This window comes from Dendronephthya gigantea, unplaced genomic scaffold (genome assembly GCF_004324835.1).
Source record: "Dendronephthya gigantea isolate DGI-Jeju-01 unplaced genomic scaffold, DenGig_1.0 000150F, whole genome shotgun sequence".
Lineage (NCBI taxonomy): Eukaryota > Metazoa > Cnidaria > Anthozoa > Malacalcyonacea > Nephtheidae > Dendronephthya > Dendronephthya gigantea.
The window spans coordinates 142,618-258,308 of NW_021163160.1; the positions used below are offsets into that span (position 1 = coordinate 142,618).

The following is a 115,691-nucleotide window of genomic DNA, read 5'->3' on the forward strand; positions in this document are numbered from 1 at the left end:
AAAAGCATTTATGGTGCTTCCTTCAATTATTTTGCAAAAGCCGTCAGCTACTTCCAAGAGTAAAGAGCATAGCGTGGCGGTAGGTCGGAGATTAGCTCTGTGGAGACAGGGAGATTTGAAGATGCTAATGAAGGAAGTACGATTTATCCAAGATAGATTTGTTAAATGCTCGAGAGCCAGATCCGTTGAAGACGTCTCCAGAATCTTTGCCAAGTTAGTTTTTCAAGGGAAAATTACAGCAGCTATAAAAATGCTTGATAAAGAAGGTTCGACTGGACTATTAAAGCTATCTGATGAAGTTATAGCCCAACTGAAGGAGAAGCATCCCTTACCCGCTGAGATTGAGGAGGAGTGTCTTCAGCATGGCCCTGTCGACCTCGTTCCACCAGGCATTTTCGAGTTAATAGACGAGCAGCGAATCTTTGATTCCGCCTTGAAGACCAAAGGCTCTGCAGGTCCCTCAGGTATGGATGCAGATCTATACCGCCGAATTCTGTGTTCAAAGAATTTTGCTGCATTGGGGAAGACGCTTAGAGAAGAGATCGCAACCCTTACGAGAAACCTACTTAAATTTAGTTACCACCCGTCCCTACTTGAAGGCTACACCTCCTGTCGATTGATTCCATTGGAGAAGAACCCAGGCGTCAGACCAATTGGGGTGGGAGAGGTTTTACGTCGCATCGTTGGCAAAACTATCTCTGCCATGTTCAAGGAGGAGATTAAGGAAGCTGCTGGCCCCTTGCAAGTCTGTGCAGGTCATACTGCTGGAGCAGAAGCTGCCATACATGCAATGAGCCAGGTGTTCGACGAGGAAGGCACGGACGCGGTGTTGTTAATCGATGCGTCAAATGCTTTTAATCGTATGAACAGGGAAGTAGCCATGCATAATATTCAGATAAATTGTAAAGAGATTGCTTTGTATGTCATTAACACGTATAGAAGTCCCTCAAGGTTATTCATTAGTGTGGAGAAGAGATCCTCTCCCAAGAAGGTACAACCCAAGGTGATCCTTTGGCGATGCCCTGGTATGCCATAAATACAGCCCACCTAATTCATAGGCTTAGAGAAATGACACCACAAGTTAAGCAAGTTTGGCTTGCTGATGATTCTGCGGGCGGGGGGCGCATAGAGTCACTCTATCAATGGTATAAGTCTCTTTGTAAAGAAGGAGTTAAGTATGGATACATCGTTAATGGGACTAAAAGTTGGTTAATCGTTAAGAGTAGTGAAGTGATAGAGAGTGCAAAGAAGATTTTTGGAGATGAGGTAAACATAACTTTGGATGGAAGACGTCATCTTGGTGCGGTTATTGGTTCTAAGGACTTTAAAGATCAGTACTGCCAGGAGAAAGTCGACATGTGGTGCAACGAAATGGCGACTCTAACAGAGATCAGCAGGAGTCAACCACATGCTGCCTATGTGGCCTTCACTAAGGGATTCAAATCCAAGTTCAATTACTATATGCGAACGATTGAATCATTCGAAGATTACGCAGACCCTATTCAAGATGTGATCTATACCTCATTTCTCCCTACATTATTTGGTCGAACAGAGCCTCTACCTGAAGATGTTAAAGAACTGGTTTCCCTATCACCCGCACAGGGCGGATTAGGAATTACTAATCTGAGAAGTACTGCAACAGAGCAATTTAAAGCTTCAGTAGAAATTACAGCGTCACACGTCGATGTTATTGTTGCTCAAAGCTTTACCAACCCAGCGCGGGAGCAAGTAGAAGAGAGGAAACGCGGAATCAACGCCCGAAGGAGAGCCAGCGTTAAGTCTACAATCGACAAGATTGACGAGAAATTATCGCCCGATTTACTTCAAGCAGTGCAGCAAATACGGGACAAGGGAGCAGCTCCTGGCTGAACGCAATACCAATTGAAGAACATGGACTAGCACTGAACAAGCAGGAATTCAGGGACTCCCTTTGCCTCCGCTACAATCTGGCTCTACCAAATCTACCCAGCCACTGCGCCTGCGGAGAGCATTTCACAGTCAATCATGCACTGTCTTGCAAGAAAGGAGGCTTCGTGGCCCAGAGGCATGATACCATTCGGGACCTCTTCACTTCACACGTCAATACAGTATGTAAAGACGTAGAGAGTGAGCCATCTTTACAACCCCTTGATAATGAAGTGTTCAACTTGCAATCTACAGTCACCGGTCAAGAAGCGAGACTAGATATGAAGGCAGGGGGGTTCTGGACACCAGGAGTGACAGCATTCTTCGACGTTCGTGTTACGCATGTCAACTCCAGGTCTAACCAGGGCAAGCCAACTGCAACGATCTTCAGAGAGCAAGAAAATGAGAAGAAAAGGAAATACAATCAGAGAGTTATGGATGTGGAAATGGGAACTTTCACACCTTTAGTGGTGGGTACAAACGGAGGCATGGGAGCAGACTGTCAGAACTTCCTTAGAACTCTTGCAGAGAAGATTTCACGCAAGAAAAATGAATCGTACGCCAATGTTATTTCATGGCTACGCATACAACTCTCGGTTGCCATCCTGAGAAGTACACATAAATGTATCCGAGGATCGAGAAGACCTTTTAAACCACGTGAGGTTTCAGAGGACTTTGCACTAGCCTCACACACAGCTGGACTGTCTTCTTACTAAGCATATAACCTCAATAGATTTTGTTGGGAATTTTTAATCTCAAATTTTGGGAAATTTATATATATTATAGATTATTATCTTTTTTCTTGCCTTATTTTATATTTTATATATTTATTTCATAAGATTTATTAATTAAGACAATTCGTTTTTAATGTAAATAAGTAGTCATGTAACCTAAACATTTTTTTCAATACTTTGTAATTAGAACAACAGAAATGTTTTATTAAATTGTTCGTTAAACTTAGATAGATTAGACGATTTTAAGAACACTTGCAATATATTTGATAAGTCGAAAATTTGATCTTCATGTACTTTTGGGGCCTCAAAGTTGGCTTTTTTCGTGTTTGACCGTGAGGTGCTGTGAGTGGGAACTAGTTGCCCTTTTTCACCGGAAGTGACGTACATTGGAGAACACGCCAATTTTGTAAACAAGAAACACGTCGTTTTAGCGAAAAACGAACCAAAAAGTTTATATACTACAATATTTCGTAGTTTATTGCCGCAATATTTCTATATTTTAAAGCGTGTTTCTTGTTTACAAAATTAGCGTGTTCTCCAATGTACGTCACTTCCGGTGAAAAAAAGCAACTAGTTCCCACTCGCAGCACCTCACGGTCAAACACGAAAAAAGCCAACATTGAGGCCCGAAAAGTACATGAAGATAAAATTTTCGACTTATCAATATATTGCAAGTGTTCTTAAAATCATCTAATCTATCTAAGTAGGTTATTTCCCTGAGGTTGATATAGGCACTTTAACGATCTTCCGCCGTTCATGAAAATCATTATTTTGCATGATGATACTGTATATATATTAGGGCTGACAATAGACTAATCATCCATTTCAAAAATGCAATAATGGATTGCTAATGAATCAACATTTGATGATTCATGTTGGCTTTCGAGTCATTTTATTTATATTAAATTTTACTATATATAGTGTCTTAAATCAGAGCAGTGCGCAAGTGTCATAAGAAAGTGAGTTTGGGACGTGGTGCGTAGTATAGAAGAAGTGACGCATTGTCAAAACTGTATCCGAGCTGATATTATCTCTATGTCCAATAATGTCACGAAACTCGAACCATGCTATAAATACATTACATTACGAGGAAGAAAAAAAATCTTCAGCCGTCGAATACAGAATGTCTTGAATACGAAGCTGTCATCCTGGTTTGCCCTACACCGACATTAGAATTGAAGTAAACAAAAAGAGCAATTTTAGGAGAGCAAAACAAAACGTCAGATGCATGAACCATTTTTCCGGTATCGAAGTTTCCTGCATTAATGCACAAAGGAGTTAGTCTCAAATACAGTAAATTTGAAAGTTTTTTGGGGGTGGTTTTCATATAAATATGTCTAATTACATTACACCCGACAAAATATACAATATTAGCAATTTAACATGCCAACTGTAAGCAGCTAATTCAGAAGTTTTACAAGAAATGGCATAACAACGAATTTATGATCAAATGAGAATTTAAAACATGCATGGAGCAAGATGATGAAACATAAAATTCGCCCATTAAAATTAATTTCTTCATGCCGTTGTTCTACACGTTCATTGATGTAGCCCATATTAAAAATGTATATATTATATTCGACGATATTCGTGATGCTTGTATTATACGCTATGGAGGACATTCATGCAAGATATTACTATGTTTCACAATTTATCCAGGAGAAATAAAAGCGCATACCTGAAAATTTTCTGCGGTCGAATATAGGTTCACCAGTTCTTCAAGTTACCTTCTTCAAGATTGAAGTTGAAATAAATCATATGAATGAATCGAACATTGTTATATATGTATGACGATGTATCACGATGAATGACGATATATAACGATTTACGACGATGTATGACGATATGCATGGAACGTTGTTTGCTTGAATGATTTCCTCGGTTATTATTAGCATGATGAAATTTACTGGATGCTGATTGGTCGAGAGAAGTATAGTTATTTCATGAAGTACGTAACGCGCTGTACAATTATTCCAAAAATAAAATATAGCGGAAGTTATTCTGGCAGCTCGTCAAATTTTGGCAAAATTTTCAAACACCACTCGTAGTATTAACCCGAGTTGCATTCGTCATTGCATGACTACCAATGCTAATTACATTTAAGCCACATCCTGTAGAGATATGTATATATGGTATAGGAATACATAAATACAGGTTTATCAGCTCCTATTTACGGCCTTTTACGTAGGATAATTATCGTTTTCGATAATAAATTTTGAATCATATTTCACGCTTTTCTGCCATCTGTTTGGCTACGAGAGCGGGCCGTATTAGGTCGTACGTGCCCCGTGAAGTTTAAATCCCCAGCGACGGCAATGATTTGGGATAAATACAAACAGTATACAGTCTAAATTCTGTGTGAATTAACGTTAATTGTGTAAAAATTGTTGCTTGAACGACTGCATACACTTACAGGCATTAAGTTATATAGCTCTTTAAAACAACATGCACTGCAAAAGCTTAGAAAGATTACTGTTTGGTAAATCTGGCAAGGTAAGTAGTTATGTGCATCAGTTCAAACGAACTTGAATTTGCTTTTCTTTCACTATAATATGGCACGAAAACACTTAGCTCAATGAAAGTTTAAAGAATATTTTCTAAGATTAAATGTATATATAGGTTCAACAGCAGCTTAGTCTTCCCTCTTGGAAGGTTATATTTCATCAAGATTAATCAACGTATATGGACATCCGGTCTATGACAGGTATCGTGCTAAGCTCCTCCTACTCACGTAATCAAGCAGTTATTTTCGTTAGAGTGTATATGAACCGCTTCCTTAGTGTTAATGCAGCAGATGTTTTGAATTTAAAATTATGCTGCGCAATTTATTGTGCACACCCCTAGATCCATCACCGTTAAATTTCGAATATAATATAGAGATGTTGGCTTTTGAGTTATTTGATTTGTATTAAATTCGACTTTATTTTACTAAATAGTGTCTTAAATGAGAGCAGTGCGCAAGTGTCATAAGAAAGTGAGTTTGGGGTGTTGTGCGTAATATAGAATAAGTGCATGACACATTGTCAAAACTGTATCCGAACTGATATTATCTCTATGCCCAATAATGCCACGAAACTCGAACCATGCTATAAATACATTACGGAATTCACGAGGGAAGAATAAAAAAATCTTCAGCCCTCGAATACAGATCTTGAATACGAAGCTATCATCTTGGTTTGAGCTAGACGTTAGACATTAGAATTGAGGTAAACAAAAAGAGCGATTTTAGGAGAGAAAAACAAGACGTCAAATGCATGAACCACTGATTTTTTTCGGTATCGAAGTTTCGTATGAATGCACAAAGGAGTAGGTTTCAAATACAGTAAATATGAAAGATTTTTGGGGGAGGTTTTCATAAAAATATGTCAAATTACATTACACCGGACAAAATATACATTATTAGCAATTTAACATGCCTTGCCTTCTAGGCTTAGTTGCGGACTTGAATTCTTTTTCTAGATCTAGTGTTCACAGCAAAATATTTCATGAAACTGCTGTTGGGTTTGTAACTCTTTGCTGTCTGCCAGATAGGAAGCTGATGACCCAATTAATGACACTACCCGGAATGTCCAGAAGCTTCAGTTTGGCAACTAGCAAGGAATGGTCAATGAGGTCGAAGGCTTTCCGAAAGTCACAAAGCAAGATTCGTATCATTGAACCATTTCCGTCTGTATCTTTGTAACATTTATGTAACATACTAACTATAGCTGTTTCGTAGATGAATTTGGTATAGAGCCAAACTGATTGGGGTCAATGATTTTCATCACAGCTGGCTTGATATAATCTGACACTATAAAACCCTCGGCAATTTTAGAGATAGTAGGTGTAAGTGAGATAGGACGAAGGTCATTTTTGGCGTCGACAACCTGGTTAACTTTTGGAACTGGTGATATATTTGCATATTTACAGGACGAAGGAACTTCTTGTTCTCTAAAAGAGGCATTCATTATGTTGGCGATTTGTTCTGCTAAAACATCAGCAAAATATTTTAAGAGCCAGTTGGGAATACCATCAGGACCAGATGCTTTGTGTTTATTTAATTTTGACAGAGCACTATGAACACGCGGCAAATCGACTGTGGGGATTTCGTCGTCATCTTTCACGATAACTCTTGCTGCAGAAGGATCTAGGGCTTGGAAGGACTCGAGAGGTTCCAAAAAGTCCGAGTTAATTTCATTAGCAGTTTGTTGATGTGGTAGATTACGAAAGTGAGGCACAGCAGTTAATTGATCGATCAGGTTAGAGGAATTCTTCCGAGAGGATCCACTTAGCCTGTTCACCTCTTGCCACCATTTCCTTGAGCCTTTACCTTTCAGGTCTTAAACTTTAGACCGATGGAATTTTGCCTTACAATTTTTCCTTTCTCTGTTAAAAAAAAACAAAAAAAAACAACAAACTGATTCCTTAAGACCTTGTATCGCTGACTTTGATTGTCTATATGGAAGGCCTTTTGACGTTGGAGGATCATATTTTTGAGTTTGGTAGACATCCATGGGGCGTCCTTTGGGTATATACGAATTAATTTTTCGGGCATGATCATATTCATGCCCAGTTTAACAATTTGTTCGAAATTGGAAAGCATACTTTCACAGTCATGGATATTACAAACAGAGGACCAAGTGATATTGGTGAGGTAACGACCAAGGGACTTTTTTCTGCTCTCCCTCATGTCTCGAACTGTAACACACTTCCTAGAAGGCTGTTCTGGAACTCTTATCTTGGGTTTTAACAGGATAGTGTTGTGGTCAGACAAGCCAAACGGTGGTTGGATTTCAGGCTTAGAAAAACAGTCGCCCATGTTCGTGAGAATGAGGTCCAACGTTGCCCGGCCTCTAGTAGCAGATTTAGCAAGTTGTTTCAATTTAAAATGCCGTTTTAAGGAATTAATGTCCAGCCGATTAAAATCCCCGGCAACAATTAGACCGCAAACAGGAAAAGATGATTCGGCGTGTGACAGGCTGTTGAAGAGATGGTTTATCATGGATAGCGGATCAGATCTTTGGGGATGATAGACCACAGCTACAATAATACACGTAAAACCTCGAGGCAACCTGCTCGGTCGAAGTCTAAAAAAGAGAGTTTCATGGGTGTTGCAGCATTGCAGGTTTTCAGGGATGTCGTACGTAATTCCTTGCATAAGGTATATACAAACACCACCAGGCTGGGAAAATTCCCTATCCTTCCTAAAAATGTTAAAACTTTGAATATCGACTACAGAGTCACTTATGGTATCTTTAAGCCATGTCTCAGTTATGAAGGCAATATCTACCCGGTTTCGTAGGACAAATTCTTGAACTTCCACCATTTTTGGCACAAGTGACATGGTATTAGAAAGCATTATGCGTGGAACATAACTGGACGAATTTTTCTCAACGAATCGGTCAATTTAAATCAAATTTGACGAGAGTACCTTTTTTTGACCTGGAGCATTGACTCTCCAATTTTACCTTGTATTAGTACAGTTTGAAGGTACATGAGACCTCACTTTATCACGTGACGTTTCAGAACGTGTAGCAATTCTTACTGGGATCTGGTTCTGATTGCCTTCGTCAATTCACAAGATTATTATTATGATTATTAATTGTTGTTCGTTTTAATAATTAGTTTACAAGTTCTACAACCTTTTTTGATATAATTAAATAGTTTCGAAAATACGTCGGTTGGGGGGACTGGGACTCAGGAATGATTTGCAAACACGCCGTCTTTTATAATGTAAACATGAAAAATTTCACTGGCGATATAGTTTGCGCTTTTGAAGAAAAAAATGCGGGAGCGGTGCGTTGTGTATGGCTGTAGCAACTGGGCGAGTTTTTCTCAAAATATTTTACGTTATTGGAAGATCGAAGTAAAATTACAACTGATTATTTTATGTTTCACAAGAACTCAGTTCCTAAGTCCCAGGCCCTCGAGCACGACGAAAATTTCGGCAAATCGTCATGTTTAGATGTAAATATTTCCAAAACTATTTAACTATATCAAAAAGGGTTGTAGAACTTATAAACTAATTTTTCAAGCTCTATTCAAATCCGTAAAGATCCCACAAGTGATATAGGCACTTTAAGCCCTGATTCCACGGGCGAAATTTTCAAGCGAAATGCGAAATATTTCGCCTGTTCCTTTTGAATTGTGAGCAATCAAGCAGAATTAATATATTCAAGTGGTCACAATTCAAAAGAACCATGTGAAATACTTCGCATTTCGCCAAGAAAAAGCGCCCGTGGAATCGGGCCCTTATGTCTTGGATGTTTCTTCTTTCGGGCCAGAGGTTCCGCTCGTTTTGGTCTTCTGGTGACTTCTGCTTGTAATACGGACGGGAATGATCTTAGCATGGTCTTCTTCAGAGGCTTTTTGTTGCGCTGTTAGAGTTACAATGTTTGGACTGTTATGATTTATGAGAGTTTTTCTTGAATTGGCTATATGTAAATAAGGATTGTGATGCCCGTCTACAATATCGCTTACTTGATTACCATATACTTGTTGATGGTGGTGTGCAGTGCGTCTTAGGTTTTTGTTCTTTTGGGCTGAAAGTTCCATTCGGTTTGGTTTGAAGAGACTTCTGTTCGTAATACGGACAGGGATGGTCTTCGCATTGTTATTGTCAGGGACATTTTGTTGCGTTGTTTGAGCTACATTGCTACGTCTGTACTGATTGACTTATAAGAGTATTTGTTATATTGGTTATATGTGAGTCGGCGTTGTGAGGCTGATCTTCAACATTGCTTACTTCATTACAATTTTCACCTTCCTTGAGGGTTAATTCAGCAAACGCACTGTTAATAATCAGACTATTGGCGCAGTTATAATCCTCTATTGTATCGGCTGTTTTATCCGACTGTCGGTGGGGGACAGATTGTTTTTAACGCATTCAATATCAATTTCTTAAATCTCTGATTCTATTATTTGGATGAATTTGCCAGTACTATTCAAATTAGGACAGTTTGAGCAGTGTTGCGGTAACACTAATCCTTCAGGGGATTCAAACCGAGCAGGCAAATTAAGAATCGCATTGCATGGTGTGGGCGGATTCAAATACACATTATCTTCGTAAAGTGCAGGATATTCCTATGTTTAACATTTTATCGAGGAGAAATAAAAGCGCATGCCTGAAAATTTTCTGCGGTCGAATATAGGTTCACCAGTTCTTCAAGTTACCTTCTTCGAGATTGAAGTTGAAATGAATCATATGAATGAATCCAACATTGATATATATGTATGACGATGTATCACGATCAATGACGATATATAACGATGTACGACGATGTATGACGATATGCATGGCACGTCGTTTGCTTGAATGATTTCTTCGGTTATTATTAGCATGATGAAATTTACTGGATGCTGATTGGTCGAGAGAAGTATGGTTACACGTTGGTCATATTCGGCAAATTTTCTCCCGGTAAAGAGGGCTAAGTTTTCCAGCGGTCTTCGCACGAAAAATTAGAAGCTTTTCGTTTTACGCCTTGCTCTCAATTTTGTGTAAGTTGTCCGCTGACAATATGAGCCTGCACGAGTGGGAGAAACTTAGCTAAGTTGGACCTGCGTGGTTATTTCATGAACTACGTAACGCGCAGTACAATTAATGATTATTACTCCGGCGTAAGCGACGGAGATGAAAATTCGCCCCGGTTTTGTTTTGTTTTTGTTTTTTTTTTATTTTTCGTCGTCGCAAGTCTGTAATGGCGCGAAATATACTAGTACTTAAAATGTGTATGTGACCGTATTTATCTACGTCCCAGTCTTATCTCCCAAGAGTTGTGGTGCACAGCTTTGGCTAATTTTCCAATGCGCGATTCGATTTCGCTCGCATGATACGGCAATTCCTCCAAGAGGAACAAATAAACCCTTCTTTTCATGCTGTTCGATTAAGTTTAGATTGAATTGGGGTAAGAATATATTTAATACATGGATGTAGACCCGGTCCTATTTTGATAATATCGCTGCTATTTCGCCGTTTAACAAGATGATGTGGTCGTGTATGGGCGCGTTGACACGTCGCGTAGTTTGCACAGGATCGAAGATTTAATACAACTATATAAGCGCGAATTCCAAAGGCAAAGTGTAAGACGAAGCGAATGTATCATGCGGTTTATTTACATTTTTGAACAATTGAACTTCTATACTGCGATGTGCTTCTGAATTTCGCGATCGAACATTTAGGTTCGCATCTAAATGCGAATATGTATGCGAGACATCTAAATGCGAATATGTATGCGAAACAATACGCGAACTGTATTGTTTATGTTCAGAAGCTTTATATTGAAGACTGGCACGTGCGCCGGAGTTAACGCCAGAACGGCGTCTTGTTCCAATATAAAATATAGCGGACGTTATTCGCATCAAACTGAACAGTCCTGAATAAACTAAACAGTGGCGTAGCCAGCCTGACGATTTTGTCCCGCTATGTAAATTTCGAGTTATTATAACTATTCGTGCCTTTAGAAATCTATTGTTTTCACAGTCAGTGAACACCAAAATATTAGCATAGCGGGACAAATCGACAGGCTGGCTATACACTACTGAAACTAAAAATAACCAGAAATTAAGGCTAACTATTATCATACTATGTTATAATATAAGTATGATATAACGAGCAATTTGATTGGCTACCGATTTTTGTATAGTGGAAGCACCGCAAGATGGCGGTTGTTTATTTTGAGCTCCTAAAAATTTTAAGTTTTAACCTAAATTTATACCTTTTTAATAGCAGTTCCATTTAATATGTTATGAGTTTCTATTTCGTAAAGAACCAGTCAACCTCAAAGAGAAGTTTGTTTGTAGAAAAAGTCGTGTAATGGGCCATAGTTTGACTTTGAACAATATATATATTTTCGACTGATCGATTATTTTAAGGGGCCAAAGAACATTAATCTTTGCATTTAGTATGGCGGACGGACATTACGTACTGTGTATAGATGGAAAAGATGTTAGTGAGCTTAGAGTGAATGAACTAAAGAAAGCTCTAAGGGAAAGAGGCTTGAAGATCTCAGGTAACAAGCCCATCTTGAAGGAAAGGCTCATGAAGTACATGGCGGGTTATGACACTGGAAGTAATAAGACGGTGGATTCTTCTTTGGAGAACTGTAGTGACGAAATTTCGCCTGACTTACCTGTTTTTAAACAGCTACCCCCAGGTTTCCCGAATAAAGAAATCTACAATACCAAAGGTCCGGATTTCTGTAATTTCATTTTGTCATCATATGCAGAAGCAATGAAGAACTTATTTAAAGTTCCCTCTGGAAAAGATGGTAATTATTTTATAAAGTTATTGTCTGAGTGGATGATGAAATTTAATAATGAGGATGCCTTCATGGGGATTTCCTTAAAGGTATTTATGATATTGCCGAATCTTCTCCAGCAGAAACCCTCCTCCTCTTCAAAGGCGAAGGAACACTCCCAAGCATTAAATCGCAGAATTGAATGGTTAAGAAATGGAGAGCTACAACGGATTTTCACTGAATGTAGAAATATTCAAGATAATTTGCGCCAAAGGAAACGTAGCCCGAACTTGTCAAAAACTTTCGCAAATTTGGTTATGCAAGGGAAAATTAATGCTGCCTTACGTCTCCTTGAGGAAGATTCTAGTGTTGGTGTTCTGCCTCTATCAGATGAAGTAATGAAAAGTCTTCGTGAAAAGCATCCCCTACTAAGCAAAACTAAACCTGATAGCTTACTGTATGGGCCTATTACTGATCTCCATTAGTTTGCTATGGACATCAATGAGCAAGATGTTTTATTTTTCGCGAGATTGATGAGAGGTTCTGCTGGTCCCTCCGGTTTAGATGCTAACCAGTATGTCCGCATCCTATGTTCGAAGCAATTTTACCGTGAAGGAAAATCCTTACGTAAGCAGATTGCCATTTTTGCGAAGAAAATTGCAACAACAAGCCTGGATCCCTCCTGCCTTGAAGCCTATACCGCTAGTAGGCTCGTACCGCTAGATAAATCTCCTGGAGTACGACCGATTGGCATTGGAGAGTGCTTGCGGCGCCTAGTTGGAAAGATTTTATCCAGAAATTTTAAACAAGATTTTAAGGCTGCAGCTGGTCCTATCCAAGTATGTGCCGGTCATGACGCAGGAGCAGAAGCAGCAATCCATGCAATGCAACAAATATGGGAGGAAGAAAGCTCTGAAGGTGTTCTACTTATAGATGCCAGTAATGCGTTTAACTCCCTGAATCGTAATGTCGCTCATCATAATATCCAGATTGTATGCCCAAGACCAGCACTCGCAATAATTAACACTTATCGTATTCCATCACGGTTATTTGTCATCGGAGGAGGGGAATTGTTGTCTAGAGAAGGCACTACACAGGGTGATCCATTGGCTATGCCTTTCTACGCGGTCTCTATTTGTATCTTGATTTTTTATCTTCACAAGAATTTCAATGACGTGAAACAAGTCTGGTTAGCGGATGATTGTAGCGCCGCTGGCCATTTGTACTCCCTCTTAGCATTCTTTAACCAAGCAATAGTCGAAGGCGAGGAATTTGGTTACTATGTGAACTCTACGAAATCATGGCTGATTGTTAAAAAACATTGTGATCGGGAGAGGGCGGCTGTATTATTTAAAGATTATGATATCAAGATAACTATTGAGGGTCAAAGGCTACTTGGTGCCGTAATTGGTTCCACGACCTTTAAGGAAGAGTTTGTTAATGGTAAAGTCGAGACCAGGTGTAATGAATTAAATCGACTCAGTGATATTGCTAAATGTCATCCGCAAGCTGCATATGCTGCATTTGTGCACGGGTACAAGCATGAGTTTACGTACTGTATGAGGACAATACCAGATATATTAGCCACCTTTTGAAACCTGTAGAAGAAGTAATTGCCAATGTTTTTTTACCTACTTTGATTGGTCAAGAGATTTCAGATAATTATAGATAGACAAATTTGGTCTCTTCCCACACGACTTGGCGGTCTTGGTATTCCGTGCATTCCAAACGAAGCAGAATTCTATCTAAGCCCGTCAAAAGTTATTAGCGCGCAGTTATGCGCCCTAATTGTTAGGCAATCGATCAATAGGCTTCCATCGGCAGAGGCCTTGTCTCATGCTAAGATAACTGTTCGAAATGAAAGAAGAGAAAGATTGCATGGAGCATCTCTCTCACTCCATCATCAACTATCTGCAGATCAGTCCAGAACAGTTCGGTTGGCCAGCTTGCGATAAAGGTGCTTCTGGATGGCTCAACGCTGTACTTCTGCAGGATGAAGGTTTTACCGGAAGTGTGTTGTCGGAAGTGTGCAAAGATGTTGCAATAGAACCAATCCTTCAACCAATAACCGGCGAATGTTTTGATATAAGGTCAGCTAATACGGAGAATGGAGCACGTCTGGATGTAAAAGCAAGGGGGTTTTATAGACAAGGCCAATGTGCATTTTTTGACGTTAGAGTTGCACATGTAAATGCCATGTCTAATAAATCCCAACCAATTGAGAATATCTTACATCGAACCGAAATGGAAAAGAAAAGGGCTTATAACAAAAGAGCCATTGAAATTGAACAAGGAGTTTTCACACCACTAGTTTTTGGAACAAATGGGGCGATGGGCAAAGAATGTCATTACCAGAAATTTGCGACATGATAATTTGCATTTATACTAATTTGCATTTAACTTTCAGCATAATGGCCTTCAACGTTTACTATTAAATACATATAGCAAATATACAAAACTTAAAAATGCCGTTTTCCTAGACCTCGCCTACTGTTTGCCGACCTCTGGGTCAATAGAACAGCCGTTTCCCAACGTTTTAATGATCGAATTACTTACCTTAGGTATTTCTACGTTCGGCCAACTGATTGTGAACAAATGTGTGTATAGCCTTCGTATTGTTCAAGTTCCTGATAAGACTTATAATATTTTTTAAAGTGATTGCAGTGAAAATCCGAGCCGTACAGAAAAGTTTATACACAAATACGAAAGACAATATCTTTAACAATTTTTTTGGTATATTACACGTCAATTCATCAACTACCTGAATCGAAATATTCGAATCAATGTGAGCGATTTTATAAAACTTTGAGCAGTATATTTTTAAATTTGGCAGAGTGTAGAAATGCCCAAGCTAAAACGTTTCTAAACAGCTGCTCTACCGATCTAGAGGTCGGCAAACAGTAGGCAAGGTCTAAGGCAACGGCATTTTTAAGTTTTGTATATTTACTATATGTATTTTATAGTAAAAGTTGAAGGCCATTATGCTGAAAGTTAAATGCAAATTAGTATACATGCCAATTATCATGTCGCAAATTTCTGGTAATGATCGCTTTTCATAAAATGTTGGCATCGAAGATCGCGGAAAAATATAATAGTCCTTATTCAACGATAATGGCTTATTTGAGAACAAAACTCTCTTTTAGTTTATTTAGGTCAGTCCTTTTATGTCTACGTGGAACAAGAATACCTTTTTATAGTGACAATTTATCTTTTAACTTTTAAATTTTACATCAACATAATTTTGTAAAACTGGTTTAATTAGGGCAGGCTTGTTATGCCTACGTGGAACAAGATTACCTTTTTTAAATAATATAATGTATATGTGTAAATATTGATGTAAATTAGATTTCGAAAGGATAATTAAATATTTCTTTCTCCATTGGCTACCGCGCGTGCATTGTGAGGCTATAATGCACGCTTCTGGCTTTTGAAGTTTTTGTTGCTAAGCAACATCTAAAATAACATGTAAGGAGAATTTCATTATTGATCAAATAAATAAATTTTGTTGTTGCCCTATAATTTCTTCTTATATTATAAAAGAATTAAAAAAGCTCGTCGCGTGCCTTTATGTTGTAATAATGCACTCGGGGAAATGTTGGAAGCATACTCGAGAAGCTTGTAAAACACTCGGCTACGCCTCGTGTTTTACAAGCTTCTCTCGTATTCTCCCAACATTCCCCCATCGTGCATTATTACACCATAAAGGCACGCGACTCGTTTTTTAATTCTTAAATAATGCACGTCAAATACTCATGGGATATTGTTCGTACAAGCAGTTAGGGATTTACAATACTCGTAATGTTTGAACATTTTGCCTAGTTGGACCGGCGACTCGTCCAATTTATGGCAAAATTTACAAACACCACTCGTTGTATTAATCCGAGTTGCACTCGCCAACGCATGACTACCAATGCTAATTACATTTCAGCCAAATCCTGTCGCGACATCCATACAGGGTGAGTAAAAAAAAAACGGACACCTTTGAAATTCAAATTAGTCGCATAGCGGCTTTAATGAGACAGAAGTTGCTTAAAATATTTCATAGGTATACGAAGCATATCATATTAATTAACCTAAAACATAAAGTTTGTTCCCATTGGGAGTTAAAATGCATTCTAAGCTCTCTAAATACAAAAGAACAGTTTTATCAAATCGTTTTTGTTGTTTGTACATGGGAATTGTCATATTCCAGCCATGAGTTCGCAGCTAATTTGAATTTCAAAGGTGTCAGTTTTTTTTTACTCACCCTCTATATATGGCATAGGAAACATACAGGTTTTTCAGCTCCTATTTCCGTAGGATAATTATCGTTTTCGATAATAAATTTTAAATCATATTTCACTCTTTTATGCCATCTGTTTGGCTACGAGATAGGGCCGTATTAGGCCGTACGGACCGCGCGAAGTTTAAATCCGCAGCGACGCAATGATTTTGAAATTAATTTCATCAAACAGTATACAGTATACAGGGTATATAAAAAAAATTCGAATCGAAATTTTGCGTGCAATAATGCAAAATATATTTGACAAATTTGATTGATTTTTACACCATTGTTAAGTTCATTTATTTCTCTGTCAATGTTCAATGATAGACTTTTGAAGAACACAATGCCCCATTAATTAAATTTGCATTTTCTTTTGTCTGGAGGTCTCATTTCGAATTCCCATCGGCGGAAAAATTTGATTTCGAGCAACAATGTTTAAAGGACGATAACTCGGCCAGTTGCGCGGGCATAAGAACGGTATAATCGCAAACTAAATAAGCTAATCTTTGTTGCCATATAAAAATTATATCGTTTACTTTACTATTTTATACACAGCAGCTTGTCAAAGTTGGATTCGAATTTTTTTTATACACACTGTAGATTCTGCTTTGCAATGTGTATTAAGGTTAATTGTGTAAAAATTGATGCTTGGACGACTGCATACACTTACAGGCATTAAGTTATTTAGCTACAGGAAATATAAAACAACATGCACTGCAAAAGCTTAGCAAGATTACTGTTAGGTAAATCTGCCTAGGTAAGTACTTATGCGTATGAATTTGCTTTTCTTTCACTAGTATGGCACGAAAACACTTAACTCAATGAAAGTTTTATCTATCTAACTATCTTTGTATAAAAAATAAGCTGATTAATCAAGTAAATTACGTACATCACACATATTATGTTGTTATTTTAGGATAAATATTCCATATATGTAATAAAACATGAACTATGTACTGCAGGGACTTTTTAAGGAGTATAATCTATGAGCTGCACGGCCTGCACCGAACATAGCGATTCGCAATTAGTAAATAACTGAATATTTTCTAATATTATAAATGTATAGGTTCAACAGCAGCTTAGTCTTCCCTCTTGAAAGGGTTATATTTCATCAAGATGAATCAACGTGTGTGGACATCCGGTCTATGAAAGGTATCGTGCTAAGCTCCTCCTACTCACGTAATAAAGCAGTTATTTTGCGCTCGTGATATCAGTCTATATTTTGATCTCGAAGAAGAGCTACTGGTACAAAGCTAACCACACGGTATAGTATTGTATAAATTGTACAACGGCAAAACGGCTGAAGTTTCAGGTATGTGTTTAATTTTTGCCGCATGCATGTTGTTATGATTTAGATGATGTTTACTAGGGCATTGAGAGGATATACATGCCTGTAATGGCAGTATTCATTCTATTCAAGTGTATTGCACGAGTTAACGAACTTAAAAGCCGTACGGTCAGTGTATACGTGCTACAAAGCCAATAACACAAACATCCTATATAATAAGCAAATAACTCACAATTCTGGTTTATTCAAAAAGGGCACTATCATTTTTCTTACCTGACCTACCTGACCGGAACGGTCAAACGGCGGTTTGATATCGTATTTTAATACAGGGTGGGGACTTAATATCGGGATGTGTCTTGGCGAATCACAGCTTTTAAATAATAACTGACATTTCAATTACTCCCACTGCAAAAAAGCAAGTATTACTGTGAAATTGTTAAACAAAATGTATTCTCAATAAACCTTAAGTTAAGACGGCCACAGGCACCGGTACGGTCTCATGTAGCAACGACAACAGCCGGAAATCTATAGCCAGTAATAAGCATTCGACAAATTCCACCTTATTATGATTGTATACTATCAGAGGAAAACATGTGGTATAATCAACAGCTCGGTTGGCGGTGACCAGTCACGATTGAAGAGAAATCAAGCTAAAACTTTCGTTCAATCCAAAAATTCAGCCTATAGTGGAAAACTGCATTTAGGTCATTGTTAAGCCAGTTTTCCAGTAGGGATATTTTTTGGACTTTATTCTTTTGTATTTGAGCAATTTGTTTCAGATGATTGCAGCTGACTGTATGCGAAATTTTGAGTACATCGAGTGTGAAATTTACCAACAAACTCGTACTCAATAACCCGGCGACGACGAATTTTGACTGATGGCGTAAGCCAACAACGCGCGAGAATGCATAACGAATATCGTACTCGAAGTCGCTGCGAAACCTCCCGATTATCACTGGTGGAAAACCGACCTTATGCCTGCGAAACCTGCGAGCTATATCTTATTATTTTCGCTTAATTTATCAGTCCCTTGACTGAGTTGTGACCGGTCACGGGGGAATCTGCTACGATCGAATTCTGAAAATCAGGCAAATAGCTTCGTTCGATTGAAAGATGGTAGGTAGGTAAAACTTTATTTAAAACCAAGAAACACGCTAGCCCCATCAACTCTAGGCTGGTTTCCATGAGGGGCGTGTTTAAATTTAAAAAAAAAACAGTTAATATGACTACAAACAGGACAATATACACACAGACAGTTTCACACATAGATAAATTATATGAGTAAGTAGGATGCGTTTCAGTGTCCAACGACAATTGATTTAAATAAACGAAGCGACTCGGCTGATTTTGCTTCGTTTGGAAGCTGATTCCAAAGCATAGCGCCGCTATATTTGAAACTTTTTTTAAGGTACTCTCGATTCGGCCCAGGGAGAATTAGGTCTGTTGCAGAGTTTCGGAGGTGATAATTAGTTTGATCTATTTCTCTTCTCACGAAAGACTCCCGAAGAGCCGGAGCAGTGTGTTCATTAAGTATCTTGTACATCAATACTGACTTGGCACCAGACCGTCTAGTTTCAAGTGTGTCCCAAGATAGATTGCTAAGAAGATCGATTGATGAAGTATCATAATTTGCATCTGTTAAGACCCTCGCTGCACGAAACTGAAAATTTTGCAACTTGTCTCTGAGCAGCTTACCACAAGTATCCCACAGAGGGGAGCAGTAATCGAATTAAGGCGGCACAAGACTTTTATAAACAGATTCTAGGGTATGTCTAGGAACAAAGATTTGCGAATGAGTGGAAATATAAGTTGGCAACGAGAGAAGGAATCCTGAATTTCTGAATATGAGATTTCGTCTTAAAAATGTACACAACACACACACACTCTAAGGCCCGTTTACATTCGGGATTAGTATAATATTATAGCGCTGATGCATCATATACAACAATAGGATAAATGTCTAAACTGATATAGTGTCACTTTTTTGACACTTTAGAGTTTGCACCCTGTATATCATCAAATTCTGCTTTAATTTGTTTGTGCAGTATTATTTACCAACCCATTAGCTAGGCCTGGCGCCCAAGCCAAAGATAAACACTTCCTTCGCTGTTTACATAGGCTTTTGTGTACTATACAATTGTGTGCACGGTGTACGTAAGTAACCTTAGTTTCCGTTTTTAATCTTTCGCGGTTAGATGTTATTATCGCAGCAAGCATAATTCATATTGATGCTTCCGACATTGCAAGGTTAAATGAGGTTATGCAATGGCCAAGGTTAACAGCGAGGAAACCGATTAAGGGGCTGTTTACATGAGCCCGGTTACCCGAGATTCAACGAAGCGTGAGATGATTTTGAGGTATTGAAATGAGCAGATAACATGATCCTGGCATTCGTATAATCACTGCAGCAATAGCATGTACTTGTTTGGTGTCATAAAGACTTATTTTAATACCTCAAAGTGACAAAGTCCCCTCACGCTTCGTTGAATCTAGGGTAACCGGGCTCATGTAAACAGCCCCTAAGTGACGTTCGGTCGTGACGTCACGTGACCGAAGAGCCTGCAGAGGGCATTAACAACGCATCTGCGAACGAGCGATAACGTCGACAGCAGCAGCTTGTGACAAAGTGCTATTAGTAAATTTCTTTTTTTTCTCCTTTGCTTATTCCTGTCAGGTTCGTTTTTCTTTTCCACCAACAAAGTTGGTGTGAAGGGTTAGCTTTCGGCAGGGGGTGTCAGGCTTGAGATGCCGTAGGGATCTCAACTGGCTCTAAGTTACAGTGGTCGTTCCAAGACATATCCCCCTCCCCGCGAACGACAGAGCTAACACCTATTAAACCATCCAATCGTGTAAGTAAGGTAAACGAAGCTGTTAATAGGATGAATTTCACCTAATTGCCGCCGAGCCTTTGCGAGGCCCCGTGAAATATTTACAAGTCTTGGGTCCACAAACCATCATTTCGTCGGTCGGAGTAAATAAGTGTTAAAAAGGCATTAATGGTCGCAGTCGCGATAAACAGACGTGTCGTTCGAAATAAACAGACAATTATAGTGTTCAGGGGCCGGTTGTTCGAAAGATGGATAACTTATCCAACGGATAAGTCCTATCCAACGGATAAATCTGCTATCCAGTGGATAGTTATCCATTGGATAAAAACGCGTTGCACGAAGCGTGGATAGTGAAGTGGATAGCTATCCAATAGATAAGTTAAAATTTACCGGAAGAAAACAGGATTATTCTGAAATTTCGTACCACAACGTCAGCTGTTGCTAAGCATTTACAACATTGAATTCATAATCATTACGAATTCTCGAGTATAGTTACTGAATGGAAAAGACTTGAACAAGTGATTTGCTCGAACTTTGCACTTCACATCATAGTGATTTTATTAATTAAACACATTGCAATTTTATTCCTTGACCTTTCAACGCTTTGCCTTTCGGTTCCATAGCAAATTTAGGAACACTATTTTAATGTTCGTGAATGAAATTACTTAGATATTAGCAAGTTTCCTTGGAATAGGTTGAATCTTTCTTTGCATATTCGCGTTTATAAACTGATTAGAAGCGTATAGTAAATTTACCGCCTGTTATAAATTCGAGGATCTCCAAAAAATCGCCGCTCGGAACGGAATGTGTAGGCAACGTGAAACGCTGCTGCGACAAATTGCACTTCGAAAACATTTCTAATAGTGAATACAATCATGATGTGTATTAGTTTGTTGAAGCACAATAACAGGAATATGGCATTTTTGTCCTATTTTATATAAATGTTCACAGTGTTACCTTGTATCTTTGAATTTATCCACTGGATAGTGGATTTAAACCACCTCCGGACCTTGGATAAATTTATCCGGTAGATAGCGATTTTTATCCGCTGGATAAAGTTATCCAAGCTTCGTGCAACGCAAATCACACGCTGGATAAAACTTATCCGTTGGATAGCGACTTATCCGTTGGATAGCGACTAATTATCCACCTTTCGAACAACCGGCCCCAGGCGTTTAAGTTTGGAATAAAGTCATAATTTAGTTCGGAATAAAGTCATAAACAGCCAACTATGGCGTTCAAACATATATTCGCGACCTGTTGTGTCAAGGTCGCCATGCGGAAAAAAGAATGAACCGATATAAAGTTCGGAATAAAGTCGTAACAGACAACTATGGCGTTCAGACATATATTCACCGTGCAGTATAGTCAGGGTCGCGAGAATCAAGAATAAACAGACGCGTAGTACGAAATTGTGGGTATAAGATCGCTAACCTAATATCTAAATGTCTCCAAATTTCTAATGCAACAAACTTGGCAAAGTTTAATAAACGTGGTGAAATTACTGATGAACAATTTGATACTCTAAAACCTATCACAGCACATTTTGACAGGGCACATGCTTTGCCAAAGACCTGCAAGAAATTTGCACTCTACCTAAATTTCGGTCTTAAACATGCATTTGCAAAGTTTCGGAGCTGTCTAGCATGGCGAATCCAAAGCGACATTTCTGCAAGAAGCAAAGCCTCTATCGCTACCTACTTTTAATCTTATCATTTAAACTGTTATTTGCCCAAATATGGAGCATTATCATTGTAAATAAACTATAATTTGCTTTCAATTACTCTTATCTCTGTCTTGCTGTAAATGTATATATTACATTTAAGGGAGAAAAATGTATGTAAAAGCTGTGAATGGACACTTAGTTCTAGAGTCTGGACTACACTGGTGCAATTATGTTCACCTCATTAATGTCACACTTTTGCCCTGATCTCCAAGAAATTTCTGAATAAAACTGTCATCTCTAAAATTCATCTAACTTTTTAGTAAAGATTTGTAATTCACATCTGCGGCCGCAATTCTTTCTTCTGATAAAAATTATGTACTTTTAGTAATTAATTTAGTTTGGGTTTTGTCCTAGCAATCTAGGGTCTAAGGCTAAGGATCGTTGCTCGGGCCAGCGATTTCCCACAGCGCGAGTAAGGGCTCTGAGATAATCCAAAGGATAGAAGCCAGAAATTCTGGTTTGTTAATTTATGTAATTATGTCTTGTATTAAAACATTCACGGTGTGAACGAGCAAACATTATCTATTCTGATTTTGTCTAACCCAGAGCTTTGCTTCATCGCCAGAGGAATTCGCGAGCTCAAGAAACGAGTTTGGAATGACAAACGAAAAAAGAAAATGAACTAGTCGCTTGTTATGAATTCGAATTCAGTAGTAAAATTATTTTCTACATTTAGATTGTTCTAAAACGTTCCTGATCAATCTATTCATTTGGCTCGATGGAAGAATTGTATGACGTAATTATTGTTGGAGGAGGACCTATGGGTCTCGCCGCCGCTTACGAATGTAGTGTTAAAGAAGGAAAGAAAGTTCTTCTCCTCGAGCAGTTTAACAATTTTGCCAACGCACACGGTTCAAGTCCTGGATACAGTCGACAATACCGCATAGCATATTCTGAAATGAATTTGTGCGATCTTGCTCTCAAGACCTACGATATGTGGATGAAGCTCCAAAAAGAGATGAACGACGAAAGTCTTCTTCAAGTAACAGGTTGTCTCTGGTTCGGTGATTCCACTGTTGAGAGCGGCGAGGGAAACATTGACCAAGCAATTAAAAACCTCAAGAAACTTGGCCAAGAGGAGGGGAAGGATTATATAGTTCTTGAAGGAAAGGAGGAAGTTATGAATGATCCTAGGTTCAAATTTGTCTCCAGCGCTGTGGCTGACATCGAAAACGCGAAAGCTCTCTTTACGGGGAAAGGTGGAACTGTAAATGTCCCCAGCGTTGTTCAACGTTATGTTGAGAAATTAACAGCAAGTATGAAAGCAACGTTGAAACGTAATGCGCGTGTAATTAAGATCGATCATTCCTTGGAGGATAGTGTTAAAGTTACAGCACTGGTTGATGGAAATGAGAAAACCTACAAGGGTACAAAGATCATCCTCACCCCAGGCGCGTATGTGAACGAAGCCTTGGACGCTCTATCTCCCTGCTTCAATCAACGTATCAACCTGATCATCTACCTCTGGTGTTCCACTTATTACACAAAGAAGAGAAAAAGTGCATCAAACACCGATCCAGCTCAATGGCCTATTTGGTATTTCTTTGGACCTAAACCAAAAGATGACGGTAGCGATGCCCCGAAAGATTACAACGATTATTACGGATTCCCAAGCGAGTCTGGTAGTCCGGAATACTTACGAGTTGCACCTGCGTATACCTCACGTGAAGAATTCGATTTCTTGTTCTTTCCTCCCGATGTGAACCAACGACCAGTCGATGTGGACGCACTGAAATTTACAACCGATTTCGTGGAAAAGTCCATGCCTGATCTGACCCCGTCTAGCAATGCGGACAAAGAAACAACGTGTATCGCTGGTTTTGCGCAATTGAATAATGATGTTTCAGGACCCGACCAAGGTGCTGGTTTCGTTTTGGATTTTCTGCCCAAGTCAAAGCGTATCGTCGTGTTCACAGGTGGTTGGGCAATGAAATTTGTTCCAATGATTGGAAAGATACTCGCTGATCTGGCAATTCGAGGAAAGACAGAATACCAAGATCTCATCGACCCTATGAATATAAACCGCGGAATATTGGTCGATGTCAGTGAATGCCAAGGCAAAAGTTTGATGGTATCCAAAATGCCCGTTATTCACAAATGGAAAACATTTCGAAAAATTTGGTGTTGAAATTAACTTTATACTTTAGACTTTTTTCAACCCCAAAACTCCTGGTTAATAACGTCTTTGCATGTGCCATAGAAAATAGGTATCAAATGTAGTTGTGTTTGAAACCACTGTTGTTAATATAATTTTGACATCAACTGGTAAAGCGTTATTGTTGATGAACATTCAAACATTTTGATTGCTCAAGTGACTGCGTATATAAACTATTAGATGTGAAATACTGTTAGGTGAAACATATTCAGATTAATAAGCTTTATCGTACTATTATGTTATAAATGTAGCATGACATTAGGGTGTTATGACTGTTTGTACACAGATTTGAAAAAAATGGGTTCGTTTATTTCAGTTGTTCTGATATTAATATTCGCCAATTATCATTATTATAGACCTAGAGTGAGGGGGATTCGGCGACGGTTATATTTTCCGAGGGATTTATAATTATATTATACAAGAATAAGGTTATATAATAAGGTTACGAGAATACGGTCACTACAGATTCACGCAGGTATAAGAATAGTTGTCGCGTTGATTTTAACTGTTTCGGCGATGACGTTTCTAGGCGGATTTTGACACGTTGCTAGGGAGTGGTCTCAATGTTTATGTTCAAAATTCAAACGTTGCTGACAAAGCTGTCAACGCCCGTCATCGCGAACCGGTTAAAACTAACGCGACAACTATTTTTATTTAACGGTCTACCTGAATCTGCAGTAATATTCTCGTCAGAATCGTTAATCTCTTGAACAAACAACAACATTATTCCCGGCATTATTTTCAGTGGGTGCGTATAGTCCTCGCGATCAAAATATGATCTGATCTGAAATTCGTAAATCCTATCTGCCATAATATTCATTAGCAACAACAAACCATCTACTTCAACTCCAATGTTTTCCATCGCATTAATGGCAAGAGTGTTCTGTTCCTTGCTGGTACTGTGTCTCGCAGTATTCAAATAGCGTTTTCTATTCTTTGTGTTCAATATAGGCCATTTTGGTGCCTGCAGATTTTGCCAAACAATTAACAGACTTTCGGAGAATCAAGATTTGAATACTTCAAGTTATTCCAGCACGTAAACAGCATTCCCCTTACCACAATCCATGAAGTCGTGATGTATGGAAATATCTTGATTTAAGTTTGCTGTGTTAAAAGTCAGTGTTTTTATTCAACAGCCTGTGTTTTTATATATATTTTTGTCAACCTACATATACTCTGCTTTTACAGCGAACATCAGGGGGCCGGGGAGTGTGGGCCATGTAATCGATCATTGAATAAGTAGCCTTATATGGTCACCATGCACACACGTGTGAGCGTATAGTTTATTTGTTGAAAGGAAAACAAATCTGATGAAAGGTTCAAATTAAATGAAAGTAAAAAAACTACCTGATTCTGTTAAACCATTTTGAAACTATGATGCAGATGAAGGTGTTAGACGCGTGTAAAGGTGTGAAGGCACAAATCTCCAATGTGGCTTTATGCATCTGTTTTAGAAACCTTTTATTCCAATTATTGTTTTAAGTTTTACTGTCTACTTTTTATACATAGAAAGATCAAGCAATCAAAATTTATATAATTAGCCCAAAAAATAAACAAATATCATGATATTATGCTATGCAGTTTTTCTACTTGGATTTTTAGCAAAATGCGATTAAATGTAATCTTTCCCATCTCATTTAACTCTCTTCATGTGACGTGCGTAAACTTGATACGCGGATTTAAAACCACTTTCCAAAGCTCCTTGAATCCAGCCAGCGGTAAATGATATGTTATCGCCAGCAAAATGCACATTACCCATTGGCTCCCACAAATATCTGTAGGTTATACAAAGAAAAGAGATATATCGGAGAATGTTGTTTAACGCGTTAGAGTTTTACCATGGGTCTGTATTGGGGAGAATCCATAGTGCGATTAATAAGTACAATACATAATCATTTGTCGGCCATACAGAGTGATTCTTAAAAGTAAAAACGGGCACAGAATCAAGTACTATAATATTATGATTGCAACGCACCTGATATTGCTGTATTGAGTGGTCTTCAAGAGTCCATAGGCACCTTGATAAGAGGGTTGGTTGTACCAAGCATGGACAATACATTTTTCAACTGCCCCTTCTTCTTTGATCTCAGGATGAATTTCTCCAACTTGCTCAATAGCCTCCTTCTTTGCCTGATCTTTTGTCAAGGAACCAAAAAGCAATGCTTCATTTTTCCAGGTGTAAATCAGAATTATTCCTTGCTTGGTGGACGCGAGATAGTCCGGATCGGGTTTCACGTAATGTATTTGACCGATGGGTAGGTTGGTCTTAGAAAAGCCGCCTTTGATGCCGTACTTCTCCTCTTCCCAGAATCTGGTCTTGGTTTGCAGGATAATCTTTGTGGCTGGTCCTGTGAACATGTCTTCAATGGCTTGAAGATTCTTTCTGAGGGCCTCCCTGTCTTCCTGGTTTGGTTCAATTGGCTCAAACGTAATTTGCCGCAGTATGTTGACTTGAGTGGTAACGATTACGGCCTATATCAAAGTTTAAACAAATGATTACTGCTGAAGTTTTTTAGGGAATGCTCACATTTTTATTTACATGAAGCGCATTGATAACTCAAAATTTCAGAGAGAAGTTGGACTGATATTGTAGAATGATTTAGCCTAACAAGTGATCAAAACTAGATGAAATAAAAGCTAGATGAAATGACAGCGATGAAGGGTGATAGATTTTTTCGGCAGATTCATATGGTTTACTTCAATGTACTGCAAGACATGTTAATTATATTCTGAAAAATATTCACTCAGTAAGCGTTAAAAAAGGAAGCAGGAAAAAAGTTTTATGAAAATCTTAATCCATGAACTGAGTGGCATACCCAGCCAGACGGTTTGGTTCCGCTATGTAAACATTTTGGTGTTCAATGAATTTAAAAAGAGATGAATAATTATGATACCATAGCTCTAATTTTCATAGGACTATTGCATGGGCTGTGAGGCTGACTACGCCACTGAATAAACTTACCCGCGCTATGTAATCAGCTTCTTGCTCTGATGGATTTGCATAACAGGAAACAATGACATAATCGTCGTTAGGCTGACAGGGCGAGGAATAATAACGAATCTTGTAAACTTGTTTCTTCATTTCGATATCGTCAGAAACCAAGGGATCTTTTTCACACGTGAAGAAAGCTTCTGGTAAACTGTGCATGCCACCCACTATGGTATGCATATCTCGTGACCACCAGTTTCCCAGCTGATCGCGAAGATACTGGACCAATGACTGATCCAGCTGTTCTGTGTAAGAATATACAGAGTATCCACGCAGTGCATCGTTGGACCAGGGCAAAAGTTTGCCAAGCATCGTGACATCTAAGCAATCTTGATCATCTTTTGTTAATTTTGCACAAATAACATCTTTATTGCTCTCCAGAAAGCTTTCCAATGTAAACTGGCTCCAAATGTTGATCCAGCGTTCCCACACATTGATTTCTTCTTCAATGGTGGTCGTATCTCTCAACCAGGCAATCAATTGATCTGTGACAACCTTGGTTGTTTTTGTGTAATAATCATCTAAAAATATTTAAGAATCAGGAAAAGTATTAAATGACTACGATTATAATGCGAAAGATTCAACAGTTCTAGAATCCTTCGATATTGTCCTTTTTAAAATAATTCAGAAAACTATACATAAAGTTTTTCATATCTTGCTTAGTTCTTGAAATATCTAGACTGGAATTAACAAATCTTAATAAAAGTGGAAGTACAAACTCGCAAGCTAAAGTAAAAATCATGTCCGTAGGCAAACAAACGGTTTGTTTAGATTTTAAACTTATAATCTTTTTGAAACACGATGCGCTGTCTAAATATGATATATAGAGACTGTTATGTTCAGAAGCAGTCCAATTGACAAGAGTGGCATACACACTCGCCGAGGAGAACGCCGGAACAGGCGTGTTTTTAAGCATGCTCCCCACACTATTAACTTCTGACGCACTTCTGTGTATAAAAGTTGTTCATTTCCTTATTTTGTAGGATAGGATCTCGAAACTCGGAAAACATTGCCCCAATAATGGAGATGAAGAAAAAGTAAACATTTTCCTTCAGTACATTTTTTTTTAGAGAAAGTTGCAGGATAGGTTTTTTTAACATTCGCAATTTTTTTGTTCTTAAAAGACAGTTTCTTTCTTTCTAACATCATAACAACTGTTTAAAAATCAAGATGCAGGAAATCGGACATTTTCTCACCGATATTTAACTAAAAAACCAAGCAGTTTGTTGTCAAGTCGCGAATCGTCTAAAAAACTGAACTAACTGAAGAGAGCCACCTTACAAGAATGAGATCAGTATGTATGTAATGCAGTACCTATATCCTTAACATCGATGCCACTAATCCCTTTCTTTCAATCTGGCCAAACGATTGCAAAATTTTTCTCTCCCCAAACTAAGCAAGAAAGTCAACAGTATCAGTCATGCGTATAGTTTATCGTTTGAAAGGTGAATCATATTGGATTAACTGATAGATTAGCTATTAAGTCTAATTTTATTAATAAACGAATAATGATACAATTTTTTAATTATCTCTGTTTTCCTTACTAAATCCCAGTGAAATTTTAAACTTTTTTAGCCACATGTGAATTGAGCTCATTAAAATATGTAGCTTAGTTTGTCTAAGACAATAATAATACAACAGGGGCCGGTTGTTAACCACCAGGGTTAAAGCAAATCTTTATATGAATTTTTCTAATCACTTGTTCACAAAGTTGGATATCTTTTTTCATCAATATTTTCTGGACTGATGTAGAAGTCATATTTTCTAAAGTTTTACAAAGACTGGTTTAGAAGCACATTAACAAAAACACTGGATTAAAATTTAACCCAGGGTTAGCTCCAACATATATAGCTTTGAACAATTGAGTTTTAGGGTTTTTTGTTCCAAGAGCTCAAACGAATCCAGGAAACGTTACGTATCACCACCGATGACCTCATCTTTTTCCCTCAAAATGGTTGCTGGAGAGAATTTAAACGAAATATGGTAGCCGAAATTAGAAAAACCAAGGAAGCGGAAAATTTGACGCACCGTTGAATATCTATTTAGTTACGATAACATAAAAGTTTATAATATAGTATGAACATTTCTTATAAGATCTCATTTCACATACGATTCGATTTCTCCTTCACTCCGTAAATATAGGAAAGGCCATTTTCATCGTAATTTGGAAATGCTTTGGTCTTCAAGTTAAATTTCCTTATATACCCATCGGTCAGAAAATGCGTTTTAGTGGCGGATGAGCCAACACCATCAGGCAATCTCATCGCTCCGCCTAAAAATGCAGAAATATTTCATATTTCACAATTATTGCTGTAAACGTGAGGCAGTAAACGTTAGTTGGCATTAGGTGCGCTAAGGCACTTTGGAAAAGTAGTCATTTTACTGTGAAATACCTGATAGCGCTACCCACCACATATTCGTTTTACCAATCCCTCTAAAATTGCCTGTTATTCGATAAAACATTTAAAACGGTTGAAAAAATCACTATCCAGTGGGTAGCGCCCATCCAGACTTCTTACAATCAGGGACCGGATGTTTAGCTTAACCCTGGATTAAAGCAAATCTTTAAAACAATATTTTATATCGCTTGTCAAAGTTGAATATTTTTTTCCATTAATATTTTCTAAACCGTCAAAAGCCATATTTTGTAAAGGTTCTAAAACGAGCAGCGGTTCAGGAGCACTCAAAACAAAACTCTTGGTTAGCGCTATATAACCCTGCTTTGAACAACTGGCCCCAGGGCCTGGTTGTTCAAAGCTAGTTAGCGCTAACTTTGGGTTAAATTTTAATTCGCTGTTTTAGTTTACGTGCTCCTGCACCGCTGCTTGTTTCAAATCTTTACAAAATATTATTTCTATTGAACCAAAAAATACTCATGGTAAAAATATTCAACTTTTATGAACAAGCGATGATAAAAATTTGCGTTAACACTGGGTTAAGTTCAGCGGCTTTTCATCAACCGGCCCCAGATGGCTCAAATCATTGCTGTTATTATAAGAATTAAGCAAGAGCTAGAGGGTCTGTGAAACCTCGTGGTGTCCTCGGCAACTTACTGTAGCCCATAGACTAGCAAGAAAGGAAGACAAAACTGGGCATGTGTTTGGAAATGCTACGTGTATGGTAATTAATATTAAGAGAATGGATGCAAATATACGGCGCTCGTTCATTTTGTCTTCTGTAGGCATACCTTCGCCAAATAGACCAGGTGCAAGGCCTGCATCTCCCCCATAAGTGAAAACTCTTCCACCATAACGATCAGTCTGCTCCAGGATTTTCACCTTTAGCCCTACCCTCTTCAGCTCATACGCTGCGGCAAGACCAGCCATACCAGCGCCAAAAATAATCACGTCATATTCAACACACCGAGGTGGGCTCGATGCAACTTTTACTGGATGAGGAGGGCGAGGCGGGTTGTCGCCATACTCCAAATAGGCCGCGTTCAAATCTTCCTTTTGGATTTTCAGCAGGAACGTTTTGATCTTTTATTCTTTCCTTGAATGGTTTCACACCTTTCAAAAGATGAGTATGGCTAAAAAGAAAGGCTGATGCCATGGTACTAGAAAAAATAGAGAAAAGACTCCTTATAGATACCTAATGTTACGAAAAATTTATTCATTTAAAGCCTTAATCTCTAATAAATAACAATTATTAAGGCAGACACGTACTATAGACAATCGTCAGTTCAAAAATATATGCAATTATAGTGATCAGTGAAATGGTAATAAATCAGTCTTGTTTGGTTGTAGTATGTCTTAATTGTTTATTTAAATTTGCTAACTTAATTACTTTATTAAGCTCCATTCGCATTTTTAAGATCCCGTATCGCATATACAGGGTTTTTTAAAAACAAACCAATCATTTAATACTCATCATAATAATGCCGTAGTGGAATCAATCATGGTAATAAATCAGTCTTGTTTGGTTGTGACTTACTTGTATATTTGAATTTATTAACTTAATCTTTCTTAACTTAGTTTTAATCTATTAAGCTCCATTCGCAATGTTAAATCCGGTATGGCATTTTAAAAAAAGGCGGATTTAATTGGTCCTTGACAGATTTATGAATAAATATTTGGTGCAAAATAAAATTTTTCGATAATGAACTGAGCTTTCATCGAGATTTAATCTTCTACTATTTTTTCATCAAGTTCACAAGTAAAATTCTGAAAAAAATGATTTTTGTCATGAAAACGACACTCGTTTGGCGTGTTGAGGACAGATTAGCTTTTTTAAGTATGTATCTTCCATTGCAAAAACACACTTGACCTGCACACTCTAAACTTTATATTCTGAGAATTGAACTGTGGCCAAACATTTCTGCACGTATACTCATGTCTATTATTTTAGGCTTTTTTGAACGATTGATTACGCGTTGTGTGCATGGCTTTAGTATAATTATGAAAATAGTTATCTGCTGCACATATCAAAACACTGGCTTCCGTTAAAATTCCGCAGAACTAAGTCTGTCATTGTCAATTGCGGGATATATAAATAGTGATTCTAGTTGATGCGAGTTGCAAACTCGTGTTATTTATTCACCAATGCCTGGTTTCTTTTGAGTCGTGAGTGTCGTAAACAAGTAAAGTTGTATGGATGATGTGATGGAATATTACTATGTGCGATTTGAATACAGAAATAAATTCACATTCGCATTATTTCTTATCGGTGTAAAAAACTTGTTCACGACAATTACGACTAAATGCGAACCAGGCTTTAAGCAAGTCACACATTACGCGAAAATGGCGCAGCGCTACTGAATTTCGTCGCGAAGACTTCACCGGGTGTGCGGAGTCTATTTTCGAGCGCAAAAGCTCCTGCGGCAAAAGCGCTCAATATCAAACATGTTTGATATTTTTTTTCGCCGCGCGCTTTTCATACGAAGAATCTTCGCGGCGGAATTAGCGCTGCGCTGTATACAACTAGCTGATGCTCTTACTTAGACTGAGATGCTTTCTATATTATTTCAGTTTTTCCTTACCTTTTTGTTTGTCTTTACTCTCGCTGAATTACAAAATCACGCTGTAGCTTTTGATGAGCTCGGAATTCCTCTTCAGTTATAAGTCCTGCTAGCTGAACTGTTTAACTTTATCAAATCACGTACGTTTTCGAGATCCAATTTCGCTGGCAATTAGGGATGATACCGTCGCATGTTAGATGGTGTCTTATTTCGTAAACATCATCCTTGTAAAGCCACTATAACATTTATTAATTGTGTAGGAGGACGAAACTAATGAAATGATGCTCTATTGTGATCAACCGTAACTTCTGTCTAGCTTAGCACATGCATGCAGGAGAGAAATATATGTTACTATAAAGTTAGCTTTTTTATCGGGCTTGAATTTGGTATATTTCTTTTGAAATGGGGCTTGTTAATTGGTTGTATGATTTTCCAAAAATAGCGTTCTGCATGAGGTTGGATTGCATTTTTTTTACACTGGATTTACAGTCGACTTGAGCACACATGACCACAGAATAACGAATAACAGAATGGCCACTCAGGGGTACAACATGTGCAAAGTTTTAGCACCCCCCTGGCATGATCCGCCATTTTGCGGGTCGATGCCATGCACAGAATAACGAAGGATTTCTGTTCAACATTTTATTTCAAACAGAAGAAAATCACTGAACTTATTTACACACATCACTCATCAGGTATTCGATAGGACAGGCTTCGAGGGCCTAATACTAATAGTCGCATAATAAAAAAATTATATATAAATACGAATTGTATATGTATATATCGGTAAAATAATAAACGTATCGGTAGGCATTGCATTCCTACTCACGTCAATAAAGTTGTTGGCATCTTGTTATCCGCTTTATTTGCAAAAAATAACAATTTTCCTCGCTCATGAATTATGCTTCAAACACGTTGGTCATATTCGGCAAATTTTCTCCCGGTAAAGAGGGCTCAGTTTTCCAGCGGTCTTCGCATGAAAAATTAAAAGCTTTTCGTTTTACGGCTTGCTCTCAATTTTGTGTAAGTTGTCCGCTGACAATATGAGCCTGCACGAGTGGGAGAAACTTAGCTAAGTTGGACCTGCGTGAAATACTTCGGTCGAAACGGGAAAACAAATGGTATGGCTTGCCAATCCTCAGCTCTTGCTTACGAATAAACGCTCCGGAACTAGAAATAAGAAAAGAAAAAAGATGCGCATCCCGTCACATGATAACCAACTTCCAATAGAACCACCGAGCCCCGTGTTTGAACGTACTACCAACAAACAGAAAAGATAAGAAGGATCGGGAAACCGAACTCTAGAAGTTCAGGGTGAGCCCATAATATTATATTTCTCCCTCCGTTTGCTTGTATAATCTTAACTGGCCTCCCAAGTTCCAAGCCTTTGGCTTTGTGTAATTTGAATTACTTAACACTTATTTCCTAACGCTGAGGGAAACAGTGTGTTTTGTGCTAAATAAAAATAAACCGGAGGCCAGACAAGAGCCAATTCCTATAAACAGTTCTTGTATAGATTAGAATATGAAACAATATAAAGTTAACTTCAAAAACAGTAGAAAAATTCTTTATTCCGAAAAATATACATGTTTGCCACTTCCCTGTGATTTTCCAAGGGAAAGCATAGGAATGCGCATCAAATTTCATAATTTGTCCTAGGGAAAATTATGAAATTTGAAGCCTTCTCGTGTTGATCACGCTTAATCATTTAGATCTGAAGCCCTTTACGCGTGGACCTCTTGTCCAATAGGAAAGCACTAGGTATAATTATAACAATAGTATTTCTTAACACAATTGGCGAATTTAGCAAAAACATTTTATATAATTAGACAAATTAGCACACAGTCAACCTTAAAGATGAGGTAAAGTCCGTTCTGCGCATATATTCCGCGCAGCAACACATTCCATCAGTGGGGGGGGGAGCAACTTTTGGAATGTTAATGATATGCGATATTAGCAATACAACGCGCTAATAGCGCGTTGTATTACAAACGGACAGATCGGGAGCACAATTATTTTATTTTATGTCGCAAGGCGAAGGGGCTCGAGAAAAACCAATATTATGCTGAAAGGAATGCTCCAAGAATTTATTTGTTGAATGAGAACGCGAGATGGCGAGGCTATTTGTCGTCGCTACAGACGCTACCTTCTCGCTTGTCCTACAATTACAAATATATATAAAAGTTTTAAATAACAGCCGGTTTATTTACAAGCTTCGCTTTATAAAGCTTCGCTTTATATTTTCTTTAAAATATAATAATATTTTCAAAATATAATATAAAATAAGCATATTCATAATTCATCGCAGATCACAGCCGGTCGAGCGAGAAGAAAAGAAAATTAAAACGACACAATCGGACAGATACGTCATGTAAAGATTATATAACAACGTAAACAAACATTGTTATGCGCAGAATATATGCTCAGAACGGACTTTACATCATCTTTAAACTATTCTAAACTTGTATTAATAGAGTATATAGATAACAACATTTTTTAACCTTATGCAGCATTGTTGAGATTTGAGCGTTGAAAATTTTTAATATTTAAATTCACCTGCTATAGCAGGACTCTTATATAAATAATTTCAAATTATAGTTATAACGTTAGGATGGAAGCGAAATTGCAAAAAAAAACACCTTCTTCCGAAATCCTGGGATATATTTTATCCTCATTTTAACATATTTCGCCATTTGTCTTTCAGGTTTTGCGGAGTCCTTTGCGGCATAAAACTGTAATGATTCAAAATCTTTTTCCATTGAAAGCAATATTTAGAAACGCCTTCCTTGAGGTTTTCCTCTTCTTGGACAGTGAACGGCCATCGTTTCTTTGGCTTTTAGCAAGTAGCCTGGAAAACACACACAGATTTAGTCAATTCACAATGTTTAGCTGTGAAAACCCTCATGAACAACATGAGACAGTGATAAAAGATAATAAACTATTACGTCGAGAAAAAATAAAAACTACAAACGCTCTAAAAAGCACGTACAAGTCAGTTTTGCTTCTTAATCGTGTTGAAATTTCCAAATTGGATGGGAGCATAATTTATGAACACGTCTGTTCACAACAAATTAGACAAATTGCGAAAATTGAATGTAAATATTTGCATACCCTGGTTTTGCATAGCCGTGTTTTGAACAATTAACTGTCCCCAGAAATAAAACTTACCTGCATTAAACTTGTGTATTTCTGTTTCAACGTTTTTGCAGACCTTCTCGTAGTAAACTCGCAATATTTTTCAATGATACTGAATCTAGGCCCGTATTTGTCAACGCCTGTTAACGATGGACGTAAATCATTTGAAAAAGCTAGGCCAATAAATTGAAAGAAGCAGCGCGAAGGGCTGTTTCCCACTGTCTGTTCATCAGCGTAAACATTGCAACGACTACCAACCTTCTTTGAGAATTTCAATTTCGCGTGCAGTAAAAGGTTTTTTGGTGGGCCTTGAACTGTTCTTTTGTTCATCGGGTTTTACCCTCTTTGCTATCTAAAAAATACATCTGCCATTGATTTCATACACGAATACCAAATACAATTTTTTCCAAAATACAACTTATAACGTTGCTATTAAAGCATTTTGAATTTAAAATTAATTTGAATTTATTCTGCCTAACCCTAGATCTGGCACTGCGCAAAAATACCTAAACAACAACACAGTAGTGCACTCAAACGTATGCTTCCTACTCACATGTCTAACGAATAGCTGCGTCATATCCTACCTCTCTGAGGAAGCCTTCACAGCGCACGTTAACCTTTGGAGACGACACGAAGTTGAAATCTGGTGACCGTTTTTTTGTTTCTTTAAATTTTTTGTATCTTTGAAGAGCAGATACCACTTCCATAACAAACAAACGATGTTCAGTACACGTGTTGATGCTACGTCGTATACTACTAAGATAATTACGGCTGTTTACTTTAGCTAAGTCCACGCGACATCCCAGACATTTACGGCAGATCTAAAATACAAATAACCTTTTTTACTTCAATTCTGTAGAAACCAAAATAATGAGAACGGAAATGTACTGATCATGCGAAAAATTGGAAATGGAACTTAAAAGGTGTGAATGTATCAAAATCAGGGAATCTGTGGAATAAAAATAATTAACAATAAGATTATTAACGCCTAGAAATTATCCCTTAACGGTGATTTTCACACAAATTCGTATTTAACGCAATTTTAGAATTGCTAAAATATTATGCAGCAAAACTATCAGTAGAGTGTTTCCTCAAACATTCCTTTTAAAGTAGGACGTCTTTAAATATCGCGCAAACATTTCCAAGCTTATCATCAGGGCCCAAGGGACAAGAACAAAATCAATTTCACGGGTGGCATACTTCAATAGTTCGCTTCTTTTTTGATTTATAATGCTATCGCTGGGTCTATATAATTACAGGGTTTTAATAGCCTTAAGGCCAATAAAAACATCTAAAAGAATAATTGCAACAAGAAAGTGGCATTTATTAATACCGTTAAAGAGAAGAGATCGTAATAATTCATTAAATTTACCCCTTTTTTGTTGCGTTCAAACAACAAAGGCTCCTTTCTTTTTTTCCTGGGTGGGAAAGGTGCTTTCAATATCACGTCATGTACTGGTATATCAACATCCACAGACTTATCAACTGGAGATTCAGAAGGAATTTCTTGACCAGGGGAAGGAGAATCTTCATGATCAGATTCTGACAGTCGAAGCCGTCGTTTTGAACTTTTTCCGTTGTTTCTTTTCTCGTTGGCCGTTGTTATGAACGGCCTCTTGCTAGCTCTGCTGTTGATCATTTCTATATTTGAAATAATAATTAACAGCGTTGTTTACATTCGATTTTATGCTAGATTTACTAGAGAGTTAATTGGTCTTTTTTCCTTAATAGGTAAGAGCAAAGCAGGAAAATCATGGGGTTATATTTTTCCATAAAAAATATTTTTCTATGAAAAAAATCCGAGAAAGATTTAAACGTAGATTCTGGTGTTTGAATGATTTTATTAAGTAGCTACACTAATTTAATTTTGTACGCGTGATGGGCGCACCAAAAATAAATATATTTCCAGAACACAAAAGAACATAACATCGTTCTTGGAGGGATGTTGATAACTCACCTGCATGTCTTCTGATTTTTAGGAGTTTCACCACAACGAATGTTTGCAACTTTTTCGCAATTGCTATCACCATTGCGGTCAACGTCTTTATTCGAAAAAATCACGCAAGAACACGTTGTAGTGTTCATCATATCCATTAAACGATCAATTTGATTGTCACTGACTGACTTTTGTTCCTACAAGGATAATATGAAACTGAAAACCTTCAATTATCTCCTGTCTAGCTACAGTTAAAAGCACACTTATCGTGTATTACTAAGCTATAGAAACAATGCTAAATTAATCTAAAAAAGTATTTTCAAGTTAATTGCAATACTCTTCTCACCGCTGTAAATGCACAGAGTTCTTTAAAAGAACGGACTTCATTCGTTAAATCTTGAATCCGGTTAACTATCATATCAGTTTGTCCAGATGGCATTATGTCTCTGTTTCCTACATTACTTTCACAACCATTACTACTCCCATTCTCCACATTTGTAACATCTACTTCACCTTCACCTTCTATATTCTGTTTTCCATCTAGCAGGAAAAAAATATTGCATGAAATGTGCCCTGGCCAACAGCTATTATACCCATTTACCACTTCGGTATTCGTACTGGCACCTTAATAACAGTTTTTCCTACATTGTCACAGGCGATTAAATACGACAGCATACTTTCCACTTGAAGTAAGTTATCTGGCGCTATCTGTATTTTTTTTAAGACGTCATCCATACATTCCGGAATCGTTATTTCTGAAGAAATAAAATTAATGAGATATTTAATAATGCACCAAATCCTTCCTAAGCACAATTCCTTTAAAACTGATGTGAATGAAAATTTTTATTATCCGAAAACAGGTGCCGTTTATATGCTGTACAACGTCATTGTCCAGCATATATTTTTAGTATAATCTTACAATAATTTAGCTAGACTCTTTAATTCAAATAAACAATAAAAAACCCTGGAAAAATAAAAACGTTTTTCAGAAATCGATCATTTTCTGCCAGGCGCTTCCTCGCGAAATAAAACCACCCCAAGCACCACTGCGCGCTCGCCTTCTTTTAGCTGATCTCTATATAATAACTTAATGCAACGTTGTATAATTTACTATGCATGATTTTAATTAAAGTGCCTGGGTCCGAGGCTGGCTTTGGCACTCGCAGAAAACGTTTTAGTGTCAAAACAAATGTGTTTCCGTTGAAAAACTCCTTAATTCAAACATTTCAAAACCTTGTTTCGGGTGCCCGGTTAATAAAAACTTGAAAATTATTGTATAGCTTTACATAGACGCACACAAAAAATAACAAAAATAACAATTTCATCGTCTCGTGTCTTCACTCGTACCGCGTCGGGTTTCTAACAGAAGTCATTAGTGGCGGTTCAGGGTTAAGCCGGTTTTCCACTTGCGATATTTTCCGCGCGAAGCGACTTTATTCCTTTGTATTTGAGCAATTTGTTCCAGATGGCTGCAGTTGAAAGCTCTGGAACAAAAGTAAAACGGGCTTTAGGCGGAATAAATTTCTACAGCTCAAAATCGTAATTCTATTGGTAGGTTTTTATTTAAAAATATTCTTTAGAAATGCATCACCAATGTCGTTGTTGTTAAGGTATTTTGACTTTTAAATTAAACCTTTTAATTTATTCTGCCGCTACACCCGTGACTAGTGACGTCACAACAAACCTTTAAAATCAGCTGGAGATTTCAGCTGTCCTACACCTTCCCAACCGCAGAAAACATTTATCGTCATTTGGTGAATTGTGAAGCTTCAAGTTTTTAGCTCTGACTTATACGCAGGTATTTTCATAACGCTATACATGATTAGAGTAGACATTATAATGCATTAGCCCAACAACAACAAAATTATGGACTATTTTCCATCTTAGCAAAAATTGTATTCTGTCTTAGACTGTGCATCACCAGATGTTTACGGCAAAAGAGCTGTGGCTTTTGTAGCTTCTACCTTAATAATTATATATCTATTTTCAGTTTTATTTCGAGTGTAATTATTGAAAATTAAATAGAACTGTTGCATTAAGCACAGACCCCGGGCACTATAGATAAAAATGTAGTGGGTCGGTTGTCTGTCTTGGGCATTTTCTACGATCTGTTAAATTAAAAAATAGGTTATTTTAAATTATAGCTCTGCATGTCCACGAAATTATGAAATCAATCATTATCCGTTTGAATATTGTGATTCCGATAGTAAATAAAAGGCCTAGGTTAAACGTTGCATTTTGATCGCGTTAAATGCAATGCGAACAATAGTTAATGGGATGTTAAACTCATTATCATCCATTGTTTGAATTGCATTCGACGCGACTAAAATGTGACGTTGAACTTAGGCCAAAGTGTGATATGCGAAGAAATTTTGCTCAACAAGACGCCGTTCTGGCGTTAACTCCGGCGCACGTGCCAGTCTTCAATACAGAGCTTCTGAACATAAACAATAGCATTTAGATGCCTTGCGAACCTAAGTGTTCGATCGTGAAATTCAGAAGCAGTTCGCAGTATAGAAGTTCAATTTTTCAAAAATGTAATAAACCGGTTTCTGTTTGGCTTTGCTTATCTTTGCGCCCTAACCTACCTCTGTAACACTTATCTGTCATGGCTTCTTTGGCCCTTTTTACACTGCATCGGATTCGCATGGTCCCGATATCACTCAAAATTAGCCATGTCTTTGTGAGTTTAATCCCAAAATTATGATAGCATGATTACTTTAGCATGATATGACAAATCAAAAAAAATCTGGGTAAGGGGATGCCGTAAAACAAGTTAAACTGATGTCGTGACTATGTGAATCCGGCATAGTGTAAACGGGGTTTTGATAACAGCTGTATGTACATCAGTTAGCAGAGAGTAAAAAAATCAATTTCAAAAGAAACTAATGACGCTGAACGAGAATAATCATATAAATATTAGCCCCCAATTCAAGTGCCTCAGACATGAAATGCGATTTTTACACTATCGAAAATACGGATGCATGGGTCCAAAAAACGAAAAAATTTTAAAGGCATTTTGAATGTTGATCTATATATTTTTGAACCCATGGCAGTCAGTAACAAAACACTGGTACTAGCAATTTTCGCGACGTCACGCAAGTGCATGAGTCAGTGTGAACTCATTGTCTTATTTCCTGGGGTTCTATGCTGTTTTGTTCACAGTATTTCAAATATTTTCGACCGCAGACCCAAATTTTATCAAGATTATTTTGATTTTATGTTTTACATTGTTAAAAAAGAAAATTCCAAAGAATACGAGCCTTAATTTGAAGCGTGGTTTGAAGCGAGCATATTTTTTTTTAATAAGTGCGTCCAATATATAAGTGCGTCCAACAACTGAAAATTGTGCTCGGTTTAGCATATCGTGAAGAGCCTCTAGCTGACGAAGAATGGACAGAAATCTATGGCGAATAAAACAAACTAATATTAAACACAGAACAAACTGCATAATTGATAACGTTGAATTCCGACAAGCAAAATTTTAAGTCGATTGACGCCAGAGCATTCCAAAATAATAATATTATTTATCGTTAAATAATCAACAAGAATGTACGTATATAATGAACGTTTAAACTTTTTTGCTTTTATAGTTTTAAAACTCTGAAAAATCGCACCGCGTTGCCAAACCAGCGTCCTGTCTGTGCGTCCTGTCTTTTGCAAAACAGCATTACTGAAAATTATAGAATTATACTACATCCTTATCGCGACACGTACCGTTTTAAAACACTTATAAGCTCGTAGATAATAAATTATTTTTCTTACTCCGCTTTGTCTTAAACTGTATCCATGTTCTTCTTGTATACTAGTTCTTATGTAGTCATCTTTTATCTTGTTTCTTCGCGTTTATTTTATAAAACGTTTACGAAACGCTTTTACAAAAGAGTTTATTGTACGAAATGACAGTTAAATTGCTGACGTTCTCATTAATTAAATACAAACTTTCTGTCTTAGCGAAACCCCAGAACGTTGTTGATTACCAGTCGTTACACGCGCAAGGGTTTAACTGACAAAACGGTCGACCGTCCACAGTCCATGACATAAATTTGGACAACTTTGGATTCCGCTACGTTCTCTCGAGTTCCGGGTGTAATTCCTAATAATCTCCGAGCGGAATTAATTAGTGGCGATAAGGTTTCCATATGCACAAGGGTTTTAATAAAAGCACGAATTCCAAAAGTTTAGACAGTCCTATATAAGTGAAAGTCATCTCCGTAAGTAAACATATGGTTTATTTACATCTTCTAACTTCTTCCTCAATCATCGAACTTCTATATACGTTTCCTAGTACCTTGTGCTGTCTGAATTTGAATTAGGTTTGCAACACTCCTAAATGAATATGAACCATATAGTGTTTATCCTGAGAAGCTTTATTATTAAAACGACATATTCACAACATAAACATATCGGCGAGAGAGTTGTACTTATAAGTCCCGGTTTCGGTTGAAAAAAAGGAAACATCGAGGTTTTAGACAGGTAAAGACGTTTATGATTTGACCTCTTTGATGTCTATATTTTATTTTATGTAATATTATTAATAAACATTTTTGTATACGATGCTCTTTAATACTTCTGGTTTTGTCGTGATTGTAGTGAATTCAATACATAATGTATACAATATTTTAGTTATCAACTAAGACATATTTTTATACACGCTATGCATATATTAATGCCTAGTTTGCGCTAGGAACTTGAAAACGAGTCGCACAATTGCAATGAAACACTGCAGTATTGTGTTGTTGGATTTTGTTGGCAGCTAATGTTGATATTTTTTACACTGATCAAAACTCGAAAGATTGTTGTAATGTTGAATTCTAGTCTTGTTTCCGTGGACATGACCACATGAACAGATTAATATCAAGAGTATGTGTGCTCCTTTAGCTGTCGTTCACACTCAATGATTTCAAACTACGTTAGCATTTCGATTTCAAACTTCTGTGGAGTATTGTTTTGTATATTAAGTAGTTCAGATTTTCAGTTGCTTCTCTACGCAAATTACACGAATAAGCAAAATAGTTTTACTCGAGAAACCTATTTTCCTGCGGGAGTAGCATATATCGCATTGATGAAAATGAGTACACGAATTTTTATAGGGCTATAAGAGTGAGTGTCAACAATACAGTAGCATCACGTGTAGCACGTACGCCCCGAGAACCATCTCATTTGTCAGAGCACCTCGGTACCAGGCCTCCAACCCGTACGCGGCCATACTTTTTACGTATATAGTTAAACTTAATCTTTTCTGCAGAATATATTATCCATAAATGTTAAAGAAATTCCCTCAGAAACTCTCAGAAACACATTTTACTGCATCCTGTTGCCAATTTTCCCTGATTTCATGAACCTAGTTATTTGATGACAAAATATCAATATTATCTTATCAATGGGTTATAGACCTTTCTAATAAAATTTAACATAGTAACTCCATATTAAACACTGTCTGAGTATAACACTAACACAACAAGTAACCTCAAAGGTGCTGGGGCAGTGGGGGAGCCTGCCCTTTATATGCATGCTCATGGACATTGGATGTATGAATCTAACAAGTTTAACTTTTCCAAGTTAGGATTGTCTAGTTTTTTGCTGTTTGCATTTTCATATAATTTTAAATAATTGAAAATATAATTGAATAAAGACAGACTTAAAGTAAACTAAAGTGCCTTATCTGTTATGCTACCGCCCCCCCCCCCCGCCTTTGATTGCTTCCGGTGCCTCTAAATAATTTCTGGCAGATAGTTACAGCAGGAACATTAACTTTATCCTTATATACTATTAAAGTATCCTGAATTTTTTATATAAACTTAACGAATTTTAATGGATTTTTAAAATATACACTCCTAATGTCTGGTTGCCATATTGGATATTATGGCCGCGTACGGTTTGGAGGCCTGGTACCGAGGTGCTCTGACATATCTGAAATAGCCTTCACCTTCACGGATTTATCAAATGTTGTAATAATTTATGGAATAAATAATTTTCATAGAATGGGAATTGGACGAAGCAAACGTAAACCAATCATATTTGGCAACTGTAAAGAAGTTTTACAGACGGTTATAATGATTTATCTTGCTACAAACTTCGTTATTGGGGAAGAACAAGAGACTGAGTTTTGTAAAAGAGGGTGGTCTGAATTTGTTGAAGACAGAAAGCAATGGGAAAGAGAATGTTTAAATGACGATGATATCAAAATAACACAGTGTTGCAACGAAACATTTCACTATCTTGATGAAAGATTTAATGACTACATAAAGTTGTGTCCCATTGTGGGTACGTTTTTTGTTGTTATTGCTAATGTCACAGTTGTTGTCATTTTGCTGATTGGTGTATTGGTTGAGGGATTGATTGGTTGATTGGTTGAGGGGTTGATTGGTTGATTTGTCGATTTGTCGATTGATTGGTTGATTGGTTGATTGGTCGATTGGTTGTTGATTGATTGATTGATTGATTGATTGATTGATTGATTAATTGATTGGTTGATTGATTGAATGATTGATTGCTTGATTGATTGCTTGATTGCTTGATTGATTGATTGATTGATTGATTGATTGATTGATTGGTTGATTTGATTGATTGATTGATTGATTGATGATTGATTGATTGATTGATGATTGATGATTGATTGATTGATTGATTGATTGATTGATTGATTGATTGATTGATTGATTGATTGATTGATTGATTGATTGATTGATTGATTGATTGATTGATTGATTGATTGATTGATTGATTGATTGATTGATTGATTGATTGATTGATTGATTGATTGATTGATTGATTGATTGATTGATTGATTGATTGATTGATTGATTGATTGATTGATTGATGATTGATTGATTGATTGATTGATTGATTGATGATTGATTGATTGATTGATTGATTGATGATTGATTGATTGATTGATTGATTGATTGATTGATTGATGATTGATTGATGATTGATTGATTGATTGATTGATTGATTGATTGATTGATTGATTGATTGATTGATTGATTGATTGATTGATTGATTGATTGATTGATTGATTGATTGATTGATTGATGATTGATTGATTGATTGATTGATTGATTGATTGATTGATTGATTGATTGATTGATTGATTGATGATTGATTGATTGATTGATTGATTGATTGATTGATTGATTGATTGATTGATTGATTGATTGATTGATCACCTTTTCAAAATATTTCGCAGCCAGGCAGAAGCTTGCTAAGCTTTACTGGAAAAATATTTTGCCTCTTGCTGTTTTAAATGTAACAAAACAAGTAAACAACAAAAACATTTAATAACCTATTATCCAAGCCGTTCTTAATCCTGATTGACTTTTTTTTATTAGAAGGCAAATGCACATGCGATGTTCTCGAAAAAAAAATTGACCGTATTACGTACGGTAACATGTCGGACCCAGTATCGTGGATGAAACCAAATATTTCATGTGGACACAAGTTTCAAATCCGTCGCCTGGAAATGGAGCCAGACGTAAGATCGCCGCACAGTTTTCCTGTTGGTTTTAATAAAATCAAGAATATATTTCAACTGTATGGAGGGCGGGAGAAATCATGCAATATTATGGTTTATGTTCGCTCCTGTAAATATGAAGGCAAGTGTTTGTTTAGGTTGATTTCTTTCAGAGACGCAATGATAAAATTTTGTGTGATTGCACGATATAGCCCTCACAGTAACATAAAATGAAGCACGAGTATAAGCGCAGTCAGAGAAAGGGACAATGTCTTGGCCATGTTAATATTAACAAACAAAACGTATGGAACACATTCAAGAATTGGATCGTTCAAAAATGTTCAACATGGCCACGCTTAGCTTGTTTTAATTAGGGTTGCTTTCCATACACACGTGAAGGTCTAAATCCTTATATATGTTAATAAAGGAGTGTTTAAATCGCAAGAACTTAGTTTTGCAGCCATGCGTCATCCATCTATGCATGTGTATGTAATGTATCTGCATGTTAGTATACCATGCTGTATAGAAAATCTCATTTTCATAGTAGTTATAAGCAACGACATTATAAACGTTTTTCACTTAATACTTAGGGCTTAAAGAAATGGTCAAGAACTATGCTAACAGAAGAGGTATAGAACTATACTAGCTACTTATTATTGCTATCAGGAACGCCCGAAAAGGGAAGACGATATAACTGCCCTACCCCTCCCCTTCTCATTTTATCAGCAGGGCCAAATGGGGCAAAGATGCCTTCAATTTTAAAGAATTACGTTCTATATCATAACGAAATTCTATATCATTTTATGAATTTTATGAAGTGCATTGTACAAAGTTTCAGATTGCAAAAAAGATATTCTCGTTCTATGGGACAATTATAATTTTCTTGGCTTAAATCCGCACGTGAAAAGATTTTTGAAGAATTTTATCAGAAATAAGAAACTGGGCGTGGAGGAACATGGAACCCATCTTGGTTTCATTAGTGTCACAAGCTACAACACAGGAAGAAAATTATTTAAAGTAGGGGAACTTAGGAATAAAACTGAATTGATAAAGTGGTTGGATAGTTTTGAAAATAGCACTGATCCGAGCAGAAATACGACCATCATAAGAAAATCATATGAAATCGAGCACGTAACTGATGTAAGTCAAACCCACTGGCAAAAGTACTCAGAAACTCCTGGAATATCTGTCATTTTCTCAATATTCTTCTGTAATCAATTGTTGAAAGTTTCCCTCTACTACTGCATTTGCTTGCTTTTAGCCTAAAAACGGTCCAAATTAAATGTGAATCAGTAATCGTTTGAAGAAAATACTGAATCATCAAACATAGACTTTTATCAGTATACGATTACACTTTCACTGATTGTAGTCAACAATTAATTAAAGTTGAATAATAAATTATTTTTGTTTGGAATGCCTGCTCCTTTCAGGCTCGGTCGCTCAATGAAAGGAAGAGAGAAAATAATATGAAACGACAAATTCTCATCTTCAATTTAAGGTGTTCAACAACGGCAGCATCAACAAAACTTCCCGTCCTAACGTGGACGACGTCATTTTGTTGCTATTATTGAGCAACGGAACGGACGCTAGGGTGGAAAATCAAAGCAGATTTAAGGATGAGTTTATGACAACAATAAAGAAAAATGTCACTATTATTGCCCTGCTTGGAAGCATTGGAGACGAGATCAAAGACTTGAAACTTCACATCAAGCATCGGTCGTCACCACAGCTAGTCTTTAATTCAGTACTCTCGGACAATTTTGACAATGTTGTGAGTAAAATTGTCGATGCTTCGTGCACACATTCAGGTATGCAGATGATGTTAAAAGTTAAGAAATGAAAAAGTTACGAAGTAAGCGAATAAAAACTCGCTATAAACCGACTTTTTAGACCAAAACTTGTACCCGCCGTTTAATATTTTTGCTGGTCATCATTTTCAAAACAGATGAATAGATATAAATTATGTACATGTTATTTACAGTCAGTCTGCGATGCCGGAATAAAAAAATATTTTCCCGCGGAGAATTAAACAAAAAGTTCTAATATATAGGTTTTACCCTGAGCTATTGGCTTATTCTATTGTGTTCTATTGTATTGTTCGTATAATTTTCTCAAATGCCTCAATTCCTCAATTGTTATGCGTTTTGAAATGTACATAATTATTGATTCGACATTACATGCAAAACTTTGAGAATCTATTTCATCACTTTTAACGTTGACGATTTTATAGGGAATATATATAAGCGTAATGACAAGTAACTAACAAGGAGGGATTTCGTTTTAGACCAATCAGCAAGTTTGTTTTCATTTTCAATAATCCAATCAGAATGTATAAATTTTGATAAGTACAATATATACCTTCTTACCTAATTACCTAAAAATTTAAACAAATATGACGATTAGTTTAAAACGAAATTCCTCCTTGTTCAAGTAACTCACGTGTTGCTAAATTATGGTTAGCTTCAAAATACACGATTCTGATTGTCCATTTATGTCTCTAGCAATGAGTAACAGCTTCTTAAACAACCATTTCCCCTTTTTCTTAGGAGGATGTGGGTGCATAAGTGAACAGGAGTTCATTGCATATACTAAACCAGGAGCCCTCACTGGATTGGTTAATTGGACAATACCCGACGTCACGTGTTCTGATTACGAAAGAGGCCAGGTTGATCCACCTGATCTCACACCTCCTGCAAATTTCTCAGTGGGAAAGCACGTGATTACCTACCCGTACTCGTATAAACGTGGTGGCAAAGTGGTTCAATTTAAATGTTTTGTCAACTTTACTGTTGTTCGTGAGTATTTAGCCGGTTTCATTATTAACAACCGGGGTTAGTAACGCAGATAAACTGGGCTAAGGTTAGGGCTGCTTTCTACTGTCGCGTTTTTTATACGCACGTACACGAATGTAAAAGTCTAAATCCTTATACATGTCTAAGGAACTTAATTTGTTGACGCACGTGGTAAATGATAAAAATGTGGAGGCATTTAAACTTTTCCTCGCGTAAAAAATCAACGCGGCAGTGGAAAGCAGCCCCAAGAGGTAAGGAAACAACAAGGTAGAGTTGAAGATTAATTTTCTTTGAAATCTGAATGCAGATTTTTTAAAACACTCTAAAATACCAGTATTCTTCTGTACTGAAATACAACTGGATCGTTCTGGCCGTTCTTAACGTATAAAAGGAAAGCGCCCTTAGAACTTTGTACCGATCCGGGGTGTAAAAAAATAAACACGTCATTATGTCAGTTGCTTTTTTTGTATACAGAATCCTTAGTTGTTTTTTTTCTTCCTGCTTAAAAACGTTTTCCTTTTTTAGCCTGTGAATGTCCATGTCCCCAAACAGTGGAAGAATATGTAGACTATAGGGGAAGGGCCTTTGTCAGTTGGGTAGAACCTAAACCAAATTGCCCAACCATACAAAGTTCAGGTAATCCGATCACAACCAGTGGATATTTTGCTTTTGGAAATTACACACAGAACTACAGCTACATACAGCAACGAGACCCAATCATTTGTTATTGAATGCCATGTAACAATTGTGGTAACTATAGGTGGGTTAACAGCATTTTAATTAACATAGTAACGCTACTGTATTTTATTATACTTTGAGCTAGTTAATCTGGGGCTTCATCAGTTAATTAATTAACTGATAAAAAGGGTAATTGCACTGTGTGGAGTGGGATTTGGTGTGAAATCAAACGTGGGATTACAAAATCACATTAGAGTAAAGACCCTGGGTACGAGGTTGGTCACAAGTGTGACATGTAATCAAAAGTTGTTGGGCAATTACTATCCTTAATTAACTTAAATCTACTAAATACGATCATTGCCATACATCTCCCCCAACTTCCCTCTCCCCAATCAATGATGGTTACACGTTTGCAACAAAATATCCGTCTATTTGGGACACAACATTGAAAAGGGGGCGCGGGGGATCTGGGCTCGTGTTTTAAATCGGAAATTTTGTTACATGTCGCAACCCTTTTGCAAATGATTGTACGCCACACGGCAGAGGTCATAAAAACAATGACGTAATAACAAATGAAGAATATCACACAATATATCACGTAATAAACATTTGCCAGCAAAAGTGCAAGAGGTCTGCATTTGGACACTTTACAGCTGAGAAGGATATCTATCCAGCTTCCCTTTATGCCAGGGGCCAGTTGTTCAAAGCTGGGTTAGCGCTAACCCTGGCATAAATTTTAACCACTGTTTTGGTTTAAGTGCTTCTGAGCCGCTGTTCATTTTAAAACCTTTACAAAATATGGCTTTTGTCAGTTCACAAAATATTTATGGAAAAAGATATTCAACTTTGTGAACAAGCGATTAGAAATATTGATGTAAAGATTTCCTTAAACCCGGGGTTAAGCTAACCTGCTTTTGAACAACACGCCCCAGGGTGTAATTCCTATAATCTCCAGGAATAACTTTACAAAAATCTCTTAAAAATATGATTGCGAGTTAGAGCTGTATTAATTTAATCCAACTTACTCTGGAACCGCCACTGGTCGCTTAGAATTCGGTTTTAATAATTTCCAGGTGTATCAATCCAGTTAAAAGGGCCTTCAAGTTCAAATGGTATTGGTCGTGTGGAGATATTCCATAACGGAAAATGGGGAACAATCTGTGACGACCAATGGGATATCAAGGATGCTAAAGTTGTGTGTCGTCAACTTGGTTATCAGGAAGCCTTTGCGGCCCTTCAGGGAAAACTTGTTCCTTCTGGTTCAGGGCAGATATGGTTAGACAATGTTCGTTGTTCTGGGAATGAGAAAAATCTGGCCAGTTGTTCCCATAGAGGCTGGGGAGTCCATGACTGTCATCATTTTGAAGATGCTGGAGTGAACTGCTTTGGTAATCCGAATTTACATTTTTGCCACCTATTCTTATCAATCAGCTTCCTTCAATCTTCAGCCTTGTGCCCAGGCGCTTTAGTAGAAAAATATGTAACGTTGCGTTCAGGTACTATTTAGGCTCGTAATCCCCGAGCCCGAGGCTAGCTGGAAGCAGCAAAACAACTACAGCTGTAGATTGTAAATTTTAACCAGGCATAAACATTTCCTAGCAATTTTTTTATGTTTAATGTAATATTCAGCAGTTTCAGATAAAAGTTGCATACATTGGTACAAGTCTGCCAGGAAATCTGTTGGAATTTACATCATAAATCCGACACCTACCTTTTCAAAACCCTTGAATTGTATGTTTTTATAGTTATCGCCCAGTTTCATCCTATCTTTCCACATTTTATTTTGTATAAAGTTTTCAAAGCACTTTTACAAAAATGCTTGCGAAATTACAGTTAATTTTGTATTTTGCCATGCGATCAGAAAGTTGCTAATTACCCGCGTCACAGAATACGTATTATCAGAAATGTAACTTCGTGTCCCAAAATTTTCCCAAAATACAGACGTCATACAGAAGCCATCATTCCTTGTGATTTTTCATTATTTCTGCCGTTTAATTTTAGTAGTAATTTTGGGGGTTTAATTGATAAAAATAAATTAATTTATTTTGAAATGTATTTTCATCTCCGTAAATGCCAAAACATTAGTGAACTTACAATCATTTTTAAAAGTAGTTGGGTAATTACTATTTTTAAACAAAATCTACTATATATGATCATTGCCATACATCTCCCCCACCCCCTCCCCCCAATCAATGATCGTTACACGTTTGGGAGCAAAATGTCCGTCTTCTTCGGACACAACATTAAAAGGGGGCGCGGGGGATCTGGGTTTGTGTTTTAAGTCGGTAATTTCGTTACCTGTCCCAAGCCCTTTGAAAATGATAGTAGGTCACACGGCATAGGTCTTAAAAAAAATGACGTAATAACACATGAAGAGTATCACACAATATATCACGTAATAAACATTTGCCAGCAAAAGTGCAAGAGGTCTGCCTTTGGAAACTTTACACCTGAGATGGATATCTATCCAGCTTCCCTTTATGCCAGGGTGTAATTCCTATAATCTCCAAGAATAACTTCACAAAAAATCTATTAATATGGTTGCAAGTTCGAGCTGTAGTAATTTAATCCGACTTACTCTGGAACCACCACTGGTCGCTTACAATATAATTCGCTTTTAATAATTTCCAGGTTTTTTAATCCAGTTAAAAGGGCCTTCAAGTTCAAATGGTATTGGTCGTGTGGAGATATTCTATAACGAAACATGGGGAACAATCTGTGACGACCAATGGAATATCAAGGATGCTCAAGTTGTATGTCGTCAACTTGGTTACAAGAAAGCCCTTGCGGCCCTTCAGGGATATCGTGTCCCTTCTGGTTCAGGGCAGATATGGTTAGACAATGTTCGTTGTTCTGGGAACGAGCAAAATCTGGCCAGTTGCTCCCATAGAGGCTGGGGAGTCCACAACTGTCGTCATTCTGAGGATGCCGGAGTGAACTGCATTGGTAATCGGCATTTATATTTTTGCAACCAAATCTTATCAATCAGCTTCCTTCAATTTTCAGCCTTGTACCCAGGCGCTTAGTAGAAAAACATATAACGTTGCGTTCAGCTACTATTTAGGCTCGTAATCACCCAGCCTGAGGCTAACAGGAAGCAGAAAAACAACTACAGCTGTAGATTGTAAATTTTAACCAGGCATAAACATTTCCTAGTAATTTTTTATGTTTATTGTAATATTCAGCAGTTTCAGATAAAAGTTGCGCACATTGGTACAAGTCTGGCAGGAGATTTGATGGAATTTACACAATCAATCCGGATGGTAAGAGTTCTTTTCAGGTCTGGTGTGATATGACAACCAATGGAGGAAGATGGACGGTGATTCAGAGAAGGAAAGATGCAAGTGTGGATTTTTATCGTGGTTGGTCAGAATATAAAAAAGGATTTGGCACTCTCTCTGGGAATTTTTGGCTTGGTTTAGACAAAATACATCGTTTAACAGAATCTGGTCAAAACACATCAAGAATTATCCTGAAGTCTGGTGATGCGATAGCTTCTGTAAAATATTCGATGTTTTCTGTGAGTCAGGAATCAGAGGGTTATAAACTCCACGTTGGTGGATTTTCCACAGAGGGTAAATACACAGGTTGCTACTGTCCAGAAATAACCTAAGGCCGATTTCAATTAGGCGGAATTTTTCGTCTGATATTCTTTTCAATTGTGAGAATTCGACCGTAGCGGATTCCCTTCATTGGTCAAAATTAAAAAGAAAATTGAAGGAAAAATTTCGTTTCGAAAAATTCCGCTCGGTGGAAAACTGCCCTGACACTGCAGTTGCGGTTGCAATTCGGTCGCGGTTGACCGCAAATGAAAGGAATACGTTTGCAGTTCGGTTCCTAACGAAATTTTATTAAGAGCTTAGATCGACAGCACAATAATGATGGCAAAAAAATCTTAAGAAATGTCTGTCAGACCGAGTTAATATAAGCCGAGGTGTTAAACCTCCGTCTCACTACGGTTTGACCTCGGTCTGAGCTCGGTTCAACCGCGATAAGACGGAGGTTTAACGTAGATTAACCGTGATTTGTTAGGTTATTTCTGGATACTACTGTAGTCAACTGGGTTTTCCAGTCATTTCATAATTTGAGTGTGGAGTCAACCCTGTGTATAGTATTAAACTGAGGGTCTGTTGCATGCATGGGTTCTTGCAATCATATAATGTATCAAAAAGCTGGTCAAAAATATTTTGTATTTTACTAGTAATGGCTAAAATGGCAGGCGAAAATTTAGGCTGAATTTTAATTTGCCAGCCATAATTGAGAAGATGATAAATTTTATCGTCGTCTTAAAAAGTCAGCCGTTTTATAATTATCGCATCCTCATTTTCAGGACCAACTATCAGGTTGCGGGGGCCATTAAGATCAAATGGTACAGGTCGTGTGGAAGTATTCCGTAACGGAAAATGGGGAACAATCTGTGACGATAACTGGGATATTAAAGATGCTGAAGTTGTGTGTCGTCAACTTGGTTATCAAAAAGCTAACGAAGTCCTGCAAGGAAAGTATGTTCCCTCTGGCACTGGACCGATATGGTTAGACGACGTTCATTGCACTGGGAATGAACAAGAACTAACTAATTGTCCTTCTAAGAACTGGGGAAGCCATAATTGTCAACATTCTAATGATGCTGGGGTAAATTGTTCTGAAAAAGGTGAATTTGATAACCCAACATTCCTTGCAACAAAATCATTGCAATTACCTTTTTTCTGCTCGCTTGTTTTGGTCAAGAGCTAGTTCAATGAGGAAAAACTCAGGAAACACTGAATGTTTAATAATTGTTTACGCACTGCAGTTTAATGGACACGTTAATAAAGGCATGTCAAAGTCTGTAAAAGCATTTTGAATGAATCCTATTCAATAATTCTAAAGCAGATAAAATTAATTCTTAAATTTGCCCGGAATTACTACAGAATTATTTTGCTCTTTGGAATGATATTTAGGTCCTAAATTTACTATATGTTGGTTTAGTGAACTGTTGGTAATAACCCTCAGGAACATTGCCATAATTTTAGATGAAACAGTGAGGCTGCAAGGGCCATTAAGTTCCATGGGTATTGGTCGTGTGGAGGTATTTCATAACGGAACATGGGGAACAATCTGTGACGACGAATGGGATATCAAGGATGCTGAAGTTGTGTGTCGTCAACTTGGTTATCAGCAAGCCCTTGCAGCCCTTCAGGGAAATCTTGTCCCTTCTGGTTCAAGGCAGATATGGTTAGACGATGTTCGTTGTTCTGGGAATGAGAAAAATCTGGCCAGTTGTTCCTATAGGGGCTGGGGAGTCCACAACTGTCGTCATTCTGAAGATGCTGGAGTAAAATGTGCTCCAAAAGGTATGTAGTTACTATGTAATCCATCATGATATCCAAAACTTTTAGCAAATCAGCCTCCTTCACGTTTTCACGTGGAAAACAAAATGAAATCACATGTTTTACCCCGCTTTCATTGTTCTTGCTTAGGCTCGCCCCATGATGCTTAGCATCTTCCTAGTTCTAGTTACGATGACAAAGCAAACCGAATAGTGGAGAATTAATGGCTTATTTTATAAAGCATGATAAAAAAGTGGAATTGCGTTTAATGAGCCTTGTAATTTTTTGCCTGGGAGGTGAACTTGCACTAGTAACTGATATATGTAATAGTAAAAGTCTGGCCGACTCTAGCCTGCCGTAAATTTAGGGTTGTTTTCCACCGTCGCGTACGTACACGCACGTAAAAGTTAAAAATTACGAAATCAACGATTAAATAGATTACGTGCAAAAAAAGCGACAGTGGAATGCAACCTTTACATACCAATTTCCCATGTGTCAAAAATTGACACCATTTTCCTGCAACTCAATGAAAATACGATTACTTTAGCTCATATCCAAGAAAACGTGCGCAAAGTAAAGGCTGCTTTCCAGTTACGCGTTTTCATGCGGACTTAAAGTCTAAATTCATATACACGTTGTTATCTTTGAAAAAACTAAGTAAATAAATCTAAAGAACTTAGTTTTCCGCATATTTTAGTGTGCATCTGCAGACCTTGGTGTTAAATAAAAAACATTTAGGAGCATTTAAAAATTTCCGTGCGTGTACCTGCGTATAAAAAACGCGTAACTGCATGGAAAGCAGCCCTAAGGCCTAAAAGAATAGTTAAATTTAATATTCTCATGTTACACGGAACATGTTTGTACCGTTGTTTGCATTTGTACGCGGTGAAGGTCTTTTCTGCTATAGTAAATACGAACTGAAAATTAATATAATTTAATTTCAGAAAATGCTGGAGATTCGTTGGTTGATAATAACGGGGCAAAATTCAGTACCAAGGATAGAGATAACGACATGTCGAGTGAATTCAACTGTGCTGTGCTCCACACTGGTGCATGGTGGTACAGTAACCATGACAACACATGCGGAAACTCCAATCTCAACGGTTTATTTCCTAGGGCAGGTATATCTTCAGGTGGAATGACATGGTACAACTGGAACAACAATCGACTATCTATGACAAAAAGTGAGATGAAACTCCGGCAGGCTGATTTTTAGAACAGCATTCCACGCAGGATTGTTGGTAATTTACAACACAGGCCTAGAAAACATTATTTCACTGAGTAATGACAGTTTAATGCTGTAGCAGAGTGTTGTAGAATTGATCATAATTATTAATGTTATTAATTATTAGACTAATAACGAATGTGTATGATATATACAATTGTAGGAATATTTTCACGAGGCGAAAAATAGAATGTTCTTTCACTGAAATAGACATGGAAGCATATATGACAGCTGTAGCTTTACCTAATCATAATACTGAATAATTTAAGAATTGCGTTTCGTTGTACATGTGGTTTTTTAGATAATATGTTCCCCTCTTCTTCTTTTGACTCATAATTTATCATATTGAACGCGGGGATGTTTATTTTAGAAAATCGCTATAGCATAGAGTTCACTGCGCTATAGTAGCTAGCGCATGCATGTGATGAAACTTCACAGAGATGACAAGAAACATATATATTGCTCGAAAACCAAATCCTCTTCTCTCTGGAGCCAAGCGATTGAACTTTTTTCTATATATTTATGATTAGCTAGTCATTAACAACTTTTTTGTGAACTAGTTGTTAGCAAAACATATCATGATTACAAATAAACCGACACATGCATGCATATAGACATCGCGATTTCAGTGCAAATAACAATTAACAAGGAAAGTTCAAACAAATATAGCCTGGTTTTCATTTAGTGGTAATCAGTTGTGAACATCATGTCAAGGTGCTGATGTGTTCAAATATTTCTAGATGTGTGTGCACCGATTGCCACAGAACCATAAAGTCCTGCTAGCTGAACCGTTTAACTTTTATCAAATCAAGTACGTTTTCGAGATCCAATTTCGCTGGCAATTAGGGATGATAACGTCGCATGTTAGATGGTGTCATATTTCGTAAACATCATCCTTGTAAAGCCACTATAACATTTATTAATTGTGTAGGAGGACGAAACTAATGAAATGATCCTCTATTGTGATCAACCGTAACTTCTGTCTAGCCTAGCACATGCATGCAGCAGAGAAATATGTTATTATAAAGTTAACTTTTTTATCGAGCTTGAATTTGGTATTTCTTTTGAAATGGGGCTTGTTAATTGGTTGTATATATCTATTTTCCCAAAATAGCGTTCTGCATGAGGTTGGATTACATTTTTACACTGGATTTACAGTCGACTTGAGCACACATGACAACAGAATAACGAATGACAGAATGGCCACTCAGGGGTACAACATGTGCACCCCCCTGGCATGATCCGCCATTTTGCGGGTGAGTCATACCATGCACAGAATAACGAAGGATTTCTGTTCAACATTTTATTTCAAACAGAAGAAAATCACTGAACTTATTTACACACATCACTCATCAGGTATTCGATAGGACAGGCTTCGGGGCCTAATACTAATAGTCGCACAATAAAAATATTATATACTAGGTTACCTAAAGGCAGTAGTGCTGCCTATACTCTTAATAGCATGCGCAAAATGCTTGCTTGTTAAAAATTCATACCATGGTTACGCAAATTATAGTCAAATGTTATACGACACTTCAAATTACAATAGATCAAAGGTCAAATTCCAAATGCGCGAGGTATTTGTGAAACTAAAACCCTGAGGCTTTAGCCCCTTAAATAAAACAATCAAAGAACTAACTTAAAAGTTAAATACTTATACATGCTTTAGTTACGCCACACAGGTTTACCCCAATGATAAAAGTAAAAGAAAATATGTTTCAAACCTTTTAAAAAAATCGAAATGACAAAGCTATAAAACAAGAGACAGTCAAATGTTATACGACACCTTAAAATCACAATAGATTAAAGTTCAAATTCCAAACGCACAAGTATTTGTAAAAGACCAAAAGCACAAGACTCCAATTGCCAAGTAACGGTATGGTTCACCACGTCGCTTTTGGTGTCCGTTTATACAACAGTGATGCGTCATGCGAGCACAATCTCACGGCTAACTCAGTGTCTGCCTTCCAAAAACACTTTGAATTTGAAACACTGACCGTATAAAGCATGGAGTCGTTTTATGGTATACCGACCGCATTGCATTGTGGTAGGAGATCTTTTACCACAATGCAGTGCGCTATTTCGTAAATTTGCTTCCCCTACTACACAAATAGGGACTGCTACCTTGCTCGGCAGCAATAAATACGAATTGTATATGTATATCGGTAAAATAATAAACGTATCGGTAGGCATTACATTTTCCTCACGTCAATTAAGTTGTTGGAATCTTGTTATCTTTATTTGTAAAAAATAACAATTTTCCTCGCTCATGAATTATGCTTCACATACTTCGGTCGAAACGGGAAAACAAATGGTATGGCTTGCCAATCCTCAGCTCTTGCTTACGAATAAACGCTCCGAACTAGAAATAAGAAAAGAAAAAAGATGCGCATCCCGTCACATGATAACCAACTTCCAATAAAACCGCCGAGCCCCGCGTTTGAACGTACTACCAACAAACAGAGAAGATAAGAAGGATCGGGAAACCGAACTCTAGAAGTTCAGGGTGGGCCCATAATATTATATTTCTTCCTCCGTTTGCTTGCATAATCAAAACAGGCCTCCCAAGTTCCAAGCCTTTGGCTTTGTGTAATTTGAATTACTTAACAGTTATTTCCAAACGCTGAGGGAAACAGTGTGTTTTGTGCTAAATAAAAATAAACCGGAGGCCAGAGAAGAGCCAATTCCTATAAACAGTGCTTGTATAGATTAAAATATGAAACAATATAAAGTTAACTTCAAAAACAGTTGAAAAATTCTTTATTCCGAAAAATATAAATGTTCGCCACTTTCCTGTGATTTCCCAAGGGAAAGCATAGGAATGCGCATCAAATTTTATAATTTGTCCTAGGGAAAATCACTGAAGCCTGAAGCCAGCTCGTGTTGATCACGCCTAATCATTTAGATTTGAAGCCCTCTACGCGTGGACCTCTTGTCCAATAGGAAAGCACTATAGGTATATACCAATAGTATTCGTTAACATAATGAGCGAATTTAGCAAAAACATTTTATATAATTCGACGTATTAGCACACAGTCAACCTTAAACTATTCTAAACTTGTATTAATAGAGTATATAGATACCAACATTTTTTAACCGTATACAGCATTCAGTTTGGAGATTTGAGCGTTGAAAATTTTCAATATTTAAATTCACCAGCTATAGCAGGCAACTTATATAAATAATTTCAAATCATAGTCATAACATTAGCATGGAAGCGAAATTGCAAAAAAAAAAACAGCTTCTCCCGAAATCCTAGGAAATATTTTATCCTCATTTTAACATATTTCGCCATTTGTCTTTCAGGTTTTGCGGAGTCCTTTGCGGCATAAAACTGTAATGATTCAAAATCTTTTTCCATTGAAAGCCATATTTAGAAACGCCTTCCTTGAGGTTTTCCTCTTCTTGGAGAGTGAACGGACATCGTTTCTTTGGCTTATAGCAAGTAGCCTGGAAAACACACACAGATTTAGTAAATTCACAATGTTTAGCTGTGAAAACACTCATGAACAACATGAAACAGTGATGAAAGATAATAAACTATTACGTCGAGAAAAAATAAAATTACTACAAACGCTCTGAAAAGCACCCTACAAGTTAGTTTTGCTTCTTAATCGTGTTGAAATTTGCAAATGGGATGGGAGCATATGAACACGTCTGTTCACAATAAATTAGACAAATTGCGAAAATTGAATGTAAAGATTTGCATATCCTGGGTTAGGTTAGCTGTGTTTTGAACAACTGTCCCCAGAAATAAAACTTACCTGCATTAAACTTGTGTATTTCTGTTTCAACGTTTTTGCAGACCTTTTCGTACTAAACTCGCAATATTTCTCAATGATATTGAATCTCGGCCCGTATTTGTCCACGCCTGTTAACGATGGACATATATATAAAGCAATGGACATAAATTATTTAAAAAAGGTAGGCCAATAAATTGGAAAAAGCAGCTGGGGGCTGTTTCCCACTGTCTGTTCATCAGCGTAAACATTGCAACGACTACCAACCTTCTTTGAGAATTTCAATTTCGCGTGCAGTAAAAGGTTTTTTGGTGGGCCTTGAACTGTTCCTTTGTTCATCGGGTTTTACCCTCTTTGCTATCTAAAAAATACATCTGCCATTGATTTCATACTCGAATACCAAATACAAATTTTTCCAAAATACAACCTATAACGTTGCAATTAAAGCATTTTGAAGTTAAAATTAATTTGAATTTATTCTACCTAACCCAAAATCTGGCACTGCGCGCAAAAATACCTAAACAATCATACAGTAGTGCACTCAAACGTATGCTTCTTACTCACATGTCTAACGAATAGCTGCGTCATATCCTACCTCTCTGGGGAAGCCTTCACAGCGCACGTTAACCTTTGGAGACGACACGAAGTCGAAATCTGGTGACCGTTTTTTTGTTTCTTTAAATTTTTTGTATCTTTGAAGAGCAGATACCACTTCCATAAAAAACAAACGATGTTCAGTACACGTGTTGATGCTACGTCGTATACTACTCAGATAATTACGGCTGTTTACTTTAGCGAAGTCCACGCGACATCCCAGACATTTACGGCAGATCTGAAATAACAATAACCTTTTTTACTTCAATTCTGCAGAAACCAAAATAATAAGAACGAAGATGTACTGATCATGCGAAAAAATGGAAATGGAATTTAAAGGTGTGAATGTATCAAAATCAGGGAAACTGTGGAATAAAAATAACTAACAATAAGATTATTAACGCCTAGAAATTATCCCTTAACGGTGATTTTCACACAAATTCATATTTAACTCAATTTTAGAATTGTTAAAATATTATGCAGCAAAACTATCAGTAGAGTGTTGCCTCAAGCATTCCTTTTAAAGTAGGGCGTCTTTAGGTATCGCGCAAACATTTTCAAGCTTATCATCAGGGCCCAGGGTACAAGAACAAAATCAATTTCACGTGTGGCATACTTCAATAGTTCGCTTATTTTTTGACCTATAATGCTATCACTGGGTCTATATAATTACAGGGTTTTTAATAGCTTTAAGGCCAATAAAAACATCTAAAAGAATAATTGCAACAAGAAAGTGGCATTTATTAATACCGTTAAGGAGAAGAGATCGTATTAATTCATTAAATTTACCCCTTTTTTGTTGCGTTCAAACAACAAAGGCTCCTTTCTTTTTTTCCTGGGTGGGAAAGGTGCTTTCAATATCACGTCATGTACTGGTATATCAACATCGACAGACTTATCAACTGGAGACTCAGAAGGAATTTCTTGACCAGGGGAAGGAGAATCTTCATGATCAGATTCTGACATTCGAAGCCGTCGTTTTAAACCTTTTTCGTTGTTTCTTTTCTCGTTGGCCGTTGTTATGAACGGCCTCTTGCTAGCTCTGCTGTTGATCATTTCTATATTTGAAATAATAATGAACAGCGCTGTTTACATTGGATGAATTGAGAGAAAAAACGATTTGGCAGTTTTTATGCTAGATTCACTAGAGAGTTAATTGGCCTTTTTTCCTTATTAGGTTTCTAAGAGCAAAGCAGGAAAATCATGGGGTTATATTTTTCCATAAAAATTTTTTTTTTCTTTGAAAAAAATCCGAGAAAGATTTAAACGTAGATTCTGATGTTTAAATGATTTTATTAAGTAGCCACACTAATTTAATTTTGTACGCGTGATGGGCGCACCAAAATAAATATATTTCCAGAACACAAAAGAGCATAACATCGTTCTTGGAGGGATGTTGATAACTCACCTGTCTTCTGATTTTTTGGAGTTTCACCACAACGAATGTTTGCAACTTTTTCGCAATTGCTATCACCATTACATTTACAGGTTTCAGAACAGACGTCAGATGAAGATCTAATTGTATCTACATCCAATTCCTTTTGACTGGGTATAATTTCGGAATTTGGGTCAGGGTTAGTTTTCAAATCCTCCACTATTGGATAATCCTGATTATGGTCAACTGTACAATCAAACGTATTTGACTGAATGGGTATTTGCTCATTCGAATCAGTTACAGGACCTGCTTTGATCGAATTTCCAATCGGGTGAGGCAAAGGTGATTCACTGGCCATGGAGGCTTCGCTTTGTTCTGACAATCCTACAACATCACCATTCTGAATTTTTTCGCCCTGCATATCTTCACTCACAATCTGATTGCAAGGACTGTCGTCTATTGAATTACTATCTGTGGAATCTAATTTCTTTTTCATCTCATCACATGTGGCACCTGTCTCGCTAACTGAAGTATCTACTTTATTGCTGTCAACGTCTTTATTCGAAAAAATTACGCCAGAACGCGTTGTAGTGTTCATCATATCCATTAAACGATCAATTCGATTGTCACTGACTGACTTTTGTTCCTACAAGGTTAATATGAAACTAAAAACCTTCAATGATCTCATGTCCAGCTACAGTTAAAAGCACACTTATCGTGTATTACTAAGCTATAGAAACAATGCTAAATTAATCTAAAAAAGTATTTTGTAGTTAATTGCAATATTCTGCTCACCACTGTAAATGCACAGAGTTCTTTCAAAGAACGGACTTCATTCGTTAAATCTTGAATTCGATTAACTATCATATCAGTTTGTCCAGTTGGCATTTTGTCTATGTTTTCTATGAAAACATTACTTTCACAACCATTACTACTCCCATTCTCCACATTTGTAACATGTACTTCACCTGCTATATTCTGTTTTCCTTTTAGCAAGAAAGAAAAATATTGCATAAAATGTGCCCTGGTCACAACAGCTTTTCCAACATTGTCACAGAAGATTAAATACGACAGCATACTTTCCACTTGAAGCTTATTATCTGGCGCTATCTGCAATTTTGTTAAGACGTCATCCATACACTCCGGAATCGTTATTTCTGAAGAAATGAATGGGACACTTAATAATGCACCAATTCCTTAACCTAAGCACAAATTGTTAAAAACAGATGTGATTAAAAATTTTTATTATCAGAAAACAGGTGCGTTTAAAAGACTTACTGGTTTGCTCTAAGTACGTTTGCAAAACACATACAGCGGACTTTTGTAACTCCTCGCAATTCTTTAAAATTTGAAGGGACTCAAATACAACATGGTCAACAAAATTAATTAAGTATCCAGGGTGACAATCAACATTTGGCAACAGTCCTTGCTACACGCAACCTACCTGATTTTCGGCTAACACCTTCACTACCGTAGGCATCCCATCATTCGTTAAAAACTGTTTGCAACTTGAGTCTGGAAAGAAACGTGCCAACATCTTTACTACGAAAACCGTTGTAACGCGACTTTCGACTTTTCAAAATGTTCGGTAGGATTTTCTGTTCGGTCAATTAAATTAAAGTGGGGGGCGGAATTTTTTAGTCCACCAATCACAATCGGTGTGAAAAAGCTCTGCCCATATTAACTTGATTCGCGGAACAGAAAATTTAAAATTCAACCTAACGTTTTGTTTATCGAGAGTCACGATACAACTGTTTTCGCAGTAATAAAAACGTTTTCTACGGTACACTTGGTTTACACTTATTAAAGAGTCGTCTTGGGGCTCTGCTTTTTTTGCATGCTCAGTTTATTTCAGCAGTACTATGACACACTGCTTACAGTATAAAATTTTCTAGGGCTTTTAGCTGATGGAAAATTTGGTTTTACCTGACGGGAGTTTTATATGCCTACATATACGACTTAACGGTGGACTTAGCAGTGGAAAGATTCTGCAGCTATATCAAACCGAACATTCTTGCACGTGCTTGATCGATGCTGGTCAGTGGTGCACTAATCTGGACACTGGGTCTTGGTTTTTGGACGCACCAGACTTCCATTCTAAAATCTAAATCCACTTACCACATCCTTCAATACACGCAGAAAGTGTTATCAAACACTGTATTTTAAACTTGGGAGATGCAAAACAAAGCTGAAGTGATTGCAAAAGGAGGGGAACAATTTCCATTTCCGCTATACTGTCGCGACACATGTCTATCAAGGTATAAAAAAATTGCACCTTCTCTTAAGTAACAATTATTGCACTCTAACCGAAAAAATCCATTACCAACAGTATCCGAAAGGGGCATTCTACAATATTGGTTCCGTTAGATAGTCTAACGCAATTATTGTTCTAGTTACGCCCCTGATCAGTCTGATAAAAAAAATATGTAAATGAAGTAATTGATAGCTACTATCACGTCGATGCAGTATGACGAGTATATGTATATTCATGAAATAAATTTTAGCGTACCATTGTCACGCACAGCTGCATCTATTGTCAATATCAAGATCTGAAGAACAGTGGAAGGTATTTGGCCACCAGCAAGCAGGTCTTCTCGAAATATATCATATAATACCCTTATACCTCCTACCAGACGAAAATTGACTTTACAACGACCTAAAGGAGAGCGTTTTTCAAGGCAACACTGAACTGGTTTAAATTATGACTCTATATGAGACCAACTTGAGAAGAAAGGGGGGATTTATTTAAAAAATGGCGAGCATTGGGAATAATTAGACAAAAAAGTACAACGACTTCACAAGTGCAATTAATATTTAAGACTACAGGACTTTTGAATTTTTATACTTACTATTATTTACTAAACAATTTGTTAGAAATGTGAGGGTACTGGTTTGTATACGTGGATAATCGGAATTCCTTAGATAAGCCACAGCAGCAGGAAACGCTGACGAACATAGAAATTGGTTGCCATCTTCAATTAAAAAAAAATGTGTTATAAAATAAATAAAACTGCAACCATTCGATGATAATTGGAAGTATTTTCCACATCAAAAGATTTCCTCATCGAATAAAACTTTAAAATTCATTTTTGTGACAAGAGGTAGCTATATATGTCTCCCTATTTGCACATCCGAAAAGTATACGCTCATTCACCTGCATATTTTGCATATAAAAATAAGAAAATTGCACAAAAAATCGCAGCAAAACAAAAACAGTAGAAATTAAATGCATACTGTTTTGTGGGTTATAAACACAAACAGACAAGGCATGTGTTGCTGTTTGCCAGAGGTTCATCAGAGCTTCATTTTCTTGGCAATTTGATGAAAGGTATTCCGCTAGTCTATTCGGAAGGCGTGGAGAATGCGATGGAGAACGAACATCCCTGGAAAAAATCACAGTCAATTGTTCTTGAAATACTTATATATAGTGAAAGTCAAGCCCGTGGACAAACGGTTTGTTAACATTTCTAATATCTATACTTTTTAAAAATACGTACGCTTTGTTAATATGTAGCTATAATTCTGTTTTAGGTTCGCTGTTCTTTTAAATGAACGTATATTAAAGCGTATGAAAAATTGTAAACGTGCAAAATTTAGGCCAAATTATTGTAGAGAGGACCCTAAATCATCTTGCTTCGTAGTTGATCGCTTGAACTAATTTGCCACCAATCTTTGCTTTATATACAACCTGGACCTAGTTGCGCCTCGGTGATAAGATGCTCTTGTTTTTAAACCTCGTTTTTCTCTCTCCACAAGGGCCCAATTTTCCCCAAACTAAGAGAGTAAGTGTTTTTAGGAACAATCTATGTACATTATTTTGGTAGTTTGAAGATCTAGATGTATCTCAAACTTTCAAAAAAAAATTCGAAAAAACGCGCGGATTTTCTGTCATTTTTGTGTTTGCTTCAATCTGATTTCGTAACAGCAGCATTTTTTTCAAATCTGATTACATATTTGGGAAATTCAGTCGCGATACCTCGGGTTTACGTCTATTTTACCAAGCTAGCGCAAGATTTAATATCATGAAAACTTCATCGATTTAAAAATGTTTATTTTTCACAAAAGAGTGGGTCTACTTGCAAACTGAGCACAAAGTCGGCTTGAACCCCCTCCCCCCTCCCTGAGTTATCGTTCCACTTGTATTAGAGTTCATTGGAAAATATACGGCTGTTGCTAGTTGCTATGACTACTTTCTTTCATGTTATCGTTTTACCGAGGCGCGGGGTTTCTGCATGCATGTTTTCTAGTTCGCTGCATAAATCACTAATTTGCTAAAAGTTGTGTTAACAATCTGTTTCTACAGAGTATAGCTATATGGGAATAAAGCTTACTTGAAAAGGTAACGTAATGTTTCAACGCATTTTGTCTGCCTCGCCAGATTCTGCCCTTTCTCTGAAATAGAAAAAAGAATTGAAGAAGTATTGGTATACGACTGATGAGAATTCTACCGCATTTGATCTTACTTCGTGTTGCCATAAATCACCATCAACATTCTACTTAGGCCTACCGTTGTTTTTAATTAGACAAATCAGTAAGTAACTAGAGAGTGTTTGCAATCTTATCGACGATTTCATCAACAAAAATTTCTTCAGTACACAAAAGATCTTTTGGGTGCACAATACTTGTCGGACGCTAGCTGAAATTACAAGAACAGTGATGAAACGCGAATATTCCTGAATGAAAACCTCGACAATCAAAGTAATTTTGAGCTTGACCTGTTTGTAACTCAGAGCAGCACCATCACAATATTAATTCACCTGATTTATACACAATAATTTATGAAAGAATTTAGGTAATTCATTGCTTTCATATTTTGACCCCGTAAGCTCTTTCACCTAACCCTTTAGAGAAAAGAGAGGGATTCGAATAGTTCCCTGGGTCAATTTTCATATTAAAACCTGAATCTATTAACAAAGTTGATCTTAACAATCCCTAACTAAAGCCTCCCCTGACACTAATACTATCTTTTATATTAATCATTACCAGACCCTCAATAATCCTAGGAAAACCATATAACCATTGTCAGATTATTATAATATTATAGGCCGAAGCTAATACGGTACATGCAAGAACTACATAACAATGTCCTTAGTCTCAAAACTATTGCACGTTTAACATGGACAGCATATGTTATTACCATTATTTTCACAAGCGGCGCACATTGCATGTAGAGAAGCCTCTCTAAGCGAGTTTGGTTGGTCGTCAGGGGATATCAGTATCTTTAAGATGTGTTCTAAGCCATTTGTATGAACCAAGAAGCTCGATGTATTGTCTAGAAAGAACCAAATCAGCAAACTATAGCCATTACATTCTATTGTTATATACCTAGTGTCGCAATTCAAATTTCATTCTATTGTTATATACCTAGTGTCGCAAATCAAATTTCATAATTTTCCCTAGGGCAAATTATGAAATTTCATGCCTGTTGCTATGCTTTCCCTAGCAACACGACTATGGAAATCACAGGAGAGTTTTTGAAGTTAACTTTATATTGTTTCATATTCTAATCTATACAGGTCTAGGAATTAGCTCTTCTTTGGTTTATTTTCATTTTGACACTAGATATAACAACAAATATATCACATAGTTACTGACACTTCGGGAAAGCACTGCGTTTTTTTGACTATCGGCCGGAGGTCTTGCTAAAGGAAATTTGTAAATAATAATTTGAACTTCAAAAATAACAACGTAAGTAGGAGTGTAGAAACCTGGACGGTGGAGCATTATGCCTACAGGAATGCTATGAGTCAAACAAAAATGGCCCGATCCAGACCAAATAGAAGTATAGAACGCCATATAACAATCAAGGAATTCTGAGAAATAGCAGGAGGTGGCCGTGCCAATAGCATTAACACGTGAGCATCTAGATCACTGCCACATTCCAAGAGAGACGTCACGCCTGATTTTCGCAACAAAGATCTGCTAGACCTACCATCTATATTTCTACACGATACTTAAAAAAATACCACGTATGCTTTCTTGTAAATATTTCATGCATATCTGGCTATTGCACGTCTAAATAAAAAGACAACTAAAAAATGCACTGCAAATGTAGCAATCTTACCACTGGTCCGAAATATAGATGCCATGGTCTTCAGAGCTTGCTCCTGAAATTCTAAATCTTCGTGTCGGTATTTAATACTCTCAATCAATAATTTTAAATCATCCAATGCAGCTGTATCAGCCTCCATTCTTTCGTCATGATCATCCATAGAAACTCAAAACCTGAACGAAATATTTATCGGTAAAACTATACAGTATATAGCCTATGAGTCACTAAAAACCAGTACGCCTCGGAGCAATGACCTGAAGGACAATACTGATTAATAGTGATGTACAGGGCCATTTGTCTGAAGGGCGTCTAACTGGAACTGCGGATAGGTTTAAAATTTAAAACAATTTTGATATCCATTATTTGAATAACTGAGCTAGCTAAAATATTTCAAGCTAAACAGTTTCATTTTCAATGAAAGTACATATTATTTAGTGCAAAAGAATGAAAAGATGCAGGTTCAGCTGCCCATCGAAACCGGGGGTGGCCCAGTACTGTGCTAGTTTGTGTCACTGAAAGTGAACAGGCATTAAACTGAAACATATATGGGGGGAAATTAAGGTGCTGCAGGATCTCACCATGACCTTTTTCCGAATAGACGCAGCCACCACCCTCCTCCCCCCTTATCAAAAGTTCTTTCAACACCTGTTCAGTCATTCACAAGATGTACGTATGAGTAATTTGTAAACATTAATTGGCTTATCCATACACTGTTTAAGCTCCACACCTTTCGAACAACCGGACCCTGATATTTGTATATCATGTGTCTGTAACAGCACTGTGACGGAATATCGGTAGACAGTCCAGATTGTCACATTTTTTGATAAAATAACATATGGGCAAAATATTGGTCCTATAAAACTTAATTGTTAATTAACAGAACATTTTAACTGAGTGTTTGAAAATTTTACCTATTAAGAATTTCTCTTTTAACTGCTTAGTTGTCAAATCAGTGGATCTAAATTATTTGCACATGCAGTATTCATAGTGTCCAGCAATAAAGGCTTTGCTTCAGCACATATGCAGCTGGGTTATATAGGGATGTATTTGGTGCAGAATAAAATTAAAAATTACTCTTATCCCTATGCATTTATCATGATCATGTCTAGATGATGCATCAGTTTGACTATAAAGAAACAAATTAAGGTAACTTAATCCGGGCGAAAGGCCTCGGTTAAAGATAAAAAATCTAGCTCTGCATATATAATAAACACATTTAGTGTTCCAGGAACGGAATAATAATTAAGTAAAATTTTGTGAACTCACCATGCAAAATACAAGTACATTTTTCAGTTTATCCATAAATGTTGGGGCCGCAGAAGATCATTACAGTAAGAGGGGGTAAAATATTCATATATTAATTGTTCAGGGCCAGTTGTATAAAAGACTAATTAACTTTTAACTGTATAGTTAGGGACAGAATTGGCAAATCAGAGTTATGTATTTCTGAGTTGACTATAGGATTTAACTATGCAAAGTGTAGTGTCTTAGTTTCTTTTAATTTTAATTTGATTAAAGGGTTAAATTATAGTATGTCTGTTAATTAACATGAATATATATACCCCCTCCCCTTAACAATCTTTCCTGGCCCCTGCATAAATGTATAATATTATCCTAAAGTGGGGCCTCATATACTTTTCAGCCAAGTCACTTGTTCAATGATTTACTGGTATGTCCTGATTTACTCATTAATTTTACTGGTAAATCCTTACTATAGGTATTATAAACAAATTTGCTGATTATATGGTCTAAACGTACAAAATTCCTTTTTGTTGCTAGGGTTACAAATGTACAAGGAATTCTCTAAGGCACCTGGGGATCGAATCACAACTCATTGCATATGTACACTGGAAATTAAATGCAAGATGCATAGAATTTTTATGAATGTATACTCTTTTGGGATTTGGGATGAAACATATGTACAGTATTCATAGCAGAAGTTTGTCAGTGAAAAATTATTCTTATACTGGCTCCAGGTATATCCAGGTATGCAATCAAGATTATAATGTATCCAGGATCTGGCTGGAGATAAGTAGATTCTAAGCAAATTTTTCAAGGGGTAAAATTTGTAGTACAACTGGTTGTACTTATTTAGAAAGAGCCCTATAATAAACAGCACAAGAGAATACAATAATTACAAGGATTTATAATAATTACATGCACATTAAATTGGCTGCCATATAATGGGGGTCATAATGAATAATTCAGGTTATATATAATGTGCTATAGTACTTTTCTATAAGTACTAGAATGCTGGGCAAATTCTACCAGTTATAACAACCAAAGAAAACCTTTGGTTCAGGACATGCAACCTAGCTAAAAACTCCTAGCTTCAGATATAAGCTCAGTACTTGTCATAAAATGAGTTTATTGCCTGAAGAAGGCATATTTTATTTTACTGTCTTTGAATTCCCTCTGAGTAAGGCATATAAAGCATTTGACAAGATTTTTAAATATGAAACAACAATAATAAAATTTATAAATGAAAAGATCCTTTGTTTACAAAATGATTTTGTTCCGAATATAACACTAAAACCATCCTAATTAAACAGAATGTATAAAATTAAGGTATAATATACTGAAACGATTACTTGAAAAGAAAAAGCGAAACAAATTTGTATAAAAAACAATTGAAAAAATACAAATAAATTTGCATACCTTGAATCCTTCTCAAATTCGTGGGAAAAGGATATACAAATTCCCGCCAAAACTAAAGTCACGTGACTGGCTGCGCTAGCTCTTGTTGAGCCCAGGGCCTGTGCCAGGGCACTATATAAGTGCCGAACTCACCCCCCGGTACACGCGAGCCCACGTAGTGTTAGTATTGTTTATAGCAAAAACAGTAAATACCTAAATACTGTATAAAATATGGAGACGCACGGTTTTAATAATACAATAAATGTGTATTACGTTATTCCTGTTCGTTGTTCATGAAACATTAGTACTTTGTACGCGATCTGCAATTCATTATGTTTCCTTTACGTTTTCAGATGTTATATAAAAAACATGTACATATTGTCATAGTTTCCATGGATAGTCGTTACTTAATGATTCGAGCAACAGAGGGAGGCGTAGGCGTAAGGCGTTTGCAAAACTTGGACCGTCTACACTTTACATAGTCTATGACGTTACTGCCGCTTTACACCATAACCCGACAGATTTGGAACGGGTATAAATTTTTTTATAAATTTTTATAAAATATAAAATAGGTATAAAATAGTTTTGGCAATCCGTTGACACGCAAACAACTGTCGGTTGAATAATTGAAGAAAAGCAAAAGGGAATGCTAAATGACTGAAGAACAAACACATGACGTTCTTCATGACGTCAATTACGACCATAGATACACAGCAAAACATATAAGGTCAAATTGGGACCAATCAGGTGCCTTTCGCTCTTCTCCATACCGGTTCAGATGCCAAAATAGGATTTTTCTGGGCAGTGAGCGATTTGAATGGGGAGGGGGAGACTTTCGTGACGCCAGTCACGCCACTACGGTTGGCGTCGACAGAAAAATGCTTAAAGTTCATCCACCGGCGCATGTAATATGATTTATCTGCATCGTCATTCAGCGATAAAAACAATCACACGATAAAATAATGCTTGTAGAAGAGTGTAGTTTATTCCATATTTCATGGCGTGCCTTGAGGACACACATTATTACACATATATAATTATACTGATAAATAGCTCTGTCATTCAAATGAACAATCACTCATTGCTCATCAATTTCTCATAAACTTACATAAATTTAATACTGTATTTATACTGTTTTTCATTTTACTGCGTTTTTTTTTTTTTTTGCGTTTTCTTTTTTTTTTACTTTTTTTATTTTGGTCTTGGGTATAATCTGCCCCGAGTGGACGCCGGCGAAGGTGTTGATAAGTAATCAGCTGGATTGAAAAACGGTACGGCGGGAGACGATTGAGAATCCTGAAAGGAAAACCACACTCAATAATCATTCCTCACTTAGGAAAACATCCTGAGGATAATATCGAAACAGAAAGGATTCCTTTATGAGTGACACTTGACACTTGAACTAATGGTTTTAAGCCTTGAACATAAAGGGCAATTTTGTTTATTCCGCCTTTCATGCATCTTATTTACAATTTTAAGATAGCTGGCAAACCTAGTCACACAATTTGCGTTCCAAAAGATGGGAAGATCCAGTTAAATGTGCAATAACGGTGGCCTTATTCTTTCATTTACCTGTCAGTTAGTCGACTGTTCCTCCACAGTATTGTTGGCTACACTGCTCTGGTCAACGCCGTTGCTCTGACTGTAAATAAAACAAACAACAATATTAGTACCTATTTGGGATCCATATTATATATCCACCCTATAATACATCACTATTTAAGAATACTCTTCACAGATATTAACAACTAAACAGACACTGCAAAAAATAACAAACCTGAATCGTTGGATTTGATTCTCGCGCATTTTGAACTTTGTTGTCAACGAAAAAATTAAACATCGCGTATCAAGACGTATTGTTAAATCAAAGTGGTATTTTCACATACCTAGCTGGCGGCATCGGTGATCCTTCAGTATTCGACAGAATGTCTAAAGATAGTCGAAACGTTTTGTAGTTGGTGATGTATAGTTGATAACACTAGGCTACTAGGTGTAAGTAAGCGATTTCGTTCTTTAACACTTACTGCTTGCTATTGGTGCCTGATTTCCTGGTGGTGCTGGAAACGGTTGGAAAAGGAGAGGTGACGCGGTTTCGTTAGGTTTCGTCGTTGCCCCTGAGGCACTCAAGACATCAACATAGTTCGATCTATGTCCTGAAACAACAGTTCAAAGTTCAAATGTAGAATTCTAATCCAAACAATCTAGATTCTCTCAAACCATAGACAATCTAAAAGACAGGATTGTCTATGCTCAAACCAAGCCATAATCCTATCGAAATCTCCGCTCTAATCATTATTAACATATTTTAGATGATACCTTTCGAGCTGTGAGCTCTACGCGAAAATCGGCTAGGTGTCGATAATGGTGAATTAATCAACGATATTTCTGGTTGATCTGGAGTAAAAGCGCCAGGAATGATTGGTGGAGCGTTTGCCGCGGGAGGAGTTTGCGACGCTGATGAAGCCTGGGATGCTGGAAGTTGCGGTGTGTTTGAGAAACCGGTAGCTGCACTCGATGTGCCTAGACAAAGAGGAAGTCGGAGTTTGTTATAGCAACATAACAGTTTTATGTCTTTACATACTCAGATTATATTTTCCCTTTCCCAAATATAATGCAAATATAAATTTATTAACACTATCTTATAATTCAAAATTAGGCTGATGAGGTCTGTAGAAATGAAGACGTTGAATTCTTGAAAGATGTGATTTGGGATCAGACTTGTATATGGGCCTGTAAAATACTTCATTTACAAGTCGACATTACAAGTTGCTTACCAGATGTTTGTGTAGGTTGTCTAACAGTTCCTGATGGGATGGTAGGCATGACAGGTTGGGCACCGCCAATCAAAGATGGATCAATTGGTGGTGGAGGCAAATCAGCTTTCTCCTTTTTAATGAAAGAACAAAGATTAATATCAGCTTTATAAGCGTGTGCATTGTGAAGAAAGAAAATACACACCTTTGCAGCACACTACAAAATAAACCATGTTTTACATTACCTCTTCACCTTCTTCCGTGTTCACCCACTTTCCTTCTTTTTCGTCCCAATAGATCTAAAGAGTAAACATATACGAAACTTTTTAAACAATAAATCATAATGTAATATATATTTTCGTAAACAAAAGCTGAAAGGCACATATTCGAAGCAAGGCACTATAACTTACAGTTTTCTTCTTATCGTCAGGTAAGATAATCTCGTTCTTGCCTTTGGGAATGAAAGATTTGAAGAAACCGCCGAATGACGTAAATAATCCCTAAATAAAATGAAAGTCAAAATTTCGTTGGTTTAAGCATTGTTTAAAACAACCGCCCCTAACACACAATATAAACTAACAATTAAACTTGCTGAAACATCTGTTTTCTACCATATACCTACGCACACAAACTATAAAACAAGACCTCGGAAAAAACAGAACATGTTTCGCTAACGGTCAACAATTAGCTCAATACGATTACTGCATGTTTCTCAATTCCGGGTTGATTCTGAATCTGCAATTTGAAACTGTAAAAAACTTACGCCACTCTGTTTCTCTGAGTTCTTGTTATCGTCTTTTTTGGTCTTCTTCTCTTCCTTGGTCTGGGCTTGAGTTTCTTCCTTCTTTGCGCCATTCGCAATATTTGATTCCTAAAAACGATTTTACAGAAACTAAATATTAGTAACGTACTCTCGTTAAATAATTAATATCCTATGCTACTCGGGTCTAAATTGTTCGAGTAAAGGCCCTATTCATCTAAAGTTGGTGCAAACATCTCTCCATAATACTGAGTTTAATCTATTCCAAATAAGGTTACCAGGATTTCTGGGCGATCTGGTACCGAAGGGTCAATTCTAATAAACATTACACTTACCCTGAAGTTAGATTGAGCGTAGTAATCAAAACTATTATCTGAAGTCGCAGGCGCTGAAATTCCACTTGTTTCGACTGCGTTAACACTAGCATTACTCGGCTGCTTCCGTAACAAATGCTCAAAAGAGTCCCCTTCGTAGAAGTTTGTGCCAGAACTTGGTAATCCTGTTTCATCGTGCTCTATGCTGCTCGGAACTGCTTGTGCGACATTTTCATAGGGGTAATTCTCCGGTGGAAGAGTTTGGTCGGTGGGAGCAACCCCGTAGGGTAATTCCCTTGCGATGGTACTGGTCTTGAGCTTGAAATTCCCCGGTGTAGGACATGTTGCCACTTGGTGCAGCGGTGGGCTCGAATTGAGCGAAACTCTGAGAAGCTTTGTTGTCCTCGCGATATAAAACTTGTTCCTGGACTATGTCACTATTTGTTTGAGGAACAAACATTGTAGGTACCATTGTAGTGGAATTTGAACTTCTTTATGATCAATGTTTTGCGTGTGTTCATACGGCATTTCCTGTGGAAGTTGCGATTGCTGAGGTAGTTGTTGCGCCAATGTTTGCCAGCTGCTGGTAGACAAGAACGAGTGCCATAAGGTTTCGTTGTTTTCCTAAAAAGACAATTTTTAACACGCCTTAGAAACGTTTCGCATGGAAAACTGCAAGCATGCTTCCAGGACAGCATCAGTTGGCGTGTCCTCACAGAAACGACGCTGTCTAATTGTTGATCGCAAAGTTTCACTTGCAGATTTTAGGATCGACATAAAAATCATGTAAAATAAAAATATACTTCGTACCTTGAGTAGATCTAACAATTGTTTCAGGCGTCCGTTCATATCTAATAACGGCGCAATAAATTCTCGTCTGTAAAGTCTCATGGATAACTGTAAGGAAAGAAAATTTGAGCATCAAACGATTTCACCATGTGTATATCAGGTTGTATCTGAAAACAATAAGCTATTCAAAAATTTCATTATTCGCTTTTGATTTCTTGATTTGAGCGAAGGCTAGAACAGGCCTAAAACGTCTATTTTAAACAAATATGCGTAGTTTTACTTGAGAACGGAACGAAAGGTAAGGCGAGAAATGATGACATACCGCATGAAGTCGCGTTATCATATCTTTAGTAAAAGATGTTGAATGCTTCAAGACATCATCTACCAATTTCTCGCAATAACGAAATGCCTAAATAAGACAATGCACGCGTGTTAAATCAAAGATTGTGAAGGTTGTGGAGTAACACCATAAGTCAAACGAAGATATAACAATTACTAACTTTATTATGGAATCCGGCATCGGCCAATGAATGGACGTACAATTCTTTCCATGGCTGAAAAAAACATAACGTTAAAGAATGTGCAGCCAAGGTTCAACTCCATGACCAACCAAGTGTAAAATTATCTTCTGATCTCAAAAAATCTTATTCTATAGAATAGATATCCCCGCAATTTGCGGAAACGTAAGCAAGTATTGAAATACGAAGTAAAGTGAGACGCTGAATTGAACAACTTATGCGGCACTTCTGCGTTCTTCAAAGTTCAACACACATTAGAGAAATCTACAATGAAGTAATTTCTAACCTGGAAATCTTTTATTATAAAATTTTCATCTTTGAGGCTCATAGCGTATTCATATATCTACAGGAACATGTTGTTGGTTAACAAGAATACAAACACAATACCGGCTTTTGACTATTTTAAACAATTTTATAACAGATGCATGTATCAGGCAAAAACGGATGAATGTTTAGGTCGACTGGCAAACAGAGTGGAAATAAAGCAATAAAAAGGCAATGGCGGAATAAGGTTTAGCAAAGTGAAAAAAACATAAGAGAATTCTGGAGCATGCTGCATGGCAGATATATAGCGGCTTCAATAAAGGATTTGTAAGCATTTCTGCGATCTACCTCTGTGCGTTGAAGAGCCAGGAAATCCACGAATTCTGGTCGGATTTCACTACAGAAAACAAGAGTTTAAGTTTGTGAAAAGATGAACCATGAACCTTTATGTTCATTAAACAGACAGACAATGCGACTCTTCAACTTACTTCGAAGAATAACCTAGTAACAATGTGCCACTCTGTTTACTAATTTCTTCTCCTGCTAATATGTAGCAAAGATGAGCTGCTTCAATCAGGCCACGAGACTCTGGAAAAGAGAAAGTAACATTTTGCATGATAGCAACAAACACAAGCAGTATGTCGTTCACCTAAAGTGTCAATCGAAACAAGAATCTCTTGAAGGAAACGTTGCCAGTGTCCTCGTGACTTGTTTAAGCAGTTATCACCGTATGTGAAAATGCATCAACTTGATCACGCATACTACAACGTAGCTTGGACAAATTACCATCCCTGGCTTATCCAAACTGAACTTACCTAAGCTCGCGCCAAGTGCATGAATATTTTCGCTATCTTTAGCGGTTGACTTGGATGGATTTGAAATCATGATTGCCAAATGTTTTCTCCATCGCCTTGTCTTTTTCTAAATTTTGACAAAAAAAGATAGGGTACTTTATAAATTCTACGTGAACTGTACCGGGTTTGTGAACCACATTGGTCCAGATAATTCTTCAAACTCACATCTAAAATTGAAGGTCGCTTAGACCCGAGATGCTGATACAAACATAACAAGGAGTCGTCCTCATTAAGTTGACTGTTGAATCTACAATAAACAATGCGAAAAAGCATTGGAAAATATACTGACACATGTACAATATGGAAAAATAGAGATTTGCAAGCAGTTAGGAGAGATCAAGCAAGAACACAATTGAGAGAGACGTGTACACAACAAGCAGAATAATTCAAATATAGCAAGCAAAGAATAAATGTCGTTACCTTTCCATGATATTCGAAAATACATTCTGGTCAGTGTGGTATGCTAGCATCAAGGCGTGGCCCCAGATCTTGGAGTTTACTGCGTGTTCCAGAGCTTCCTATGGAGTGAAATGAATAAATGTTAAAACAGTTGTATTGTTCTCCACTTCGCCGCGGGTATAAATATATAGCCAGAATTCATGAATAACTCTAAGCTCGTATAACGGCCAAACTACTTGCACGTGCAGTGTTGTTCTAAAAAAACCGTAAAGAAACTGTAGATAGAATGAATTGCTTTCTAGATCTTCTGCATGGAGTAGTTCCTACGTCTAACAGGTCAACAATATTCAAAGGTATTTTTCTACACATGCTTCTTTCAATACAAGCGCACGTAATGGTAAAGATTAATCCTTCTGTACTTTTTACCACTTCTTGCGAACGAATTCGCCAGGAGGAGAGCGGGCTTTCGTCAGGCAAGAGAAAAGCGATGGCAAGATTAATAAACAGCGTACCTGTGTTTTGCCAGCCAAGAGAAGCTCTCGATATGTCGCGACTTGATCGTGTTTGGAATAATCTTGCCCATCAGCTGCAAAGGATACCCTTTCAGAGCTGAAAGAACTACGTTCCCGTCTTGTATAAGAATCTTCGGGTAGGTCCGAGGTTAGAACCTCGGCAATATCGGTGTTGAGGTACACCTGGAATAAAGATCGCAGTTCAACGAATGAAGAAAAGGCCAACAGAAAGAGTTAAAAACTCTCCATATTAAAACGTAGATTACTTAGAAATTATTTTGATCCAGTGCTTTCAGACTGTTTAAAAGTGAGCTAATCACACAATCTTTATAATTTTTATGCATGCAGAAAGACTGAATGTAGTTCTTACCCCATTTTGTTGGACCATAACAGCCAACACTTGCCAAAGAATGTAGCCAGCCTCGCGTTTTTCAAAAGAATCGCTTTGGTTGTTGAAAGCCATCATGGCCATCTCTTTGGCATACTTTACAACATCCCGTTTATGGGTTTTGCCCCTGTGAAAAATACATATATGTTATTGACTGAGCGAGAGGTCCGTACAGGACGGCGAAAAAAGAATGAGATCAGTATCCTCCTGTATGGACCGAACAAGCTCAGTCAATAAACTATTTATTATATGACTAAAAACGTTTAAAATTCCCAACTAAAAAATTCCCGCCGAACCTGGCCGGTCCGTACTGTTGGTTACCGACCGCTCAGGAACCAATCAGAATGCTTGATTTTAGTTGATGGCCGATGAACTATTCTAGACATATAAAAAGTAGAATAAAACATTGAAAATAAATAAAATTTGTATGCTTTTCAAATGCTGAGTGATAATACAGTCTTAGTGCCGAAAAATTCCTATCAATCATATCCTGACTCCAGAAATGAAATCGTCTTAAACCAGCCATTATTTTGGCATTTTACCTGCAAAGTGGTCCAGGGAAATTGCGCATCGCCTCGTTGAATCTACCTTCGCTCTGAATAAAACAAGATCATATGCGTCAATTTATACTGTAGAATATTTTAGGTATGTCGCAACCTGTCAATTGACAAGGGATAACCAACCTGATTGATTAGAGCTAACGCTTGCTGTTTCTGATCTATCTGATCTCCCTGGAAGTCGAATAATACGCTACTATTGGTCTTGAGTGTAATACTGTAACTAGAAATCTATACAAATAAGGCTTAGACAAAGCTAGCATCAGTTCTATATCACAGAATTTCTGTCTCCGCTGTTATTATACAAACGACTATGACTATCTCTGACATTCAGACCTATACCAATACATCTAACTGGAATTTGTCTTCCGCAAGAAGCCTAGAACAGTATTAAAGTGTCGTCCCAGTTGTAGTTATACGTACAGAAATAGTTAATATGACGTAGCTATATGATTACCTTGACATCAGTCAAGTACACTTCAGCAGTCTCACCATCAAGAACCTGTCTGGCTGGAGCAACACTCAATCGAGAGGCGGTTGAAAACGCTCCAACAATATGAGGTTTTGTATGCTGCTTCGGGGTTAGTCGTTCAGGAGTAATTACTACAACAGAAGAAAATATATTTACGATTTTAGCTAAGGATAAACAACCAGGTTTCTTAGGATTCCAGCCTGCTGGAAAGACCTCGTGACAGTTATCGAACGAGCGATTCCAGTGCAGTACCATAAAGGTAACTACAAGTTTCTGATGATTTTTAAACTTTGGTCTTCGGATTTTTGATATCTCGCCAGGCTTCATCCACCGCTGTTTACTACTCTACTTAAATCTTACTCCGTTTAACCGTATCTTCAGCGGCGATTGCACTACTCTGTTGTTGCTTGTTCTGGTCATCCCGCTTGATACTGTCTCCCAGAGAGTTTGATGTGGATGAGCTGTAACTTCCTGAGCTCAATCGTCTTGAGCTACGGGATGATTGGTGACTTCGACCATAATAGTCCTCGCCTCTGCGATAACTGAAAAGAAAATATTGAGAAGGTCGACTTAAAGAGCTCGACGACTGCACGAAAAGTATTGTAAACAACTTTGTCATTCATTACAATACGTTGCAAGTATTATTACTTTTCTTTCAATCATAAACAAATGTAGAACTATGAGCCATGAAAAGCTTTGTGTAAGTAAGGACATTATCTATGTCCACTTTGGAATGGAGCCTTGTAATTTACATCAAATCGTTCTCGAATGCAGTGAAAGTTAAGAACTTACGAATCTTCATAGTCGTAGACCGTTCGTTTCGAGTGGCGGTTGTTACTTCGTCGAGCCCGCGAGCTCGACCGTGATGAAACTGAACGTGGAGACTCGTCCCGAGATGATCGTCCTGAACGAGAACCACGCCGCTGACTATCACCACTGGACCCACTAAAGCCAGACTCCCCGCGATGGTAATCCCGATCATAAGAATCACGATAATATTTATCATAATATGCTCGGTCATTGTAGTCTGTTCTTCTTCTACCCTGGCTCTCTCTTCTTCGCTCACGATTGCGACTTCTTCTCGAGTCAGATCTGTGATATCGTTGATCATCATACTGGCTTTCTCGCCTGCTGCTTGAAACAAATAGTTTGTATGAGAAATACTGTTGTCTGAATTCAAACCACTTCCGCATAAAACAGCACTTACTTCTCTGCACGGATCCACCGTTCTCTTTTGAAAGACCAAAACCACTTTCTGCTCTCATCATAATATCGATTGCTTTCCTCCTCTGAATCAAAATCTTCATACTGTGTATCAGTGTTGCCATGCTGCTGCCATTGATCAGTATCGTTGGTTGAATACTGTAGATTAACATTGCTGCTAACTTGCTGTGGGTATTGCCCGCTAATTTGCCTACAAATGATGGATTTGTTTAGTTGAACACGAGAGGATAATGTGCAAAAAATTACTTCAATTTTGTGTTTTAACAAATTTAGCCAGTAATTTCATGATCTCGTGAATGTGCTTGCCGGCCACTTCGCTATAGTAGTCATGTAGTCTAAGTTCTAGAAACATTGGCTTCTACGTATACAATATTGTAATACTTTACTACTGCTTTCGGTGCCTAAGGTGGTTTTAAGAACTTTATACAGTCTATTGTAGAGTACTTTAAAATATCTCATTTACCTTTCCACTTTTTGATGTTGAATATTCTGCTGGTACTCCTGTGCCTGCTGTTGCAACTGTTGTTGCTGTTGCAACTGTTGTTGCTGTTGCAAATGATGTTGTTGAGTAAACTGATTCGGTTCAGACCTTTGTCGCTGTACATTCATGTGTCCTCCTCGCAGCTGCTGATTTTGCGAGCTGAACTCATCTTGAAACAGCATTTGTTCGTACTGTTGTTGCTTGTACTGCAATTGTTGCTGTTGGTATAACAACTGATGCTGTTCCTGTTCACTCGAGGAAACCATACCTTCAATCTGGCCAGAACCATAACCATCACTGGTAGCAACAGGATGGTCAACATGACCATCGGCGCCACCATACTCAGGGACCATTCCCCCACCACTACATTCACGCATCCGAGCATGCTCACTCTGAGGCAACCCGGTACGCACTGCAGAGCGGCTGCGCGTCAGGATGTGTGAAGGAGTTCTGGGGGAGACCGGTCATGGTCCCAGAAGCAGGGGCAGTCTGTTGCAAGTGCTGGTCAGGAATCTGGTTTGAGGAAGGAATGTTGTTTACTACAGGCGCTTGGATGACATTTGGCCTAAAAAATTAAAAGTATCAACAGTCTAGTCCGTTAATTGAAACCAAAAAAAATAATTCGCCCCCAGAAACACCATGAAATCTTTTTACTGAATAGGTTTTGATCCGTTGACGCCGTTTATTAATAGGTCACACTATTACGTTATGTACCAGTTAATATCGGTATTATATTTAATATTTGAGATAGTTTAAAATGCAAATTTGTACAATGTAATACGTTAATTCTACAACTAGACTCTTAATTTTAAGCTCTTAAATTAACGCTTAATTTTAATATGCTTTCTCTTAAGCCAAGAGTCGTCCACGTTGACTCCAACGTTTTCAAATGACGGTTAATAAACGCAGGTTACGAAGAATGAATAATTAATACCGAAGAAACAAATAATTATTGTAAGACAACAAATAGCTGAGCAATTTAAAAATTATGAAATCCGTGCACAATGTCTTGTAAGAACCTGCGTCTCCCTGCTGAAACTTCTGTCGCTCTATACATCCTAGAATTTTATTAATCTTCCTATATTCTTTACTTTAACTAAAAAACTTCTGAGCGATTACTGATATCTCAGATTATTGTTATTTTTAGGTTATGGTTAGTAGTGTGAGATTTTGGACCATCGTGAGACAATAGTTGCTTAGTTTGTGTGCGGATTTGAAAACGGGTTTCGATCGAGGTGTGAAAAATCGCTATTCTTGGTAGAGAGCCATACTCACCGTTGGATATTTCCTCGGTTAAGACTAGATGGCTTTTCGATCACATCATGAACAGGGTTTGCACTGGCGAGTTCTTGATTTGAACTTGAAACACCAAGTGAACTTTGGCGACTAAGACTGGATGTCGAGTCACAATCACTTCTCTGCAAAGCAGCCGCTAACAGGGTTTGCTGAGCGGCGCTGGAGGCCACAGGTGGATTTGGCAACTTTGATGGAGTACTACTGAATCGATTACGATTCTGTGTGAAGCCAGGAATACCCAGATCTGATGGCGCGACATTAGAATGTGGTTGCTGCGATATTTTGGCATTATGGTCGATCGAAATACCACTGGAACTTGGCGGTTGGCCATGCACATTCATAGCTCTTTGAGAACTGTTGTCGAATTCATGGCGATTAAATTGGTCATGGCTGGAAACTGGAACAAACTGATTTCCACGATTCCCTGTTTGGACAATAAGACCAGGTATGGCCAATTGAGGATCATTGTCCCAGAGAGAAGTATGAATTTTAGCACTTTGAATTAATGCTTCCTTTTTCTCGCGCTGTACTGGCGAACGAAGCGGAGATTCTAAGTGCCGAACTCTTTCTTCGTAGTCTTGGGAGCTCGGGAAGTTTGGCTTCACTGGCATAAAGGCCGACGGATGCTGGTTCGGGTCGACGGTATCCAGTTGTTGACTCCCTCTGGTCTCGGTCGAAGCAATAGATGCTTTATTGGTGTTCTGTGGTGTCATACCAACAGGAAACATGGTAACCGAAGCACCCAAATGTTGACTGGAGAGTGCTTGCTGGTTGCCCGATGTTAGGTCATCATTGGAGATGATGGTGCTTGTGTTAGCCGGAGGTGTATCAAGTTTGGGATCACTTGTATTGAGTGAATTCACTCGCTCGTGACCAAATGCTGGAACTTCCTGGTGACCTGATAGTGAATTACCATCACGAGATTCATCGTCACGAGCGGTCATGGTTTCCAAATTGGGTAAACTTGATTCAAGATTAGCTGAACCGATAGTGCCAGCACCATGGTTACCAAATTGTGCTGACTGATCGTTTGACGATGGGTGAGTATAAAAAATCCCGCTGGACTTTTCACCCACATATACTGGTCCACTTGTTTGTTGCAATGTTGATGCTTGTTGGGTATTCCGTGGAGTACCGTGAGGATCAATAGCGTCCCACTGAGTTGGTTCAGCCTTGACATCGTCGCTTGATGCCTGCGAATCAAATGGCTGAGTAGCCGGTTGCCATGCTGTTTGATGGTTACTGGGCAGTTGTTCTTTACTAGTAAAAGGTACCATGCTGCTTGGTCCCAACTGCGGTGTATCAGGTTGTACAACGTCTGAACGTAAAACGTGATTATTTTCCTCGTTGTTTATAGAAAATCCAGGCTGAGACGCTTCAGAATTAACGGCATTGTCAGACGTGAGGGATGAAGCAAGTTTCCTTTGTGCCGACTGGGTTTCTCCAGGATAGCCTGCCATTGGTGCATACGATGAAGATGTTGGAATGGAATTCTGTGCCGCAGATTGGTTCTCAGCTAGGTCCTCTGTTGACGTCCAAGCACCAGCTGGTGAAAATAGATGAATTTGATTCTGTGCCAAGAACTTTTGGCCGTCTTCCATAAAGAACCCTTGACTTGGAGCGGCAGGTTTAGTGGCTAGGAAAAGGTTTTGCCCAGAAGAAAAACGTTCACCAACATTGTTGTTGGTGGTGTTCATCATCTCTAAAGATGGTGGAGGCAAATGTGCCGAGTTTACATCACGCTTGATATTGGACGGTGGAAATTTGCTTGATTCCCCAACATCCATTCCCAGTGGGTACAAGGAGCCGCTTTGACCTACTGGTTTGCTGGTTGTTAAACCTGGTGGGTAGAGAGCCGGCGTTACACTCTGCGACGATGGACCAGCGGCTTGGTCAATAGCATCATTCACCATTGCTGGTGGATATAGGCCAGAAGTTGTAGATTGAACAGCTGGAAAAGCGTTGCGTTCAGTGGGATATAAATTGCTGGCAAGTTCAACTGGTTGTTTTCCAATTGGATCGTAAGTTTCAACAACGTCTTGGCCTGGTGATGTTTCGCCAGAAGTCTTACTCTGGTTACCCAATACGGTATTGGGTCTAGGAATACCACCGAATGCCATAGCTGAATCAGAGATACTGTGGCTGTGTCCCCAAGTGAATAATTTTTCTGGTCGAAATCAGGAAAAGTTGAACTCGATGGCGGTGCGTGCAAGTTTTGATGAAGATGCATGGTAGGTGTTTTGGTCTCGACTGGAAGGTGGTTCAACTTGAGATGCTGCCGATTCACTGTGGTCGAAAGGCCATTTCCCTACTTTAGGTTCTTTCTCTGATGCTTCTGTATGCTGAAAAGAATGTTGTGCATCGGTGTTGATCGAAAAACCAGGCACTCCATCTCCTGCTACAAAAGAAGGAAATCTTCGGCTCTCCTCCTGACTAGAACTAAAACCTTTGAAAGGATCATTCTGGTGCTGCCCGGAAAACAACTGTGACGTTCCACCACCAGGAGTAGATGATTTTGCCACGTTAAACAGGTCGTTTCCAGTATGGGCAGAAGGCTGTTCTGGCAAATTTGACCCGTAAGATGGTGGAGTCAATGTTGCATGGTTCTCAGCATCCGAGAGCTGTTTGGCATGAGGTGTTTCTTTAGTAGTTGAAGCACCAGCTTCACTAAAGAGTTGAGCTGTTGAATATCGCTCCTGTGCCCCATATGATGGTTCTTGCATCGACATGGCGTGGTCTCCTACATTTTGACGTGGATGTGCATACGCGCTCAGATTTGCTGGCTCAAAATTTTGAGCGTTTGTCGCTGGCGATACGAAACGTTGCTCGGCTGCATTCGATGTTGGTGGCAAGGCCGGGAACGATGTTTGATTCTTGTTAGGCGTAAAGAAACTGTGGTCAACACGATGAAAGGGTGCAGTGCCGGAATCGGATGAACCAAAGCTGTCAAAGAACTCGTGTGCCGACGAGTGTTGATTGTTCGACATCTTATTCTTACAAGGCTGATCTGAGGAGGAGCTGTCTAACAATGTTACTTCGGAGAATAAATCCACCTGACTTGCTTTAATAGTTGCTTGAACTAGGTCTTTAGCAACGGCCCTCAAGATGTATTCGTCTGGTGGAACGGTCGAAGTCGACGTTTTTAATAATAACGCCTGAACTTCTACAAACTTCTTAACTTGAGAGGCAGATGAATCAAAACGCGATATTTGCTCGGATATTAACTCTTCTTTGCTGGTCTCAATAGCTGCTTGAACTAAATCTTTTGCAACGGACCTCAAGATGTTTTCGTCTGGTGGAGGTGTCGAAGTTGGTGATGTTGGTCCAACTTCAATGGCTGATTGATCTAAGTTTTCAACAACTTGTTCAACGACGTATTCGTCTGGTGGAAGGGTTGAAGTTGGTGCTTTAACTTCAACAAACTTCTCAACCTTAACAGTTGTTTTAACTTCCGGAGCTGGTGTCGAAAAATACTTGGCAAGTGGATTGGTTACACCAGTTGCTTCAACAGGATCGTTGGAAAAGGCTTCCAAGATCTTCTTGTTTACTGATGGTGACGGTGTTGGAGTAGCCGCTTCCTTTGAGGTAGATGATGTATTTCTTCGCGTTGAAAAATACTTGGCAAGTGGATTGGTTTCACCAGTTTCTTCAACAGGATCGTTGGAAAAGGCTTCGAAGATCTTCTTGTTTACTGGGGGTGACGGTGTTGTCAACCGATGGGTTAGGTTACAGAGTTTAGGTGGTTCACCAAAATCCAAACCACCGTTCTTTGTAACAATTTGATTAACTGGACTTGTGGCAATCGATTGTGAGTTTCCGTTGGATGGTACAAGTCGGTTTGTTGGAAATCTAGCCGGAACTATTTTAGGTTTTCTGGGGTTGCTTGGTGGTCTTGGGCAACGTCGGTACCTCTGTCGGACGGTAGTAGCTTCCGGTTCACGGCGTCGCCGTTCAAAATTGACCTCACACTCCTGTGAAAATAGAGATCTTTAGAGTTGACTACGAGTTGAGTGGAACGACAAGATTCACCCACAACAACGATACGGGATTCTCCATCATGTTTTCAGGTAATCCAAAACTTTTTCCCGCGATCTATCCTATCCCAAGGGGCATTAATCACTCGTAATCAACCTAAAGCTCTATAATAATATCAACAACACAAGATTTCACTGGTTCGCAGTGCGGTATATGTAGCTGAATGTGCTATTCCAATACTGGAGTAGTGGAGTTACCCAGTAATCCTTCTCCTAGCATTTAATTTTGAAGAGGAACATTTCTGGCTGGGAGCTACCATATGAAGTAGTCAACATTAATCGAACAACGGAACAATAATAGATCCTTTCACACTGACGTCAAATGACGTCAAACCGCGGTGTCATGGCCAGTCCACATCAATTAAATAGCGAGTTTAAGATGCACCAAATTTACGACGCGAACGTGACATGAAAAACGTGTGTTAGGAAACCAGTATTAATTTGTTTTACATACGGCTCTGACTTTGTTTATGCATGAAAAAGAGTCGTCGTAGATTTTGTGCATCTCAAACTCGATCACTAATAGCTAAGAACAAACACGCGACGCTGTAAAGCAACGGTGAAGAAAGAATAAAGATTCTAGATAAAAAAATATCGTTAAAACGTTTGTAAAATACTTGCCTGATGTTGTGCCAAACTTGTCGCTTGTCAATGATCATTGTTGTAATATGTATAAATTGTTATAGTATAGCTACTAACTGCATGTATATGAGCTATTCCGCAATTTGATTGGTCGAGCTATACCCACCGTATATCAGCTCATATACGGTAAATAGTAAAACCAAAGAAAAAGCAAAATGGCTGACCGAATTAATTAATTATTATTTTCATGTAAATATGTATTAAATTGTTAATAAACACTTTTGTCGCGCAACAAATGGTATTTGGCATGTTAGTTATACTAACATTACTTTAAATCGAATTATATTGCTATAGTTGCTGCGATTTTTACCGGGTTGTTATAATAGCTGTATTCTCGGTAGTTGTTATACAAGCGCTTTCTCCTCTAAGTATACATGTAGCTACTCACGTTTTCGTATACCACAAATTGGTCTCTTGGGTCTGATATTCTACGAGCGGCATGACTGCGTGAAAAATTGATAAAATACCGTCAGCAAATGTAAGATTGATATTTTGAATCTTTAACTATAACTCAATACTAGCAGACTGTTGCAACACCTCTACTCATACACCACGCTGACAATGAAGATGTCGAATTTCAGGTATGTCAACATAATAAACAGATTTGTTCGAAATATGGTTACGGATATAAATTTTAAAAGTTAAGTTTTCTCACACCATATTGCTGGTTAATAACAAATGCATGAACAGTTTTAATCCAGGTATGATAACTGATAAGATGAAAATGGTTCCGACTTGCATTTGAAGAAACAAAAATCACCAAAGCAAATTATTTTGCCAGAAAAATAGTGGATATATAAGCCGAGGTCGCATAACGTTCACGGTAATATTAATCCAATGTAGTTTCTAGGCCTAAACTTACCCTTGGCCTCTCTCAATGTCATCAAGATCTAAACGGGCACCATCACTGTTATCACCTGTAATAACGAGAATCTTATAATTTCCAAGTCAAAAACCTAGGAGTAATCCACTGTTTGACTACCTGGGGCCAGTTGTATCAAACTCGTTTAGCTTAAACGATGGAGTGTGGACAAGTCAAAATTTAATAACACTCTTAACGTCTCTCTTGAATGAATCAACTTGGATATTATGCACTCAATATGTAGATGTAAACAGTATCTTTGTATTGAGGTGAAAGATATTTAGTTCGCTTGTTGAATAAAACGATAGACTTGCTTTCTATTTTGAACTTAACCACCGTTTAAGTTAAACGGGCTTGATACAAGCGGCTTCTGACAAGTAGAGTAATTAGGGACCTTAAGATACACCAAATCTACGACCCGGACGTGACATGAAATCAGCCGCTAGTCAGTGTTAGGAACTCAGTTTTAATTAGTTTTACACACAGCTCTGACCTCGTTCACCAAAAGGAGTCCATAAAAAAAGTCTGGGGCTGCAAACCCTGGGTTAAATTTTAATCCAGTGTTTTAGTTCATGTGCTTTTGAACGACCGTTCGTTTTAAAAATTTAGAAAATATTACTTCCATTGGTCCAGAAAATATTTATAAAAAAAGATATTAAACTTCGTAAACAAGCGATTAGAAAAAATTAATATAAAAGATTTGCCATAACCCAGCTAGGGTTAATCTTACCAGCTTTTGAACAACCGGCCCCTGTTGTGAAACTGTGGAAATGAAGACAGTATATTACTTCACGTCAGCGTCGTAGATTTGGTGTATCTTAAGGTCCTTATTATCGAATGAGGGCAACGTCTATGTTATCATAGAAATCAAGAGCCATGTATTAGCCAGAGGTATTTTTTTTAGACAAAAAACTTGTAAAAATGAAAAATCGCACAGAGACGTGGCGTAGCCAATCAGATTGCAGAAATTTTAGTAGTAGTTTTTACTCGTGATAATTAGTCTTGATAATTGCCATGAAAAGACTTGTTTAAATTACTTTATGTTTTTTGGTGTTTATAAAATGCTGAGCAAAAATAGGAAATGAGACATAAAAAACGTAAAAACCGCATGAAGTAAATATTCTTCTGTATACATGAAAGCAACCAGCTGCAAAGTTGAGTCAGGAAAAAGACAGAGATGAACATTTCGTGAAATGGACAAAGTGAGTTATGGGTATGTACAAAATTCGCCCTGCTTCAAAATTCGTTCCTACGTACAAAAGCGTCGAGTGCTTTCAGAACTTTGCGTGGAAGAAATTTACAAAAATTAAATCAAACAACAGCTGAAGAACATGTTTGTGAGGAAAGCGTTGTTGATTTTTTTGTGATATCGCGGAGAGCATGGATGAATGACGTGCTCAAACATACAGAAGTTCTTGATTGTGGACTTAGATTGTAGATTCTCGTATTTTAATTTGGCAAATAAATTGTGGTTGTTCTATAAAACATTTCACACTTAATTATAAGTCTACTAAATATGAAATTGAGATGTGAGAACTGGGATCAAACGCGTGGATGAGGTTTAATAGTTTTTTAAGCTTAGGTCTTTTCTGAGTTTCGACTGAATTGATTGAATCTAAACGAAAAGATCGCAAATGAAGTTTAAAGAAAACGTTTGTCTGCTGTTCAAGATGAAATCCAGAGCTTGCATTAGCCAAACACGACGATTAACGTGAAGTGTACTAGTTACTACGTAATTTCTGCCAGAGAATCGATTAAATGCTGTTTGTACGTTTCCTAAATTACATGAACATAATTTGCGTAGAATTCTGAGCTATCGAGATGATGCTTTTCAGAAGCAACGAAGCTGGCAGTCAGTACCATGCATCTATTATTACGTCACGTAGCAAAAAAATGCGGTGGTGGTGGTGGTGGGATGGATAGTGAAAAATTTAGTATCCAGGATAAGTCTACAAGTCTGCGAAATGTAAACAAGATTTCAGCAATGGAAACCATATAGAAGTCTGTGTACGGTGAAATATCTCTCATATAACCTTTCTGTACTTCAGAGATGACCATATCCTCAGCCACATCAAGTACTGAAACTATAGATGAGTGATATGAAGATCGTCGCACGCTAATTTAGGTGCATATAATTTTAGCCCGACAGATGCAGGTGCAAATAATTTCGGGTCATACCGCCTTGCTCAATCACGTGCATTAGAAAGAAACTGGTCTGGACAACACCAGTCTAACAAGGCAGAGTAATGTGTCTTGATAACACCAGTCTAAGAAGGTAGCTAGAGTAATGTATCTTCATATGACACCAGTCTAAGAAGGCAGAGTAATATGTCTTGATAACACCAGTCTAAGAAGGCAGAGTAATGTGTCTTGATAACACCAGTCTAACAAGGCAGAGTAATGTATCTTCATATAACACCAGTCAAAGAAGGCAGAGTAATGTGTCTTCATATAACACCAGTCTAAGAAGGCAGAGTAATGTGTCTTCATATAACATCAGTCTAAGAAGGCAGAGTAATGTGTCTTCATATAACATCAGTCTAAGAAGGCAGAGTAATGTGTCTTCATATAACATCAGTCTAAGAACGCAGAGTTATGTGTCTTCATATAACATCAGTCTAAGAAGGCAGAGTAATGTATCTTCATATAACATCAGTCTAAGAAGGCAGAGTAATGTGTCTTCATATAACATCAGTCTAAGAAGGCAGAGTAATGTGTCTTGACAACATCAGTCTAAGAAGGCAGAGTAATGTGTCTTCATATAACATCAGTCTAAGAAGGAAGAGTAATGTGTCTTGACAACATCAGTCTAAGAAGGCAGAGTATTGTGTCTTCATATAACATCAGTCTAAGAAGGCAGAGTAATGTATCTCCACATAACATCAGTCTAAGAACGCAGAGTAATGTGTCTTCATATAACATCAGTCTAAGAAGGCAGAATAATGTATCTTCATAAAACATCAGTCTAAGAAGGCAGAGTAATGTATCTCCACATAACATCAGTCTAAGAAGGCAGAGTAATATGTCTTCATATAACATCAGTCTAAGAAGGCAGAGTAATGTGTCTTCATATAACATCAGTCTAAGAAGGCAGAGTAATGTGTCTTCATATAACATCAGTCTAAGAAGGCAGAGTAATGTATCTTCATATAACATCAGTCTAAGAAGGCAGAGTAATGTGTCTTCATATAACATCAGTCTAAGAAGGCAGAGTAATGTGTCTTGACAACATCAGTCTAAGAAGGCAGAGTAATGTGTCTTCATATAACTTCAGTCTAAGAAGGAAGAGTAATGTGTCTTGACAACATCAGTCTAAGAAGGCAGAGTAATGTGTCTTCATAGAACATCAGTCTAAGAAGGCAGAGTATTGTGTCTTCATATAACATCAGTCTAAGAAGGCAGAGTAATGTATCTTCATATAACATCAGTCTAAGAACGCAGAGTAATGTGTCTTCATATAACATCAGTCTAAGAAGGCAGATTAATGTATCTTCATAAAACATCAGTCTAAGAAGGCAGAGTAATGTGTCCTCATATAACATCAGTCTAAGAAGGCAGAGTAATGTGTCTCCACATAACATCAGTCTAAGAACGCAGAGTAATGTGTCTTCATATAACATCAGTCTAAGAAGGCAGAATAATGTATCTTCATAAAACATCAGTCTAAGAAGGCAGAGTAATGTATCTCCACATAACATCAGTCTAAGAAGGCAGAGTAATATGTCTTCATATAACATCAGTCTAAGAAGGCAGAGTAATGTGTCTTCATATAACATCAGTCTAAGAAGGCAGAGTAATGTGTCTTGACAACATCAGTCTAAGAAGGCAGAGTAATGTATCTTCATATAACATCAGTCTAAGAAGGCAGAGTAATGTGTCTTGACAACATCAGTCTAAGAAGGCAGAGTAATGTATCTTCATATAACATCAGTCTAAGAAGGCAGAGTAATGTGTCTTGATAACACCAGTCTAAGAAGGCAGAGTAATGTATCTTCATATAACATCAGTCTAAGAAGGCAGAGTAATGTATCTTCATATAACACCAGTCTAATAAGGCAGAGTAATGTATCTTCATATAACATCAGTCTAAGAAGGCAGAGTAATGTGTCTTCATATAACATCAGTCTAAGAATTAAGGCAGAGTAATGTATCTTCATATAACATCAGTCTAAGAAGGCAGAGTAATGTATCTAATTGATAACACCAGTCTAAGAAGGCAGAGTAATGTGTCTTGATAACACCAGTCTTGATAACACCAGTTGTACGTACCAGGTTAAAAAAAGTATCTATGGTGGGGTATCTATGGTTATCATCCCCACGTTCTTCACAAGAAACGACGGAAATTTTTACGGACAGTATAAATAGTAGCCTGATGCAAAAGCTGATGTCAATGAGAAACAAGACCAACCAAACTACCAGACCTTCCTTCTGCATTGAGAATACTATCAGAAGCGCAGGCTGCAAGCGAGATTAAGAAGATTTAGGTGACAACGTTAAGAAAATATTTAAAACACTAAAATTATCAGAAAGCCAAAATGCAAGAACGTACGATTGTTCCACTTCGTACCAGTACAAGATACATTTCTGAGCAGCAACCACATGGAACTATTGATCAGATTGAGAGATCGTCTGGACAGTGCGGCTAGGACCAGGCTTTTAATTCACGCGAGAAAGATTGGACCCTTGAGAAAGCTAGAAAGTTAAACGAGACCACGATTAAACAATTGAAGAAAATAGAGGGAGAAGACGATCAAGAGCAGGTAATTTAGGATCGGAGATATGTAAAAAATAGAATAATCTTCCAACAAATCAACATATCAAAGAGAAGATAGCGGGGTCCAAATAGAACAATGTGGTCGTTTCAGATACTGGAGTGCTTGCCAGGTGAGTACCACATAGAGTCTAAAAAGGTGAATGGAGTCAGTGTAAGACATATGACAACGTCATAGATGTTGTGCAAAGATTTCTAGGCTCTGTTAACTACCTCGACAAACAGAGGCAGATGCACTGTTTACAGGAATAGCTTTAAACTAAACCACAGATAGCAGCATTGCTGAGTATATTTGTTGTTTCATGATGAAATAAGTATCTATGATAGGCTATATGGTTTAAGGTTATCATCTCCACGGTTCTTCGCAAGAAACGACGGTAATCTTGAGTTTTCTGGAACACTTTACGGACAGTATAAATAATAGCCTGATACGAGTGTTGATGTCAATAAGAAACAAGACCAACCAAACCACCAGACCTTCCTTCTTCATGGAGAATACTATGAGAAACGCTGGCTGAAAACGAAATTAGGAAGATTCAAATGACGAAGTTGAACAGTTTGGTGGGAACTGAATGTAAGAAAATACTTCGAGAATACTTAAAACACTATCAGAGAGCCAAAATGCAAGAACCTGCGATTGTTCCATTCGTACCAGTACAAGATACATTTCTGAACATCAACTATATGAAACTATTGATCAGTTTGAGAGATCGTCTAGTTCTTGGCTGCCTGGACAGCGGGGCTAGGACCAAGATTAAATTCACACATACTGTATGCCTGATATGGGATAAAAAGATGCGTTTCAGTTACTGGAATGCTTGAAAGACACATGAAAACCTATATAGATGTGGCAGGGCAGAGAATGTAGAAGTTGTGCAAAGATTTCTAGCCTCTTTTAATCACCTCGTCAAACAGAGGCAGATGCACTGTTTACAGGAATACGTGCAGTAGCTTGAAACGAAACCAGTCGACATAAGAGCATTGCGGAGTATATTTGTTGTTCCATGATGAAATAAATATCTATGATGGTTGTGGTTTAAGGTTATCATCCCCACAGCTCGTCACAAGAAACGACGGAAATCTTGAGTTTTCGGGAGGGTATAGATAGCAGCTTGATACTAAAGCTGATGTCAATGAGGAACAAGACAAACCGAGGTCTTTATCTGTCAATACTGTAAGATTTGCCTAAGGCTGACATCGAACAAGACATTCAGGCAGAGCTTAGGTTAAAACCAGGACTAACACAAATTTCAGTTTTCAATCTTAGTTCAAGAGGTAACAGATCAACTAGTCAGAATAACCAACCCTTACAAGGATGGTAAGAAACATGAAGGAAAATTATTCATCTTGCAGACTGAAGGATTCATCGCTTGCACATCTTGATTTTGATGGCTAATTATTTCAAAGAAACTGTAAGCTTCTATCTTATAATCTGGCACAAAGAATAGTACCCCTAAAACAGTACTAGTAACCCCACCCTTTGCAGTAGCACCAGTTACTCGGTAACCTAATGTGAATGAGAAGCCAACAGTGATAGTCAGCCAGCCACCTCCAGAAAAACATAGTGCAACCCATAAAGATAACAAGAATCAACAAATGCCAGCGAGATTCAACATTTTGGCTCACCATATAGAAAGAATTTGTTCACATTTAGTTTATTTTACTGATTTTTTGCAAGGAAAGATGTTACGCAAAAGAATGAATATATTTTTATCATTTTTCTTGTACTAGATATATCGGACATTGGAATTCGGATGTTGGATTTTATATTCTAGAACTGCTTGCCTATATATTATAAGTATTGTATAAACAGCAGGGAAGAAGGTAAACATTAATTTGATGTGGTGTAGATCATTGCTTAAAAGTTTGAAATGGAATCCTACATGCATAGTCTTCATGAATTAATGCCGGTACAATTGAAGCTTACCGGGCGTAATTACTGTACAGATATTTAAGAAATAGAAAACATTTTCCGTGTTTCTATACAGTTATAGAAACACGCGTGGGAGATTGGGAGAACGAGAAATAATCAGTGGGAAAACGAGCCCGTAGGGCGAGTTTTTCCACGTTATTTCGAGTTCTCCCAAACTCCCACAAGTGTTTCTATAACTGTATAGAAACACAGGGAAAAATGTTTTCTATTTCTTTTATAATATAACTCAATAAAAAGATTTTGTACAAATATTATAATTCGATTCAATTACAAATTCTCATTACATTACTTCGCTTGACAAGTTCGGCGGGAAAATTCCCGTGTTTCTATACAGTTTTAGTATACACCCGACTATCGTCTATTACAAATCCTACATTCTGATTGGCTACTCAACCATCGTCTATTCGTGATAGTGCACGTTTGGGAAAAATTCGCTCGCGCGACCGTATAAAATTGCATTAATTAAATTGTTTTTCGGTGTAATTTTGCGGTGTATCGATTATTTCCTCGAAATTAATATATCTATGTACAGGGTGTATACTAAAACAATTAGACAACTCGCCTTCGTTGCCTATGAGCGGATAGTCAACTCAGGCTTCGCCTTCGTTGACTATTCGCTCATAGACAACTCGGACTCGTTGTCTAATTGTTAAATAGAAACACGCTTCTCGACCAATCAGCACGCGCGTACTATAAATCTTATATTATAAATTCAAAATAATAGTTACGGACTGTATTATTATATTTTATCATTGATGAATACACAGGAAGTAATTCATATGTCAAGAGAGCAGCGTATATCATGTAAATGACTCTCGGAACATTACAACATCCATTAATTTGAGGTGGCAAAAATTTTCATAAACTTGCTAGACTGTACTTGTGGCATTATTATACACCACTAGCAAATAAAAGTTCTTTGCAAAGAAATTGAGCACAAAGTACCACCTGAATTCTGAAGTTTGATTTGGGATCGTACCTAATTCGAATTCTTGATTTCCAAACTAAATGCAAAGGAGAGTAGGGACCAGAGTTCTGTAAATATAATCTGGTGAAGTCTGTTTACAAAAAAAACTTGACATGCTTGTTGAAAATAATTATATAGTCACTTCCTAAATATCTTGGTGCTTTCCAGACGAATATATTGCTTAACCTTTCCGGCCAGGCTATTAGCACAAACATAGAAAAACAGAAAAATATCACAGTCTAGTGCTGATTACGTACCAATGACATACGACCATACGAGTGATACGACTGATTGTAGTATAAATGTTTGATATGAAACGTGTATCATATACAGTAATATCATATAGTGACCTAAGAGTATCATTTCCACCTTTGCAATAAATTCTATCATTTCCACCATTGCAATAAAAAATGGATAATACTCGCATGCATGTGTTGCAATTATAGATATATCTTATGTGTTGTAATAACAGATGCATATTTATTATTACACCTGTCAGTGTGTTAATACCGAATTCGCAAAGAAAAACAATGAAACGATGAAATTAATAGGTTGTGTATTGTATTAAATCTATTTTTTGTTTCCCTTTCATCTTTGAAAAAAGACCGTGCGAAGAAATATCGGCAGCGGAGTTTGTTCTACTAACTCTATATAGAGTATGTCAACTTCAAGGCGTTTGTGGCATGAATAGCTAAATTGTTTTAAAATCCTTGTCGACTTGAGTTGAAATTCATAACATTTTATTTGTGTTTAGTACTGACTGACTTGCATGACCTTTTAATCTACAATTCATGAATTTAGTAAAGTATAACAATAAACTTTATTTTGTAGTGATCCAAAACATAAACATCAAAATGCACCGTTTTTTTGAAATTTCCTCCTTTCGCTAGTTTCGGGTTGCCGTTTGGTTTTTGAATGAACTTTGTAAATTGTAATCGCCGACTCACCTATGGTCCGCTTTTCTTCTTTTCTTCCTTGAATAAAATGAGTCCCATTTGGCTATCTATACACATCGCCCTGTTTCTTTTTAAACCTTGCGCATAAGTTTGTCAACTTCAGTTGTTTCTTGCAATCATGCAGATACTTGTTTCATCATATGGTTTCATGAGTAAAACTCTTGTCGACATCGATGTTTTGAAACCGGATCAATAATATTTTATTTGTGTTCAGTTAATTACTGTAATTGTCCTTTCATTTTCAATGTGATTAAAAAAAAACAAAATCCTTTCTTCTCATGAAATTTAAATCGGGGTCTTTTGCTATGAGTTTCATCAGGATTTAAAAGTGTTCCGAAAATTATAGCATAAGCCATAACCATTCAATTTATTGAAATTCCTTTCCGTCAGTTTATATTGTATTGAATCTATTTTTTGTTTCCCTTTAATCTTTAAAAAAGGACCGTCCGAAGAAATATCGGCAGCGAAGTTTGTTCTACCAGGGTTCTACTAAAGAGTTCCATAGAGTATGTCAACTTCAAGGCGTTTGTTGCATGAATAGCTAAATTGTTTTAAAATCCTTGTCGACTTGGGTTGAAATTCATAACATTTTATTTGTGTTTAGTACTGACTGACTTGCATAACCTTTAATTCTACAATTCATGAATTAAGTAAAGTATAACAATAAACTTTACTTTGTAGTGATCCAAAACATAAACATCAACATTCAACCTTTTTTGAAATTTCCTCCTTTCGCTAGTTTCGGGTTGCCGTTTGGTTTTTGAATAAACTTTGTAAATTGTAATCGTCGACTCACCTATGGTCCGCTTTTCTGATATAAAACATTTCTTCCGTGGATAAAATGACTCCCATTTGGCTATTTATACACATCGCCCTGTTTTTTTTTTTAAATCATGCATGAGTTTGTCAACTTCAGTTGTTTCTTGCAATCATGCAGATATATATTTCATTTCATGACTAAAACTCTTGTCGACATCGTTGTTTTAAAGCTGGATCAATAATATTTTATTTGTGTTCAGTTAAATAACTGTCCTTTCATTTTGAATGTAATTAAAAAAAAACAAAAATCCTTTCTTCTCATGAAATTCTTGCCTTCAAGCCCTTCACGTTCGGTTTTAATTCTCGTCTTTCGAATAAATCATCATTCAAAAATTCAAATAGCTGCATGGAAGTTCATGAAAATCCGATCCGCATACAGTCAATACTATACTAGATACATGCATGCAGCAAACCCTCGCCATTTCAAACGAAGTAAAATATTTTCTGAGCTAGCCAGACCTAACCTTCAATATTATGAAATGTCCTAAATGTAAAGCCGATAGCTGATGTTTAAAATTTTTCGGAAACAAACGTCGTAAAGATGAAGTGAAATCACCCGTTTTCCTGCTGCTTTCCGTTGCATTAAATTATAGACTTTCACAGTTTAAGTGAGAGTTAATACTTCATTATAGCTAAACCTTCAAAACATCAAAACAGCACAAATAATATAAATAACCAAGCAGTGAACGTCGAATGTTGTTTTTCGATTATTAAATTCATGCAGTTATTGCAGTCGACTCTATAAACCTTTAAAGTGATATTTGTTATGTTAAAACTCCGAATTACACTCTTAAGAACTCTTTTTAAAGTTAAAACGATGATGTAAAGCCTTAAATAGTCGGTCACGTCTTCGCAAAACCGAGCAAAACGACATACTGTACCAAGGTCATAAAATGTATTCTTACAGCAAATACGAAATAAACCTCGAAATAAACAAAATAGACTCCTACCATTTCAAGGATTATAAACGAGTTGTTCCTTTTCACAGCTAGTTCTTTCAGTTCTGATGATATTTTAAACTCTTCCCAGTGTTTTATCTGTTATTTGATTCCACATTTCATATTGTGTTTTCGAAACATTTTTCGAAACACATAGATCACTGATCTGTATAATAATATATAGCTCAGTGTTGCACACATGCACGTGCATCTGGAATTTTGAAAACGACAATAAACGTCATCAAGTAAGAAAGAATACGTCATTGATATGGAACGACCGCTCTCAGTGAACCTTTTGCAAGCAAGATGAAGCTTTTCTTTTCATTACTATTGTAAATACCAGTGTAATCTGACTACATGCATTCACTGTTGGATATATATTATCATAAACCCTAAGGCAGGAAGCCAGTAAAGTACCAACGTTCAACAGAAACGACCAAATTATTGTCATTGTCAATGAGTCTCGATAACATAAAAACTGTTCTCCACCGCTCCCTTTCTCGCCCCAAAGCAAACAAGAAACACACCACACAAGTTCAGAAAACATTTATTTCCTTAAAAAGTTCCAAAGGCATCACGCTGTCCAGCTTCTGCTTTCCAAAAAAACCAAACTTCGGTGAATTCGCGCGACAATTTACAAAAACTTCACCTACCTTGCGAAATTTCACCATTACGAACATAGAAGTCTTGTATATTTGTTCTATGGTAATTTGATTGGCTATTTATTTTATTCCATTCAATCCGACTTATCCTATTGGCTGGCATATTACGTTCCATGCAATCTGATTGGCTAAATCAAACCTAGCTTTTGGTGCGTCAGCGTCAGTTACAAGTGACGTAACAAACAAACACATTGCGCTGTGATTGGTTCTCTAAATTGTTCCAAGCATTTGATTGGCCTATCATTTTGTTCTTTATATTTAATTGCTGGATCAACTTTATTCTAATTAATTTGATTGGCTAATGCAGTAACTAAGCAATGCGAATGTTTCTATTTAATTACTGTCGTCATAAACAATCCTAAAAGATAATCCAATGTCTTTTTGATTGTCTAACCCAAAATAAAAATACAGACCACGCGAAAAAACCCTGCATATTTAATCAATAAAATTTTAAAATGAAGCTCTATGTTGCCGAATACTGAAATAGATTTCACAACTATATACCCTTTGACTGTTTCCGAAAGAGACCGGGTGATTTCATAACCATATGAAAATTATTTGGTTAATTGGTTCCGCTGTTTTTGTTTTTGTTTTGTTTTAATTTGAAAGATTTTCGCGATCGTATTCGTTTACCGCGGTCGAAATCGCGCTGATTCAAGAATGTGGTTTCGATGTCACCCTGTCCCACGAACCCAAGACCATATGATATTAGGCTCATTAATAAACTCACCAGTGACGAGCGTCCATATGTAGGAGGCGAAGGAAGCCAAGTAGTTCATTATATATTTAAAACCGAATATCTTGATATTCGGAAAAATTCATTTCTCTCACTAAAACTCGCGGTAAGAAAAATAAGCGTCTGATACTAATTAAAAGCTTTGACATAATGAGATTGTTACGTAACGTAATTGCTTTAATCAATTGGCCACTTAAGGTAGAACGATGATGTTTTACTAGGCTCTATTTCCGGGGGTTAGAAGTTAAGGGGGTTAGAAACAAATAGAACTTTTTACCAGTAAGGTTGGAAGAAAGAAATCTTCTAAAAACACCTATGGCTATGGCGAGACTCTTAAAAATGATAAATGAGACAATATGTGTCGAAACGTTGTACATTAATTAACTTAGATAACTCTCACCAATTCTGCTGGATTCCGCTAAATTTTAAAGTAAAACTAAAGTTATATTAACAACGCTGTTAATTTGAAGGTGTCAATTTAGCACCAAAAAGGTGCTGTCCAGGTGCTAATTTAACACCATGACCTGGGTGCTAAATTAACTCCAATCCCTGGTGCTAAATTAACGCCCATTCTGGTGTTAGAATAACACCTTTGGGTGTTTAAATAGCACTACATTTGAGGTCAAAGCAGCACCTTTTTACCTACTGCAATTTAATGTGCAGTACATCAGTAATCATATCTAAATCAAAATTAATGACACAAATACCAGAAAACAAAAAATCAATATATTAAACTTGGTCACAGTTGCTTATTTACAATTACTCCTGCATGACTACTTACAAAAACAGCCATACAAATATTTACAATTTTCGACAATCAATGTCAAGTTATTGATAAATTTATCGACAGAAACTCACTTCCCAGCATGTTCTTCCATGGCCATTTTTTTATTATTTGTATTTCATCATCTGTATATGGAGTCATCAAGCTAAGATAAATTGATCAATAATCATTAAAAAAGTCAAATCAGCCCACAAGGTTTCCTAACATGAAGGAGAGATTCTTTTTCAGTTAGACCTAAAGCAACCACTAGCTGTGTTGATCTGAATGTCTTCTTTGAAAAACAAATTGTTTATCAATTACAGCAGAAAATCTAGTTAGGTTACCAAATACCAAAACTATAATCGGTACACTAAGCATTGGAAAAAGTCTAAATAGTAGATTGTGGGGCGATAAACTACAGGTGACATTGTAATTTTTCCTTGGGAAAATTATAGTATATTAATTGCATGATCATTTACCTGATTCTCTGTGTGGCCAAATAGGCCAATCTTGTTTGTTGTTTCTATCCGGTTCGAAAGAAGCAATACAAACTTCTTGGCACAATATTTGGCATTCTTGACAACTCTTGATAGATTAAAATTTGCCAACCATACCATGGACTAATAGTTCTTGCACATTTGACATTTCACTTCCAAATTCTGCCTTTACCTGCAACAAAATAATAGAATCATATGTGTTCAGTTGCAAACCTTACTTGCAAAAGAAAATGATTTTACTAAATTATGGAAACATGATTTGTTATTTGACTAAAATATAAATGTGAATTTGAAAAATGACAGGCTAAAATGGGACTCTCAGGTAACCTGTAGGAGATTAAATTTAATATCAAAAGACATACACAGGCATTGATTTTAAACAAATAACTTGCCCTCTAACATCAAATTTATCAAAATAGAGCAAGGATTAGATTATATTAACGAATATACCAAAATAGAGCACGGACAATCGTTGATATAGGATAAAATATCGCTAAATTATGTCAATAATATAAGAGACAAGCGAAGACGTTTAACGCATCATAAAATTACGGTAAAGTAAATATGAATAGATACCTATCATTGCAATGATATTCTCTTTGACCACAGCTTGCTGAAGAGATCGCAGTAAAGTAGAATACGTCATTTGGCTTCTCTGGAATAAAAAAATAGCACACATTTGTTTGTTTAGCGATTTGGCCGTTTGACTTTGAGCGAACATGGATACTGTATGTCTGTATTTGATCAAATTCAAACACTTACCAAGATATTTCTGAGATAATGCCACAACCAATTGCCTTGAAATTTCCTTATGGGAGCCCGTTGTTGTTCAGGATATTTAGAAGTACCAAAATAGTTAAGTAAATACGCTCAAAACCGACAAAACGTCTTCAACACAGCAGCATGAACATCTCGATGAATAAACGATTCAAAACAGTTTTCAAACGACGCGCTCAAAAATTCAAAATATTTGCATACAAGCGCCGACCACGTGTCATATTTCGTTCCTTATATGGACATACATATGCATACTGCATAGGCCATTGCGAAATTTTTACTTTGTAGCAATCAATACATAAGCCCCGTTTACACTACACTCGATTTATGGGCACGGCACGGCTAAAATGAGTACGCGTACCCAATTCTATTAGTGTTCAGGCTATCAATACAAAGGCCGAGCACGAATAAAAAAGGCACCCATTTTAGCCGTGCCGTGCCGATAAATCGAGTGTAGTGTAAACGGGGCTATAGTATTCTATTTACACCAGTCTTACCCGTACTCCTTTGAGTTATGGAGTCTGGCGGCCACTTCTTTCGTGGATGTATGGAAGAGAGTTCCTGAGGTGGGAAGGGTGGGGAACAAGAAGCGGCCGAAGAGTGCGGAGTAGAGGTAATTCCGGGCATATACAAAGCAAAGCATTATCTAGTGAATCTTGAGACTGGCTTTTCTAAAAGCCTGCTTGAGCTAACTGACAATTGACCTAAAGTGGGTTGGCTTATATAGTCGTAATGGGTAAGACCGCTGTAAATAGTATCTTATTTACACCGGTCTTACCCGTACTCCTTTGAGTTATGGAGTCTGGCGGCCACAGGGTGCCGTATGCCCCAGGTCTCAGGGATACCCCAACTCAAAGGCAGATCTCCAAAACTCAAAGAAAACCCCAAAACTCAAGCGCCAAAACACCCAAAGCCAGCACCAAAGGCCAAAACTTAAGTAACGGGGGATTTTCTCTTCAAAAGATCTGGTGAAGGAAACGCCATGATAAAGTTCTTCAAATGATTGAAGTCTCTGTAAATGTCAGCAGTTTGGTTGTCGGACGACCTGTTCTGCGAAAGGAGATCCGCCGGTGCACCCGCCTTTAGAATATTGGCGAGCTGTAAGCAGTAGCGTGCAGTTGCCGGAGAGGACAAGCCAACATGTGACATAACATCTGCAAGACGGGATCCCGCAAAGGTTTGCGTAAGGGCGCAGCCAGACCTAAAACTGTGAAGGGTTTGTCCTGAGTCAATGTTGGCCTGCCGGAGATATAACGTAAGACGCGCGGTTGCGGCGGAGCTGGATAGAGCTTGGTTGAGAATATGACCCTGACGGTTAGTGGGACGAAATAAATATCCTGCCAAAAGATCAACGGAGAGTTCACTGGCAATGGAGACGTACACTTCAATTCCCCGTACAGGACACAAGGTAGGATTTGGGTGGCGCCGCGCATACCAAAGAGATTGTGCGAGTTATCCCGCAGAGTCTTCCCCCAAACATGGTTGAAAAGTAAACAACTATCATCCGGGAATCGGGCAATCTCTGAAGTTTTCACAAGCCCCAAGTCACCGGCGCGATCCCCTGAGTAGAATAACGCCTTAAAGAATGCTTGATCCCGAGCCAATACAAAAAGATCGGATGGGGAAAGAGATGGGCGCAGAAGACTTTTTTCTGAATAACATGAGAGCTGTGAGAGCTTATCTGGGAATATAGGAAGTACTAGTGCTTGTTTGGGCATTAAGTGGGCTTGTAATTGTTCAGCCGTTACTTGCTTGAGGTACAACACTAGATCAACTAGATCATCTGCCGCCGGATTTCCCAAATGCAAGGCGCGATTCCAATCCCCCTGCCTACCCGCGTCGGAAAAAATGGCTCGTAATTTACCGATGTAGGAGTCGACTGTACCATAAGCTAAACGCCTTGGGCAGTTGCAAGATGAAAGTTCTCGCTTTGTAATATTAGGACAGACGTGCGAATGAACCTGCAATTTACCACGAACATCCTCATAAACGAGGAACCTGCAAACATCGAAAGGGGTTGCGGTGAACACGGTCTTCTTGCCCGGTAATGGGTAGAGAAAATCTTCCAACTCCTCTTTAAGGGATTGTTTCTGCTTGGCGTACGCGGTTGAAAGATGTTCAGTTGTTGAAGATCAGCAACCCGGCGATCAATGGCAGGTAAATCAAATTGAACAGGTTTACGCGACGGAGGAGGTAATGTACGTCGGACATAACCACATCGTTGACAAAAATTAAATGTGCTATCATTTCAGTGGGTATTGGCATGATGGACACGCACCTGCTGGGGAGAAAAGGCGTGCAACTGGGACCAGATCCTAAATGTAGGGACATAGATTCTAGTGAACATTAATAAGACGGGAGACGATAGTGTCAATGTGCTTGTCGAATATAATATTGCATCTTTGCACATAGCTTGTGAGAGTATTAAGGTGGTATCGTTAAAACGATAATATTTGACCTATATATCTATATATATCTATATATATATATATATATACACCCATTTGCAAAAACGTTGGCCGCAGATAGATAGATAGATAGATACTCGAAGTCTAATTTGAATTGCATATGAATACATTTGCATGGGATTTCAATCATATTACACAACATATGCAATTCTAATTAGATTTCGGGTATCTATCTATATATCTATCTGCGGCCAACGTTTTTGCAAACGGGTGTATATATATATATATATATATATATATATATATATATACATATATATATATATATATATATATACTCCTACAAAAGTGTGTGTGTATAATATTTAACAAAACAATCATATCAAAATTCAACAAGGTAATTTATTTCTCTTTTTACTGTAAGTTAAAATTCATGATCAATTTTTCGGCCATTATACTATTAGTTGGAGGAACGAGGGTTAATAACTCGCCTCCTGACGTCATTATCTGAGATAAGCTTGAGTCAGTCGTTGAAATTAATAGCAACTAAATAACCTCTTGAATTCACGTTTGCCAGCAGCACAAAAAACGTGCACTTTCTTTCTTTCTTTATGGAAATGCAATTTCATGGCAAAAACTTCATGGAACTCGGAGAATAAGAACCGTGACTTGTCGAGTTTTAAAATTCAAGATGGCGAGCTATAAAAAGCGGGGTTTTTTGTTGTATATAATGTGAATTGTTTTGTCTCGTGTATAAAGCCTAGTTGAGATGTTACGAGAATCACATAGTATTTCTACCTTTAAAAAATTTATTTAGCTAATCAGGAATTACACTTTCTCTGTAATCAGGATAGTCAAATTTTATCTTTGCCATCATTTTTGTACGTGCAAGTTTTCGTCAAGTTGTAAACCCGTCGATGAACCTTTAAAACAAAGAATACAAATTTGAAACCAAATTGCTGCATAGTGTTAAGAAGTGATACTTTAGTTAGATCAGTTTGCATGCATGTTAATGATCACACTTTAAGATCGTGATTTCAAAGGTCGGTTCAAAGTGACAACATAAGGCAACATGTGATTGGTTAGATTGTTATATGTGATATTCTTTGCATGCTTTTATATATATTTTTGGATATATACAGTACTTTGCAAAGGTTTTAGGCCCCCAGTCAAATTGTCACTTGTTAGTAAAATTTATGGTATTGCAAGACACGCTTTGTAGAAAGACTTGTAGTGGTCTTGCACTTGGTACAGCCACCATGAGAGGCCATTATTGCGGCACAATGCCCACTCATTGACCTAACAAGCTTGTTTGTTACATCTGGATCAACAGCCTCATGTAATGCGAAAATGGTCTCTTTCATTCCTCCAGATGTCGAGATGGGCTTCTATCTGACCTCTTTCTCACTTATTTCCAAAAATGTTCAATGAGGTCTACGTCAGCAATCTCTTATAGCCCTGGGCTGGTCAATATCACTCTCTTTCAGGCTCTTTTCTGAATGACATGGTGCCCCCATCTTACTGGAAGATATAATCTCCACCACAAAGCCATCTCATCTATTAGGAAAGTTCTAAATACAAGCCAAACATACCATTTTCCGTATCTAGTCGAAAATTTACGATCTTGGGACTTTCTAAAAGGTGGAGAGAGCTTTGCGGTTGAGACTTTATCTTTGAACAAGATAGGGCACCATGTGACAGAGAAAAAAGCCCCACCGAAAGAAATATCAATCAGTTCAGGGCAACGAAAGAATTCTGACCTAAACCTGTTCGAATATCTCTGGGAATAAGTGAAGAAGAGTAATGTAGTAACCAGGGCAACGAAAGAATTCTGACCTAAACCTGTTCGAATATCTCTGGGAATAAGTGAAGAAGAGGTCAGATAGAAGACCATCTCGACATCTGGAAGAATGAAAGAGACCATTTTCGTATCACGTGAGGCTGTTGATCCAGATGTAACAAACAAGCTTGTTAGGTCAATGACTGGGCATTGTGCTGCAATAATGGTCTCTCATGGTGGCTGTACCAAGTGGAAGACCACTACAAGTATTTCTACCTAGCATGTCTTGCAATACCATGAATTTTACTATATAAAAGTCTCCACAGCGAACTATATCATAGCTTAGAACAGTAATAGAAAAGTGCACAGACAGCAAAATAGTGACGTAAACTCTGAAACAAGTTCGGTTAGGCGGAGAAGGTACAGAATGTGACCCATGCAAAAGCTTTAATAATTTAAATGATAGTGAATTTAAAAGCCTATTTACCTGATTATGACATCATGGACATGGAACAGCACATAAACTCTTCGATGCAATAGACCAAATCACACACTGATCGATATATACCAGTAATGTAGTAACCAGGGCGACCACACGAAATCATCCCGTGATCATTATGATTAAAATGATCCCAAACATTTGCCTTGTAACAATGTTTATATCCAGAAGGAGCATCATATGGTCTACAGCAGTATCCATACTCAATGTTGTGGAGGAAATTTCTACCGTCCTTGATACTTCCACTCCGCTCCAGGCCACTCAGGAAATATCCACTGGGACACATGTTCCATTGGTTATTTCTAAATTCAAATAGGATATTTTTGGGATTTCAAAACAAGAAAGGCTGCATTAAACCTAAAACGTAGTTATTGTCTGCCTCTAAACCCAAATTAGTAAAAGTGGCTTATTTCTCAACCCGATTTAATCAATTAGAACGACAACGAGCCAGAGGGTTGTAACATTTGTTGCATTCCCCTGTCATTCGCTGATTAAAATGCAGGATAAAACCTGTCGTGCATGAGTAGAGAACGTTAGTTATAACATGAAGTATGAATGTTTTTGCGCGAAAAAGTCTTATGGACGCCATGTTCTTGTAGTTTTATCACTATTGCTGTTATTGCATCAAAGCATTAAAACAATCATTTTCAATGCATTCATCAAGCTTCTGGCGACGGCCTTGGATATCTATGGGACCAAATTGTGGGGTATGCCTTCCTCATGGGAGAGAGGCTTGACATCGCTGTCCTCCTTTAAAATTATTATTAGGAAAAAAAACTTATCATTATTATTAGAGGGAGGTTGCAAGAATTGCACTTTGTGCAACTCGTAGCCTAGCAATATTTTTCATAAGAAGTAGCATTTTTGTACGTACTCTTGTCGTGTCCCCATTATAGTATAGGATTTTTATCCCAAGCTAAAAAAGTTTGACACATTAATAAATTTTTTAATAATAATAATAATAATAAAAAGTTCCTGTGTTTCACTATTCAAATTAGACTATAACGTTATATTAAAACCATAATTTTGTAAAAAGCCCGCGGAGAAGGCTGTTGTATAACTCACCCGTCAAAACTTCTTACCCAGTCTGCATTCAAACACTGAGATGCGCGATCACTATAACCACCTGTACCTTTGCAACATTGAGCTCCTTCAATGTGGTAAAAATAATCTTTGGTGTGATCGCTGCTTAAGGATCTCTCAAGGCCAGTCATGTAATATTTCCCTGGACAAGACGAATGACCATGCAGAGTAATCAAAGCTGCGCCACCAGTTTGCATAAGTGCATTGCGAGCCTGAAATTTAAAAAAAGTATAAAAACCTCATAATAATAATAATTCAAGACCCTTTCATACGCAATATGTGTGGTATTATTTATTAATCAATTCGATTTCTCTCGTCGCAAGTTTAACTTTATGAAAGTGAACACGCTAATTGAAGAGATCATATATAAATCCACCTCTCAGTTGACACGCTTTCCTCTGATAATCACTCTACCGTAGTGCATTGTGCCACGATAATTCTAACCCCTGTAGTTCGAAATCATATAATTTATTTCGTTAAGTAACCACAAATTCGTTTCAGTAGCGACATTCGTGCAAAAAATTAAGGTATCTAAAAATACAACCCAGCTTCCATTCAAAGTAATTTTATATATCAATTCCAAAATGCCGTTTGTTTTCGGCTGTATACTAACAGCTCTGATGCATGTTGAGGTGCATTACATCGGTCAATCCTATTTCTATTGATAAATCATATTTCTAAAATACATAAAATATTTATTCCCATAGCGCATTTCAGAATTGCATGGCAACCAATTACTCGACTAATTAAGTGAACAAATTTTTAGCTATACACATGTTTCAACTCTGCCTAAAAATCAATCGATCTAGTTGTCAAAAATTCAGTTGTGAAACATTTAAACTGGCATGTTCTTTGTGGTCTCTTCGTCGATGATTTTCGCCTAATGCAGTCCCACACAAACGAACGTAGAAAAAGCAGGTGATTAACGTAACCTCAGTGAACTCTATATATATGGAAGGCTCGCTCCAGTTCAAAGTGTGAAGCCAAACATGGCGGATCATGAAGGCTGCTTGGGTACCGAACCAGACCTCCACAAAGCGTAAAACGCGCGAAGCGCGCGTGGAAATTAAAGGCGCGAATTATAAAACTATGACGAAAAATAAAAAAACTAACATTTCGGACGTTTGCAAGTTTGGCTGATATATCAAAAAAAAATGTAGATAAAGGAAAAGGATGCCGCGTTGTTGCGCGGTTCGAGGTTGTAAGAATGTAGAAGGACAAAAGGAAAACTGGCCCAGTTTTTTCCACAGGTAATAATTATTAAAACCGACTCTAAAGCACAAAAAAATGTCAACCATAAAAAGCTGTAGGCACATAGCTCACGTATGTGAAGACAAAATCAGTTTTCTCAAATTAAATACAATTTACTACAAATACTACAATATCAAATGCAATTTATATAAGTTATGTGACCACGTGCATTTGTTTACATTTTTGAAAAAAATGGGTTTTAAATTTTAATTAAATCATTTGAAAATACCGCCAAATTTGACCGGGAAGAAAGCAAAATGGCGGCTGATACCTTGTTTTGTAAATAATAGGGCAAAAAATTTAGTTTAACCGCCCAAACAAAGTATTATTTCATTGACATTATGTTTTTAACTCGGAAATTGCTTCAGAAAATAATCTACAAAACTCCGAAACGTCATTGGAAACTCATTTATTATACGATGTACAAAACAAAACATACAAACATATGTCAGGGGACCGGTTACGGCTGGACAATGCTATCCACTAGAGAGTGCTTTTTCAAATATAAATTGTGAAATGTCTTGAAGCGATTAAAATACAAATTTTGAGCTAACAATCTCTAAAGAGAACCCATTATTTACGAATACTGAGGTTTTTGAGTGGAACAATTTTTAGAGTGCTTAAAAATACCCAAATTCAGTGGATAGGGCTATCTAGATCAGTGAACTCTATATACAGGCTCTATATATATAAAGAGTTAACTGATCTAGATTTAGTGCAACCGGCCAGTGGCCACAGGAAAATACGACATATATACATCAGTGAAAAAGTTAACAAAATCTAAGAAATTTGGCATACAGTACATGTGTAGGAATATTTTTGTTGCAAGCTTTTGATTTCCAATACTTTTTTACCTACAGTATTAGGTAAAAATTTAGGTATTTAGTGCACTATTAATAAACAACTATATATTTACAAATAAAATACAAATTAAAAAAAGGGATAAGTCCTAATTCAAATTCATTGCAAGTATAGTCTCATGGGTTCAAAAAATACAACTTTTGCATAAAAAGCCTAACTAATTATAACTTTTTTGTTCTCACATACTCTCAGTTTTGACTTTATTTAGTTGAATCGTAATATAAATGAGAATATGATTCTTTTCAATATCTTGCATCTATTAAAATTATCTGTTGGTTATTGAATAGATTTCCACTCAAAAATAAAGCTTTACTGACAAAGTGGGAAAAAGCAGTTACAAATGATAAAACTGGAGAGAATGTATGGAATGCAAAATCTTGCAGCCGCATCTGCAGTCATCATTTCCTAGAGTCAGACTACATAACAACAAAAAAGGCTTAACCCAATTGAAAAGAGATGGTTTTCCAACACAGTATCTGACACCTCAGGTCCAAATATCAGAATTCCAAGAAGATAGGCCGCAATTAAAGAGAAAGTGCATAAAACCAGAAAAGTCTTGATCCAAAAAGTAATGCTTGACCATAACTATGCCAAATCACCAATGTCTCATCAGAAACAAGTCCCATATGTACAATGTGTTGAGCCTCCAAAAGAAAAGAAAACTCTCATGCATATAAAGTACCTAAAGAAAGTTCAAAGGAGAAGAACCAAAGTATTACAGCAGAAGCTCAGAAGACAGAAGAGAAAGGCTAATAATATGAAACAGCTGATAAACTCCCTGAAAACGAAATCATTGGTGAAAGAAGATGAAGCTGCACTGCTGCACAATAGTTTTGATGGCCTCAAGTTATCTCTGTTCAACAATGTGCTAAAGAATGGAAAGGCCAAAGCCTTAAGTGGAAGAAGATACAATGAGCAAGTGAAAGAATTTGCTGTCACTGTAAATTTTTATTCCCCTAAAGCTTACCAGTATTTAAGAACAATCTTACCACTCCCTTCTCCATCCCGTATCAAGATTTGGGCAAGCTCTGTGGAATGTGAACCTGGCTTCATCAAGGAGACATTCAGCATTCTAAGAAACGAAACAAAAGACCATCCAGAAAAGAGGGACTGTTGTTTAGTCTTTGACGCAATGTCAATTCGAAAACAAACCATATGGGATCCCAAGAATGACGAATATGTTGGTTTTGTAAATTATGGCCCAACTGACATAAAAACTCCTTCCAATGTTATTGCATCTGAAGCCTTGGTCTTTATTCTGGTTGGGATACGCAGCCACTGGAAGTGTCCAATTGCATATTTTCTAACGGACAAACTTAACTCGATTACTCAAGCGCAACTTATCAAGAAAGCCTTAATCCATTCAGCAGATATTGGTCTTCGAGTTTGGTGCATCACATCTGATGGAACATCACCCAACATTGCCACCTTTAAACACCTTGGCTGCATTTTGGAGTTACATACATGTCCATGGTAACTAAATTCAAACACCCTTCACTTGGCTATGATGTATTTGTAATTCTGGATCCATGTCATATGCTCAAGCTAGCAAGAAATTCTTTGGCATGCCTTGGATCAATATTTGTGGAAAAAGAAAGCATTCACTGGAAGTTCTTGGAGAATTTGAATGAAATACAGCAAGATCATGGCTTGAAGCTGGGAAATAAGCTGACAAATAACCACATCAAATATGAGACCCACAAGATGAAAGTAGACCTTGCTGCACAGACCTTGAGTTCATCTGTTGCTGATGCCATCAACTTCCTCAACATCGTAACAAAAGATGCAAGATTTCAAGGGAGTGAAGCAACGGTGACATTCATTCGCAATGTGGACAAAGTCTTTGATATTCTTAATAGCAGAAGTCCATTCGGGAAAGGCACTAAGCAACCTTTGAAGCTAATCAGTAGGAATCACTGGGAAGCAGAACTTTTGATGATTGCAAACTATCTGCTTTCATAGAAGTCAGCTGATGGCAAGTTGCTAGTGAAACATAAAAGGAAAACCTTTATTCTGGGGTTCGTTATAACCATCAAATCCACAATTGAAATGGCGACAATGATGCTAATTTTTCAGATTGAGATTGTTCACCTATGCAAAAAGGTACAATGAAAATGTTGTGAGAGCAGGAAAACCAAGTAAAAGGCACCAACTGAACAAATATACTTTGTTTCGAAACGAATGATTTAGTTTAATTAATAACTAATCGATCTTCAAATAATGTATTTAAAATATAGCCATGCAATATGTTTTTTATTGCATTTTTGATACAGTTTTAAAATTGAATACATACAATTTGTTACAACCTTACCTGGCAATGTTATTCTTTCTAGAGAGGTAACTTATGCGTAATTTGTTGTGTTTACAAAACTGACCGAGTTCCACTCATACACGTTGCCGCCATATTGAATTTTAACCGTTCGTGCGCGGAGGTCTGGTTCGGTACCCAAGCAGCCTTCATGATCCGCCATGTTTGGCTTCACTTTTAGATTACGCAATGTACTAGAGCGAGCCTTCCATATATATAGAGTTCACTGCGTAACCTATGAAACACTTTCTATTACTAACAAATCACTTTGCATTTCATAAGCCATGCAGTTACCGATATATTAAACGAACGTGCAAGAAATGTGACTACAGCAAGAATATTACTATTGAGTATGATAAATAAATGATGATTTGTATCATCAAAGTAATTATGTTTTGTTTTTCTTATTGCTCATGCATTTACCCGAGTTTGTAAAAGCTGAAAATTTAAACAGCTTTACTGTTTTCATTTGCGCCACTTAGAAGTGTTATTTATTAATCAATTCGCTTTCTCTCGCTTTAAGTTTTACTTTATTAAAGAGAACACGCACAGGGAAGAAACTACAAAAACGCCTCCGTAATTTTCAGTTTGACACGCCTTCCTCTGATAATCACTCTAGCGTAGTGCATTGTGCCATGTGTAATTATTCTAACCCCTGTAGTTCGAAATCATATATTTCGTTTAGTATAACCACAGATTCGTTTCAATAGCGACATTCGAGCAAAAATCTCAGGTATCGATCTTAAAAATACAACCCAGTGCCCTTTCAAATAATTTTATATAACAATTCCAAAATGCTGTTTGTTTTCGGGTGTACTAACAGCTCTGATGCAGGTTGAGGTGCATTAAAAGAAGAGTGTAATAAAAACAGTAGATATATCTATAACTTAGCATCAAAGTGGTATAACAATGCCTAAATAGACAAAACCACTCCGACGTTTCGACCTGAGGATCTTCGTCAGGAGAGTAGTATGACTTCTTGTGTACTTCTCGACGAAGGCCTCAGGTCGAACGTCGAGAAGTGTTTGTTTATTTTAGGCAGTGTTATACCACATTTGATGCTAAGTTGTTGAAGTTGCTGCCAAGCTGCTCCCTGGTTATATTAGAACATAAATCTATGTCTATATAAATTATAGGCTCTAGATAGTCACTGAGAATAAAATAGATGAATACTGATATAAGTGCTATTGCTTGTTTTGAGCTTTTATTCTTGCTCGGAGTGAAGAGCTTGGGTATAAAAATTGGTGGCCTAATTTTGACTGTTGCATGGCTTTCATGGCGGCTTTGAATTCAGGCTTCAAAGATCGCAGCCAAGTTATCATCTTTTTACAGTTCACTTGTATGGGACCCAGAAACATGAAAAAAATTTTTGTCTCTCGTCGTTAGTTTGGCTAATGTAAAGTCAGCTGGTTATGATATTTGTTCTCAAATAGCATGGTTACGAGACAAACGACTGCGACGTATGTCCATGCATTCATATAACAAGGACCCAGAGACAATAAACTTTTTCTGCATTATACTGTTCAATAGGTACAAGCGTGTGTAAGATGTAATAAAATTATAGACATTTCATGCATGCTAAGGCAAAAAATGATAATGAGGTTGTGATAAGCCCCTCCCCCCCTAAAAAGCAAGGAAAAAGTGCCGACACAATTGCTTCACGCGCAATTTGCCCAGACCAACTTTGAATCGCGAACAAGACCTTGCGCTAAAGCGTTGGCTTCGGCACTATGACCAATATTTTCGGCATTCTGTAGAGAACTCTTGGTAACCGACAAACATCCCATAACCATTGCAACAATGTCCTCATAGTGATACCCTTAATTCAACCAACAACCAAACATCCTGAAAACACTGCATGATGGCCCACTCGGGGGACATTTAGGTATCACTCGAACAGAGGAACGCGTCCGAGGGAAATTTTACTTGACTGGTATTCGCCAAACGGTTTTCGAACATATCCAGACGTTCAACGTTAATCGAGCTCCCCAAATAGCAACAATTCAACGCCATTAGGCCACTCCTATAGTCCGTCGCATTTTCTCTGGGTTAGGCCGCCAAGCAGTCTTGCATTCAGACAAAGGCAGAAATTTTGAGAGCACGCTGCGGCATGAAGTATATAATGTAATTTTATGGGTATCACGAAAGCGTGCACTACCAGCTATACCAGCCTACCATCCTCAGTGTGACCGACAGACAGAGCGCCAAAAACGCACAATTCATGCTATGCTTTCCTCCTTTGTTTCTAATAGGCGAGATGATTGCGATTTTGGCTGGATTCAGTCACGTTATCTTACATTACTAGTAGACACGATGCACTAAGCATGTCTCTGTATGATATAGTTTTTGGCCAAATATTAATACCTACGCTGCATGCCAGTTGAATTGGAACTAGGTCTGGCGCTAACGACACCATTAAGCCATAGCAATTATTTACAGTCAGTTATAGGTCAGCATTTCATAATATTATACGTATAGTAGAGGAACATTTATCAAAAGCATCGGAAAAACAGGCAAGGCTCAATAGACCGACAACTACTTGACGGCCTTTCGAATCGGGCGAAATAGTGATGTTAAAAAAACAGAAAGGCTGGAAGTTCGGACATAGATGAGTGAGGACTTATAGAATCCTAAAACGGGTTGGGGTAGACTATCGTATGGTTTCAAAGGGAGGTAAGGTGATGGTCGTTCACCACGACAAGTTAAAGCACCGTTTTATCCCGTGTGATGGATAAATTTATAGCATTTGTGCAATACCACACGATGCATTCACTAGTGCCTATGTGGAAATTAAACCTTGAAATATTACGCTGCATGGAGGCCCTCCCACTCTACAAGAGTAATATTTTTTGTAAAGAAACAAATAATTATAATAAGTTGGAATTTGCATAGTTGTCAGGTTAGCTACGCATGTATGAAGCAGATGTTAAACACATTATCCAAGAAATTTGAGTTAATTGGAGACAACGTCTTTCACTACCTGTGGGTTTGTGCTGCGCGAAGGCTTTGTTGAAAAAATGTTAAATTTTATCGGCTATATAACGTTAGTTCTTCTTAATACACAACAGTCTTTTGCATTGGAACACAACAAACCATGTAAATGGAGGAAATTTAAGAACATCAGTGAAGGTAGGCCTTTGTGTGATAGTCAACCAAAAACTGAACTTGTTTTAACTTAAAGCAAAAGTACGCCAAAAAAACGATCACTTATTTTAAGCGATATTATTGTCCAATTTTTAAACTAATGGATAAATAGCATCGGTCAATCCTATTTCTATTGATAAATCATATTTCTAGAATACGTAAAATATTTATTCCCATAGCGCATTTCAGAATTGCATGGCAACCAATTACTCGACTAATTAAGTGAACAAATTTAGCTATACACACGTTTCAGCTCCGCCTAAAAATCAATCGATCTGGTTGTCAAAAATTCAGTTGTGAAACATTTAAACTGGCATGTTCTTTGTGGTCTTTTTGTCGATGATTTTCGCCTAATGCAGTCCCACACAAACGCACGTAGAAAAAGCAGGTGATTACCGTAACCTATGAACCACTTTCTATTACTGACAAATCACTTTGCATTTCATAAGCCATGCAGTTACCGATCTATTAAACGAACGTGCAAGAAATGTGACTACAGCAAGAATAATATTATTGTATATGTATAAATAAATGATGATTTGTATCATCAACGTAATTATGCTTTGTTTTTCTTATTGCTCATGCATTTACTCCAGTTCGTAAAAGCTGAAAGTGTAAACAGCTTCACTATTTTCATTTAGGGCACTTAGAGGTATTATTTATTAATCAATTCGATTTCTCTCGTCGCAAGTTTAACTTAATTTATGAAAGTGAACACGCTAATTGAAGAGATCATATATAAATCCCCCTTTCAGTTGACACGCTTTCCTCTGATAATCACTCTACCGTAGTGCATTGTGCCACCGTAATTATTCTAACCCCTGTAGTTCGAAATCATATAATTTATTTCGTTAAGTAACCACAAATTCGTTTCAGTAGCGACATTTGTGCAAAAATTTAAGGTATCTAAAAATACAACCCAGCTTCCATTCAAAGTAATTTTATATATCAATTCCAAAATGCCGTTTGTTTTCGGCTGTATACTAACAGCTCTGATGCATGTTGAGGTGTATTATAATGCATTATAGTAGAGGAACATTTATCAAAAGCATCGGAAAAACAGGCAAGGCTCAATAGACCGACAAATACTTGAGGGCCTTTCGAATCGGGCGAAATAGTGATGTTGAAAAGACAGAAAGGCTGGAAGTTCGGACATAGATGAGTGAGGACTTATAGAATCCTAAAACGGGTTGGGGTAGACTATCGTATGGTTTCAAAGGGAGGTAAGGTTATGGTCGTTCACCACGACAAGTTAAAGTGCCTATATCACTTGTGTGATCTTTACGGATTTGAATAGAGCTTGAAAAATTAGTTTATAAGTTCTTCAACCCTTTTTGATATAGTTAAATAGTTTCGGAAATATCTACATCTAAACATGACGATTTTCCTAAATTTCCGTCGTGCTCGGGGCCTGGGACTCAGGAACCGAGTTCTTGTCAAACATAATATAATCAATTGTAATTTTATTTCGATCTTCCAATAACGTAAAATATTTTGAGAGAAACTCGCCCAGTTGCCACAGGCATACATGCACAACGCATCGTTCCCGCATTTTTTTTTCGAAAAGCGCAAACTATATCGCCAGTGAAACTCTTCATGTTTACATTATAAAAGACGGCGTGTTTGCAAATCATTCCTGACTCTCAGTCCCCCCAACCGACGTATCCGAAACTATTTATTTATATCATAAAAGGTTGTAGAACTTATAAACAAATTTTTCAAGCCATTTTCAAATCCGTAAAGATCCCACAAGTGATATAGGCACTTTAAAGCGCCGTTTTATCCCGTGTGATGATTAAATTTATAGCATTTGTGCAATACCACACGATGCATTCACTTGCCTATGTGGAAATTAAACCTTGAAATATTACGCTGCATGGAAGCCCTCCCACTCTACAAGAGTATTATTTTTTGTAAAGAAACAAATAATTATAATAAGTTGGAATTTGCATAGTTGTCAGGTTAGCTACGCATGTATGAAGCAGATGTTAAACACATTATCCAAGAAATTTGAGTTAATTGGAGACAACGTCTTTCACTACCTGTGGGTTTGTGCTGAGCGAAGGCTTTTGTCAAAAAATGTTAAATTTTATCGGCTATATAACGTTAGTTCTTCTTAATACACAACAGTCTTTTGCATTGGAACACAACAAACAATGTAAATGGAGGAAATTTAAGAACATCAGTGAAGGTAGGCCTTTGTGTGATAGTCAACCAAAAACTGAACTTGTTTTAACTTAAAGCAAAAGTACGCCAAAAAAACGATCACTTATTTTAAGCGATATTATTGTCCAATTTTTAAACTAATGGATAAATAGCATCGGTCAATCCTATTTCTATTGATAAATCATATTTTTAGAATACGTAAAATATTTATTCCCATAGCGCATTTCAGAATTGCATGGAAACCAATTACTCGACTAATTAAG

The 115,691-nt window shown here is 37.4% G+C and overlaps 7 protein-coding genes and 1 long non-coding RNA gene across 10 annotated transcripts; 3 read left to right on the forward strand and 5 right to left on the reverse strand.

Moving 5' to 3' along the window:
• Positions 1–17,345: 17,345 nt before the first annotated feature.
• Positions 17,346–24,411, forward strand: LOC114537100 (putative bifunctional amine oxidase DDB_G0291301). Of its 2 annotated transcripts, none has more exons than XM_028558230.1 (2): positions 17,346–17,430; positions 22,637–24,411. In XM_028558230.1, exon 2 carries the CDS (start codon positions 22,679–22,681, stop codon positions 24,086–24,088), a length of 1,410 nt encoding a protein of 469 aa, XP_028414031.1. In that variant the 5' UTR covers positions 17,346–17,430; positions 22,637–22,678; the 3' UTR covers positions 24,089–24,411. The 2 variants fall into 2 exon arrangements, with proteins under 2 accessions (XP_028414031.1, XP_028414032.1); XM_028558231.1 differs by lacking the exon at positions 17,346–17,430 and adding an exon at positions 18,199–18,522.
• A 1,176-nt stretch (positions 24,412–25,587) lies between these two features.
• Positions 25,588–30,911, reverse strand: LOC114537118 (putative L-amino-acid oxidase YobN). Its single transcript, XM_028558255.1, has 7 exons — positions 30,891–30,911; positions 30,292–30,553; positions 29,215–29,376; positions 28,458–28,496; positions 27,078–27,625; positions 26,091–26,587; positions 25,588–25,890 (listed from the first exon to the last, which is right to left on the reverse strand). Exons 1-7 carry the CDS (start codon positions 30,909–30,911, stop codon positions 25,749–25,751), a joined length of 1,671 nt encoding a protein of 556 aa, XP_028414056.1. The 3' UTR covers positions 25,588–25,748.
• A 14,281-nt stretch (positions 30,912–45,192) lies between these two features.
• Positions 45,193–51,671, forward strand: LOC114537120 (deleted in malignant brain tumors 1 protein-like). Its single transcript, XM_028558256.1, has 9 exons — positions 45,193–45,217; positions 45,421–45,728; positions 46,087–46,396; positions 47,135–47,383; positions 47,906–48,016; positions 48,075–48,140; positions 49,132–49,446; positions 50,690–51,004; positions 51,244–51,671. Exons 3-9 carry the CDS (start codon positions 46,213–46,215, stop codon positions 51,669–51,671), a joined length of 1,668 nt encoding a protein of 555 aa, XP_028414057.1. The 5' UTR covers positions 45,193–45,217; positions 45,421–45,728; positions 46,087–46,212.
• A 590-nt stretch (positions 51,672–52,261) lies between these two features.
• Positions 52,262–53,593, forward strand: LOC114537121 (neurotrypsin-like). Its single transcript, XM_028558257.1, has 4 exons — positions 52,262–52,277; positions 52,389–52,709; positions 53,071–53,391; positions 53,518–53,593. Exons 1-4 carry the CDS (start codon positions 52,262–52,264, stop codon positions 53,535–53,537), a joined length of 678 nt encoding a protein of 225 aa, XP_028414058.1. The 3' UTR covers positions 53,538–53,593.
• Positions 53,594–57,865: 4,272 nt separating this feature from the next.
• LOC114537111 lies at positions 57,866–69,055 on the reverse strand. Of its 2 annotated transcripts, XM_028558247.1 has the most exons (19): positions 69,012–69,055; positions 66,366–66,526; positions 65,439–65,573; positions 64,809–64,937; positions 64,633–64,693; positions 63,536–63,684; positions 63,151–63,273; positions 62,811–62,957; positions 62,420–62,551; positions 61,746–61,816; positions 61,580–61,640; positions 61,381–61,458; positions 61,097–61,287; positions 60,335–60,947; positions 59,716–59,984; positions 58,928–59,164; positions 58,600–58,693; positions 58,357–58,463; positions 57,866–58,042 (listed from the first exon to the last, which is right to left on the reverse strand). In XM_028558247.1, exons 2-19 carry the CDS (start codon positions 66,511–66,513, stop codon positions 57,866–57,868), a joined length of 2,922 nt encoding a protein of 973 aa, XP_028414048.1. In that variant the 5' UTR covers positions 66,514–66,526; positions 69,012–69,055. The 2 variants fall into 2 exon arrangements, with proteins under 2 accessions (XP_028414048.1, XP_028414047.1); XM_028558246.1 differs by having other exon boundaries at positions 61,097–61,458.
• A 1,193-nt stretch (positions 69,056–70,248) lies between these two features.
• Positions 70,249–79,652, reverse strand: LOC114537122 (protein transport protein Sec16A-like). The gene is made up of 28 exons (XM_028558258.1): positions 79,258–79,652; positions 78,778–78,984; positions 78,363–78,701; positions 77,931–78,112; positions 77,556–77,701; positions 77,084–77,136; positions 76,524–76,668; positions 76,154–76,336; positions 75,663–75,760; positions 75,408–75,489; positions 75,204–75,309; positions 74,877–74,976; positions 74,737–74,785; positions 74,411–74,467; positions 74,107–74,160; positions 73,929–74,015; positions 73,628–73,714; positions 73,287–73,441; positions 72,839–73,220; positions 72,507–72,614; positions 72,154–72,243; positions 71,989–72,042; positions 71,765–71,876; positions 71,307–71,510; positions 71,015–71,143; positions 70,877–70,919; positions 70,563–70,632; positions 70,249–70,286 (listed from the first exon to the last, which is right to left on the reverse strand). Exons 1-27 carry the CDS (start codon positions 79,650–79,652, stop codon positions 70,566–70,568), a joined length of 3,714 nt encoding a protein of 1,237 aa, XP_028414059.1. The 3' UTR covers positions 70,249–70,286; positions 70,563–70,565.
• A 1,303-nt stretch (positions 79,653–80,955) lies between these two features.
• Positions 80,956–84,630, reverse strand: LOC114537123. The gene is made up of 4 exons (XM_028558260.1): positions 84,601–84,630; positions 83,018–84,338; positions 81,130–82,117; positions 80,956–80,995 (listed from the first exon to the last, which is right to left on the reverse strand). The coding sequence occupies exons 1-4, from the start codon at positions 84,628–84,630 to the stop codon at positions 80,956–80,958; spliced, it is 2,379 nt and encodes a 792-aa protein (XP_028414061.1).
• A 14,627-nt stretch (positions 84,631–99,257) lies between these two features.
• Positions 99,258–100,047, reverse strand: LOC114537094. Its single transcript, XR_003688552.1, has 3 exons — positions 99,914–100,047; positions 99,728–99,806; positions 99,258–99,323 (listed from the first exon to the last, which is right to left on the reverse strand). It is a non-coding gene; the product is annotated as an uncharacterized LOC114537094 (long non-coding RNA).
• Positions 100,048–115,691: the final 15,644 nt, after the last annotated feature.

Coding starts and splice junctions, on each gene's coding strand:
- LOC114537120 (XM_028558256.1), top strand. CDS start 46,213: ATGACAACAATAAAGAAAAATGTCACTATTATTGCCCTGCTTGGAAGC. Junction 48,017..48,074: donor CCCAACCATACAAAGTTCAG/GTAATCCGATCA, acceptor ACAGAACTACAG/CTACATACAGCAACGAGACC. Junction 49,447..50,689: donor TGCTGGAGTGAACTGCTTTG/GTAATCCGAATT, acceptor AATAATTTCCAG/GTTTTTTAATCCAGTTAAAA.
- LOC114537123 (XM_028558260.1), bottom strand. CDS start 84,630: ATGATGGAGAATCCCGTATCGTTGTTGTGG. Junction 84,339..84,600: donor ATCCCGTATCGTTGTTGTGG/GTGAATCTTGTC, acceptor ATTGTTACAAAG/AACGGTGGTTTGGATTTTGG. Junction 80,996..81,129: donor GACTACGAAGAAAGAGTTCG/GCACTTAGAATC, acceptor TTGTCCAAACAG/GGAATCGTGGAAATCAGTTT.
- LOC114537122 (XM_028558258.1), bottom strand. CDS start 79,652: ATGCGTGAATGTAGTGGTGGGGGAATGGTCCCTGAGTATGGTGGCGCC. Junction 78,702..78,777: donor CGGTGGATCCGTGCAGAGAA/GTAAGTGCTGTT, acceptor TGTTTCAAGCAG/CAGGCGAGAAAGCCAGTATG. Junction 72,043..72,153: donor CTGACGATAAGAAGAAAACT/GTAAGTTATAGT, acceptor TTTACTCTTTAG/ATCTATTGGGACGAAAAAGA.
- LOC114537121 (XM_028558257.1), top strand. Junction 52,710..53,070: donor GGTAAATTGTTCTGAAAAAG/GTGAATTTGATA, acceptor CCATAATTTTAG/ATGAAACAGTGAGGCTGCAA. Junction 53,392..53,517: donor AGTAAAATGTGCTCCAAAAG/GTATGTAGTTAC, acceptor GTTCTTGCTTAG/GCTCGCCCCATGATGCTTAG.
- LOC114537111 (XM_028558246.1), bottom strand. CDS start 66,513: ATGGATGATCATGACGAAAGAATGGAGGCTGATACAGCTGCATTGGAT. Junction 60,948..61,096: donor AACTCTGTGCATTTACAGTG/GTGAGCAGAATA, acceptor TTAACCTTGTAG/GAACAAAAGTCAGTCAGTGA. Junction 59,985..60,334: donor TCCAAAAAATCAGAAGACAG/GTGAGTTATCAA, acceptor TTTCAAATATAG/AAATGATCAACAGCAGAGCT.
- LOC114537118 (XM_028558255.1), bottom strand. CDS start 30,911: ATGCGAATGGAGCTTAATAAA. Junction 30,554..30,890: donor TGCGAATGGAGCTTAATAAA/GTAATTAAGTTA, acceptor AAAATCCAAAAG/GAAGATTTGAACGCGGCCTA. Junction 27,626..28,457: donor TGCAATCGTTTGGCCAGATT/GAAAGAAAGGGA, acceptor AAATATTTTTAG/ATGATTATTACACAAAAACA.
- LOC114537100 (XM_028558230.1), top strand. CDS start 22,679: ATGGAAGAATTGTATGACGTAATTATTGTTGGAGGAGGACCTATGGGT.